The 144,179-nt window shown below is 35.3% G+C and overlaps 1 protein-coding gene across 1 annotated transcript; it reads left to right on the top strand.

Moving 5' to 3' along the window:
* The first annotated feature begins 70,699 nt into the window (after positions 1-70,699).
* LOC134550494 (cadherin-19-like) lies at positions 70,700-138,786 on the top strand. The gene is made up of 12 exons (XM_063397244.1): positions 70,700-71,268; positions 99,227-99,453; positions 102,763-103,057; positions 109,069-109,188; positions 109,889-110,053; positions 111,081-111,265; positions 112,669-112,922; positions 115,607-115,743; positions 122,702-122,823; positions 130,929-131,046; positions 132,932-133,183; positions 136,992-138,786. The coding sequence occupies exons 2-12, from the start codon at positions 99,256-99,258 to the stop codon at positions 137,483-137,485; spliced, it is 2,340 nt and encodes a 779-aa protein (XP_063253314.1). The 5' UTR covers positions 70,700-71,268; positions 99,227-99,255; the 3' UTR covers positions 137,486-138,786.
* The last annotated feature ends 5,393 nt before the right edge of the window (positions 138,787-144,179 follow it).

Below are 144,179 nucleotides of genomic sequence, written 5' to 3'. Positions count from 1 at the left end.
TACCTATGAACTGTATGGAGCAGCTGTAATTTAAGGTATTCTGTCGTGAATATTATGTACAATACATTTTCTACTCAAATATTCAAGGTACCTCTGAGATATGCATTTGCTTACACATTTTCTAACCTTTACTATGTAAGCAGAATAAATTAGTAGACATTCTGAAGAATTTTTACTCCTTGAAAAGGTTTTAAGCATTCATATACTTTACCTACATTACGTTACATATGTATAAATCACATGCTTGTAAAATGTCCTTATTTAAGTGGTTCCTGCTAATATTTCAGAGTAACTCATGAATCATAACAACGTGTATCTGATCATTATTCAATTAATTCTTTCTCTTAATCATATATTTAAACTCCTTCATTTTAATGTACCACAGCATTTCAATACGGCCTATTCCGGGAATGCCAGAATGGTTTGGGTTGGAAGAGACCTTAAAGATCACCTAGTTCCAACTCCCCTGCCAGAGACAAGGACACCTTCCACCAGACCAGGTCACTCAGAGCCCCATTCAACTTGCCTTGAACTCTTCTACGGATGAGGAATCCACAGCTTCTTTGGGTAACCTGTTGCAGTGACTCATCACCCTTGCAGCCAACATAACCTCTAATCTAAACCTACTCTCTTTCAGTTTAAAGCCATTTCTCCTTGTCCAATCATTACATGCCCTTGTAAAAGGCCCTCTCCTGCTTTCTTGTCAGCCCTCTTCAGCTACTAGAAGGTTGTTTCCAGTAATAAAAGAGATCTTTCCTAGACACTGAACAAGTGACCTGCCATTCAGATTTCTTCATGATGAGGGTTGGCTTTCTTTGCAAAATTCCGTGCCAAGCAGTTATCCAAAAACACAAGTCAGCTTGCAGTCACTGTTATAAAAGTTCATAAAAACAGATCAGAAATCTGTAACTAATAAATGAGCATTGTTTGCTGTGGAGAGGTCCTGGCCCAAGCTGGTGAGCTTTCCCATCAACTCTGGAAACTCACTGAATTACTGCAGTTATGTTCACTACTGTACTTTACTTCTCCTTCTAAAATTGTTGTGTGACACAAGGCAGCTGATGCAATTACTCCAGAGATGGCCCTATTTTACAGCAGCTGAAATGGGGCCCGGCATATAGCTTGTACCTGCCTGTGTTTGTGTATTCCTTGAGCTAAATGGTATTTATAGAGAGTTAAAAGCAGGTATTTATAGGTGGGAGCTGATATAATAACTTACTAAAGGTAAAACTGGCAGAAGTATTAAATTGTTGTTTAGGCCATAATGTCAGCTGTTTACAGTGCTCATTCAGCTTTGTTGTTTTCAGAATGCATTTTTTATGTGAAATATCATTTCCAATCTATTTTTTAAACATTTTTCATATCTTGTATGAAAGACAAGTTTCTTTTTTACATTTAATATGTAATCTAAAACCAGAAAAATTCTGTTCATTTATTATTTTCATATACATAGATGGGTGGAAATTATATATCTGAAATTCTAATTTTACATAACCAATATTTTAACTTTTTAAAATATATTTTCTTAAAAATCAAAACTTTTTTTCAGTGGGGAAGGTATGCTTTTGCATTCTATTTTACTTTGAAGTTACTAAAGATCCCTGATTCTTCACGTGGGATTTTTAGTCATAAAAAATATTTTTTTCTCATGACATTTAAAACTATTAATTGTCTATTTGCCTTTCATATCTCAGTCACAGCATGCAAAAATATCAAATGGTAGTGATCACAAAAAATGAAGTATAGACACAGGCAAATATTTTGCTTCACTACTCCATGTCTGGACCATCCACAGATCATCAAAAGTTGCTGTTATCTCCTAAGTTTTTACTGGGAAACAAACATTTAGCTTTTCTAAGTCCAAATTTCAGAAAATACTTATTTTTGCTCTCTGAAACCACGTATCTAGCAATTTGAGGTGTTTGCATATGGTAGCATCCATCTATTTTTCGTATCTAATTTTCTCTTAGCATTCAGATTTGTCATTATAAAGGGTCTTACTTACTAACATAGGTTAGACACTGAGATTTGCTAAAAGAGATGATTTCAGAGTTACAAGTGTTAACACTAAAAATAACTCCCTTGTCTGTCCTTCAAACTAGCATTGTTGTCCCTCAGATTTTCCATAGTCTTAGATTTGGCTGAGCTGCTGCAGTTGTGTGCACTTCTATTAGCACCTTATTTCTACAAGTTATTTAGTCAGTACTGACCTTTGTGATAAAATTCTTAAGATGAGAAATATAGAACATATTGAAATTTCAGAGCTGTTTTATGTAACACTTCGGTAACCTTATTCAGGGATTTGTAAGGGGCATGACAGCCCTTAGATGGTCCAGCATGACTGAATAACACACAAGGTTCAGAAATATTAAAATTAAAACAAACAAGCAAACAAAAACCAACCAACCAAATAAACAAAAAAAGAAAATATTTTTCTTTGCAGGAGACAAAATTTGAACATAGAGGTAAAAGTCTTGAACTTTTTAATCATTGTAAATAGAATAAGAATCAATGTAAAGAAACTGGAATATAAACAAGTATAAATATAAAGGTAACCATGAAAATTTTAAGGTTGACATTTTATAGATTTTTTTCTTCATTCCATAATTTTAAAAATGGCAATTACATGGTAGAAGTAAATCTAATAATTGAGCATAGTCGGTATTCTCTAAATGTTGATTAATACCCTACTCCAAGCTTCATTAACTTTTTTTTAATGAAGAGGAAAGAGTAACAGATCCAGCTACAATTTAAAACACTTTATTATAATACCTTCCATGTTACGTAATTTGCTTGAGCTTTTTTTTTTAAATCCCTACAAAATATATTTTAAATAAAACCATTGATATGTCAATATTATGTATTCTGAGATTGATTTTTCTTAATCAGTAACCTGTTCTGTAAAATCCATGACAATAACATGACACCAGAGGAGAATGTAAAATTATGAAAATATTTCTGAATCAGCATGAGACTAGACAGCAGAAAAACCACATGAAGATCCTTGCTTTTGAACTCAGCAGTACTGATGTGATTTAATCTGTGCTTTCCACATTGCTTAAGCATTCCTCATAGGCACTCTTTCAAGTGGATATGCATGATCAGAATAAATATAAATCAGACCAATAGTTCTTTATAATGCAGACATTGGAGAAAAATAACACAATTTAAAAGCAGAATTTTTGTTTAAGACTCAAGCAATATATAAATGTTTCTTTATTTTTTTATAGACTTAGGATTTCTTTTATTAAAAAGCAGGGGGACCAAATATGTCAAAAGAATTCATGTATTTTACATTTAGTTATTCAGCTGAAATTGACTGAAAATATGAAAGTTTTGACTGACTCAGGTAGATTATTTTCATTTTGAAACTCTTTGATTTTCAATTTCCTCTCTATATATGAAAACTCTAATTTAAAGTTTTACACTTTGAATTTGTTGATCACATGATAGGCAAAATCAAAACAGGGGGGTGAAAACTGGACAATTTTCAAGGCTTACTTGCACACATTCCAGGCAAGAGAAGAATTTTGTCTAGTTTGGCATATAGCTACTCATATGCTTTATGAATTCAGTTTTTGGTTTCTCAACATGATTTAAAATTGTTGTCATCAAAACTGTCTATATAAATACGGAGAAAGTTCCAAATGTCTTCAAATAAAGATGCAGACATAAAACTGATGACTTTGAGCTCAGCATGGGATGAGGAGATAAGAGCATGCTGATTTCAAAGTTACCTAGTGTTTTCACTTACAGAATTAGTTTTCTGCTTGATAGAAGACAGAGAAGGATAGGAGATTCACAGTGATTTTGTTTACTTTCTTACATTTTTTTTTATTTTTGCTGTTTAATTTCCAGACAAATTCTACCTACAAGTTAAGGCTCAGAGCAGGATAAGTAGTTTAGTTTGATCTGTAGCTCAGATAGTGTAAGAGAAAAGCCTAGAACTTCCAAGAGAAATTTTGAAGCTTTCAGATTCCTGTGCATGCCTTTAGCTGTTGGATTAGGTTTTTTTGTTGGGTTTGGGTTTTTTTATTTTTTTTAATTCCCCCTGGCATCAGGATTGCAGTACACTGTCATTACTCACTTGTCAATGCAAGAAGTTCTCCTGGTTTTGACTTGACACAAGATGTCAATAGTGGAGATTTGTGACAAATGAGTCTTTCACTTTTTTGTGTGTTTGGCTATTTTGTTCCACCATAAACATTTTATATATATATTATTTTTTTCCCAGAGATTTTCACCACCTGAAAGTTTCTTGCTATGTAACAAGTACCACTCTTTAATCACTGAGTATGGATGCTCAGTTGCTTTTCCCATGCAGTGAGCACATGGCAGGAGAATATTTGCTACATGGTGGCTTATATGACCATTGCTCAGTTAGGGGATCTGACAGATCTTAGCCTCATTCAGTTGCTGCTCAGCAGAAAAGGCACTAGAACTTGATTTGATACAAGGCATTACAATAAACTACATGCAAATCAAGTACAATGCCTTCCTGATACCTGTGTAAATGTTATTAATGTAGTATTCCTAGAAATATATATATTTATATATACACACACACAATGTTTAAGCAACAAAATAGTGAATAATGAAGTAAGTTAAACAAGTGTAACAGGATACAAAATTCCAAAGTTCCCATGAGAGTAAAGGAAGCCATCCTATTTCAGAAAATCTTGTAGGCAAGGTGCTAAAAAGAAGCATGGTAACTGTTCTGAGAAAATAGATATTTGTCACTGCTAACAGCACAATAAGGTATAACAGGAGACATCCATTTTTATTTATATTCATTTATCATATTATTTAAATGAAGGAGGGAAAGAGCAGATAAAATTGCGCCAGCAACCAAAATGTCCCAACCAGCTCTGAGAAAAGACATTTTTATAGCTGAGATTTGTTGCAGCATGTTCTCTTGTTCAGCAGACCGTACAGGGCTGTAAATGTGGAAAGGGAGAATACAGCAAGGGAAGAAAAGCTGCTAGCAGTTTTTGACTTGATGAAAAAAACAAACACTTGGTTTGATTTTTGGTTAAAAAAAACCTCCACAGTCTCAATGTCAGCTTTCTGGTCTCTGAGATGAGACCTGTGACCTATGAAAGTGGTTTCCAAGTGGTGTCACAGACTAAAAGCAAAAATGGAATTCCAATGAACAGCACGGGATCCAAACCCACCCAATCCAGCAGACAACTGCATAAAATCAGGGATGCATATGCATAGTGTAGCAGCAAATTTCAAGATTCTGGCAAGAACTTCTCAACGGCATTTTTCTGTAGCTCCCTTCTTCGGAAGAAATAATAACAATAACAACAGTAACAGTATTACAACAGTGATTATTTTAATCTTCTAAAAATCTTACTGTCAGTGTTTCTGCATGTCTGATTGTGTTACATAAACTGACTGTGACTCACAGAAATATTGCAGCACTGACACGTGATGGCAGCTGGACCATTCACCCTGACTTATGCCATGCCCTGGAGTTTTATTTGACTGCCACGGTTGTTTCCTCCCAGTCTCCAGGTGATGCAGCCTGCCAGGAGTGAGAAGACATCTGTAGCTGGAGGGCTGCATTAGATTTCAAAGAAGGGCACAAGTCTCTGCTCATTTATCCTCAGGTCTGTACTGTGGTCAGATTTCTGACTCCAGCATGAAGCAGTAGGGGTTTGCAGAGATGACTTGGGCTAGAATAACCTCTTGGTTTAATTGGTCTGAGGTCATCATAATTTCTGTTCTCCTGTGTCTACAAAATGGGAAGACCTAATATCAGAAGTGCCAATGTCTTGGCTTAAAATATGAGCATATGTCATAAGTTTTCACAAAGTGATGGTGGTCATTATTCATTCCAGATTTTGTAAATGTGTCTTTATTTTCAGATTATCTCGATTCTGGAATGAACTTTGTGAATGATCTTTGTGAATGCTGTTTGTTTCAGTGGTCCAAGATATTAATGGGTGACCAGGAACAGAAAGGTAGAAATCCACAAAGTTTTTCTCATTTCAAGGTGAATTTTTTTTCCTTGTCTTGTATGAGACCTGGCCACAGTACAAAGGGTGAATTGGGTGGCACAGCAGTTAATGTCCAAAGAGTATACCACTATAACATCTTGCATTTGAACAAATTCTGGAATGCAGCAAAGCCATTACAACTGATTAATATACTCAATAATATAAGTGAAAAGAATCATTACTCTGTTACCCACCATGGAACAATTAAATGTTAACTAGTAACATTTTATATAGACATGGTTAATCAATCAGTAAAATAGGATTATTTTCCATAGCCACGGGAGAATTAGTAGTGATATCGAGCCATTTGAAAATACTTAAATAAACCAAATATAGAGATGTTGGCTTTTTAAAGCAAGAAAAGATTCTCATAATTAACTGCTCTATTAGTCAAACAAGCGTAGCTAAAAAAAAGAAAATTTTAAAAAAGCTCCCTTCTCCCAAAAAAAACCTCTGCTGGGTTTTTTGAGCCAGTTGAAAATTAAGCTAGTTGAAAACAAGTTTTTCCTGGTTGAGGCAAAGGATTGTGATTTTTTTTTCTTTTTTAAAATATTATTTCCCTTTATCTTTCACCTTATTTCTTCTTTTCTTTTATTCTCTTGACTGTTTTTTTCTTTCTTTTTTTTTCTTGTCCCTTTTCCTTTTTTTTTTTTTTTTTCTTGGTGTGAGACGTGGGAAATGGTGATATTAAACCTAACATGGCATTTTGGTGTACATTATGTCCTATTGAATGTGACACAGGGAGTATAGTTTATTTTGGTAGCAGGAAAGATGACCTTTTCCTGATTGCATGGAATTTACAATGAAATATAAACTCCCACCATACTGATGTACCATAAAAAATCTCATACTGTGTATTTCAGGGTAGACCAAAACTCAGCCTCCTAAGTATGTATTAACATGACAAATTAAATGGAAGCATAGGGGTAACAGCCAATAGTCAAATGTGTTACTTGTAAATTCTAAATGATTGCAATATAATGCAACATTTTTAATACTTTTATACAGATATACATGTGCATATATGTATATGCATATATATATATATATATATATATATAAAAGATTAACACAATTTTCCTTCACTTTTTTTCAAGGGGAGAAAATTTCTAAAAAAAACCAAGTAAGAGAGATGCAGTAATACCTTTAGAAATAAACTGATTTTGAAAATTACCTTGTAAAACATCTTGTGAGAATTATTTCCTCTCTTTATGATGATAAAAGTCTTCAAATCTACAGTGTATTTATTATTTTCCATTAAGCTTTCATATTTTCTCCCATATATTGTTTTTTATCTTTATTTACTAAGAAAAACTCACAGCTATTTTTGAAATCAGATGATTATATTACTCAGTTTTTTGACCATCAGTTTTTTGGTCTATGCTGGTTTAATTCTCCAAAATTTCACCTTTCCATAATGTATGATAAGAGAGAAAGAAACTGTGGTCTTTTGAAAGCTTTATCTCAGAAGGATTTAAACCCCTACTTTATATCTTGCATGAGATTTGCACACAGTATAAAAGCTGTATTTCTGCCTCTACTATTGTCTCTCTGGGCTTTTACACATGGACACTGAAATTTTGTAACTTACAAAGAATCATTTATTATATTTAAGCACAGAGTAGCTTCCAAAAGTTACTCTAAGGCCTTTTTTGACTTTTCAATAGCTCTGTATTTAATTTTATGGTTGAAAATTCCTTGTGCATGCTTTCTGATTATTGTTAAGGACTAGTGCTTGCCCTCTTGAGGTTGTAGTTTTCATTTTCTATTGTGCCAATTTTCCTTTTCTAGCATGGTCATCTGAGAATTTAAATCAAAGAACAGAGTGCAACATTTTCCAGTCCTTTTCCACCATCAGCTTGAATCCTTTTTCCCTGCAGTTAAGGAGAACTGCAGATAATCTATTGGCACTTAAAACCTCCAAAAAGCTCCCAATAAATTTATTCTCATTAACAGTTATCTCTATATTCTCTGTGTTAGAGATGGCCCACCAGATGATCCTTCCTTCCAACCAGCAAGTTCAGTGAGAAAAAGCATCATCATTTTTACTCTGAGCTTTACTCATTTTATTGATGAATAGTTCCCACAGAAGTCATTTACAAATGGTATTGCCTATAGGACATTATCCCACTGCTGGTTTTGAGGACTCACAAATGACTTGAAGGCGTCCTATTTTTTACTGCCTTTCCCAGCAATTTTCATATCAAACACTCTCAAACTACAGACAAAAATCTGATTAAACAGTTTGTCTCCTGCCAGCTCTACTTCAGCTCTGAGGGTTGAGCTGCATCTCCTCTCTATTTAGTAGTACTTACTAGTAATAAAATGTTAAAAGTTTTACACCTACTTGCAAAATTGAGTTATTCTGATCGTATTTATGGATTTCAAATTAAAGTTTCTAATTTGCTCTAGTTCAAAGTGGAACTGTATTTAGTTCAAGGTACTTGTATATTTATGTCCACATCTTAATAGTTTTTTTCCTAGTTTCTAAACTTGACACTATGAGGTAATTTTAGCAAGAGAAAAAAAAAAAAAGTGAGGAAAGGTTAGCAAAAGATCCCAGAAGCATTTATAGAAATTTCTAACTGCACAGAAAGAAAATAGATGCACTGGCTTAGATGTTCAAGGGCTCACAGCTGATGGTGGCTTTCAGCAAATAAGCAGGAACACAGCCACAGATACCTGGCCAACAACAAGCAAAAGAACATTAAGACATCTACTTCTCTCTGAAATTACACTTCATTAATCAGTAAGTTCATACTGAGGTGTCAGAATGGGAGGAGGCAGGCAGCCTATGTTGACTATGTTACTGCATAGGTCTTATTTTTATCCAAAAACAGGTTCTTGAAATGGCAAAAGTATTTGTTGATACAGTAAAAATAAATCAGACAACTCTCTCCAAGTGGTGAATTCTCTTGAATTGAAGAAAATAGCAGTACTCCATTGCACAAAGACAGCAAAGAGAAGGAAACAATTTTCATGCTTGCTTGAGACATATGGCTTGTTCTCAGTCTGCCACAAGCATATTTTATCACCTGAAGACCTCTTAGTAGTCTACTGCTCTGTAGAAAGAAGAAATTTCCTACCACTCTTTTTAAAATCTGTAGTTATGGGGCTCTTTGGAAAGATTGTGGTAATTTTTGAAAGTACAGGAAATGATTTGAGATAGTCTTTTCAAACTCAAGCACATATAGCACAGTATCATAAACTTTGTTTCCATAAGGCTTTCTTCCATGTTTCATTAGATAAGACATTCCTGTCTTCTTAGAACCCTGTTTGGGTTTCTAGACAAGGATATTTTTCTTTTCCCTTAAATTAAGTCCTCACCTTCCTTGTACAACTGCTAAGTCCATCTGGTTTCTGTTGCAGCAGATTACCTCCTGACAGCAGAATTTCGTTGAGCTGGCTCTGAAAGCCCCTCAGAGATATAACAGAAAGCATCAGTCTGACTAAGAGAGATCTCTTCTCGTGTTATCAGCTGGGGAAGGGAATACCTCATAGCTTCAGAGAGCTTTACAGGGTCCACTGAATGCTCAGTAAGCCCCACAGTTCTCTTCCCCCCTAGAGAATTAACAGTTACAAAACCTGATTGAAATTCGACGTCAAATTCAAACTCATAAGTTTATGTGTCTATGCATAAGTTCCCACATGCGTACTAGGCACCCAAGCTCCTGTTAAAGCTATTGTAGATTTATTTTCCAGTGTTTTGAACTTGGTTTGTGCAAAAGAAATAGAGATTTTATTAGTGAGACTGCACTGTAAGTACCCTTCAGAGCCATTACGCAAAGGATATAACTTCTTATAGCCTCTGGTAACAACATGTTGACAATTTTGCTTGTAATGAAATAGATTTTGCTTTTCATTCTGGAGTTCAGTGGCTCAATTCTGATTATGTCAGCCAAATGAGCAGCTGCCATATATGCATTTAATACATTCATGAATATGGGACACAAGCTAAAATTCAGCAAGAAAATGGATAGAATCCTATACAATCATGTATAAATTTAATTTGACAGAAACTCATGTTTTATCAAAAAGAAAATCAACTATTTTCAGACTTTCTTTTTAACTGTTAGTTTAGGCATCCTAAAATTTCTGGGTTTGAAGGGAAGCATATTATTTTAAATTCTAAATTGTAGCACTTATTAAATGGAAAGAGAACAATGTATCATGATTAGGATGCAGACTCTGTGAAAACTCAAGGCAATCTTCTGATGTAGTTCTGATGTAGTTTTTACTTTGATTTTCTCTCAATGTTTGTATTTCCTGGATGAACAAAGAAATAAAGATTTCTAATCAGGCTCCTAACTAGGGCTAAAAAATATCATGAAGGTAAGGTCTCTAGTCACTCTGTTCACTACTGGAGTATTCTCTGTTAAAGGCGGGTAACCATTAACATTTTGGGAAGTTATTCAGTTTCTATGAACTCAGTCTTGATATAGTGAGATTTATCCTGCCTTAATCAGAGAATTCTTTACACTATGCATGAGGATAAACTGCCATAAAATCTGCAGCAGGGTATTTTTTAAAGGAGGATAGAGAGAATACAATTACCTCAAGTATTTACAGAAACAAGTTATCCTGATGGAGCTAATAGAGGCTATGATATAGTCAGAAAAAGAATACCAAACATTTATCACGACTTATTAAATTTAAAAAAAACCCTGTAAATATGTTTTATAATTATAAAATGTATATTATTTGCACATATGTTTACGTTTTGCCTATAAATGTTGTATCAATGGATGTGCTTAATATTATTTTATAATCAGCAGTTAAACAAAACAATCACTTCTTAATAACAGTCTACAATATTTCACACTGAATTGTAATTATGTAGTTAGAATACCACTGCACTATTTTATGAGACTGTAATTTTAGTTCCAGAATGGATAAACTGTAAGACCAAGGTATAAATAGGCCCATGTTATGAAGGGATAAAAATTGTTTCCGCATAAAACAGCACAGAGGAACTGGTATCTCTACTACACTGAGAAGTCTTATTCTTTTAAAAAGTATGTCCCTGGCAATGCTAGGTCCTTTGTTAATCCATGCTAAGATGACCCAAGCTGTCAGAGATTTGGTGAAAATGGGCAGGTCGTTGAACAGCTGAACATCCAATTTACCAGGACACTCTGTTCTGTAATCCCGGTATCTAAAAAAGAAAGGCTAAGGGCCTGAACACCTGGTTGACTTCTTTCCTCATTATTATCAATTAGTTTCATTATAGATACCTTTCCTTTCAAACTTGAAAAAATAGCACTCCAGTTCAAGTATACATTAATCACAGATCTGGTTTCCTTTAGGCTAAATAATAGACAACAGTAAAGCAAATCTAACTACCTAGACAATTATTTTAAAATATTAAGGGCATTTATAAAGTCTATATTTTGCTGCTGCAATTTGGAAAGAAAAAAATAGGGAAAAAGTGAAGGAAAAAGAAAAAAAGAGAGAGAGAAAGATGTATAGTCTTCCAGCGCTGTTTTTTCCAATGCTCTGTATTTCTTTGTTTGATTATTTCTGTACCATTTTATCATTGCTATGAAATAGATAATCTTATTTTGAAATACCTTTATCCTCTTATTATATTTTAGTAAGCAATAAAATATAAGTTTCTGGTTTTATTCTAGCTTCTCTTCAACACAAAAGTATTACAAGATTCTGTATGGTTGAATTAAAGATCCAGGGGAAAAAATGCTTTGACTTCTGTGATCATCCTGAATGTTTAGATAGCTGAGCTGTTCAGAGAAGCAGAAGTGTTTATTAGATGTAAGGCTGTTTTCTAGCAGCGGTAAGTGAATAGATTTTTCAGGAAAATCTATGAACAAATATTCTGATCACTAAAAATGTTTTGAGAACTCCACTCCCATTAGCTGTGTACTATAAGTATCAGGAGTAAAATTCACATAAATAAGAAAGAGCTAAAGCTGTATTTGCAATCATAAGTTCACATTTTCTGAACTTTAGTCACAGTGCATACTTTTGCATGAAACCTTTTTGTTTTCTGTATTTAAAGGAGAAAATCGTAGGCAATGTTAGCACTTTTACATAGCTGAAAACCTCAACATCAAAACCTCAAACATCAGAAAACTGCCAATTTAGAGCATGTAGGGTTCATATATGATTCACCTTGCTCTGTGTTTGTTGGCAGTTTTTATCCCTAAAAATTTGCAGAATTCTTGGATCAGGTATTTGAGTTTTATCTGCAGATAGGTAACTCTCTTCAACAGGGTTCCTAATTCTGCTGTAAAGAATACAGAAATCATCTTGTCTACATGGCTCTGCAGATTCTCCTACTCTGACTGCACTTTTTAAGTTTCACAGGGGTTGAGTAGAAAATCAATGGGTTTTTATAACTAAATTAAAAACAATGAAAGACCCCCAGGAAATTCATTCTGGTGTAATTACAGCAGTGAACAGTAATTTTTAATTAACAAGATTAAAGATAAAACAGATAAAACAAAACACCGTTCATTCTTTGGAAATTTTCAGGTTGGAAATTGATGCACAAGTACAAATATATTTCATTGTTTTTAAAGATTACTGTCATGAATGAGAAAACGATTATTCTGAATAAAATTGTGTGTAAACTGTTTATAACAAAGGAAGACAGAAAAACTTTCTTTTAAAATATTGTCCAGAAATGCAAGTTTGATTGCATTTATGTAGAATACAGGAGGAGATAACTTTAAACACAGTCAATTTTTCTGGTCTGAACTAGCTTGAATATATCTCAAAATTCTCAGATGCTCAAAATATCACTTGAGTATAACCCATATTTCTAACACAGGGCAGGTAAGGAGGTAGCTTATATGTAACCAGCTACTGAAGGTCTAGTCTTTCCATGTAATTTTACTTACATAAATAAAAGACTTGCATGCATAGACTGCAATAAGTTACCCTTTCTATTCAATGGAAAAAAAAATCTTCCTGTAATTTCTGATTTTCATATGTGTTTATAAATTATTTTATAATAATTATTTCATTAAATTATTTCATTTTTTGATAATGGGCTGTGGGATTTTTTGGTTTGACTTTGTTTTGTTTGGGTTTTTTACTGTAGTTACTTGAAAATCAGGATGTGTGAAATCCAAGGAAAATTGACCACATCTGAGACAGTGCAGCAGAGGAAAGAAAAACAAAATATTTTCATCTTCACCAATTCTTTTTTTTTTTTTGAGATGAAATTCCAAAAGATCACTACTTTGAAATCTATGTATAAATTGAACATCAAATCCATGAAGCAGTGGTGTCCCTCCAAGCTTATTTCTGTTTGTACATGATTGGAAATCTGAGCTGGCAAATCATGGTTTCACAGAATATGAATAGCACCTTGTGCTTGTAGTGCGCATTGAACAATTTTTTTGTCACAGCCTTCTAGCCAAAACTTATTTCTTTTTCCTTATAAATATATAATGCAAACAAAGATAGATACAGGATTTTGTGCTCTTTAGTTTCATGGTGTCATCTGACATGCTAAATTGTGTCAAGCTTGAGATTTAAAGTGTACCCTATGTTTTATAAGCAATTAATTTATAGTGAATAATCACAGTTCTATTTCTTTAGTGTTTCAGTTTTTCACCGATTAAGCAATAATTATGAACTAAACACACTTTTTAAACTTAGATATTTAAATTCAAAGACTTTTTTAGATGTTTAATACCACTGAATTCCCATTTTCAATTACATATAAACAAAAGTGAGAATTTTAATCAAAAACTATAGCCATCCTGATAGAAGCAATATAAGGTGGTTTTGTTTCACTTACTTTTCAGCATATATTTTCCAGCACTATTTTATTCTAACGTACCATCCCAGCTGAAGTATATATGTCTTAACCATGATGTCTTCTATTCTTACATTAAAAAAAATATTTAAAATAAATGAATTATTATTATTTTAAAAATAACTCATGTGTAATCATAGGCCATCCTTTTTCAGATTTTATCAGCTGGCCCAAAAGAACTAGATGCCTTTGTGAAGCTACTTCCTTATTTCTACTGTTTTTCCCTCCATTTCATGTGTGTTTGATTGTTCTTTCTATCTCACAGGATAAGAACTCTGTCCACCATACTGAACGCTTCAGATGTTTGCAATTCTCTAATAAGCTGGAAATCCACTAGAAGGCTACATGAAGTTAAAGATGAATTTGTTGCAGTAGAATTTATGGAAAAGGCTGTTTCATGTCTACATACAAAAGAAAAAAAACCAATTTGGAATCCAACAGTTATTAAAATATTTAGAAAAATTAGAAAAACAATAATTAGAAAAATAGAGACTTGGGAACATTTTTCATAAAAAAAGAGAAGGGGAGGAAGGATTGTGACACAATAATTTAGAATTTTTTGTTAAAATTATTTGGATTTAGATTAATTGTGAAGGAGTAATGGAGAGGATTTGGTAACAGAATTTTATGCTTTTTAAGTATTCCCTGATTTTGAACTGCACATTAAGCAAGTACAAAGTTAAACATTGTGTATTAAAATTGATATCTCTATAAGAATTCAATCTCAAGATTGGTTAGGAGAATGTATGTGCAATTATACATAGACAACACACACTCTAATATACATACACAGAGGTTGCTTCAGTGGAAGAAAAAAATCAAAAATAATTTAAATAATTAAAGCCTGAAATATGCACAATATGCTAACATGCAGAGAAAACAGGGAAGAACATATTCTCACTGAATATTTTGAAAAGATTAACTTACTTGGCAAGGCATCATCGATTAGAAATGTAGCTATTTTTAAAAAAATGTATATAAATATCTTTTCAAGTATTGTGTATGGTAGTTAATCTTCCCTTTACCTCTTGTGATTTTAGAGTGATGATTTTTACCTAAAATAATATTCCTGCCTACACCAAGAAAAGAGGGGAGTCTGTCTAGCAGATATTACACCAGAAACTCAAGCTGACTGAAAAGTGCTGTGAAATGCTTATAGAAAACACACTGAAAGAAATTAGATTATCCTTCCATCACCTTTCTTTATAGAAATATGGTATGTTTCTTGTAAATTGTAACAAGAGCAAGTACAATGTTTTCAAACTGAAGTAATTTTTGAGATGATAGTATTCCTTAAGACACTGATCTATTTGATTATATTATCTAACACAGAAAAGCAATCTGCCACAGCTTCAGAACTGCAGATGAAAAATAGCAACTAGAAAATAAGAATGGACTCAACAATAATAATAATAAAAATCAAAACCAAAACACAACCTATTTTTCCATGCAGGGAAATCCACAGGAGGCCACAAAAACTGCATTGCAGCACAAAAAATACATGTATACTCCACTTCTTTTTCCTAATAACAGAAAGCTAATGCAATTGAAGAAATCAACCTGTTCCTCTTTCACAAAGAGAACCAGCAAGACCTATATGACTATATATATATATATTTAAAACATTTTTACTACTTCAGAAATTTTTAGAATTTTTTTAAGTAGTGTAAATGGAAAAAGTAGAATTATACAATGATTCTAAAAATCAAAAACAATGCATTCTTTCAAGCCTTTAGTTTCCAGAACCAGTTCTATCTGCATACGGAACCAAAATTAGTTGTACAGAAAATCAGAATCATAAGTTCTTTTACTGTAAGTGATGTCAGCCTCCTTTGCTGCCAGAAAACAGAATGACCAGAAAATAAGGTCATCCAGAACTGAAAACAAATTTTTCTTCTCTACTTTGTTGTTGACTCTTAAGTTCTGAACCAATGTGTGAGCAGTACTATAAAAATGAGGCATTTTCCATTTAATAAGCAAAGACCTAGAGTTCAAGAAACTGAGAGAAAGGAAGCAGAGGAAAAAAATTTGAATATGTGATATGTGGGGAAAAAAAAAAAGAAGTGGTGTAGAAATCTTTCTGGAAATATGGGAAAATATTAAAAGAAGAGGATAGAAAACCAACTGTGAGACTATTACACTTCTTAGTGACTTCTCACACATGGAATTGGTGTGGGGGTGTAAATACATAAAGCGATAACACTTGTGAACTGCAAGAAAATAAAATTAGAGTAAATAGAAAACTATTTTTGCAAGATAAACTATGCACTAGGAGTTTGAGAATTACGGTCAGAAACATTCTCAAACAGTGCTCATATCTTTAACTATGTACACAGCCTCATTCTCTGAAACTTATAATAAAATCAGGGAAAAAAAAGGAAAAAATTTGTTATACTACACTTCCTAGTTTATGACATTTTTTTAAGCACATTTAGGCATTTTTGTGGAATCCATATAAATGACTGGGGTGTCTAGGCAGTCTGACAACATTATTTATAGACATCAGCAATAACTGGGGACCAAGCTATCTTGCTTGATATGTCTCTTCTGTCTTCTACTGCTCTGAGTGGTGACTAATAACTAGGGTTAGTAAAGTTGCAAATATACTGACATTAGAAAAGAGAAGTGACAGAAGGAAGGGAAAAGGCATACAACAAAACAAAACTGAATAAAGTGAAATGTGTTCTGTAGGAAAACCAGAGCACAGCACAATACACTGTAGCTACTCTCTCTGAACAGTCTGAGTTTCGCATTTTCAATGCAGAGGGTTTACACCCTCAGAATTATGCTGCTTTCAGCTTTACTAGGGAATTCTGCAAAAGTTTACTGTATATCAGCATTTTATTTTTTTTTCAGTTTGCAGCAAGACAGGTTCTTGTGGAATTCTTGTCATGGCAGCCGTGTATCACTTCCTGAAAGGATGTGTCTCTTGTCAAATTGTTGTTACAAAATAAGGAGGGTTAAATATAAGAAGGAGTGAAATTCTAAAGTAGTATAAAACATATTGCACAGTGTTGTCAATGGTTTATCACTGGTTTCCTCCACTTGAATTTATAAGAAACAAGATAATCTCATAAAAAATACACTTTCATCAGACAAAAATCCCCCAAGACAGATATAAGGGACAAAAATTACTCTATGAAAGCCTTAAGTAGGAAATATTATTTTTAAGTGATTATATCTTTATCTCTTTCAGAAAATTTTCAAATTAGTAAAGTATTATTATTTTCAGAAGAACATGTTAATACATGTACTCTAGTAGAAAAGGTAGACTCAAAGATTTTTAAAAAAAATTATTATGAGACGTAAGGGTTAACATGAGCAGACCTAGCAAAATCACAACAAAATATCAGAATTGTAGAGTGATTGACAGGTGTCTGGATCAGTCTGAAGTTTGAATCTCAATGTCTGCTTTTTCTAGCAGCTTTGCCACAGTTTGTGTGCAGAAAAGAAATCTGCTGCCCTTTGAATATGACATTAAATATCACAAGAAGAAAGTTGGAATTTTGTTAGTTCTCTTCTTATCCCTCCTCTGTGTTTGCTAATGGACTGAAATCCTCTTGACAGCAGCAGTAGGAGAAGCTACTGTTCAGATCTCAATCCAGGGGCTTTTGCAATTATTTAAGCAGAGTTTGAAGCACTCAATGTGCACGTTCTGTGGGAGATATGAAAAAAAGATGTCTTCTGAGAACTTTAGGCATTGAAAAGTGATCTGCGTGCTGAAGGCAAGTTAAAAACAAACAATCAAAAAAACCAGCAGTAGAAGTTAATGCATTTAAGTTTAACTGTTAAATAAAATGGCATGGCATTTTATAGAATGAAGGTAAGAAGATGTTCTCAATTTTTTTTTTCTTAACCTAAAACTTTCCTCAGGCAGTAAAGTATCCTACTCAATCCATAGATTTTAGGACATTAAGAAGTTATATTCTCCTTTCTGAAAGCTGACATATTTAATTGTTTTGAAAGACCAGTCCTGAAGAATATTTTTACTAAGATCCTTACATCTGTTTATGTCACAGTAAAGCATCTACCTTGACACATTCTGAGATTTTGGTGGAAAAGAGCGGTACATTTTCCTTCTATACAATAAAAAAGGTAGAGATACCTGTGGTTTTATATATACATATGTGTGTGTGTCTGTGTGTTTTGCTCAGTACATCTCCAAGTTTATCTGAGTGTTGAAGTGTCTGCTATTGAGCATGGAAGAATCATAACTGAAAAGGTTGGACCAAAGAATTTTCAGAGACATCCAGGAGATAAGGCACAGTCTGTCCTGTCCTGACTGTTGATTCTACTATCATCACTGTGAAATGCAATAAAACTTTCTGTGTTCAGAAGTCAATATTATTTACCTTTTTTAATGTGCACAAACCAGAATTTTAAGCCCTCACACTGAAATTTCTATGATTTTTTTTTCTGAAGAAAAATTTCCATGTTTAGTCTGGAAATGCTACTTGGGGAAAAAAACTTTTCATAGTAAATATATTCATGAAAATTTAAAGATTAGAAATGTATTAAATCAGACTAAAATGAAATCTCTCATGAATTTTTCCTTTTTTTCAGCATTGGCTGCACTATGGTTAAAGCTTAATATGGCTTTGTATCCTTGGGATAAATTAGGAAGAAGGAAAAATACGAAGTACTTTGTGAAAGTACTTACTGTGTAAGATGCACTGCAGTAATACTTGATTTGAATTTTAAGCATATTGGTAAACTTGCCTACAGTGAGCATTATCCCATTAAATCACTATAAAATATAATATCCCATTAATCACTATAAAAAGAGAAGGAAACACCTTTAATTTTTTCTTTTCATATGGAAATGCTGGAAAGATGCAGATGTTGAGAAGGATTAATTATTTTACATTATTTTCTTCTTCATACATACATTCACACATAACTACCATCAATTTCTAAAATTATTTTTGGGGTTAAAAATAAATATCAGCATTTTTATAGAACTCAGGAAGATTTCCATAGGTTCGCATGAATTTTAAGAGCCCTCATAATGGTCCCTTGGGTTAAAGAAAGAGTCAGAAGCAAGGATTAAAGAGAAAGGGGTTAAAGAGTGAGTCAGAAGCAACGGGCCATGAGAAGCATAAGGCAGGAGTTTCCAAGAAGCCCTTACGTGGCATTAGAGCAGTGTAGCAGCAGCACCTCAGTACCCTGGGCTCTCTGAAGGTGAGATCAAATAAGGGATAAAAAAGACCTGTGAACTTTTAAATCCAGAGAAAAGATGAAAAGACTAGAGCCAGACTGATCAGAATAAAAACATGATTACTCTCAAGACATTGTACCTATGTCCAGGGCAGCATTATATATGATAAATCTTGGCTGCTCCTAAGTTTATCAGGATATTTAAAGTGGCTGTAGGTGCAGGACTCACATGCAAATATGTTATATAAAATGGAAGACTGTGATAAATCTTCACATAAAATATAATAAACTAGATGTGATTTTTTTTAAAAATAGCAGTGAGAAGCTTATAAGTAGCACAAGAAAACAAATATTCAGGTTTCACTGTGCCTTTAAACATAGCATGCTCCCTGCTGAAACAGCTCCCATTTAGTGTTTCAGTTGGGAAACAACATATTACAATTCCTCTTTTGCTGTTTTCTTGTTTGTTAGTTTTCCTCAGTCTAGAATAAAAGTAAATCAATCAGAATAAAAAAGAGGTTTGCTCTATATGTATAGCAACAAAACCATGACAAGAAAGATTGATGTATCTATTAAAGAAGTAAGTGAGGGAAATCATATCTTGGTTTTGTTAAGTCTGTGCTTGCTGTTCTTTTTTTAAATGTGTTGGAGTACAATTTTGAGTATAAATAAATAAATAAATAAATAAATAAATAAATAAATAGATTACCCATTCATCCAGCAAAATCAGGCAAATAATAATTTAGCTTCCAGGATAATATTGAAAGTAGTAAGTTTTCATGTCAACACCCAGATTCCCAACAGACTATGGGTTCAGTGGTCAGTAACTTTCCATGTGATTACCTGACAGTTTCTTTGAGACATAACAGAGTGTAAAACAGACTTGTGGGGTTTGTTTGTTTTGGGTTGTATTCTTTCTGTTGTTGTTGTTTTTTCTTCAGTGAAGAAGACTGGGATTGCCACACAGAAAGCTGCAGCATCTGACACTAAAAACAACTGGAAAATTCTAGGTATCAAAAATTTTTAAAACTGCTTTTAAATGCATTAGGAAACATTGTGGTGCAGTTGAGTTGGTTACAGATTCTCCTCCTCTTTTCATCACTGTTTCAGTTTTGCAACAGCCACTTGTTTACTATCAACCCACATTAAGTCAGAGAAGTTTTTTGACTGAACAAAAATTGGAGTCTTTTGAAGCAGTGTTAGGGCCACATAGGATTAATGGAAGCTGATGAATGCCAATGAAACACAGAAATAATACGGACAGGTGAAAATCTATAGATATTTTCACAGTTTTCATTCTACATTTTAATTGTAATACTGGTCACCACAATCCATTTCTGTGCAATGGGTTTGGAATGTTGCAAATTGGAGTAAATTCTTAATGTCTATGATGATGATGTGATTTTAAGCATCTTATTTAAGCAGTATTTCCTCCTATCCCTGCATAAACCCCTATCTGCCTATTATTTATCTCTTCTGATCATATAAATGATAATCACAGGGCTTGCCACTGCACTTAGTATTAATAAACCTCTTGATAGTGCCTGAAATAAATCAAATTTCAAATGAACCTGAAACTTTAACTAACTTGCCAAGCCTTTAAGACAAAGCACTTAGCTGAGAAGTGGAGGACATGAAAACTTCTCTGGATTGCAGGACTTCTTCGTATTACCTCTCAGTTGTGCCCTGGCAACACCTCAGGGCAAGGCTTAAGTCACTACTGCCTTGTCCTTTTATCCTTGTGCATGGAAAGAAAATAAAAGGGGACAATCCAGATCTAGCTGCAAACCAGCACATGACAGATGACTGATGTACCAATGTCTCAGCAAATACACAGAGACACAGAGCAAGAATGATAAATAGCCTGTAGTTAAGCGGAAAAAATCAGTTCTCCTTGACAACCTCCATTTCTGTGATTGCAGAATAGCTATTGAAGTCCAAGGCAATAACAAAATCAACTAATAAGAAAGAAATTTTTAGCAAGTATTTTGACAGCATCATAAAACTGGAAACATAATTTAAGGAAAAAGAAACCTAATTTCCTTGGACTTGCAAGCATGGGTGTTGTCTTCTCATTGACTTTCAAACTTTCAAATTAACAGACATATTAAGCCCTGGTTTTGAACAGATTCTTCTGTAGTGGAAGTGTCTTTGAGCAAATTTGAAGCCAACCAGTATGTCAAATCCCCATCATCTTATCTATGAAGCTAATAATAAGCTCCAGAGTGTCAATGAGAAAAGGAAAGTTGCTCAAAAAAGTCAGAGTATAAACCCTTAAATTAGATGCTCCAACACAATTTTTGTGATACTATCCTGCCATAATTTTCATTTTAATACTTAGTCTTGTTATCCAAATCACTCATGTAAGTATATTTGAGGAGTCATGGGATCCCACCACTGGGTGTCGGTCTGTCCTCCACAGCTGCTACTGAAAAGGTAAAAGTGAGCACAACACCTTCTTGCCCTTGCGTGCCAAAATGTAGATTTGGGATTTCCCGTCTGGAGGATACCTCCAGAAACTCCTCATGTCAAGGTTAGAATGGAAATTGAGAAATAATTCCATCTTCTTAAACTTGGATTCATGTGACTTCTAAATAGGGAACACAGGGATCCTGAGATGGTCTCGTTCTTATAGATCTCAGCTGTTTTTCCTGCTATCACAGCAGCCACAGAAATCTTTCTTGGACACCATGCTGAGAGATGAGTCAGACCTCTCTAAGCATCACAAAGTTTCCTCGTGCCCATTGCTTTTGAACACTGGACTGAATGACGCAGATAGGGTGGTTTGTACCAGAGGAGCTATCATACTGTGACACAAAATTCTGCAGATATTTTTGAAGGAGAAAATTGTTTCTACCAAAGTGTAGTGTGTACGGGATTGCTGTCAAGTGTGTGAGAGCCTCCAGGGTCTGGGATCTCAAGTCTGAATCCAGTATCTTGAATTTGAAATGCCTGACTTTTTATTGACTACAAAACATAAGACAGTAATGATTTTTCCTTAGGCCTCTTCTCACAATTAAGCAAGTGGGCTCCTAATTCAGACACTCATAAAAAAAATTAAAACCTTCTGTTACTCACAGTTTAAAATACCATTCATGCAAAACTTAAATATAATGTATTTGCTGTCTGCCTAATATTTATTCAAAACCCCTTCCTACTGCAGCTGGGAATGCTGCTTCTAACCACTGAAGACAAGTGCAAAACACTGGGGATGTAGAACAATTGGCATTGTTAAAGACAACAGGGACAGCTTTCATCCGAAACATCTACACATCTCACAGATGCTGGTTATCTCCCAGAGCTGGTGCTGATAAATGATGTACAACACAAGTGAATGCTGAGACACAGTCAAGCAGAGAAAGGGGTGTCTAGGAGGAATTCCTTCACAGAAAGAGGCAACCCATTAAATGAAGAGAGCAGGTACAGCACTTATTTTTCTTTTTGCACATTTTTCTTCTGTCTTAAACTTGGGACTTGCTTGTTTGTGTGCTCTGTTCCAAAACAGAATCTTGGTTATGACAGCAGCAAAACCTATATTTCTTTGTGCCTAGGATGGGTTTATGTAGGTACAGATGTGACCACGAGCATCTAAAGGAGGTCTTGAAAAGGTGGTCCACCCTTCTGAGACAGCAGTGTGCACATTTAAAAGGAGCACTGTGATTCAATATGCCTTACTCTTACTCCCCCATAATGGATAGCAGGTTTCTGGTTTTCCTCCTTTCATTTTAATTTTCATGGGGTTTTGTTGTTGTTGTTGTTTTGGTTTGGTTTTTTTTCCAATTTCAAAATGTCTCAAAAGAGCATCTCTATTGTTTGAAAGGTTGTACAGTTTTTTTCTAGATTTGCTGGATTTAGCTGAAATAGAGTTAATTTTCTTCATAGTGGCTGGTATGAGTTTGTATTTTGGATTTGTGCTGAACAGGAGGCTGATAGTACAGAGATGTTTTTGTTATTGCTGAGCAAAGATTGCACAGAGCCAGAGTCCTTTCTGCTTTTTGTATTGACACACTGGTGAGGAAGTCAGGGGTGGTGGGAGGCTGGGAGGAGACACACACAGGTGACCCCAGGACAGGTGGCTGACCAAAGGGATATTCCAGACCATATGACATCATCTTCAGTACATAAAGTGTGGGAATAATGAGGAAGGAGGGGAGGTTTGGAGTGATGGAGTTTGTCTTTCCAAGTCACCACTACATGTGATGTTGCCCTGTTCTGCTGGCAGTGGCTGAACACCTTCTGCCCATGAGAATTACTGAATTAATTTCTTGTTTTACTTAGTTTGTGTACTTGGCTTTTGCTTTCCCTATTAAATTACCTTCATCTCAACTCATAATTTTCCAGCTTTCACCCCTCTGATTCTCTTCCCAATCCCACTGGTGGTGACAGAGTGAGTTGGGTGGTTGTGTGGGGCTTCCTTCCAAGCTGGGGTTAAACCACAACACCAGTCAAACCTGTCTCATATATTTAACTGTGTAAAGAACATTTGCAACTAATTGAAAACACGCATACACTTCACAGATGAATGCCTCTGTCATTATCTTTCAATTATGAATCTTGGCTCTATCTATTCTTCAATATCAGGTTTTGAAACCACCTTCAAATCCTGACCTATAAGCTCAGTAGCTTGTGTAAGATCTGGAAGATAAAAAACACTTTGAGTTTTGGCTCTGCATTATGTCAGATCCTATGTACGGGGAAATATAAAAATTATAGTCTGTGGTGACTACATTGTGGCACACATTTAATAGAAAAGGCATAATTTTCTCAGAAACACTGACATTTGAAAGCAGAAATCAAAGAATTTGTAATAGGTTATACCAGGCTCTGATCTACTTCCAGAAATAATAGGAGAGTTTTTAAAAGAAATTGCAGACTTTTATCCACTCATCTCTTTGGTTCAGAACAAAACGGTGCTGCGTTTTAAAGTGTGACTCTGATTCAAGAGTCACTGAGGACATTTTAAATTCATCCCAATGTAGGTGATTGTAGATCCACTTGAAGTGGTATGATCCAACAAGCATGAGAACATACAGATTTCAAAAACTTCAAAATTTGCTTGTTTTAATTTGCTGTAGATGCTAAAATGTTTTCTTTAAAAACTGTTTCTCTTTAGGTAATTGCTGACAGATTTGGGGGGATGTTCTAATGAAATTTTAATTTTTTAAAAAACTGTCAAAAGCAATATGAATAAGAGAACAAATTTAAGTATTGCAAACTACTTTCTCTTATACAGGAAGGAAAAAAAGACTTGGTTTATTAAAGTATTATGCTTTAACATTTTAAAGTTTGAGTTGCTTGTCCAATTTTTAGTTATTTGATTGAAATGACCTTCCATTTTGTAATTTATTTCATTTTAGGAAAAAAAGTATACAAATTTACAAATTAATTCTTAATTTATGAGATTAAAAATGTTGGAGATTAAGAAGTTATTATCTTTTATGCTTCATTTTTATTTTCATTGAATTCAGAAATCTTAAGGGCTGGGGAAACAATATATACATATACATAATGGTTTATTGCTAGGAATAAAAAAGTGAATAAATTAAGAAAATTTTTTCACATTTATTTTCATAGACTTTATTTCTCAGTTCTACTTCATAATATGAACACAGAAAATGTTACAAGTCATGCCTCCCTTGATCATTATCACTATATTCAGTTCAAAACAAGATTAAATAAGTATAAACTGGTCAGAAAGTAATTTGCCTGGTCAGTGGCAGAACAATATTAATCATCAGAAGATAATGTATTCTTTTAGCCCTATTCATTCTCTCAAAATTAGTTCTAGAGCTTAAAATTATCCCACAGCCAAAGTAGTCTGGATTTAAGCAACAAAATCAATTAACCTGAGAAATCATAGACCCATTTGATCAATGGAAGGCGTGATATAACAGCAGACTATGGTACTGAATGATTAATGAATCTTCTTTCAGTCCTGAGAAGCCATAAATAGGAGTATGATTTTTCTGTTCCATTTCTATTAATAATTATAGGCCTCTATGCAAAATGTCACACTAGTTTTATAATAATTTTTGCTTCTCCAGTGCATGCTGAGACTGAGAAGAGACTCAGGTATTTACCCATTCCCTTCTTTCCCTTCAGTAGTAGTAAGATTAACTAAACAAAGGGACTTTGCATTTTGGGTTTGGGTCATGACACGATAGATGGCTGAGTCCAATTACCTCTCCTAACCTGGCCTGCTGCAAGAAAGGTCATGTTTTAAAATGTAAAAGAAAGGGTAAAATCTCCTCTTTTCCCCAGAAGAAGAGCATGGAGGAAGCTGGGAAGAGTAATCAGTACCCATGTCCGGTCTTCCTCTTCCTTGCAGTGGAATCACATTTTTATCCTTGCATGCCACAGAGCTAGAAGTTTGCAGACTTTTTTAAGTCTGGGATACATTTAACTCTTTTTCTTCCACAATGGTGCTACAAATTCCACATCACCACAGTAATTGCTTATGATATCCTAAAGGAAATCAAACAATGAATGGAAGTTTTATGGCTGGAGTGAAGGATGAAGTCTTTGTATGGAGATAGCATGGGGTGGTAAATGTTGTTTGGATATTTTCCTATGGACTGTGCTATGAAATTGCAAATCTAGCAGAATAAACAATGAAACTTGTTTCACAGCCTAATAGTTGTCTTCTGTATTCTGAATCCAGAGTTATTTGTCCCGTGGAAGTAAACTGAGTTTGAAAACGTGGTTTTCTTCACACTACCTGCCTAGCTGTGCTTAGTCTTCCATTGGATGACTCAATTTACTTGTTTATGAGACACAAATTTCATTTGTTGTGTCTCTGAGCCACAAATATTCATTTGTTGTACCTCTTCAGGAGTGTAAAGAAATACCCACATTCCCCTTTACCAATTTGTTAAGGAACAAGATGCCTTTTTTGTCATACGGTAAAGCTTATTTGCCTGGAAACTTTAGTATATTGTGGTAAACAAAAATTGTACAACTGCTCCTACAAGTGCTTTTATGAACAACTCATCCAGCAACAGTGCCTGTAGTGAGTGGGATATAATTCCAGTCTTCCCTGAGAAGATAAACCCAAACATTAGCAGAAGAACTCAATTTGATGCCAGTGCATAAAAATCTGAATGTTTTGTCAATTTTCCTCACTACAGACTGATGTAAGTCACCAAAAGAAACAGAAGTCATTGCCTTTTCAGTCTGTCAGATCAAATAAAGAAGCCTTCATGCCAGGAATTAGAATAGGTTGGAGATCTGTTACTTTTCTCTTCAATGGACTTGAAAAATTAAGCCCATTTTGTAGATTTGTATATGCACTGGTTTTCTTATTGTGTTTTGCTTTTTTTTCCGATTATAAATCCATTTTTTCAAGACTTTCCTGTATGCAAGCCCAGAATTAATAAACCAGTGCAGCTCTAAAGGAGATTTTAAAGTGTCCCAAATACACACAACAATTTAAATTTTTACCAACTTTATAGGCAAAGTTTTATACTTATTTCAATGATTTATTACAAAACAGATCTTATGCTTGCGCAACATATTTGAGTGTAACTGAGGATAGCCAAGTGAGATGAGAGAGGAGGAAAACTGTCTAGTAAGATAAGACTGTGTTTCATGAAGTTGGTCTGTGGCTGTTATTCTGCTGTGCAGTAACATATCCAGACACTGAAGATCACTTCCTGATAAGCCAGTAAAGTGAAGATTGGTATTTCATTACTTTAATTGGTTACATTCACAAAATTCCTGAGAACATCCATCTCAGAGGAACATAGAGAAGTTCTTGGTGGGGATTTTGATTAAAACATTAATAAAAAATCTCTTAAGTCAAGCTATGTTTTAAAAAGGAAACACTCAAACAGAAAAACAAAGCAAAACAGAGCTATACAGGCCTTTTCTTCAAGTCTGCCAAAACCTTTCCAGTGCAATATTACCCTACTTCCATTCTTCCACTGCTATAACCCTGCTTCTGTGCTGCAACTGAGAAATGAAAAGCTGTTTAAAAAAACATAGACTATAGGCCTTGTGTGATGATACCTTTCCACATATAAACAAAATAACAAATGATGATTTACCTTTTAGGCAATGACAAAAAACCTTAAATGAAACAGTCTAAAGTATTTAACTCTGTTAACTTTCAGTCATCAACTGAAGATTACTCTAAAATCATATTTCTGTATTAGAAGGGGTTTTCTTCTTTGAAAAAAAAAAAAGTATATTCCATTTCCTGGTATGTAACTTATCCAGACCTCACTAGTTTATTCTGAATTCATAGACCCATGGAAGGAATGTGAGAGATTCAACCAAAAAAAATAACACACAGAAGACCTGAAAGATTTTTGTTGTAACAGAACAAAGTATCTTATCCCAGGTGCCTAGCGGGCCAAATTACTTGAAATATCTCCTTTTTTGAAATACCTACTGCTTTATTGAAATGCATACAACACTTCTGTTGTGTTCTATAAAATAATGTTTAGGGAACCTAGTTTCTATTTGTTTGTTTGTTTGTTTTTAACACTGAATCTATATGTGTGTGTATATATGAGGGTATGTACTCATATTCTTTAGTTTTATCAGCCCTACTCACACACAGAAACAGGGTTTAGACTTGTGATATTGTAGGGGAAAGAAAGATACAACTACCCTTCCCAACTTGTTTAATTCTTTCAAATTTTAATTTTTGAACTAACAATATGATCTAAGAATATCTTATTAGGCTACAAGCAAAATAGATATAATAGGATTTGAGGGGGTTTTTTTTCATAAAATTCATGAAGTTTGTCAGAAAACACAAAAGCAAAATCCCTAGGTTAAAAAAAACCAGTGAGATGTTGAGGTTTGAATATTCAGGACAGACTGTGATAATGAATAAAGCAGACTGGCTGGGACTTTTCTTAGATTCTGGATTTCGGAGGAGCCCTTGGTTTGTGTGGTCTGTGTGACATCAGATGGACAATTTATCACATCTGTGGTGGTGCATCAATTTAGTTTATTGTTCTGTGTACTAGTTCAGTTCTATGTACTGGTTCAGTTTCATGTACCCTACCCCCTCTAATTAATATTCCTTTTTCTCCCTCACAAGAGGTATTTTTAGCACACACCTGGTTCTGTTATGTAACCTTCAGTTATGTGTCAGTCATCCTTCCCGCCTTGGTAACTCCCCTCCTACCCTCTCCTGATTGGTCCATGTTATGTTTCTCCACCCCTGTATTCCCTCAGTAACTGGCCCTGGTTGGCTAGTGATAGCCAACCACTCCCTTTGCTCCTCCCTGCTGCCTCTGAACAAAAGCCCTCTGCACAGTTCCCTCCTCGGCACGTTGTGGGTGGAGGAGGTGGTTTCAATAAACCCCTCTGTTCATCTACAGCTGTCTCCTCCTTTTTATTGCTCCACCTCGTCACCTTCCCACCGCTCTCAAGTCCCCTTCAGGGACAACGAATCCACAGGAGTCAGCCCTGCTCGCTGTGCTGCAGGCTGACCCTCAGCTGCGCCTGTTCCAGCGCCTCGGCTAGCCAGGGACAGAGCCACTGGGCTCTTGAGGCACTGCGACACACATCATTATTTCATTTGTCACATACCACTTACTTACCAAATCCAAAGAAAAGAATAGTCTTAAGTGTTATAAACGTGGAATGGTTAATTCATGTTCTTATGATAAATTGGAAATTTATAAAATTGTATAAAGTCATATCAGGTAAAAGTTTATGTTTTAAGAGATTTTGCAGCAGATGGTGAAACTGATCACCCTGAGACAGCCGGCGCCTCCATTCAGAAAGGAACAAAGGATTTTCCAGGAAAGCCTGCAGCCTTCTCAAGTACCGGGAGGGGACCTCCGGAGATAAGCTGGCACCAGCAACTCACACCTTCACAGACTATCAAGCGACATCATCCATATCTCGATCATTTATTGACCTTAAGGATCCATAGAAACTGGACATTAACATTTGAACTAAGAAAAGAACTCTTTTCTGCTTGGTTGGGGAAACTCCCGAATTTGTATAGCTGGTCTGGAAACAATGGGAAATATGGAGAAATATTGCCGAGAGCAGAATAAAATGTATAAAAACCAAGCCTCGAACCTGGCTAATTTGTGAACCGTTGGGGGAGATAGCAGGCTGCCAGGCCCTGCATCTCATGGTTCACCCTTGGCATTTCCCGGGAAAACTATGTCAAGTTTCTCTGCTGTTGGTGGGTTATCAAAATTCTGTGATTTGATCTTTATTAATAAACTAAATTATTATTTAAAATTGGAATATCTGATTGGCATTTATAACATTAAGGATACTTATATTTGATTGTTTCAGTAAGGAAAATACGTTCTTTATACACTCAATGTAGTCTCTTTTTAATTTGAGACTATGAAATTGATAATAGAAAGTGGTGACAGATGGAGTCCAAACACTCATTATAAATAAAGTTAAAATAAAATCCAGCTATAATTTCCTGTGAATATGAAAACTAACTTATTTTTTCTTTTTTGAGCTGAAGGCTTTAAAAATGTTACTATTAAAAAAAAATATCGTAATACCAAGGAATCATACAATATCCAATTGAAGGCAGAGAGTATTACAGGAGAAGAAAAAGGTGAAGCAAAAGTTTGATACCTGTAAGATTGATAGTCAACAAAGCTTTATGTATGTGAAACAGAATAATCTTTATGGGAAAAAAAAAAAAAAAAAAAAAAGCTGCAGTAAAACCATGTTGATGGCTTGCCTTGCCTGTTCTAGGACATTTATTATCTTATTCCTGTGAATGTTGTGGTAGACTCACTGGGATTTTAAATTTAATTACTCCTATGTCAAATAAAATGGAGCAAAAAAGGGGGCAGGAAATAATAAAAATATGGTTGAAGGCTACAAATGAAATAAACAATTGTGAGGCTGACATAAATCTTTATATTGTACAATGTGTTTTAAGTTAATTGTATTTAATAGATTTTATTGTGCTTTGACTTTTCAGAATGTTTCTGGGTGACTTTTTATACTAAAGATAAATATTTCATGTGTGTGTGTATAAACATACTTCTCTGTAACAATAAAGTATGCTTCATGAATTTAGGCTGCTGACCAAAAGCAGAAGTTAATGAACTGGACAGACAGCTGTAAATTGAAGATATGTTAGATCGAAGGTGTAAATAGAGTGTTTAAGTTAGTATAAAACTTCTAAAATTATGGATTAATTCCACAACACACAAAAAAAACCCCATATATCTTTTTTGGAGATAGATATTAGACCAAAATAATGCATCAGTCTACTCACCCTTTAGTATTTGTTATTTGGTTTTTATAACTGTATGAAAAATGGAGTTTAAAAATCACAACTGAGATGAAAAAAAAAGTCAAAGTCGGTATAGGTCTACTTTAAATTTTATTTGGATTACCTATATCCACTATTTATTCCTCTCATTGCTGTGATCTTAATTCTTGAAGAAAATCCCAATCTGTTACTGCTACATTGGTTACCTAAAAATAACCTTATTTTCACTGCTATGAAGAGAACACTGCATCACTGAGGCACAGACTAACAGTGAATGTTTTCATCACAAATCTATAACATTTCTTACAGATGCTGATTTGTGTATGCTTAATATCCAGAAAAAAAAAAAAAAAAAGAAAAAAAAAAGAAAATTGTCTATCACAGCCATGCTTTAAATGTAATGATCAAGTACTCTTGATTTCTCTCAAGGAATGTAAAGTATGATTTTTATTGCAGACCATCAAACTTCAGTCTTTATCTTCAGTTTAAAGGAAGACATGTAATACCTCAGGAACATAATCTTATTATAGAAGGATCATTATGTCCTCTGGCACATGCAAGTCTGCCTGAAATCAGAGGAACAGACAACCTGGAAGGTGGGATCACTAGTAATGAACCACCACTAACACTGATAGCTACTTTCAATTCTTCCTCTTGCAGAAAGACTGTGATTAACATTTCTTCAGCATAAGAGCTCCTTCAAAACAATCAAATATCATTTTAACTAAGTATGATACTGAGAAAGAAGTGAAACAGTTGGAAAACTATGTGGAAAAGTAGGCACCATTTTAACATTACTTACCAAGATTTTTGCCATGATGTTGCCAAATTAATGTGCAAGCAAGGACTGGACTGGGGCTTCAAATATTTGCTTTTGGGAAAGCTCTTATGCGTGTCTGAGGCAATCTAGAAGACTATGTCCATCTTTTTAGGTGACAATTTTGTGGAAGCATGCGTTTCAACCAAGACATGAGAGTAGGTAATGTAAATATTTTTCATCTCTTTTTCACCACATACATTGAACGTTGGATAAAGCAGCTAAAACAGCAAACTAAGCTGCATAGGCCTCCAAAGAAAAACAAGTAGCTGCTTCCCAAAAATATCAGTGCTGTTGAAACTAGATTGCTACCGAGGTATACAGTTTAATTTTGATGAATCTGTGTGACCCATATCATAGTATTTGATACAAATAACCTCAAGCTACTGTGGTTATTCTACCAGTAAAATACTGATGATTTCATAGCTAGCATGACTCAGGCTTTTCTTAATGGTAGAAAAAGAAACAGCGCAACTGTGACTGGTATTTGAAAAACCAGAAGAGAAATATTTGCTACACTGAAAACTTAGTGTAAAATTTGAATTAAGACAGACTTTATAGTTTATTACAGAAAGTGAAACAAAATAACCATGTTGCAGTTTTCATATAATGTAATTTTACTTATTTGCTCTGCATTTTTTCTTTCTTTGTTTAGAATGTAAAATCCTGTGTATTAAAGAGTATGGATGTGTACACCTATGTCATGCAAATGAAAGAAACAAAACCATTTCCATGGCTAATATTCATAAGTTTCCCATAGCAAAATTTCAGTTATATAAAAGGAAGATTTTGTTTACTGAGTTTTCTTTGACATTTGAGTTCAGTTACTGCCATGGCAGAAGACAAGTTGATTGGGTCATTTGCATCATCTAAATGGAATTCTGAGTAATGTCATCATTCAGTGGGTCATTGAGAACAGAAAAGTGATTGTATCCCATCAAACCAGGCTTTATAATCAAGCGAATAATACTTGGAATGTATCATTAGTCTGTACAGATACAAAGTCTGATTGGCTGATATTCAGATAAGGAACATAGATTATGAATTGTAAAAGGGCATTCAGTAGTGGAAAAAAAAAGAAAACATAAAGAAGGAGGAGAAGAAAAACACCTTTCAAGTGAATCCATGTTTGCATCCAAACTTATTCAAATCAGGTGGATTTGAAATCACCTTTAAATATGCTGAGATGCAGCAAATAAAAAATATTTTCAGTAACAATATAATTTTATTTATATGCATGATTTAATCTGATAGAAATAATGTTTCTATATTGGATTTTATATTTTATTATGTACAAATGTTCAAGATATTCCCACATTTCAACAGGAAGAGTAGGTCTTACTATCCAAACCAGCTTTAAACAAACTTATATAGAAACATTTAACTTCAGCTGCTTGAAGCACTTGACATTCAATCAGCCTCAAATGGCTCAAGTTAGTCCAAACTGTAAAAAGCACTTTCATTTAGAACACATACCACCACCAGAGAGGTGTTGAATCTGTTGTGTATTAAGTTAGCCTTTGTCAGCAGAACATTGCAGGGATTTAAACGTGTGTTAACAAATTACCTTCATTCAGAACACCGACTTGACCTGAATCTCCTGAGCTATAAGATCCAACAAGATCAAAAAAGAGAAAGGAAAGTGACAGTCTAGGTTAGACTCATTCGGAATTGTAATGTTTTCACTTTCAGTACAACTGGCAAGAGTTTTAAGAAACTGGAGAATATCTTCTATTGAATGGAATATGAAAGGATCTGAGAATAATACTGTGTTTAACCTCTATACTATAAGGAACATATATTCACATGTGTCTGTGTATCTTGCCTTAGGCCAGTGTCAAAGAAAAGAGAGTGTTCAATCCTGTAAGGTACTGAGTACTCTGGCTGTGATCCAGCAAAGCACTCTACTGTGTGTTTAAATTTAAGTACATGGATCACGCCACTAACTTCAATGGGATTATGCTTAAAGATAAACTAACCTTAAATGCTTTGCTGGATCACAGCCACAGTGCTCAGTACGGGGTGAATACAAATCCAGTCTGAGAGGAACATTTTCTTCTCTGTTTCAAGTGAGAGCTCACAAAATACCTAAAAAAAGTTCTTTTCAGGAAAGAAACTTCATATGATAACCAGACTGAATAGATTCAGAAGGGTGGGATGATTAATAGATCTTGGAGTCCTTGTGTTCAAACATTAGGCAAAGCAACAAACAAAAACCAAGCTTTGATATTCCCAGGCTCAGATATTCATTTTTTTCATGTAACATAATGACTGAGCATGGACTGGGATATAGATAAAGCAGCAGAAATCAAGTGAAAGAGTAGAGATAGAGGCAAACAATGTTCCCTATTATCCTTTGCCAAATTTCTCTCCTGATTTTAGCTACGGCCTCTCTTAATTCTTCAGTTGAAAACAACAAGTCTCTAAGTTTAAGAATGTGTGAATACCCTCACAGAATACACATCAATTGAAATCAGACAATACAGTGTATATAATTAGACACAAGTGATATTCTTATGGGTCTGATGCTATTCCAGCTGAAAACAATACCACAGTAAGCTTGGGAAACAAATAATATTTCAAAAAGCAAAAGCAAACTTGTGCTTTTCAGCATTATATATAAAGACTACTGACTTTGTCATTTGGTATATGTTTTGATCTTCCCTTGGCTCCTGTCAGTGTAAAGAGGACCCGGTTAAAGCACTGGAGGCGACTCGAAAATTCAGATGAACTATACTTGTCTTTCAAAAAGTGAAGTAAGTGAGAAGAGAAAGAACCTATCATATAGGTGGAAGTGTTTTCCCCACTCACCTGTTCTTGATGGACGACAAGAATGGGTTATCACAAATTTTTCTTTTGTTATTACCAGTCCAGGTTGCCAAGTCTTTGGGCAAACTGGCAAGTTTGTTTTCAAACAATAGCTGTTACAGCAAGTCAGATGGTGAAAATGGACTGTGCAACAGTATTTACCAGGGTGATGATACGACTTGAACAAACACGCAACAACTGCAAAATCCTGTGCAGCCTGACTGACAAAATGACAATCAAGTAACACTTATCTTCCTGTAAAAGAGAAAAAGAGAACACATTCCCTAAAATAGCATACAAAACCCCAGGACTGCCTCAGAAAACTTGGCCACATGTGGCTTTCTCAAAGGCTTGAATCTTATTTAAAATAATACACAATACATACAATACATACAATACATACAATACATACAATACATACAATAGGGCTTCGTATTTCAAGAGAAATAATTAAAGACAGCATTGCACTTTCTAGCTAACGGCTCTTGCTGAAGCAATGGGTAGCTCTGGCAAAAGTCTGCCACAGTGTAACCTGAAGTACAATCAAATCAAACTGATAAAGAATTCTATCAGAGGTTAGTGAACATGAAACACTTTTGAACTACAAAGCGCCCAAGCAACTCAGCATGTGTATTTTTTCCTCTAGGTTTATCTTATTTCCACAATTCAACTTCTCACCTTTTCATAATATCCATCAATTTCTTCCTTGTTGAGAAACAATTATACCCTAGGAATCTCTTGAACTCATTTATATTTTATTCTTGAACCTTGAACCTTGCTCTCTGGCTTCATTATTTTTTTATAGAAGCCCTGCTCTAATTTTCTGATTACTCCTAGATCCTTAATGCTACAAAATATTCTTCAGATTCAGAGAGAATTTGTCACCAACAGCTATCAGTTTCTTTCACAGACTGAAAAGCTTTTGATTCGAATCTTGAAATTTGAAGAATGTTCTCTATTTACACAGGTACATTTTATGTTTTTTTACCAAACATGCACTATGTTTTAAAGAACAACATATTTCTTAGCTTTATTCCTATAGAATACACAAGAGTTTACTATTTACATGCAGTATAAGAACTCATTGCCTAGTCTTTTAAAATGCTTTTGCAATTTTTTTTACAAAAACTTAATTTGTCTGACTGAAAATTCCACATGGTTCCAATATGGGAAAATATTTTAATTGTAGTTCATTGGTGCTTATTTAATTCAAATCAAGAGATAGTTACACTTTCGAAGTTCAGTATCTCTTCCATAGCATATGTAAAAATCACTGCAATACCAATAACAGTTCTTTTCCTGAGAGGCAAGTGTCCATCAGGAAATGTATAATCAGAACTAGAACTCTTTGGGAACTTCATCAGAGAGACTGAGAATTAAAGGCATTTGAAAAGATCATATTCTTCCAGGGTTAGACTTAATTCTGTACTAAGGCATTTTAGTGAAGTTCTCCACTGGTTTTAGACTATTGCAATGCCCAGCTGAGGCCCTGATAGAGTTTAAGTAGATCCCAAGGTCAGTTCTTTATCCAAGGTCTTGTTTTTTTCCACACTGATGCTAACTCAGGTTTTCAACACTCCTTTGCAAAGTCACTGCTCAGTGTTCACAATGTTGGCACATAGTAACTGAGCTCTTGATTTTGAACCCAGAATAACACACTGGCAAGGTAGCTCAGACTTAAGGTGCTTATTAGCTCTAGGGAGAACTCTCCCGCTTTGAATATAAATGAAGTTAAGATCTAAATGAAAGCTGAAGCTTGAGTTTGCATTTCAGTGGGAAAGAGGCACTCAAAATTTTTTACTGTTTATGTTTTAGATTCTCAAGGGAAATGAGCAAAATAAATCTTACATAGAGAATGGAAGCATGTTCAGGCAGAGAAAAGTAGTATATTTCTTCTATTTTATTGGTATATGAATATGTTTGATGCAGACTTCTCACCGTATCAGTCTTGTTGGGTTAGGAATCTTTTACTGTAGTGTAGTTCCTCTAATCCCAGCAGCACAAATAAAATAATGTTCTATTTTCAAGAAAACCAGCAAATGCCATCCATTCCAGGAGGCAGTGGAGTTATTTAACTTCTGTCTTGAATGAGTGACTATGCATAAGCACTATTCAGACCTCCTTCTACTGGTAGATAAGGCCCTTGAAAACTGGGAAGTGTAAATTTACACAGTAATCATGATGTGTTACGTATGTAGTAATTTAATAAATATTACCACACACTTAAAACTGAAAGTGGGAGAAAATACAACAAAATAAAATTTAATTCATTCTTCACATGTAGTTCAACGAGACGACATAGCTGCTTCAAGAGGTTGTGGTATCCCTCTCTTCTTCCTGATCCAATCATTCCTCTCTCTTCCCCAGCTCCTTCTTCCCCTCTTCATATTTGTGTTCATCTCTGTGCAGTAATCTCTGTTCTCTTGTGTCCACTCTGACACATCTGGTCTTGAAGGCAAATGCACGTAAGAGTCTGTGAAAGCAACAGGTTGATAAGCCTTTTCTACTTGTCATAACAATACAAAAATACTCTCTTGTTTTGCTGGGGCGGGGGGGGTGGGATGTTTTGCGGTTCGTTGCTGGTGATTTTTTTTGCCAGATTTAGTTTTTTAAATTGGTTTACTGCACAGACAATGTTTTAGTGGCTCAAGATTGGGAAGGGTTGTGAGAAAGATTAAAGCAGCAGAGGTAGAGGAGTGGAATATTGCTCCTTCCCATTTGAAGGTAGAAAGCTTTTAAGTCATCTCAGGTTTCTACATAACTGCACCACTAGGATATGATCATTTGGAAGGGATAACAGGTAAATTTGATTGCCACATAAAAACCTAACTTATGGTCAGACTTTGTAAACCTACCTTAAATTTAATTTTTGTAAACCTACTAAAAATTTAAATTTTTTTCTTCAAATGTGTTAACACTTTTTTTCAAGAGTTATTTGACATTCAGCAGCAAATCTAAGAGCCAGTTGACTTCTGAATCAGATGCTCAAAGTTAAATTAAATGAATATTCATCCTAGCACAGCCTTGATGACCCAGTGCAGAAACAGGGATCTTGAAGTTTCTCCCAGAGCCCATGTTTTGTATTCTATGAAGAAGCTAAAGAGATTACTTTTGTTGAGCAAACAGCTGCAGAGGTAGGAGTCTCTTACAGAGAGTATTATGACAGCAACCAACAAGTTTTTGCTGAGATGAACTCTTTTGCCACAAACAAAATGTGATGCGGCCAGCTGTCCATCTGTACTCTGTGGTAACTGAGGATTTAATGGAGCTTTGCTGACACAGACTTGGATAATGTAGTACAAATCAGTCCTGTCCTGAAAATGAATGGCAACTGTTTCTGATTTTTATTCTCTACCCTCTCATAATTAAATAAAAAAATTGTTAGCTTTTCTGAGCACCTATTTGCATTGAGAAACAAAGTTTGACATGCTGCCTGTGTTGGCACATAGTTTTTATTCCTGTTAGATTAAAAGAAATTCTAAGTCTATTAATTTGTATGGATTTATTACCCTCCCTACCAGGTGCATTATATTTTTCTAGATTGTAATGAATATAATTTCCTGTCAAGTGTCTTCATTTTTGTTTTCACATAGTCCCTCTACTTTTCATTAACATCAGCATGGGCTAAGCTCATGACAGTTCCTTTGACTTCTATTCACCCTCCTCAAACCTCCTAATTGTTTTCCATCTCTGCTTTAATTGTATAGCTCCACAAACATATTTCTCTATTCTTTAATCTGTAGTCAAAAAAGCTCCTCTTTTTGAGCCACCCTCAGCTTCTTGGCACAATTGCTGGGTAGAGCTACTTGAGTTGCCTCTCAGTAAGACCCTTTGAATTTTGTTTTGTGCACATTTGATTTCCCTTTGTTAGGAGAAAGCAAAGGAAACAATTGTGTGTTATGTGTCAGAGCACAGTTTTTACACTCTTACACTCTGATGTTGTCTAAGGCCCAGTAGCACTGCTATCAGGAATGTTATACCTTGCAATTTTATCTAAAAGGCAAGTCATTCTCATTTATGCCACCCAATCTGAGGGAACAATTTCATTAGCTCCAGTTTGGAAATAGACTGGAATTCAGAACACTTAAGAAAAAAATGCATGTATTTCTGGGTAAGTAAAAGCTAAAATATTTATGGTTTGGGGGTACAAAGGAGCTGATCTCTAGCTTAATCTAAAGCCTGCTGAATCAATGGAAACACTTCCACTGGCAGCAACTAATTTTGTATCAGGTCCCTTGTGCAGTATCTGTCCTCCACTATTGGCCTATGCCTTGTTCTGCAACTCTGTCAGCAAAGAAAAGGGAATAACATCTTACTTAACAGCTGACATAGGATGCAATCCTGCTAATCAGAGCCAAAAAATAGCACTTCAGTAGAAGATATAAATGTATTTTTAAAAGCAAGAGCAAGATTGCAGACCTTTACAACTAATTTATCACTGTTCACAGTTTCCAGTCCATGGCAAAAGAAATAACAATAAATATTTACCAAAGGAAAGTGGATCTGCATTTAGAGCATTTTAATAAATGTTTAAAAGAAAATCAGCATAGATCACTTGGCTTTGGCAATCACTTTTATCTTCTGTCTGTCTTTGATGGATGTTGTTCATGCTCTTTAGTTTACAGTAACAAGCAGGTTTTTAATTTTTCTATCTTCCTTCTCTCTAGTGGTAGGCTGTGATGGATGATGTGACAAAAATATTCATCAGTAAATTCTAAATCCTGAATACAGATTAAATTAGTAGCATAGGAAACAGATTTGCATTCTTCTTTGACATTGTTGTAACTTCATCTGCTACTGTCTTGTTTTTCCCTTCTACTTGTTTAATCTCAATAATAAAAGCAGCATTGGGATATCTTGTATTTTGCTTTAAGTACATATGCCTACAGTATTGTTCTAACATTCTTTTAATCATTATTTGAGCTGAAGTGTTTGGATTTTGAATTGAAGCATCAGGAGCTGAATGACAGACAACCATCAAGGGTTGGATTTCCAACCAAACACGTTCTACTCTCTAAACAGCATGGGTAAAAGGTTTTACTAAGTAGAAAACTGGCTGTCTGACCAGACCCAGAGACTGGTGGTGAGTGGAGTTACATTCAGCTGGTGGCTGATAATCAGTGGGGTTTCCCTGGACTCAGCGTTGAAGCTGGTCCTGTGTAACATCTTGTATCTATAATCTGGATGAAGGGACTGAGTGCATCCTCAGTCAGTTTGCAGATTGCACCAAACTGGGTGGGAGTGCTGGCCTCCCTGGTGGAGCTGAGATGGAGCATAGGAAGGCTCTGCAGAGGGATTTGAGCAGACTGGATTGATGTGCCAAGGCAAATCCCAGTAGGCATTTAAAATATGTAGAAGCTGGGAACATGGTTTAATGGTGGGCTTGGCAGTATTAGGTTAATTAGGTTAATAACCTATTAGGTTAATTAGGACTCAGTGGCCCTAAAGTCTTCTCTAACCAGAACAAATCTATGATTCTGTGATTCTCTTCTATTTTCCAAGTGTTTTTATTTTACTCTCCTGAAGGGCAGTGTTCACTTTGACAATTGCTGTCCTCAAGTTTAGGGACATTTGAGTCCCTAAAGTTCTACTGCATCTAAGTGGTTGCTTGGAATCCTCTATCCTCCATGCAGAGAAAAATCAATACCTCATAGATGAAAAGAACAATTGTAGAACAACTAAAGAAAAATTTGATCTTCCTTTGTATTTTTTTTCTTTTATACAAAATTTCTGCATTAGAAAGTATTTTCATTTTCAATTAGTGTTGCATGAAACCTCTGTTAGATACAAATGAACACACATGCACACATGCACACACACACACACACACACAGAGATTGTGATGTCGATGTTTTCCTGAGAGAAGAAATATCTGTTCAGAGACTTAAAAACTGATACCTTTGGAAGTCAGGGAGGACTAAAATAAATTCAAACAACTCAAAATGCTACTTGTTCAGAATTAATAGGGAGGAGAAAGCTGGATGAATTTTAAAAGTTCCTTCTAATAGATACCATATTTTTGGTAATGTTATCTTAGCATTGCAGTTATTCACTCTTGCTGAAAAGGTACTCTAAAGTCCATCTCAATAAAAGCTCAGATTGAATCCAAATAAAGCATTATTTTTCTGGTGTGGAGTGCATCTTCTGCACTTTTTACAGTCTCTTTTACAGTTCTCTTCAAAGGTAAGACTGACCAGGTTGAATAGAGACTTCAAGGCTTCCTTATTCGGCAATCAATTTCCAGCCACAGGGTTAGACTAAATTTAACCTTTTCATGTAACAGATTTTATCCTGTAATTCTTGTATCTATCTTAAGGCTTTACATTTTTACATTGTATTTCAGTATATGAACATAGATAACATCTGGTGAAGTTATAAAATCTATTTTAGAATGATTCTTAATCTAATGTTAAAAGACTTGCAGAGGCAGAGCTCAACAACATATTGATGAAAGGATTTCAGTGTTTAGTTATTGTGAGTGTGAAAACCAAGACTAATTTCTAGCATGAACTTTCCTCCTCTGGCTAGTAGATTTTGTGATGAGCATGAATAAATTGAAACTCCTTTAAAAACAAAAACAAAACAAAACAAAAAAGTAGCTACATGGTTTGTGTTTTGGATGGCAAGAAATGAGCTAGAAATATGTCCCTGCTGTCATATTTTCATTGAATTCCATGCAACCCAAATATCTAAGAGAACAAAACAGCCAGCAATGAAAACTTCAGATCACCCTCAGCCTCCCCTGCAAAGCAAATAAAACCAACATGCCAGCACAGTTTATTAGATCAGATACAGGCTGTGAAGTTCCATTCATTTATGTTTTTCCTGTTGTATCACTGAATGTTTCAGAAAGTGTGGAAGTTCCTGTTGGCAAAGAGAAGCTGAAACAAATCTTCCTGGGACGAGGAACAGAGAGATCATCAGGCCTGTGTTCTCATCATGCAGCAGTGATGCCCTTGGGAGTCAGTGTGCTCTCAAAGGGATTATTACACTATCTGTCTCAGAGGGAATATAACTTTTGTGAGACTAGAACTTGAGCAGTGAAAACTTGTAGGATACAGAATGGCAGAAACATGTAACTGGGGAAATGAGACAAAATGGGGTAAATCTGCAAATTCACAGAGAATGCTTTGGAAAGAAAAGAAAATTATTGATTTCTTGTGTTTAGGAAATTATCCTCTTAAGGCAGGGAAGAGATAGAATGACTATCTGGTTTAATTATAAGACCAAAGATGACAACAGAAAAAAAGGGCAAAGAGGTGATTGAGAGCAGCTCTGTAGAGGAAGATTTGAATGTGAAACTTTGATGTGTTTGATAAAAAACTCACCATGAGCTGGCAGAATGCTCTCACAGCCCAGAAAGCCAGTGGAATCCTGGGCTGCATCCAAAGGAGCATGGCCAGCAGGTTGGAGGAGGTGATTCTTCACCTCTATTCTGCACTTCTGAGACCCCACCTGGAGCAAGTCAATAGGAGAGCCCCAAAGCTGATAAGAGAGCTGGAGCATCTCCCCTACAATCACAGGCTGAGGAAGCTGGGGCTGTTCAACCTGGAGAAGACTGTATGGAGACCTCACAGCAACTTGCCAGTATCTGGAGGAGACTACAGGGAAGACAGAAGGGCCTTTTTATCAGGAACTGTAGTGATGGGACAAGGAGTAATAGGTACAAATTAAAAAAGGGAAAGTTTAGGTTAGATATTAAGAGCAAATTTTTCACTGTGAGGGTGTTTAGACACTAGAACAAGTCACACAGGGAAGCTGTGGATGCCCCAACCCTGTCAGTGGATCAAGGCCAGGCTGGAGAAGGCCTTGAGCAACCTGGTCTAGTGAGAGATGTCCTTGCTCACAGTGAGAGGTTAAGACTACATGATCTTTAAGGTTCATTTCAATCCCTTAACATTGTGTGATTGTATGATTCAATGAAGTACAGAAGACATTTTATTTTGAGAATCCGCGAAATGCCAGAGGATGTGTAAGAGTATGCTCTCAGAAGCATCCCAGAACACTTCAGAACAAAGAGCCCATTAAGTCAGGGAAGAGTTTTATGTTGTTTATTGGTTTTGTCTGGTTCTTCTAATGTAGCCTGACATATAGTCTGACAGCAATTTGCTTTCAGGTATGAGCAAAATGCCCCATACATGTAATACTCACACCTATCACAAATTCTTAAAAACACTGATTGTAAAGGAAGAATTTCATCTTCAGCCAGAGCTTCTGGAGGTGTCTGGGGAAGGCAAACCTTATTTCCAAGACCTAGTCATTCTGGACACTTAGGTGTCAAAGGATTATCAGAGTACTAGGGGAAGCTCATATCCTATGTACCTCAGGCAGAGGCAGAGAATGTCCACAAACAGAACCAGAAAACTCATGACTTATGGGATTCAAAGCCCACAAAAGCTCTCACAGCAATTCTGCAGTGTTCAAGTAAGGGTGCTCAATTATATCCATGACATATTTTGTTTTCTTTGTGCTGAGTTTGTACCATTCGCACCTGAGAATTTAGTCTAACTTGAACAGATAATATGCATTCTAGAAAAACTTATATTCTGATTGTAAATATAATTAAAACATATTAGTTCTTCTTTTTTTCACCATGTGTATGATGTGGTCAATAAGAACACATACACATATCTCTTCTTTTTCACTTTCCTTGGAATCTTCTCCCCTATAAGATATACCACAAGTGTGATTGATTCTACAATTTTACAAAGTGTTTCTAACTCCACAAAATAAATCAGCAGAGTTTTTGCCTTCTACTTCATGCCTCCATCACTGATGTCTCTTGATGGTTTGCAATGTGACAGAAGGAAACTGGGACATCCTATCTGAAACCATATTTAGATGTTCCAGTTTGAGTGGAAAATAGACATCATTTCAAGTAATGCTTATAAAAAAGACCCCAAATACAAGAACATTTTGTTTCACAGGAATTCCAAAGACTTAGCACCAACAGTGACTATAAATAGCAGCAGCTACTGAAAATGCTGTGGTCTATATTACTAATGTGTTTGAATTATTGTACTGGTATAAAAGGCCATATGAATATGCAAAAAACAAGCTGGATAATTAAAACCAGAGGAAAACTGGTGGGGTGCAAAACAAACTATAAACACCAATTCACCCATTTGTGCCCTTGAAGTTAAGAGATTCTCATGGAGATGAAACTAACTAAATAATAAAAATTAGAAGAGAGAAAACCAAAAAGCTTACTAAAATGGAAATTTACAAAGGAAAATATAAATGAAATATAAAAGAAAAGGGAGACTACAAAAAATCTTCAGCTAAGCACTATTTCTACAAACCTGAGGAGCTAAAGCATACCCACTTATTAAGACTAATCTCAAATCTGTGTTGCAAACACATTTAAGACATCTAATCATGGTTTCAGTCTTTGTCACTAAACCAGGTAGGAAACACCTAATTGTTAAACACTGGGACACAGTTTCTAGTTAAATACCACTTTTTTTATATAAACCTAGAGAAACTGGGAAGAAAATGTTATCTCTGAAATATTATTATAAAAGTTATACCCTTATGTGCTAAACCCAGAACTATTTTGGGAGGCTGAAGCTGTTCCTTAAAGGAGAAGCTGTCATGGTTCTGAGTTATCCAGCACTCTTGGGATAAGCAGACTTAAAACAAAAGCAAGCTAAACCTACCCGAAGGACAGAAACAATTTCCCAACAACCAAAAATTTTGATGGAAAACTTTATTAGGTTCCCATTGATCTGTTAGTCAAGCTCGAAAAGGTTTGCATTGGTCTCTTTTTAGGCATTTGAGATTTTCAACTTCACCCCTGACAGTATAAAAAACACATCATGCATTACTTCCCCAGTTCTGATACATGAAATTAAAACAGAGAAATGAATTTGCAAGGGACCATGATGGAAAAGGATCCTTATTTTTTCTTTAGATGTGTGAATGTGCCACATAATGAGTGGCTCTCTGGATCCCAAAAATATCCATGAGAAGATTCCCCCAGCTCCATGACTCCAAACAGGCAGTACACAGCTCCTGGATGTAGGGAGCAGTGAAGAACACTCCTGAGACACACACACAAGGCAATTTCTAGCACGTGTCACATTAGAAGAATGAGTGTCTGAGTCCTTGGCTAGTGCTTTAATCACCGGAAAATCCCACTTTTCATTTTATTTTCTTGAAGTGAGGAAAGACACTCTCTTTCAGTAATAACTCCCAGTCATGCATGAGAAGTGGGACTGTGTGACTCACCATTGCCTCCATGTACGGGTGCTGTCAGGTGAGAACTGAAGTTTTAGGAGGGTTCTTCATGGTGTCCAACACCAACACTACAATCTACAGCTGCAAACCAAAAGCTAAATCTCATTTGAAAGTAGCATGTTCTTGTACACAGAAAATTATTTCAAAGAAGCTGCCAAATTTTTATCCCAGTATACAAATTCATGGTATGTTATGTTATGTTGGGTCAGAATTCCAGTTCTTTATACTGAGGTTTCAGCAAGGTATTGAAAGGCACTGAAAATCTGTCACTTTCAGGCAAGGGAAAACTTTATATAAATATCAAATTTAGTCAGGATAGTTTGTGTTCTGGATGTCAATGAAGGGCACAAGGGGGAAAGGACAGAGTGGAATAGGGAGCTTGAGTGAATGGCTTTAAGCCTCTGGGTGAGCTCAGGGCAGACCCTGTGCCTATGAAATCATTTTCTATTGTTAGCCTGTACAAAATGTTTGACTGTAAGCCCAGAGGGAAACTAGGCTGGTTTTGTGCCAGACTACTGTTATCAGGACAGTGTAAGACTGCTGCACTGCACATACAGAACAAAGAATTACAGATTCACTCTTCTTTTCTCTGTGAGAGTCAGCTTAATGACCATTATTGTGATTTTCTACAACAAATCAGTAAAAAAAACCCTTATGTCCAGGCAGATGTGTTTCTCATGCATTAGAGAAGAGAAACCTTGACTCTCTGTGTACTGAGGATGAAAGGAGAGTTATATCTACCACGGGAAAGGTGACCTGCACCCGAAATATCTCAGCTGAGATTTGCTGCCCTATCTTTATACAGGCCTTTACCTTTGCACACACAATTATCCTGGTTATCCACCCTGGTGAATAAAAGAATTCTTTCTGCATGTACAGGCATAAAGCTTGGGTTTTCTTTGAGAGAATCAATGTACACAGAGCACATAATGGGGCAGGGGGAAGAGAAAAACAAAATGGAAAACACTTTTAGCAGTATTTCTAGTAATAAGCAATGAGAAAATTATATACCTGAAAGCATCTTATGATCCCACACCTCAGTAAGCTCTGCAGTACAGTGTCCTAGTAAACATGAGTAAGAGATTAATGTAGAAGTTGATTTAAAATAATTTTATTTTAATATATTATATGCATTCCTTTCAATCCCTGCATTTTAGCATTATCATTTGAGAATGATTCATCTGCTGAGTTGTGTTTCTGCTTTACTGGTTGTAATAACTACTCAGGTTAGGAATCTAAGTTTTGGATAATGATGGACAGGCCATTTCATTTTGGATCCAGGTTATACTTTCTGCTCACTGTCTTCAGATAAGGAGGTGTAAGGCTATAAAAATAGAAAGTACTTTTCACAGGTCATTTGATACAGCTTTGGAGAATAGAGTGTTGTGATATCGATCATGTCAGGATCTCTTCCTCTGCTTTAACTAGACCAGCTTACATTAATTACAGAGCATTTAAAAGTCATCTGTTTAAAGGGGAATAGCTGGGAGGAAGGCTAGAAGAAAGAACTTAAGTTCTATTTTGGTTGCCATGTATTTTGAACAGCAAAGTGTGTTATCAACCTTGAATATGATTCACATTCTGTCAGCATGCTCAGGAAATGTAGGTACCTTTGCAGCAAAAGTAGAGTGAATGTCGCTTTGAATGTGAAACACATACGTAAAACAAGTATCCTGAAACATAATTTCTCTAAGGAAGTTGTCACTGCCAAAAGTTATGAAGTGATTTATTGTCAAGGAGACTCTAGATAGTTTTGCTTCTTTCCTCAGGGCTCACTGATATTAATTATTTGCAGGAATCTGTATATTCCTATGAAACAATAAAGACAAGGAATATTGACTCTGAAATAAATAGTTTAATTAAGTAAATGCCTCTAGGTAAAAATATGCTCTGTGAAACGCAACTCTCTCAAAGTCCTACATATGCCTGTGCTGCCACAGATCCCAAGTACTTTCCAGAGTACTTCCAAAGAGGTAAAGTATAAACCAGTAAATAAGCAATATAGCATATCTACTATGCTTGGGTGTTTTTATTTAGGTTAAGCTGAGCACAGGACATGGGGTTTTTCTTTATGTGTCACCTGAAATGAAAACTTTTGGTTGCTGTGAACAAGTTATGCTACAGCTTGTACTAAATAAAGTGCAAACTTCTCAACTTGGTGACGGTTTTACTCAACACAAGTCCCTTTTAGTGGGATAATGGCCTTTTAAATTCCATTAGTTGCCTGCCAAATTCAGAAAAATGACTATTCATAGACTCTTTTTGATAATTCAAGTGGCTCATCATGGTAATCCCATGTGTTGGCAAGGACCAAACACAGCCATATATTGGCTTGTAAATTAATCTCAGTAACTTGGTAACATAGTACACATATTTTGCAAAGGATTAATGGATGAACTGATCACATCTGGTTAAATTCAGTTTTGTATTTGCAGAGTATGGTCAGCTTGACTTATTCTGTCAAGTGAATATTAGATGATAACTAACGGTGAAATTCTTGGTTTGTCTTTTCTGCTCTGATTTTTGTGAGAAAAGAAGTGCTGCACATCTTGTTAACTGGTCTCAGATATAAGCTCTGATAGTTTTTTATGGATTGACATGTAAAATAGTAATTTATAGTAAAGTTCCACCAGAAAAGACTTGAATTCATCTTTCTAGAGGTTATGCCCAGCTCTATTAGAAATGAACAAACAAAACAAAAGCTGGTTAAAGTGATTCATCTTGGAAGTTATACAAAGTATAACCTCTTTCTAGAATCAGAGAGTATGTCAAGTTGGAAAGGACCCATAATAAACATTGAATCCAACTCCCTGCTCCTCAGAAGATTAGACTACATCTTATAGAGAAAAACCTTGTTTTATCCGGTACTAATTTCACACTTAGGGGTTCTACTGAACACAAGACACTCTATAAACAAGACAGACACCCTCCTCTGATGGTAGATAACTGTTGACCGTCTCTGTATAAAGGACCTTTCATCTTAAAGAGATGTTCGAAGTCCTCTGGATAACTAGTAATGAAAATTTTGTTGCTTTTTGTTTTATCATTGTTCTATCAAACTAGATGATAGGAAAACATTTACCAGATTCCCAACAGTCATTTAAAATTATTTTGATCTGTGGGATGACTGATGTCCCTCAGTAACAAGGGTTCTGTTGAGAAAACAGCATGTCTTCTTGAAGATAGTGTAGTGCGAACACACTGGCAGATAAGAAGTAATACACAACAGGGTGAAAACTTTGCACCATGGCCCTATGAACTAAGACAATAAGATGTTATTTTCATGAGATCACAATTCTGGAAAATTTAAAAATGCAAGTGAGGATATAAAAGACAGAAAAAAATGCTATTATTGGTAGAGTTAGAAGATTTACTCCATGATTAATTTTAGTGTCACTGGAATTCAACTTTTAGATCCTTCGATCCTACTCAATCTGCACTGAGTGCAGTTCTTCCTTATAATAAAGCATGATGAAATGGATCCTCTCTATTTAGAGGATGCCTGTGGTGTTCTAAAAGATGGATTTTTAGTTGCTTACTTTTTATGATACATATCTGTTCAGGAATCCTCTGTAAGTATAATACAGTCAAATAATCTTCAGTTTGAAAGAAACAGTGCATCAAAGAGGAGGGCTGTGAAGGCAGTCAGAGGGTTGGAATACCTCTTCCATGAAGACAGGCTGAGAAAGTTGGGGCACTTCAGCCTGGAGATGGGAAGCCACCCCCTCACTGAGGGGGATCTGATTGTGTACCAGTACCTAAAGAGATCTTAAGAAAAAAACTAGAGAAGGGGTTTTTTTACCAGAGTATGTAGTGATAGAACAAGGGAGAGAATGGCTCCTAAATGGAAGAGGGCAGCTTTGGATTACATATTAGGAAGAATTTTTTTTTACTGTGGTGGTGGTGAGACATTGGAATTGGTTGCCCAGGGAAGTTGCACCATCCCTGAAAGTGTTCAAGGCCAGGCTGAATAAGGGTCTATTGGAAGATGTCTCTGTTCATTGCAGTGGGGTTGTAACTAGATTATCTTTAAGGTCCTTTCAAAACCAAACCATTCTGTGTGTCTACAGTCTGAGCCCCCAGGTCCCCTCAGCACTACACATAAAAGGCATTATCTGCTGGCCATCAGCCCAATATCAAGACATCAGAGACTTGTCAGAACAGGCTCTTGGCCTGAAGGTGAGATTGGTCCCTGAAGGGAACATTTTTACACATGCTGAGTTAACAGAGGGCAGCATAATATCTTTGATATTCAAATATTTCCTATTAATAGAGCAGAGACCTTGCTATTGCACATAAATATCTGCTCAGCCTCATCAAGATGATTTTTTTTTCTGTTTGAATCACAGCAATGTATGTTTTGTTAAAAAAAAAAAAAAAGCTTATACTATCAGAATGGAAATTGAATTTTAATAGGGGAAAGATTTTAACAATAAAAGCTGTGAAAGTCTCCTGAAAGTGAGATTCAGCCCAATCTGACACAATAAATTGTTTTACTGTTGAACAGAGTCCCACTAACAAATATAGATTACATGTGTAAGACCTGGGTTTGCCTGCAGCTAATGTACCTAGAAGATGTATTAACTGTGCAACTCTCCTATTTACAGGCACTAGAAAGAATTTGTTTCCATTTAAGTATAGGCTAAAATGGAAAAGAATATGAACACTAAAGCTTAAAGTCAGCCAAATATTCAAAATATTTAACACCAGTACCTGACTTAATGTTCAGAATAATCTAGGGAGCCTTCATCCATACCTACAAGTGAAATATGCATTATTATCTACTGAAATATGGAATTAGAAAAATTACATTAGTCACTGATATTAAAAAGCCAGACGGGAAGAGGAGGTGTGCACTGTATTCTGCTGCATGCCTCCTAGGAACTATTTGTACTTCATGCTGTAACAGGCTGAAAATGAAGTGCAAACTCATCAGGGTAATTATTTCTTCTCTTCCTTTTGTGGAGGCTGTGCTGAAGGGTGGACATCTTTAGCTTAAACACTGATTACATTTGTTGCCATATGAATCTGTAAAACAAGTATAGCAAATCTATTGCTATGCTGAGTTGTTGGGAGCCTCAGTTCCTGCTCTCAAATTTGTAGCTCTGCTGTATGAAAAACAGAAAACCCACTTTTTCCTGCTGGTGGTTTGAATTGGTCTAATTTGTTCTGGTAATGGCTCCAGATGTCACAGTATAAAAAGAAGCCCAGCCCCACAAAAAAGATTACCATTCTGACCTTCTATTGAATTCTAGAGCTGTTGCCCTTTTTTGTCTTCTGAACAAACCCAGCACTCACAAACACGCTGAATGGAGTGGAAAAAGCAGCTTGACTCTTGCAAAAGAAGTTACAAGCAGAGCTGAAATGGCCGCTTGCCACTTTCCCTGTCAGGGTGACATCTGCCACAGTTTGCTGAGCTGCTTTTTTGGGGGGAAAATGAACCTTCACCTCAGCAGGGCTGATCCTCTTCTACCACCCCTGTACCTTTGTTCTGTTTTTTGTTTGTTTTGTTTTGTTTTGTTTTGTTTTGTTTTGTTTTTTTGGTTTTTTTGTGGGTTTGTTGTTTTTTTGGGTTTTTTTTCCAGAAATATTTGTGATTTTTCTTCTGTTTCTGGAGTCCATATTTTAGGAGAGATGAATACCCCATCTTATAGAGTTTTTACTTCTTCAGCAAGACCTTGATACTATTTCTCTCCTCACACAATAAAAATTTAGTTTATTGCATTTACCACTCTGTTTGTCTTGGGAAAAAAAAAAACCAAAAACAACAGAGTAATTCCAAGTGAATACAAAATCTGCTCACATTGATAACAGTCCACTTACATGATACAGGCAGACAACATGATCCTTGCATCTTTGCCTTTAATTCATATATTTGGTTAATTGATCTGCCATGTTCAAGACCAAATGTGTGAAATACTATTTCCCTGTTTACAGGAGGAAGCAACAAATTTTATCAATACTGATTTTGCATGCAAATAGGTGTGCATATGTGTACGTACATGGTTGTGTTTTTGTGTGTGTCTATATATTTCCAGGGTCTTGTCACTTACCTAATTTCCATAACTGTTTTTTAAATAAGCCTAAACATAGTGCCACAAAACTGGATACAGAGCACGATATAATCTCAACTTTCACAGGCAGACAAAGGGTCATTAAAAGAAAAATAAGGACATATTCAAAACCGTCCTCCTCTTCGTGAGGGTGTAAGTACCCTTGGCAGTGCAACAAGAGCATAGATTTTGATCTGTGCTCCTAACTGCCTCAGATGTACTCTTCAGCATCCTCCAGGGCAGAGACATGCTGCTTGGCAGAGGGCATAATCTCCCAGTGCTACATGAGGCTGTCTCTATTTAATGAGTGCAGAAAAAGAGGGAATAACCACAAAAGACCAAGTGTCAGTCAAAGGTATAGTGTGCAAATCACCCATAAGAACATTTTAAAAGAAGACTGTAGCCCTTGCTCAAGCAAATTCATATTTTTTCAATTAGAGAAACCCAACAAGCATGTACACTGCTTCATGATTATATTCAGGAAGCAGAATTATGTGGATATGTGTGTTGTTCAAAATAAAGAATTCAAGTGGGAAACCTTTTGTTACACTGAAATAAACTATTGTTTTTGAGCATCATGTTCAAGAGAGAGGAAAGCAAGGGAGAATTAGAGACTAATGTTAAAACAGGCTGAAAATATAAAGGATTTTGGAATATTAACATTGGAACTGGTCTCGAACATTAAAATAGTGGTAAGGATCTTCCCATGATATTTCTCATAGGATACATATGGGAGAACATAACTCTCTTCTATAGAAAAAAGTATATCTATTTTTATATTTATCTTTATATCTTTACAACTATTTTAATATATTTATTTTTCATGTCTTTATCACTATCTTTTCAATAATTTTTTTTTTTAATTTTATGTTTCGTTGGGCTAGATCACTTTTCGGGTTGCTTTCAATTTGCACTCAAGAAGCAATTAAACATTCAAATAATAAATTGTTCCTTGGTTTCTGTTCTTGCTTTAAAATGGAATTAATGTAAAAAATCTTAATTATGAAGTTTCTACTTTGTATCAAGAGTACAATGGACAGATTAGACAATGTAGAAAATTGAGACAAGTTTATTACTCACTTATCTGCCATACAATGCTGGAGTTCAAGAAGACTCACAGTCTACTGAAACCCAGAAAGAGGGTTTTGCTATTTCATCTTGTATCTAATATGATCTTTACTCAATTTGCAAAACAAGTTTCCTCTTCCTTGCAGAGTATTGAGGTGCATGGCTAAGTTATTTCTTTGTTTGATTTTTGTGTTAGAGACATGCAGGTCCTGAATTCAATTGTTTCATCAGAATAATTCTTATTTTTATAATTCATGAAGCATAGTGAGCTGTACTGTAAATTTGAAATACACTTATTTCAGAAAAAAACAAAGCCTCATGAAATTTAAGAAAGAAAAGAAAGGAAGGCACGGAAGGAAGGCGCGGAAGGAAAGCACGGAAGGAAGGAAGGCAGGAAGGCAGAAAGGAAGGCAGGAAGAAAGAAAGGCAGGAAGAAAGAAAGAGGCAGGAAGGCAGGAAGGAAGAAGGAAAGAAGGAAGGCAGGCAGGAAGGCAGGAAGGCAGGAAGGAAGGCAGGAAGGCAGGCAGGAAAGCAGGAAAGCAGGAAAGCAAGAAAGAAGGAAAGCAAGAAAGAAGGAAAGCAGGAAAGAAAGCAAGAAAGAAGGAAAGCAAGAAAGAAAGAAAGAAGGAAAGCAAGAAAGAAAGAAAGAAGGAAAGCAGGAAAGCAAGCAGGAAAGAAAGCAAGCAGGAAGGAAAGCAAGCAGGAAAGCAAGCAAGCAAGCAAGCAGGAAAGCAAGCAAGCAAGCAAGCAAGCAAGCAAGCAAGCAAGAAAGAAAGAAAGAAAGAAAGAAAGAACATATGACATATGACTCTGGGCCAACCCTCCTGCAAGGATTCATGCTGTCTGGAGATTTTTTTCCAACTGTTTTTTTTTTCTCCCTCCATTCTCTGTTATTTATCATCAGTCCACCTATTTTTTTGTTCTTTGCAGAAGTACCTGACTCCCACCAGCACTAGCAAGTTCAGGTCACTAAGGCAAATGCCTGTGTCCTGCTAGAATTGATCACTGATCTGGGAGTATGGCACACATATGACAGAACAAGGTCATTCGACTTCTTTCTCCTCATTTTTCATTTCTATCCAGGTAGCTATCACTTCAAGGTTCTTCCAGCCTGTCATGTTGTTTCTTATTATACTACCACATGAAGAATAGAGTTCTCCAACCTTTAGGAGCTATTATCTCTTAAGTATTTCTCTGCTAACAGCTCAGAAACACTCTTCACTAAAAAACATATTGCTGAGGTATACTGTTTTAAAAGTACAGGTTTTTTTTCTAGTAACAAGTTTTACTACAGGGAAAAAGATGCTAAGAAAGAAGGAAGCCAACTCATTAGGAATAACGTATTAAATCTTAATGAAAATACCTTGTAGAGGAGTCATATATCTGCAGGGATGACATAAATAATAATTCAATGTGAAGTAAAAATTCACTCAAATACCTATGATAGTAACTTTTTTTGATGTAAAGCACTTTAGGATATTCCATAAGTGCCATTAGGCTATTTATCTTCGAGCAAAAAAAGCATTTGGGAGTAGCGCAAGGTCTTTCATTTAAAATGGATAAACTTACTCGCATATTAAAAATCAGCCTCATGCTCTGACATCATTACTCCACTCTCAAATATTTAGTGGTGCAAAAATAGATGCATTTCTCTAAGTATTTGGAGCAATTCTCACCTTTTTCTTTTGTCTGGTTGGCTTGACATAGGTATTTTATTCCGTATAAGAGTGAATGGCACTTGAATTGACAGATTTCTAAAACCATAATTTCTATCTGATGGTCAGTGTCTGAAGCTTCAGTTTTTAAATTAATCTTAATCCAGAAGTGAAATAAATTCTCTGAAGGAGGAAAAATTATTGATTGTTCTATTTCACTGATTTTCAGAAACAAAGATTGGATGTAAACATAAAACTTGAGGTTAGCCCTTGCTAGGCTGCCTTCATTATCTAGCAAAACTGAAAGTGTTATGTTTTTACATATTCTATAATCAAGTCAGAATGGGAACCCAGTTTCATATGAGGTCCAGCTGCTGTAGTCACTAGTGCAAATCAAAATCACTGTCTTTATACCAGTTCTGGTACCAGGTTATCTGATGTTGATGTGAGTTTACAGTGACACAAGAAGGAAAAAATGCCAATGACATAAGATCTAAAAGATTTCAGAGAAGTATAGAGAAATAAATTTTGAAAGACAAGATCCTTCCTTCCATGTTTTTATTCAATGCCAAATTCTATTCAATTTATACTGAAGATTAAAAATATGTTCACCCATGCAGTACAAATCAATCTCTAACTCCTGGGTAATTGGTAGCGAATTTGGCTAAGGACAATTATTACATTGTTGAAAACTGATCTTTGGACCAAATTGTTATGGCAGCCTTTTGACATTTATAGACTTGATGTTAAGATAACCTTATATCCCAGGCCCCTGTTATCACAGAAAATAAAACTGCCATGGACCTTAAGGCATCATTAGGTCTTTCCTTTATCAAAAGGCAGAACCATCTGAAACTGAAACATTGATGACAGATGTTTCAACAGTTTGGCCTAAAAGCCAAATGTTATCACATATCTTCCCTCCTGCATCTAGACCTCCATCACCCTCAAACATTTTTTGGTACATCACATTGTAAATTCCTGTGTAATTCACCCTAACTCAATGCCTACCAGTTTATAATCAAGAAATAGCACTTACCTATTCTCACTGATAGATTTCTTCCCCTCGTATCTATCCTCATGCTGTCTCATATAGAATGACATTCATTATTTTTTGTCCTGCCTGTGAAGATCACAGTGCATATTTTATCCTATTCCGTCATATACTGTTTCTCTTTTTTCCTATGTTCTTAGCAGATTCCAGTATTTAAAAAAAGCCATGCACTGTTACAGACTGCCCTTTCATGAGTAGGCTCTTCTTTATTAAACACCACAATAACTGTGTAGGTTTTTCAAAATATTCTGCATGGTTAGATTTTTCTCAGTTCTGTGGACCTATGGCCTTATTCATAGCATAATTTTATTGCCTGGGTGGTTCAAAAGTATTCAGGTGTAATGATCTTTATACATCTCTATCAATTTGCTTGAAATGTTACCCTCATTTTTATCTTTAAATTTCCTTTTAAAATCTTGCATTTTCTCTCAGTTCAAAAGTCAGATTCCAATATTTGCTCTTAATCATATTTTGCCACTCTACCAGCTTATACCTAAATCATTTCTTTGTTTGTCCTTGGGATTGTATAAATGATCAAAATTAATATTGATGTTAATTAGTTTGATGAAGGCCCTAAAACAAGAAAAATAAGTTTGCTTTATATGTGAAATTATTAGTGTAAACCAAAGAAAAATGATGCAACTAAACTGGCTGTGATAAACCACAGATAAAAAGGTTCAGGTCTACGCATGTGTGCAGTTAGAAGAAAGCAAATATACATATGTGACCCCATCTTTCCTCTGGAGAAAGATATCTATAGCTCACAGAAACAGGATTTATACCTGGAGACCTCCATTTGCTCATCTTTTCAGAGGCTTATCACAAGTGTTTAAGTTTTGACAGTTCTGTCTCCAGATGATATTATATCCAAGCATGTCATCACATACTTATAATTTGTAATGCTTGTCATGTCTCTCTAAATTTGTAAACTTTCTCCAGAATCACTGCAAACATACTGCCCTCCATCACTCCCTCCCCCAACATCCCTTGAGTTCCCTGCCAAAGACACCATCACTTTAAAATACCAGCAATGTTTACTGCAAAATAAATGGTTTACAAGATGGATAGAAACAATGTGAATATTTTGGCTTGATAAATTTTAGTGAAAAGTTGAGTTTGTCAAATCTCTAATTCTTAGAAGACAGATACCAATGTATATTGTCATTGGAAGTTACTGAAGGCCATGGCCCACCTTTCTTCTCCAAAGCAGCTTCTTCTATCTTTTGCCAAGTTCCACACCAAGGACCTTTTGGTTCACAAATGGTACTCTGAAAGTGGGGTACATTGTGTCCGGTTTACCTCTATTGACACAATTTCTCTTATCTGCCTCCCATCTTTTAAATGTCAGAAAGATGACCAATTCCAATGTGTGTGTTTCCAACTGAAAAAAGAATAATGGGGAAAATTATAAATATTTGAAGACACAGAGAAGCTAAACAATAAGTGAGAACGTTCCATCAACCTCAGAGAGTATTGCAGTAAATTATATATAATTTAATAATTAGAAAGTGCCATGTGTATGATAAGTAACAAGAAGGAAAAGAAAAGAACGCCCTCCCCCACCTCCAGAACGGTAGTTATGGGAGACACCAGATAAATTGAGTAAAAATACACAAAACGTCATTGGAGTCTAGAGTACTTCTAAGAGTGGTAAAACATGCTTGGCTATATTGCCTTAGAAGTAATTAAAAAATTATAACAAAAAAAGTTTTCATATAAGTAGATCAAAGAACAGAAATCATCTTAATATTTTGTATTATTCATATTTGTCTAATAAAATAAAACAAAAATAATTGCTGTTCTTTGAGGAGCTAAATGGTAGTTCACTAAACAAAGATGACATGGAAACTATCACTTGTACCTTTTGTAAAGCAGAACTATACATCAGTTTTGAATGTCAGAGTTAAAGTCGCCATCCCCAGCAGTAATATAAATAATCACAACACCTCATCAGTTTTTCCTCTGTGAGCATGAAATAAAACTGCTGAAGCCTGAAATGAATAATTTATCTCAGAAGATGGCAATAGCGGTAACACCAACAGTTACAGGAAAGAAAATAAAAACTTCTGTTGTCTTAATCATTTTGTGGTGAAGCACAGGGCGCTGTGCCCTGCTGCCTTGTTCCTCCTCCCTGGAAGGAAAAGCAGCGCAGCTTTTTCTTTTTTTTTTCTTTTTAATTTCAGCAGCAGGAAGCCAGGTGTGAACACGTGGGGCTTGGAAGGATTAACCCTTTTTTTTTGTATCTGCAGTCCTGCTTTACCTCTGTGTTGGCAGTGTAAGAGACTTTCAATTATCCTCATCATAGTGTTCACTCATGCAGCTGCAATAAGTAAAATAACTGGGTCTAAGCATGTTTCTTTTTCTGATGGATGTTGTGGTTAAGAGGACATGACAGTGAGCTGCAAGAGTCATTATCTATTAATTTTGCTGGTTTATTTTAGTAAGCAATTTATAGCTTTTCCAGAATGTCTTTTACATTTTCCGCTCATTAATTTAGTACCATTTATACTATTTCTTTTGCATTAAAAGATGTATTGCCCTATTTAAAGTCTTAATTTAGCCCATATGTCAAAACTATGTCTAAATGAGCCACTTAGAGCACTTTTGTATGAATTGCATTATGTATGTCTTTCCCTCGCTGTCTTTTTTCTCCTTGCAGTTTCAGTTTCCTTATTAGGTGGTAGGAAAGGAGCAAATAAAATATAAGTATAATAAGCAGCAACATTAAAACACAACTTGGGACTACCAAGTCAGGTTCAAGCTGTAGGAGATATTTTTAGAGCCTGAAAATCTCTGGCTTTTCATTTATCTATTTTCCTAATCTGTATACTGAAGTTATTGTTGCCATCCTTAACAAAAAGAAGGTGTATGCTTTCTCAAGAGAATCTCCTCTTTGTAAACTCATGTTAGGGAGACAAAGCAGCAGAAAACAAAAGGAAATATCAAGGCAGACCATTACCAGAATTCCTTTCTCAAAGCTCATCTAGTCTTTCATCTTTTGACAGTCCTTTTACTCCAGGAAAAAAAGACCAAAACAAAACCAAACCTCTCTGCCCAATGATCTACCCTGGTATTACTGAGGCAAGGACAAATTCTGTGTTTAAAAAGGTTTGTTTTTTCTTTTCTGGAAACTTTTCTGGTTTTGCATGCATATTTGATTTCTGTCAAGTAATTTCTTCCTGTTTCATGTATTAGCTGCCTAAGCTGTGAGCTAGATAGTTCACTGGTTTATATTTTTATATTTTTCCTTTAGGGTCTCCATTGAATGTCTCATGGACTCCAAACCAGTATATTTGTAACAGGGTACAAGAAACATCTTTCTCTTCCATGGTTGGAAGCAGGCAGTGACATCTGTTAGGAGTAGTCCATTTGCACTGTTCAAATGTGTGTGTAACTTGGATGCTGATATGGATGTTTGTCATCTGCTCCATTGCAGATGTGAGCAGCTCTCTTCCACTTATCACTACATGAGGTGTCACTCTTACTGTTCTTTATGCTTCTTTCTTTATTCAGAGAGTTTGGTGAACTTTTTTCTACTTTATCTTTACATAAGGAAAGTATGACTCTTTTAGAACTGTTAAGGCATGTGCTATATTTTTAAGATCTCAATTAGTACTAACCAAGACAGTTTTTTGTCATAAGACTGTATTTTCAACAGAGATTTACTTTCCTTCTATGCTATTTTGTGCTAGTATGTAGCATATTATAAGGTACAATATTGCCAGTGGTTATAATAATGATCTTTAACATCTGTTCTTTGCAAATACCAACTGTTTCTTAATTTGATGCCATATTTAAAAATTATTACCAGCTTTCAGCTTTCCAATTTAATGTCAAGTCATATTTCATTTCAATGTATTTTACAATGTAACTGATTATGTTTCCTTTGTTATGTAGTTGAGTTTTAGCTTATAACAGGTTCTACATCTCTCACCTTGGATATATTTGATGATGTGAATAGCATGCCTCATTTTCTTGTTCTGTTGGGTGCTTTCTTTCAAGTGTGGGAAAAAACAAAACAAAACAACCAGAAAACCCCACCCAAAAATTATCACAACCATTGTCTAATTCACCATTTTCTCGTGAGCAAGAATTTGAATGTACTACAATCTGGAGATATATCTACTGATATGTAATACCTAGCATGTGTTGTTTCTTTCTAGTAACTACTTTTCACATGGATCGGAGTATTTCTTTATTTATGTTATACTTTGTGAGAATTTGAGTTTTGGGTCAAACAAAACACCTTTAACAATACTCATACGGGAAATCACTCCAGCCCCTGAACTGCTAATGCATTCTCCAAAAACAAGAAATAGAAAAATTCTGAACCCAAATCTTCAATGTTATGGGTGAGATAGTAAATCTTTAATTATCAGTGCTTACATCTCAGAACTTTATTTGGGTTATTTTCTCAGATCCTAATTTTCTCTTGTTTTTTTTTTTTTTTCCAAGTAATGCACCCTAACAAGTCCTTCTTCCTTGTGCAGATTCCTTTTCCTGCTGTCATGGAGGGAATTATGACTCATATTTTCAATTTGTTCACTCGGTGGAAAGGCTGCAGATATTTGGGCCTTCGAATATCAGCTATCAGTACTATCAGCTTTTCAAAAACCTGTTCTCTCCTCCAGATCTACTCTGTTCTGTTGGAAATGTTTTTTACCTTTTTTGACTTCAATATAATGTTAGAGAAATCTGAAACTGCCTAAGGATTTGATCAGGCTATTGATAAGAATAGTTCAGAAAAAGAGAGAATCATGTCAGCCCATAATGCCTTGCTATCTCATTTTGATAACTTTCTTGATCAGTTAACATTACAAGTTGTTGAAAACCAGCTCCTATTCTAGCTAGAACTCAGTCTCATTCAGTGTGGCTATTCCAATGTTCCTGCAATTACTTCTGTCCTGGTACTGCCTCTATTCCAACTTTCTGCTAAACAAATTTTAAGTACCCTTGAAATTCATGGTCATAAATATTCTCAGAAGAATGAGTGGTCTGCAAAAATATTTTTAAAGATTGTTGTAAGTAGTTATCACTGTTTTGTTTATTATAGTATAGATAAAGAAGGATGGATATTGCATTAAGTGAATATGAAGAATGTACCTTGTAAATATTGAGCAATAGGTTGGTACAAAATACTGGTACAAAATTGGTTTAAGTGGCGAGTGTAGTTAAACACAGCCAAAATACATTTTATGTGTACAAAACACCAGAAATACTTTTTTTCCCTTTAAGACAAAAAATTAATTTGAATTCATCAAGAAGGGAGTACAAAGCAAGCAAAGAGACACAAACTTTTACCTTTAAAAATAACTGTGACTATATAGTTTTCATTTTTGCATGTAGCTATGCTTCCTGAATGGCAATACACAGAAGCTGAGGTCTCAGAACATTTTCTACCTGTTCCTGATCTGCTATGGGTCACTGAACAGAATATTCAGATTTTTTTGCAACCTTAAGCTCTTAGACACTCTTAAGTTTTCAGACTCACAGACACTGGTAAATTCAAAGATGATAATTTCTCTGTACAGGAATTACTGTGGTATGAAAATACAAAATTTTCCAAGCTTTTTTTTTTTTTTCTGTTGAAAGAAAAATCCTTTTTCTGATGTTTTCCTGGTTATGCTTAAAATAAACAGATCCAATACAGATGATGATTTTTTTTAATTTATGAATATGAATTTTTCAAAAGATGAACCTTTAAAAAAGAGCTTCAGAATCTCTGATTCTAAATAAAATATTTAACTTTTATTTAATATTTAATTATATGTATATATTTATATATAATAACTATTATATTGTATATTAAAATTATGTTATATATATAATTAAATATTTAATATATATTTTTGGATTAAGGAACTTAATTCTCTGTATGTACAGTACCTAACACAATAAAAATACTACTTTTTAGAGTTACCTAGACATTATAGTTCATAGTATGAAAAACTAGTAATATTATTAACCTTCTGGGGTAACACTTCAGAATAAATTTATTCCTTGAGCAGTGCTCTTGTTTTTTTACAAAATTAAATTTCTAGTAGCTAGAAGGTTTTATAAAATAATATCAAATGACAAAGATGTAAAATGAAAGAGTGAATTAGTTTATGACAATGTATTTGCATTTCAAGCAAAAAGGGCAGAAAGTCAAATAAAACTAAAGATGAAATTTATTATCCTTGACGTCTAGAGAATGAATATTATTCCTTGTAATTATCCTGTGTTAATTTTATTACTACAAATCATATTCTGACCAGTTCTACATTCCCTTTCTATCTTTCTTATTTTAAGAATGATTGTAAAAGTTTATCTATAAAAAGTATTAAGCTCTAAGTTATAAATACTATAGTAAGTCACATTAAAAAATGAAAATGAGAAAGTTATTACATTGTTTGATGAATCTTAGGGTATTATTCTAAATACTTTGTTTCTACTTTTGTTGAAGATGATATTTTGGAAAAATCCTAATGGTATGTAACACTATAAATCTATTGAATCTGGATAGTCAGATAAACTAATTGAGAAAAATTAATCTGTGATTAATTTGGTTGAAGAAGACACATTTGAATGGTCGTGTTCCGAGAAACGTAGGTTCCAGAAAGTTTTATGATCCAGGAGACACTATCAATTTACACATCAGCCAAATGATGTGATAGGTTGTTTGCATACCATTTTTTTGAGAACTTAGTTTATTGCTTATAATATTAAAACTGAAGTTATTAAATTAATTAAAATTAATTTCTTCATATCAATAATTGAACATGCAGAATATATGCTTTGACCTAGGAAGAGATTGCAAAGCTATAGTTATAAACATCCTCTTAAACCTTCCTCTTGAATGTCTTAGCTGAAATGAGAAAGCAAGTCTTTTTCATTTATCCGCGTTGTGTTTTTCTGTGTGTGAACTAAATAATTTTTACTATGTTCAGAATGTTGAACAAAAACATATAAATAACTACTTATAAGCATTTACCCTTTTTTTCTTGAATACCCCAAAAGCTTTCGGCTGTAGGGCAAATATTACCTTGTCTGATAAACAAAGAATCTCAAATTCCAAAACGCTGTGGTAAATGCATACTTGTGCCATCAGTTTGGTGCAGCTGATTTGTAGAATGGGTTGGTCAAATTCCTTTGGAATTAATTGGTCTCAAATTCCTTTGGAATTAATTTGCCTCAAATCACATTATTAAAAAGGGCAACAAACACGTAATCTAAAAAATCAAGTATATTTTATTCAAGTTATGGAGTCTCAAGAGTCAAGTAAAATAATAACTAATAATATCACAATTACCATATTAATAAGTTGTAGTTCAAAATATAGACAATTAAAACTATTATGCTTGAATTTCCCAGTATGCTCACTTTATTTTTCTGGTAGAGCGTTCATCCTTTCTTGTGCCCTGCTGTATGCTAAGGTCAGTAGCCTCAGTGAAGGTTGAAGGAAATTTTTCTTTGAAGCATCAGCATCTCTAGCCCTTCATGAGAAGAAGCTAACTCTTGGTATGGATAACATCTTCCTCCCCACTACCTGAGGCGCTTTTTTTTTTTTTTTTTTTTTTTTTTTTTTTTTTTTTTTTATTTGTAGTATCTTGATCTTCCTTCATGGGTCTGCAGGACCATGTCAGATCCAAATGCACATTATGTGCATGTTTTATATGTGTACCCAGGTTACCAGGTTACATTCTTCTCATAAACATTGGCATGTCATCTCTGGTACCATCCCACGCCCATAATTTTAAGGCCTCTACTCTTATGCTGTGCCTCCCCTCCTCCATGCAGCATTTCACTCCAGGGTCGTAGAGAGTTCATTCTGCACCAAACACAGCTGCTGAATATGGATATCAAGCAGCTGCCAAAGTGTCTATAGCTATACACAAAAACGCATGTCTATACACAGTTACACAACATTACAAAGCCAAAGAAAGAGAAAATAAAATCAGATAATTATTAAACTGGTCGTTGGATAACATATTTTATTCTTAAAAAAGGTAAAAAAAAAATAAAAAAATCTTCAGGCATGAATCCGGGTAAAACATGATGAATACTAGAGATTTTGATGTTTCCTCAACACAAAACCTGTATCCCATAACCAGTAATGACCTTGTTCTGCAGAGCTTGAAAAAAAAAAAAGCTTGTAAAAAGCTTGTTCTTGCTTTCCTGAAAAAGTTGGTCCTAAGATAGACCATTTACAAGACATTTATAACATCAGTGACTGACTTATTCTAAAGTCAGGCACTAAATCACTGGCAATGGAAATCTGATAGATGTGATAAACTGATTTTCTTGTTAGACATAGGCCTAGTAGATTTTTTTCTTTGTTTAGTTATTATAGATCCATGTGAGAGAATATGCAGAAATTCTTCTCTGCAGGTCAGGCCTGGAACATACTTTTAATATTGAATTTTCAATGGCACATACCATTTGTTTTTATTTTCTGTAACACAGTTTAAACTAACAAGCTGTAAATCCTGAAACTGCTACTTTCTTCATATAGTCCCCACTGATGGTGGCAAAGACCCAAAACACTGTTTGGATTAAAGAGTTTATTGGGAAACTAGGATTTTATAGAGGTGGTAAAATGGAGATACAAATGGCTGAAGGAAAAATTTGTGAAGTCCGTATAATAAAGTGCAGAACTAGATGTAGCTATGGCTACACTCTTTATTAAATTTAACTCTGATATTCCTTCTCATACCAGTTTAAGTGATCTTCCATACTACTACCAGGTAGCTGCCATCACTAGAGAATGCTCCACAGTGCACATGGCCCCTGCATGCCAGAACAGGTTTAGCTTTCCAACACATACAGCACCAGTCACTGAAATTACGATGAGAGATGAGACAGAGCTATACTCAGCACTACTCCAGTAGTAATGTCATTTTATTGAAAAGCAGACTTATTTTATGAGGTTAGATACAATCACAGAGGATCAGAAGTGCAACCAAACATATAAACCTTGCTTTTAAGTACCTTTAGTACACTGGTACCTGTGAAAGAAGCTACATATATATATAATCATCCATATATATCTTAATTTCTAGATTACTAACTCAGTTTTCCTCTGTCACATGCATTTTTTCAGGGTTTTATGGTGCAAACTTTCAGATTTCAAATCTGCATTTACATACAGGCATGGAATTTTGTTACGGAGGAAGGAAGATTTCACATTTACAACTTACAAAATATTCATATACAAAAAACATTATACAGAGAATACTTTTGTCAAAATGGTCAGATTTGAGACTGGACATGAAATATATGCTACTGCTGATTTTGAAAATACTGGGAAATTTGAATTTCCACTTCAGGAAGCATGTTATCTGGCCGAGGTGAAAAATAAAAGTAGATCTTAAGTGCTTTGCATATGCCCCCAGATTTAGCTTCCTGATTCTCTAAACCTTCCCTGAGGAGCAGAGCCATCCAGTGACAGTAATAGTTGCTTCTCCTATCAGCGTCCTTCCCTGTGTGAAGCCCGCAGCCTTGCCATTGGCACGGGGGGTGGGCTGGCTCCTGAAGGCAGCAGCCTGACCGCTGCACAAGCTGCTCTCCGTCTTGCTGCGGGTGAGCTGGCCAGCACCCAAGGCACGGTTGACCTTGCTCCTGGGCTACTCACATCTTCATCTCTCTGGGACCTTGCTGTGCTTCTCAGAGGTTGCTCTTCCGTTTCTCCTGGCTGCCAGAATAATTGGTCTTCCATTTGGCTAGTGGCCCAACCATTGTAGTCACAGTTTCTCCATCTGGTTTATTCTTGGAAAGATGAACTGGATGTTTTAATTTAGAACAATCGCTTCCTACCCTCTCTCCACAGCCTACTTGCTTCATCTACACGTATTTAATTTTGGCTAGACTTCTGCACAACTGTGGAGAGAAGATGTGGCTGCTCCCCCTGCACACCACCACCCCCCCCCATTATTTTTTTCCTTTGATTCTTTTGTGTCCTCTAGTAGCAGAAATTTTCCTAAATCCTGTGAAAGTGTCCCTCACAAGATCACTTCAGCATCATTACACAACTTTCCTGCTTATTCTCTGCTGTTTTGTGAAAACAAACCCCCTTTCCATAAAAAAACAGCTTAAAATCTCTATTTTATATTTGTACTATATTTTAATTTCCTTTTGATACACCACTATCAGCTACATACATATATCCATTCCTCCACTTCCAGGGGATAAAGATATTTATACCACAAATTCATAGAAATAGTTCCATATTAACAATTTATATTTTTGCCACCAAAGAGTAAAACACGTGAAGAGGTAAAGTTTTCAGAAGGAAGAGGCTTTGTGAATATTTTCAGTTTTCCATGAAATATCTCATTAAACAGGCTGATTTTTCTCCTCAGATTTTGTCACACAAGGTCTTGTTTGTTGCTTGACTCTGACTCTTCGAGGTCAGTGCATTTCCATGCTGTTACTCATGTAGGATTCACGTCAGGGCATCAGCTGGTCTAATTGGCAGACTGAACACAGTGGCCAATGAAGTGAGGTACATTTGCATTTGCCTGTCCTGCTCATAGATCAAATACGAGCATTTTGCAAACAGCATTTACTCAGTGCTATCTTTCATGTCTTTGATATTTAAAGAGTCATAGCATCGTAGAAAAGAATCCCAGAATGGTTTGAGTTGGAAGAGGTCTTCAAAGTCATCCAGTTCTGACTCTTTGACATGGGCAGGGACACTTTCCACTAAACCAGGCCCCAGTCCAACCTGGTCTTAAATATTTCCAGGGATGGGGCACTCACAGCTTCTCTGGGCAACCTGTTCCAGTGTCTCAACACCTTCATGGTGAAAAATTTCATCCTGATAGTCCATCCAAATCCATTCTCTCTCACTTTAAAGCTATTACCCCTCCTTGAAGCCATTATCCCTCCTTGCTGCCCTTCACTACCCCACGAGAAAGGTCTTGGGACTTGATGCAGTCTGAGGTTTGCAGTGGAGACTCCCCCTTCAACAGCTCCGTTTGGGTGGAGACTTTGGCCCACCACACAGGGCAGATGGTGCAGATCCAGTCACAGGTTCCTCTAGGCAAAAATGAAAGAAAACAAGTTAGTGTAATTGTCATTATAATCACAGTTTAGGTTAAATTGTTGTACCCAGCATGCAACTGTAAACTATTAAATTGACTTCTGTTAAGAGTCTACCTCTGAACCTCAATGTAAAAAAAACAAAAACAAAAACATTTTTCTCTCTGAATTAGAAAAAAAAGATAAAAGGAGGTGAATTCTTGGGGAAAGCAAGCAAGCAAACAAACAAACAAACCCAGCACCAAATAAAATGAGAGGTGGTATTGGTGTTGAACAAAACAGGGTTATTATTTTTGCTGGCTGAAAAACTTTTTCTCAGGGTGTAATACAAAAGCCCAGTTTTCTCATTCTAAAAAATCAGAGAACTCAAAAAAATTTCTCTATACCTTTCCACTATTCCCTAGAAATCAAAACAAGGTAGAGGTTCAGGGTGGCACACTGAGCATAGATTGAGGGTATTTTGTCCAATGTAATCTTTTTAGCACCCATTAACAAAAATAAAATAATATTTGGCATTTTGTTTTTATCTTCCCTGTGACAAAAGAGATGAGAGTTAGATCCTTAGCCAGCAGCTCATCTCAAAGGATTTTAACTTTACACAGTTGTCTTCCAGGCTATCATTTAAGCTTAGCTGGTGGGATATGGGATGAAGTGTTGAGAAGATGGAATTCTTCAGATGACAATATTTCATTTTATTTTGTTCTATTTAATTTCATTCTTTTTTTGGAATTGAAATGTCATGAAGATTAACTAATACAAAACAAACCAAACAAACCAAAACACATTGACATTTCTGAAATTGGAATACTTAATTTCCTTTTTCTGAACTAATCTAACATGGTTACCTTTCTGCCACTGAAATTTGTGCGTAAGTGTCTGTTCCATAAATGTCCCAGACTTGTAGTCCCTATTCCAGGTCTTGTGCTAATTTCTACACTTCTTTATATAATGCAGAAGGATACTGGGCTGATCAGACACAGTTACTTTTTTTTTTTTCATAAACACACATTTGATATTTCTAATATTACTTTTTTCCTGCTTTTTTTTTTTTTCCTGTATGTAAATGGGTGTGTTAAGATATATTACTACTTACATAGAAGTAGAAAATCTCTAACATTTGTAGATGACTGATAGTGTATGTAGAAAAGTGTATGAGGGTTATGTAAACAAATGGAAAAATGTTTGTCTTGTTATTCTTCAACATATTTTGTTATTCACAGCTGAATTCTGACTTGCACTACATGTGATCTGTATCTCATGACAGGCACTGTCTTCTCTGCAGGAGACAGGAGAATATGAATGAGTTACTTACAGATACCAGCCCAATTCAGGCTCTTAGGATCTGATCCTCAGCATGAGACCTCAGGCTAAAGATAGAGACAACATCCCCTATTTCATTCAATTTATATCTAAACACTGTTTAATAGTAAGACAATAAGAGAACTCCATTCCTTCAGGGGATCATCTCAAAGATTTACCTGCTCTGAATTCATTCTTATTTAGTTATATCTTGTGATAGGAATAGAAAGAGAAAGGAAAAAAAAACCAATCAGGTGTCTGCATATTATTTTCCAAACACAGTGTAGTCTATCATAATGGTATTCACTGAGAAAAGAAAAGGGTAAAGGAAAGTAAAAGAGAAAAGAAACATCTTTGGAAAGGTCTGATTACTGTGAGATATTCAAATTCTTTTAATGAATGGTTATGGACCATTTCCACAGACCTTTCACACAAGCCACTAAGAACACACATAAATAATTATATTTTGTTGCAATTCATTAAACTTTTTTCCCTCTGGAAAAAAAATTTCATTACACAGAAAGCAAAAAAAAATGCACAAGATTATCATTAAATACTACTAAAAAAGGCAAAAAATTATTTTTAAACAGATTTCAGACAATTCAATGAAAAAGGCTCTCATTTGTATTGTAGATTAATCCATGCATTTTTGTATTTACAGTGACTCATGTGTAACTTCTATCTTCTCTTCCAGAAGCTCTGACTTGCAAGGGATTTTAGTGGGAATGGAATTCTGGTTGAAGAATTATTAAAGATGAAAGGAAGGGAAAAAAAAGATGCATTAAAAAAAGAAATTCTTTCATTCAGTATTGTATATTTATTTTGTATAGTGACAAGAGACTACTCAGGAGTGAAAGAAAATGTTATTGCATTTCGGCCTATGAAGCCCTCCAGGTCTCATGTCTCTGTTCTCTCCTGGTTCCACTTAGCTCCTCTTGAAGCTATACCTTCCTTAAGTGGTTATAAGTAAGAGTAGCTTTAGGAAAAGCTACATATCAGAATCCCCATTAAAAAGTGCGTCTAGAAATGGCAAAGATCCCAAAAATAACAAAACAGAACAAACTGCACAAATCCCACAAATTTAGCATTGAGTCTCCAGAGATACAGATATTATGCATGGCTTCACTGTTATTGCGAGCAATGAAACTCCTTCTGTTTTCACAGCACTTCCACCTCCTAGAAGTGTTGTGTTGGCTATTTACCTACCCTGCAGTAATTCTGCTTAGCTTGATGAAAATTCCAAAAGCAAATTCCAAACACAAGAGCCATGATTTGGACAGAGGTAATATGGGAGAATCATCCCCCTTCAAATCATGGATTCTGTCCCTTTCCCCTTAGCTGAAGGGAAGGGTCCCTGAAGGTATCCCTGAAATGTCCCTCTCCCCCTTCTCCCTACTTTTCCTTCACTGAACAAATTCAACTCACTCTGGTATCAGATCACTGAGTGAACCCAAGAGAGTAAAATCTTATGAGATCAGTCCAATTAGGTAAATGTCAAAGAGACATCTCCCTGAATGAAAAATGACCCTTTTAAAAAAGAATTACAGTGTTCTTTGTGTTTTTAAAGACCAAACAATTCTCTTGAGTTTTTCTGTCTTTAGTTTCTATCTTTAGTTTCTGGAAAATGGAATATATTTTCCTAAAAAAAATAAAATAAAGATAATTAACTCTACTGAATTCTTAAGACGGTCTCTTCAAGTCATTACAGCATGTACAGATATATCTATAAAATACAATTGATCACTACATTCCATGTTTACATTTAGAAGAATTTAATAAATATCATAACTAGCTGATCAGTTACAAAATTTTAAATTATATAGATATTTTAATTCCAAATTTATTATTCTCTTACCTCTAAGCAAACACCGAATTTAAGCTCTAGGTTTTGGAAGGATAAAATTCCTATTTTAAATAATAATAACAACAATGAAAGAAAATACTCCAAACAGGTTAACTGTATTTTTTAGTTATCATTCTCTATATAACAACTCATTATTTATTATTTATTTACTTAGGTTAAAAAAATTCACTCAACTCATCCAAACCTCCTGAAAGGTTTTGCTCAGGTGATGAGTAGTTATTCTGCTGAACACACCTATTTATCTGAGGTCCTCCTCTGCAGGAAATATCATGGTCTGTGAGATCAGGAGAGAGTTAACAGGATAAAAGTTTTCCTTCATAGGTAGCTGTCCAAATTATTTCATCTCTATGTTAATATTGAAAAGCCTGCTGATCATTAACAAAGAGAATTGGAGACTTCTGGAAATAAGTATGTGTTTTCTTCTGAGTTGAGAATTTTTTTCTCTTAATTGTGGGAATTATCTTTCATTTGACTTCTTTTTTAAGATGCAGCCTATACAACTAGCTTTGGTTTCTTTCCTTATAGCTGCATACTTCCTTCACCCTGTCAAAAACCTGGCCATTGCTCTGGACAGTTCCCTTCATCAGTTCTTCAACAAGCATTTCCAAGAAACTTCTAGTTTTGTTTGCTTCCTAGTGTTCATTGATGTTTGCTTCATGTGGCACATCTTAGTTTACATCCTGTGACAAGATCCAGAATTCTCAGTAAATGAGAATATCTTGTTTACCAACTGTCAACAATAAGTTTGCCCCTTTCTTACATCTCTGTCTAGTTAATTATGCCTTGGTGAATGAAATGTCACCTCGTCTTTATTAGTAGAAAGTCAGTGAGAATATAGATCATAAAGAAGCTGGTTTTTTCCATGTGGTTAGAGGTAACATATCTCTGAATTTCAATTGCACTTATTCAGTTTCTACAGAGCTTAGGAAAGTGTCCGTCTTCACTTTTTTCTGGTTGGCTCTACCTCAGTCTGTACAGAGCCGATGTCAGACCATGAATAAACAGTAAGAAGTAACCTTTCTCACTAAATGGGAGCTCTCACCCAGAACAGAAATATCTCTGTTTCTTAAAACAAGCAAACCAAAAAGCAAGCAAAAAATGAAGCATGATAAAATGTGTAGAAGATACGAAAATGTGATCTTAGTTCATTTTAATTCCCTTACTTAAATCTAATATCAAGATTTAGACAAATCAGGTTTTGCCAAGCACAGGCAAAAAATGCTTGAGGTAAGAACAGCAGAATTAAATCTCTGTCAGCTTGTTTTTGATATATAATGTTAATTAAATAACATGTTCTAGGAAGAGAGTATTGTCAAAGACCCTTAAGCTGTAACATTATGATGTTTGCTTTGATTTGGGAAAAAGATATTAACTGATCTATCTCCTTTTTAAAGCTAAAACTGTATATAAGTTGATAGACTGTATTCATTTCCAGCCTGATACAGAAATTATGTCACTTATACTAAAGTTGCTTGGATGAGATAATCCTCAAGAACTTGTCAGGAGTTCATCCTCAAAAACTCACACACCATTCTGAATAATCATACAAAAATCCAGCTGCTCAGATAATTTACACTATACTTTGTTATAGAGAACAAGTCTTTCTGACTCTGTCAGGATGGACAGGATGGGGGACAGTTGTCCTGTCCTCAAGCCCATCCAGTTCAAGTTTTAAAGTCTTTAAGGGGGTTTGTATTTATTTGATAGAAGTTAACTTGACATTGACATCTAGATATAAACACAATCAACAGGAATCCAGTGTTAGCCAAAGCACCAGATTTCACATTTGCATGAATCAGAACTGTTCCCTTTGCAGACCATGTTCTCATCAGGTTGTTTTACAGCATTACCCATGTAAAGAGTCACCATTTCCTCATTTGCTGTCTCTCGTGTTCTGCCCAGGAAATTCCTGAATATCTAAGATCTGCATAGCTGACCGTAATTTATTTTAAAAAAGGTACAATATATGTGACAGAAGTACGGACAAGAAGTTTTCCATTTCTACATAGAAACAGTTGTTAAATTTTCTGATACTGTATCATGAAGAAGAATTTCTCGAGATGGGTGGCTTGGAGCTTTTTTCAGTTTTGGTTTTATCATTAACAGGACACATTACATCTGAAAAAAATGTTTGTTTTGTTTTTTTTTTCCCATTTAGGACTTCTCAGAAATCTTCTTGGCCAGGAGCTGCAACTGATGTAGCACTGGGCTCTAAATTATCCAACCATAAACACGTGTTCTATAATAATTACTTAAGTTTTACTGCAACACACAGTTCTTGTTTTTTCATCAAATATCCTCATTTTTTTTATAAAGGCACAATGAATGCTTGAATTATTGCTCAAAATTTCCTAGATTGACTTAAGATAAAAGTTGGTGTCTATAAAAAGATATAACCTGTTGCATAATTATTCCACAATATTTTTAGGGATGTTTTGTGTTGTTTTTTAAAATTATATTATTTTTATTATATTTTTCATTTGACTATAAAACCCCAACACTAACTAGTAGATAAAACTTAATTTTCACAGAGAATTATAAGAAATGAAAAGACATTTATTTTAATGTCTCTAAAAATTTGTAAGGAGATAAACCAATATCTTGGGCTTGTGTTTTTTTCTCAGCGTGAAGATTTTATGATTCTTGAAACTAAATTATTTGGTAGAAAAAAAAAATGGCCAGAGGGCAAAACTCAGACTATAAAAACTCTCTTCTTTGAGTAACTTCTGTGACTGCTCTAAATTGACCACTTTTTTCCCTGACTAATCTCTAAACAGAGGGTATATCCCTTTCACTTACAAAATGTTCTCACACAAAACAAATTACCTTCCCACCACCCTGGTTACTTGCCAGGGAGTACTTTATTTTTCCACTAGGAAGAAGAAAATCAGCTTGTATTTTGCTTGCTAGAGCCTTCTGCATTTTAATTCTGGACTCTGAATGAACATTAGAGAGGCTTTATGATGTTTCACACAAAAGTGCCTGTGTTCATAGTTTTACTCAGGGCACCCAAAATAGCATTCAGTAAGCAGTGTCATACTGTGAGTTTCCAAAAGTAAAAGCAGAACTGACTTATACTGGCAGGAGGCTGTAACTCCTAGAGTTTTCTGAGGGTCTGTGAAGTATAACAGAACTGCTTACTTCCCTGCATCCCACGTTTCAGGCAACTTTTGCAATATTCATTCCTTTATGCCTAGAAGGACCTAAAGTTACACAGGTAAGAGTGTTTTTGTTTGTTGGTTTGGTTTTTGTTTGTTTGGGTTGGGTTTTTGTTTGTTTATTATATCCTAAAATCAAAAACATTTTTCTGGGTGCATCCAGTGCAAAAAAACCACAAAAGGCAGAGACAAACCCAGAAGCCATTCAAAACCTCTAGAAAGAGAACCTGCTTTGTTGTTTCGTCAGAACCCACCATCTAACTTCTATAACTGGGACTTTCCAAATTTCTAAATTGGATTTACCAGAGGAAATACTCACTATGCTTGTTCTGTGTTCAACTTGCACATTAAAATTTTCATGCTGACTATGAATCTGTTTTTTTGCAAGACCCCCAGCTCTGACAGAATGCTTGTGATTCAGCTGCACTTGTGCAAGTGATTGTCATGAACTTCTGCTTAAAATTTCTGAGGGGGACGTCAAAAGTGAAAATTTTCTTGTTTTAAAGGAACAGTAGGAAATACTCCATGTTGTTATCCTTCGCTCTAGTGTAACAAAAATATTTTTTCTTATTTTTGTTCGCATTTCTGTCCCCATTTCTCTTTAGAATCCCCCAGCTAGTAACTGCATGCAAAGTGTTTCAGACCACAGAATATGTGTGCCTCTACTTTTGTCAGATCTCAAGTGTGAAACAGCAATTTCTTAATAAATGAGTTTTTCAAAGAACAGTACATTACATACACTGGCAAAATATTTGCACTGCATGTTTCTTTTGTAGCACTTCTATTAAGAGGTGTAGCTACAATTTATTCTTAAAGCTTAGACTCTTCAAGTACACTGTAGCCAAAAAACATCCAGTAGAATATAGCTCAGAGTTATTTAGCAGTTGTTGATTTGTTATTAAAATACTGACTGATGGTCATCTTGTTCATTTCTGCAAATTAGTTTGCTATGAAACTGATGGGAATTACACAGCTTTTGGATTATAACATTATTTTTTTAATAGATCATTACTTAGAATCAGTTGTGGTTGCAAAAGCACTCCCAATAAACTACTTTTATTTTATGGATAAATTTGCACTAAGGTGCAAAAATTGATCTGTGGACTCAGTTTTAAGAGTTATAAAGATACATATCAATGTTCAGCGTTTTTCTGTTGGAAGTGTTGAACCAAGCACTTACAGAAAATGAATATAGGGCTGTGACTGGAGTTCAGGCTTTCTGTGTTTTTACCAAATAAAAAATACATCAGTGATAGAGTCAGACAACAGAAATCTATTCTTGGAATTATTTTTAGGTAGTGGAGAGAAGATGAAAGAGGGCGTTGCTCACAAAATACACTAAGAAAAGAAGTTTAAAATTAAAGAACAAAGTCATAAATCTACTATGGAAAGCCATGCATATTTAGAAGCAAAATGTAACTACTTTTACCTAGCGTAAGATAATTTATGAAATTATAATACACACTTTACATTCAAAACAAAAAAATGTATAGTATCTTAAAAATTAAGTCTATACACTTCTTTCATGTGTCAGAATGTTTTACAATTTCCAGTGCAACCTAATTTTCAGACAATATCAGCACAATTTGATTTTGAAATAAGAAAACAATATATTATATGCTACACAGACATGTTTTAAGGATGTCTGTGGTTTAAGCAACTTATTGCTTTTCATCATTACTCTTTGGTTTATTTGCCTTGATATTTTATAATTCTTTTGGGTGAAATTTCCATTGAGTAGTTTTTGCATCATATTTTCTAAAAATACACTTGGAAGCTTCTTGTTTAGCTTAATCAGAAAGATTTGGATATTTCTTAAATTAGTTTATTTTATAAGGTAATTGTGCCAACAGACCTGACAATACAATAGATAACATAGAATTAAAATATTAGATCCTTCTTAGGTGAAAACCATTATTTTCCTTTTACTTTGTAAGTCACAGAAAGTTTTGATTTCTGCACAGGCTGTAGAAATAGGTTCCACTACAGTCCCTCAACTTTTTCTCTATTTCAGTTGTGTTCCAACCCCTTTGATGCTAAAGGGTGTGAGGTGCAACACAATATTTTTCTTATCTGTCCTTGCAATTTTCTTTATCCGACAATATATTTGTTTCTGAATCAAAGGGGCAGAGAGTGTCTATGGCTGTCTTAGCTATCCTGGTTATCCTGGATCCATTGCAGGCCCTGCTAGCAGACAAGGTGCACCTCCAGTACAGAGGAAGTTGATGTGGATCAAGAGCACATGGGACAGACCAGGAGACATATTTCTGCTTTGGATACACACCTCAAGGTCTCTTCTCCACATGTACATTGCCTGTAGCACAAAAGAAATTGCAGTTGCTGTTGCTAACAAGATGTCATTCTTAACAATATTTGCAAAGGAACATTTCTCCCAGGCTTTCTATTAGGGACACAAACATAGTGAAGACCTTGCAAATGGAAGGTGATATTAAATTAGAATCTTTCAATCTCAGGCCACTGACCTAACTGTTAAAGCAAACTCCTGTCGAGACAACACAATTAAGGAAAGAGGGACATTTAATTACCATAAAATTTGGAAAAACAAAACAAATCCTCAGTAAAAAAGCTTTGTATCTGTAAATACAGTACTGGGAATAAAAAATACAATACCTGAAGATTGCTAAGACTATCCTGAGGGAGAACTCTAATGCCTGTATTCTGATACAATGTTAAATTTGTGGTGAGAAAACTCTTCCCTGCATTGACACTGTATATTTATTTTTTATAACTAGTGAACTGAGAAATTAATTTTTTATAGCTAGTGAATGACAGTTATTGCAACCTTAAAATTGCTAACTGAACATTAGAGGAAGCGTAAGATGTCATTCATTATTTTGCTTTTTACACATAATTTTGACACCTTGGAAACCAAAGAAATCCTTGTAGAGCAAGTTATAAGTAACAAAAGAATAACTGAATTGTGATACTGAAAACTATCTTTAAGTATTTAAGGTGATTAAATCTAACCAGTTCTGCAAAGTATGTCTGCAAAAGTTTTCAGTATTTTAGACAATGTTAAATAAAACAGAAACTGAAAGTTCTTGAAATTTTATTTTGCTTAAAAATCTTCTGTTTAAGACTGGGTTTACAAGTATATAACTATTATATCAACAAATATTTCAAATGCTCTGTGCTCATTGTCAGGCAGCATAAAGAAGGTTTGAGGCTTTTCATCATTAGCATTTGGATGGTGTCGTCAGAATGATGAGGTTTTTTTTAACTACCAAGATTACAAAAATTAAAAGGGATTTAAAGAGACAATGTTTGTCAAATGGTAAAGACACTGTGGTTGCATACTCCTTTCCTTAGAAAAGTTAGACAACATTTTCAGAATGGTGAATAGGACATCTAAGATGTGTGGGGAATATCAATCTCCTGTGATTCATAAGTTTAGGTGGGATAATGCAATCTGTCAAAACTGCCTAGAGATGAAAAAAAGAGGATCAAAAAGCTTTGTAAAGAAAGCTATATTTATTTAACATCTCTTTAACAATTTTAAATTTTTAAATGAGAGATAAACATCTCAAGCAGAATTTATCAGGAGATGGAACAAAAATCCATATCTGATCTTGCTTTGCAAAGAGATTGTAGTTCACTGGATGCAGTCACGAGCGAACAGAGCTCACTCCCTAGGAGTTGTGTTCACTCCATGGGTAAGACTAAACACAAGATCCAGAACAAAAACAGATACAACTCCTTGTTAAAGTAGTCACATTATTCTGTGATTTCTGGAGGATTTGAAGCACTCTAAAAATTTCAAGAAATCTGCCAATAAACTTCATAAACAAAATCATAACATGACAGTTTGGGAGAATTTGTATAATCCAAAGTACTCTAAATATTTTTTGCATCTTTCTTAGACATTTTCTAATATCTAAATAGTAGCCACACAGAACACATGCTGTTACACAAACTCATGCTCTGAGTTACATGTTGGCATCAGCTCATACATGCAAACTGGTTGAGAAGCTCCCTTGCATTATCATAGTTTTTAGGAGATAGAATCAAACAAAAGTTGGGAGCACTCCTAACTTTGCTTGCCCTTTTGCTCTTTTATCCATGACATTTGAAACAATATGAAATGAGATTTTTTTTTTCTCTAAATGGAGTGAATTCCTTCTTTCTTTCATACTTTGGGTGAAAAACACAAAAAGAGTTAATTGTCCAAGGGTCCATGAGCCATAACAATTTGTCACACTCAAGACATCCTTTCCAGGCACTTCAGCATTCCATGGATCCTGCAGAAAAATTCAGGAACAGAAAAGAGAGGAGGGCATGTGCCAGCATAATGCAAACTATAAACCTTCCACCTTTGCTAACAATTTAGAAAACAATGCTGCTTTCCATTACTGCCCAGTTTAACTTCGAGCAGCTGATTTCTCACTCTCTCCAGGAGATGCAGATAGTTGTTGGAGAACATTAAGGACATTGCTGGTGCTGCTTCTATGTATCACTGTGATGTATATTGGTTAGGCCAAAATTTACCCTTAACAGTAATTCCCAGCAGTAGAAGAGCTAGAATGATTTATGCTACTTTATATCTCATGAGATACTCCTGGAAAATAAAAAGATGTTTCCAGACAAATTAAGATGACAACTAGTCTTACAGAACGAAAATGTGGTAAGTGTATTGGTTTTCCCCTAACATCAAATTTAACATATAAATTGAATTGGTTTCAAATGCCAGGTCATTAGATAGCTGGCATACATGGCTGTTTTCATAAAAGACTGACCCAGAAAATGTATAAATAGCGTTTGGAAATGTCACAGGGAGATAAACTGTGATGATTGCTTGGCTTTTCAGATGCACTCTTTTAGGGGTGTGCAAATGTTAGAAAATTAGACCCATTTTCTGGTGCCTCACATATAATTTTCTTCTACTCAGTTCTTTCTCTCAGCTATTTTTTTTAGTGATCATACTACAGAAAAAATTTTTTCCACTTGAAGGTAACAGGAAAACAGAGCTTAGACTCAAAGGCTCTCACAGCATAAGGCCCATTTGACAGTGTGTAGAATAAATAGGCTCAGTTACCTGAGCATTTTAATCAAAGCTATATGAAATTTTATGGTGACACTACCCCTCTGTCCTGCAGCCTGTGGCAGCGACAGTGACGCTGCCCTCTGGGAAGGAGCTCAGGCAGGTCAACAGGGCAGCACCACCACACGGTGCACAGCACTGGATGGGTGTCTCTGATTCCCTCTTGAGCCCTCCCACATGCACACAGAATTTCTCTCCTCACACACTCACATGCACACAGAGTTTCTCTCACCGACCTGACTCTCTGAGCAACCCCTGCCCCATCTCCTACTGGTCCCACGGGTGGATATCCACCAGGGATTCTGCATTCAAACACTCTGCAGTCTGCACTCTGCACCATGGCTGTGCCTGTGACTGGGCGTGTCAGAGCTTTTCTCCTCTGCTGGCAGCTCCACAAGCTGCTCTCAATGGGAGCCCACGCCACCCTCAGGTGACAGTCCAAGACTGGATCATGCAGCATCCTCATTCGATGGGCAGAGCTAGTTAGTTCCACCACCACCATCTGAAGGACTCATCTGAAAGACATGTAACTGAGTGCTCTTACCAACCCAGCACTGACAAAAAAACCCCAAGCTTCTATTACATCAAGTCCTTAAAGACAAAACCTAAGAATAAATTAAATCCACCCAAATAATTAAATATTTTAAAAACTATTAGTTATTAAAATTTATTTTCCGTGGATAATACTGTTTATTTCCCCTAATATGAAATTACTCTCTCAGAAGAGAAGAAAATTTAAAGCAATAACTTACTCTCAAATATAGTGTCTACAAGCAGGGTATTGTTGCATGCATGAAACATTCAAAAAACTCTGAAATATAAATTTATATTCACATTTGCCATCTGTATTACACAAACTTCAAAAGTAAATAATTCAGAGATGTGAATAACTCTTAAGTTGTCATAAATCATGGATTTCTGCCTTTTTCCTCCATTGGGTTTTTGTAGTGTAATTTGCCTGTTTATTCCTTTTTTCTTTTCTTTTTTTCCCCCTTTTTTTTTCTTTTCTTTTCTGATAGATGGCCTTTTCAGAATAATAGCTGATTTCCAAGTGGAGAAAACCTACTTAAGTCTGAGCTACTACAATCTGATTCAGCCCATTTTGTTTCAAATGAAAAGTAGACAGCACAGCAAAAACTGTTGCATCATAAAAATGATAGAGTGTATTCCTGAGTATTGCTAATCATAAATGTCAAAGGGAGTAAAAAACACACTATTTCAGTACGCTGTCTGAAGATAAACTCTCTTGGAACAATTTCAGTGGCCTTCCACTGGCAGCAACTTCAGATTTCTAGGAATTCATAATTGTTGCCTGTAGGCTTTCTTTTTTTATGTCTGGCTGTTTTGGAGTTATGTTCACTTCACCTAAACCCGGGAAATGAGGTGATACTACAGGCTGATACAGCAGAACCCATTGGAGAATGAACTAATGTCAGTGAAATATTTACCTCTAAAGCATGAAAAATGAGATAATTTTAATGTATGTGTGACAAAATCACTATAAAGTGAGGTCATAAAATTTCATTTTGTTTTGATGTTTTCTCATATCCAAAAGAGATATGTTTGGTTGGTTTTTTTTTTTTTTTTCTTTCTACATGACAGAGTGGTTAGGATTCATCTCTTAGTATGATACTACGACATTATGATTATATTGATCATAAATCTTAGTAACCATATGGAGAAAAAGCATTCTGGCAATCAGCTGCATTAAGCAGGGATTAAAATATGTGGGAAAAAGTTTTGTGAAGTTTTTTGTTTATAATTTTTAAGAACATTGGAAAAAAAAAGAAGAAATGTCAGTTCATTTGGATAATGAACTGGATTGACATTTATTCAATCCAGAAAAAAATGTTTTAAAAATAGGAGCATATATGCAATTCAAAGTAGCTTGTACCAAGAAGACAAATAGCACTTTTTAATGAATTTTAAACATTATTTTAAGCTAGTTAATGTATGAAACATCTTTGTTCTGGTCTAATTTCCTTTACTTGAATCATCTTTCACTACCTGAAATGAAAACATTGTTAATAGAGGAACGACTGACCTGCCTGTTGATGTCTTTAAGTAATTTATTACCTTAGGTTAATTGCCAAGATTCTTTCAGGACAGAACCATGATGTTTCAGATTCCATATGCTGCTTACCTTTCTTAAAAGGCTGTAAAGCACAGATACTTTTCTCTTCCCATTGACTATTTAGGGAGGCTGCACAGAACATTGCACTCTTTAACTTAAGGTATGTAAATTAATAAATGCCATGTCAAGAAAACATGAAAACCCTCAGGCTCTGTATTATTAAAAAGCAAAAATGTTATCTATGACATAAAGAGTAAACACTTGCATGAAAAAACTGAGATAAACACTTAGATTATTACCAGGCCCATAATATCTATAAGTTCACACTAAACACTGTAATATTTCATCTTGTATTTTTCAATAAAGGATCTTTATTCCATATTATGTTTCATTCTTCTGGTGATAAAATTAATTTTAGACCTCATTTAGCAGCTGTATTTAGTAGTCAATGATTTTAGGAGAAGAAATATTTTACACAAATAATATTAATAAAGGTAAAGTAACAAAATAATAAAAAGGTAACAAGGAAAGCTAAAAAGAGGAAAAAAAGCAAAATTAAACATTTTGGACAGTGTAGCTTTGGCCAAGGCTCTGCCTAGGTCTCGTTAAAATGACAGTGGGTACTGAGGAGAAGAATGGGATGTTTTTTACTCAGCAGAAACTGTGAATAAGTTTGATTTAACTGAGGCTGAGAGGCTGCAAATTGATTTCTTGATTCATTTAGGACACAGTCAGGGGCAGCATATAGAAAACCCTGAAGAGAAGAGGACAGCGTTATTGTTTCCTTCCTTAATAGGCGTAAAAGGCTGGAACTCTGTCAGGTGGCAGCAAGTCCTTTATCTGTGTAAAAGACACAACAAGCTGTTTGCCCATCAGACACATCGATTGCTCGATGCCAGGCTGAACCGTGGGTGACAGGCTCTCCTCCAGGGGGAGGAGATAACCCGGGACAAGCGGGGTGCTGAGCCAAGCTCTCCGCAGAGCTCCGGCACTCGGACACTGCTGCGCTGCCGACAAACCGCGGGCGGGGGTGTCGGCCTTGCCCGGCACTGCTGCATGAGCTGGACAGTCAGCTAATGATTAGTTTGAAATTACTTCACAATTACTGAAAACTCAGTCAAAAAAAAAAAAAAAAAAAAAAAAAACCAAAAAAAAAAAACAATGTCAATTTTAAATTTGTATGTTCCCGCATCTCCCTCTCAAGAGAGGAAATGAATTTGAAGAAAAAAAGTTTTGAAAAACAGAGATGCCAAACTACATGGTTTTCACATAGAAAGCTCACTATTTTTGTTTTAAATACCAATATATTTATAAAGTGGTCGCAAAATACCATTGAAACAATTTTCTGTATTTAAAACATTAATTCAAGTATCTGGCATGGAAGACATAAGCCTTTAAGACTTTAAGAGGGCATACCTCAAGAGTAATTTTTTTATGTATTCAGGTCTACCCCGTTAGGCAGCTAGTTATTGAAATATAATAATAGTTTAACACTATTTACCATTGTAAAAATTACATCTGTAGGTATAAAAGATAAGCAAATTGATTGCATTTTCATTAAATCACATGCAAGCTCCTCAGTTTGCAAACATAAATTGGCATTGGTTTTAGTCATTTAAGGGCTACAATCTGAATGTACAGAAATAGTCCACCAGTGATGCTAATGGCATGTTAAAAAGCATCCCTTCTGGTGTTGGAAGCTATTTTCTACTTTGAACTTCTGAACTATTTCTAAAATTTAGAATGTTTCTGTATAGATGTTTATGTGTTCCTGCTTTGTTTTCCAATAGTCGTAATGTACTCTGACTCTCCCATTTCTACATCTGTGATAAAGAAACAGGTCACAATTACAGCAGGGGAATTTTTTGACATGGTTGCAGATTAGTTTGCCATTCTCTGATAGCAGTAAACACAACCTATAGAATTCAATTTATTCCATGGAACTCAACCGAGTCCAAGACCTCTTTCTATAAAGAAAATCAGGAAGGATCTTGGTTATCAGATGGATAAAGGACTTAAATTCCAAGTACTTCCTATTTTGTGATTTGTATTTCACAATGTGCTTAAATAATAATAATAAAGTACCTTGAAATAATAATTTTCTCTCAGCAGAAATAAATCCCATAGTCTTGGTGATATTGTACAGGCATTCTAAAGAGGAATGAGCATTTGGATTTATAGGTAATGATGTTGGAAATAGTTCTCAGACCTTGCATTAAAATCCTCAACAAACTCAACACTGTACCCCATCTTTACAGAGGAGTTGAAGCTATAAAACATGCTGTAAGCATGACAGCCATTCTCCTACCTTATCAGGCATTTTCTTCCTTCAAACATCCTCTTCTATTGTACAAGTAGTAAATAACCTGGTAAAAATTAGCTTTTTAGTTTTGGGTTTCTTTTTTCTTATGGTTTGTTCAACTCACAGCATACAATTTCTCCATTCAAACAAGAGGTGCTGACCGGGACCAGCAAAATATCTGGTGTAAGAAGAGAGGGAAACAGCAGACTACTGAAAACAGCTGTTAAACTGTAAGATATAAATTGCAAACTATTCTTTAAGAAGATTGCAGAAGAGCAACATAAGTCCTCTGATGGGATAAAAAGGGAACTCTTAAAATTCATTTACCATTAAGCACAATTCCCCCCCCGAATTCTCAATATAGAACAATATTCTACTGAGTGCCACTGGAAGTGCTCTTCAAGGTGAAGTGCTTTCATTACAGATGAATTATGTGCCCTGCATATTGAGTCAGTTGCTGTTTCCATAAAGATTATAAATCCAAATAGACTGTACTGCAAGTATCCTGATAATAGATCATATTTTACTTTAGGGTTGCCTTTTCACAAAGCCTGCTTGGTCTCTACTTGATCCTAGCTGCAAATAGTTCATCATCCATTTTGATAACAGTATTTGAAAAAGGTCAAGTGGTGTGATCCACACATAAAAATGCCCACCCTCTTTTTCTCTTTATATACACTAACTGGATATTTTGGAGATAATTTTTTCCCTTCTCATTCGCTTTGATAAGAAAAGATAATCCACTGAAAAAGTTTAGATAATTTGATTAACTTTGAAATTTCCTACTTCAAAATAGCTCAGAGTTAAATCATTTTCTCAGGGTAAAATGTTTTGTTCAAGCATATTTCAATTTTAAGCTGTAGTACTTTGGTATTTGCTTTTTAAAATATTGCTGGTTGCATTCTCTAAAGCTCATTCAATATCAAGAGAAGGAAATGGCAAGATGTCCCAAAAGACAAGCCCAGATGATCTAAAATCCTTAAGCTATTGCCTGTTCTATCTGGCATGTTACCTCTTTTCTCTTGGAGGTTTTGTATGAATGGTTCACACTTTTGTCTCTTTTAGTTTTACCTAATCCTTCTTAACACTGTTTCAGCAATGGGTAGAATCAACACACGAGATTTATTCATTACACCACAGAGCAGAGCTTGTTTTAATGGTCTACTAAGAAAACTTGAAACCCTTGTATTTATTTGTTTGGAAAATGACACTTTCTATCCAGCGGGGATTTTTTGTTTTGTTTTCACATTGCTGTGCTGGCTCTCTTAGCATGGATAATGGCCCTGGCCCCTTCCCAAAGAGGGGGATTTCTGTGCTGTGTTTAAGATTCCATAGCACCATGCCAGTACCCTGTCCCTGTTTCTGCTCCTTTGATACTGCACAGAGAAGGTGAAATAGTACAATAACATAATCAGCATTAGCAATGTATATTTGGAGTCATATTTCAGTTAGGGGCAAGGAGGTCACAAAAGTAATTTGAAGGGAAATGAGAGTGAAAATGTACAGAATTTACTTTCCTGGCTGACAGGAATTGGCAATAACAGCAAGAACTCAGGACTAAAATATTGTTATTGCCCTTTTGTTTACATGTTTCTTAGCAGCAAAACTGTGAGACCAGTAATCCCAGTTTATCTCTGCTTGGATTTTGGGCCAGTTGTCTAGATACTTTAACCTGATATTTTGTTTAAACAAAGCCCTAGTGAAATTATGAAGACCTACTAAATGGAGTTTCAACCCAAATGAAGTAAGCACAAATCTGCATTTTGCAAATACCCTTCATTCCTTACACCGACATATATGATGGCCTTTGTGAAAGAAGTGAATTAGACACAAGGTTCCTGAGTAGTCTTCAAATTCTGAGTGTCCAGAGGACAGATCGTTTTCTTAAAATTGATACTTAGAGTGGAAGGCTAACTAGGCTGTAGCACATACAATACAAAGTTCATGTGCTCCATAACAGACTTTGAGAGGAAAAAATACAAAAAATACATGACCAAAGGAAAATCCAAAGCCATATATATATATATATATATATATGTATGTATGTATTGGAAGTTCAGAATTAGAGCACATTTTCTAATAAAAATGCCTGTTTTCTGTAAGAGACCCCTAAAAACTCAAGAGTGTGTGGAATCACAGTGAAGGTTAGAAAAGGGAGATGAGAACAAACCTATCATTAAGGCAACTGCCTGTGTTATCTCACAACTCATGAGAGCTTATTGAACATAGTTCAAACTTACCGAAAATCACAAAAAAACCCCCCTAAACCTTCTGTTATCATATGGAGTAACAAAGAAATTTATGATAGTGGCATATCTAGCTGGTCCCTGCTTCCCTTGATTACAGGCAACAATCTTCTTTCTGTTTGTCTGAACAGTTTTTCATGTCTTGTTGCCTTTCATGTCATTTATCTACACTTTACAAGTCATGAACAGTAAACTATAAAAGGACCCAAAACACTGGAACGATAGGAGATAGTTGGAATGACACAAAGTGTAAATACAAGGATAAAGTCAGATTGCATAATGAGCTCCCATTCTAGAAAAAATACAGATGTCACTCTGCTCTTCAATTTAAATGTGCATGAGAAACTTTCAGGCTCAGATTTCAATGAGATATTGAATTCATAAAATTCAATATCTTATAGAAATCTAGAATATAAATTTAAATACAAGAAAAGAATTAATGAAGCAACATGAAATACAATAAAGCTGTAATGATAATTCCCACATGAGCTGTTCTTTTTGCACTTGCAGGATTAAAATTAATAACTGATGTACTTAAAAGCCTCATGAAAAAGAGCTACACAGTTCATTAATAGAGGAGATTAAATAATTAAATTATGTAGAATTTATTTTCTAAGACACTTGAAGTCACTGGTAGAGATTTGATGATTAAAATGTCCCTATACATTTACTAGTGCAATGTTCCCAAAGAATGTTTTTGTATTTATATTTACCAATGCTATTTAGGCAAGTTGCAATGGAGCAGGCCTGGTTTATGATTTCAATCTACCCAGTTGCTAAATGTGGCATAAAGCAGAAGGTGTGGGGAAGGAGGGCAAAATAAAACAGACAGAAAAAGAAAACAGTTATTTTCTGTTAGTAGGTGATCTCAAGTCAATTCTAAATAAAAGATTTTCAGTTTGTGACCAAGAAGCTGAGAATTGGGAAATTGTTTGGAGTAAGCAAATATGTAACTATTCTTTATTACTTTTGTCACATCCATCCTGACACAACCCAGTCTAACTGTTGATTACGCCACACTCTTAATCCAAAATTAAATAGTGCCCCTCAGTAAATCTTGCTGCCCATGACAAAATTATGTGGTTCATAGCACATTTTTGAAAAGGCTTCTTCAGTTTTGCTGCTCCACATCTTGTTACCTCAGCACTGTTACTGCAAATTATATTTGTGAATGGGGAACAACAATTAATGCCAGTCCTACTGTTTTCACTAGATTGCAAAATTCCAAGTGTGTCATCCCCTCCTTCTGTTAAATCCATATGGCCTTTATGGATCTTAACAGCTCAGACTGAGGGATTTTTTTCAAAATAAATTCTTGATAAATGAACAGCATAACTCATAACCTCTCTTCTCATGGAAAGAACTACTCTTACCATGTCCTGGTTTCTCTTCCTTTTCATTCACCTTGGCTTTTTGATTGGCTTCCTGTTCCACAAACAAATACTTTTTCAGACAGCATATGATAATTAAAGCTCATTTTTTACTAACTAAGGAACTGACACTTATTTTATAAATATACATAATCCATTGACTTTATAGACCTAAATAATTAAATCCCATTACTGTCTGCTGGATATGAGTTCTGTCTTATATAAACTAAGGAATTAAGTCTTTGTCTACTTAGTTACTATGGCAACTTCATGGACTTCCCAATTTCTGTTGGCTTGCAATGAATTAAAGTCAGAAACTCAGACTCCTGAAAGAAGGGGAATTATGTGGATGAAGTTGCTTTAAAGAAGTAAGCTATCCATAAAAACTCATTACAGTAATTTTTTTGTAAGGACTTACTTTGTGGGGCAAATTATGATTTAGTGAATCATGATCTCTCTGAAAGTTCATGCATATTCATACATTTATATGCGTGGAAGTTTTCCAATTGGCTCCACAGGAACCAAATAAAGTTCCATAGCCCGATGAAGGAAAGGAAAACTCTACAAAGCAAGAATGTTGATGTCCATGTCCAGGACCAAGAAGTGGCTTGAAAAGTATCCACTCATTAATGAACTCTGAAGTGTTAGTTCTTCAATACTAAATTCCATGCACCACTGTGAAGGGATTAACTTTAAGCCTTGCACATCACTTTTAATATATATATGTGTGCATCCATGAAGAGGCTTCCTATCTCCTGTCTTGAGATTTTATTAAAACATTACTTCCCAGAGGAGATTCTCCCATGTGTCTCACAAATCTAGTAATTAAAGCAGTGAGTAATGGGAATTACAATCCATGCTTTTTCTTCCTTCTCTTCTTCGTGAGTTGCTGTTTGACTTTACAGAGATATGTAAAAATTACCATTAAAAATTGGTAATTGTCATGGCACAAATAGTCCTGGTCATAGTTTGCCAACTTAACATCATAAGTCTCTAATTTTTATAGGCAAGTTTCCAAGGTGAAACAATGATTTTTATACAGTCTCTTCTACTTCAGAAAACCAATACAGATAATAGTATTAAATTAGTTGTATAAAGTCAATTGTACCTGTAATATATTTTAAAATTTCATTTAGTTTGGTGTTCGTGGTTTGGTTTTGTTTGGTTGGTTGGTTGGTTTGGTTTGGTTTCAGGTTTTTGGGAATTTTTAATGTTTACATTGTTACCTTTAAAAATTTACATTGTTACTTTGTTCCTTTAGCAAGAACATTTTCTCAGTAAATTAATACTCATTCTTATCCTGGAGCTGTTAGCTTCCTTAAACATGTATAATTTCCGAACAAATTGGCTTTTTGCAACTTAATTCAACTCCCAAGCCTTCTGCCTCCTGCACGTCCGTACGATTCTTCATGACCCTTTGAAATCTTTTCAGATTACCTCTGCCTTCCACAAACTCTGCTCCTTTCTTAACTGCACAACTTCTTTAGGTACTATGTCTTGGGCCACTTCATTATCAAGGTCTGATAAGAATAATTTCTATGGTTTTCTCAATCCTTTCTCTTGCCACCTTTGTTCTGGAGGCACTGCTTTGACCATGCAGTGCACCACACTGATGTCACTGCACCAGCATCAGCCTGTGTTGGTTTTAATATCCTTTGGAAACAACTGAGAGGACTTCATACTTAACAGAGTGCTCTGCTGATTTCTCCCAGATATGTTTCTTTCATTGAATTTCAACAGCTGATAAATATTTCAGCTGAAATGACACAAAAACATCCTGTAAATAATACTTCTGAAAAACTTCAATTGACCTATACTAGACATATCTATAGATTTTAGCTTAGTATGGTTTTAAAAGCTGAGGAGAAAACTGAAATATGCTACGGACTTTTCGGCTCTTTTCCAAAGCCCTGCTCAACAGGACTGTGTACTGACCAGGAGGGAAGATGTCCTCTGAATGCCTCCTGGGGACTGAAAAATCCCCCAGCTCAGCACACTCAGTGCCCCCTTCTGATACAGGCCTTACTCCATGCATAGCCCCTTTTTTTCCTAATCATTCTGTGAAAATGAAGTCTTGTGTTTTAAACATCTGACTCTTCCAGTACATCATGTCTTGATATACTGGAATCATCCTAGATATTAATTACTTTCCTTCTGTTTCTGCCTGTCTCCTCCTCTTGCTCTTGGCTTAAGAAGCTTCTAAAATTGAAAGAAAATGTAGGTAATGAAAGGGAAAAATGTTAAATCTGACTGTGTATTTCAATACTCTGATAATGCATAAAGTCCTGATGACACCTGCTCAGTTGGAAATACAAAAGCTAAGGCTACAAAGTAGGTAAGAGCTCTTGAAATTGGCAAAATTACCCTCTGAATGACACACAGGGACTTTGGCTCAACAATATAATTTTTTACAATAGTCTTCTATGAAGTGAAATATCAAAAGAAATCTGCACAGGGAGGTCTGTTTGAGAGGTAACACTGAGCAGAGAGGCAACAGAGGGTCACACAGGTAATGAGGGAAAAATGACACACAAAGATTATAAAGAGAGAAAAAGATGCAATAAATTGTTATTGTAAATGACCTAGAGCAGTGGGGAAAGAACTGACAGGTGAATAGGTAATTCATTAAACTGAGGTGCAAACAGGAAACATTTTTAAATGAAGCAAGGGAAAAAAGCAGGGTGGAACATTCAATGCCTCAACCTCTCAGTGAAAAAGGAGTTGTCAATGTAGGCCAAAAAATAGGAAGAATCATGTTTTAGTAAGGTAAAAAATGGTTGAAAAAGGAAAGAAATTAATGAAAACTTAAAAAAATCAGAACAAAAAATATGGAGAAATGAAACCCCATATTTTTCCAGCTTCAAAGAGATCTGTCTTTTTTTCTATCAAGTGCACTACTCCAGAACCTAAGTAATCTTGACAATTATCAGTAACAATTAACTGAATTAACATCTGAATTTTGGGGGTTACTCTGAAGTCTTCAGCTATACTGAATTTTTCATGGCTATCACATTGTTTGTTTGTTTGTTTGTTTTTCTTTTCCCCCTCTGAAAAAAAGCTGAAACTTGAAGAATGACCAGAATGTAAGGACCTGTGATAAAGGTGTATTGAAAAGGCAGCATGTGCGGGTATTCAAGGCACCAAATAATAGCAGGAATTTTTCAAATGTTTTTTCTACATAGAGACCTTACAGAACTCACCCAACAACAGAGCAACACTTGAACAATGACTTTTCAAAAGGCAAATTTCAACACACATTCTAGTGATGCTCATTACTTCCTTCTTAGTAGATTTTTAGTCAAAGGGAATTAATTATTGATAATAATATCCAAATATATGTTATTTTTATGTATTGTAAGGACTACGTTGAATGACAATGAAAGTATAAACATTCCCACTCCCTTTTATAGGAGGGGGTGCATGTACCAAGTAGCAAGGTTATATGAGAAATTGTATGAGTGAGCGTGCAAGAAATGGACAAAAATTATGCTCTAAGATATCACAAGGCAACTTGACTATGGAGAGTGAAGACCCAGATAGTATGCAACTTAGATGGTTTTTTTACTTAACCTGATAGTATATTTTGATGTTATTTCAGAATATAAGGATGTCAGAAAGATTTAAATTCACACATATCCTTTAAAAATAGCTTTTAAGTCAAGAATTTTTGGAGAATGTAATATCAGTACCTAGAAACTTCTTTCCATTTTCACAATTTTCTTTCTTTATGTATTTATGACTTTCATAAAACATTATCTCTTTTTTATTTTTTTTAAGAGCAGTTTGCAAATCTGATGGGCTTTGTTGGACGCTATCTAGAAAATTTTATTCCACACCTCAAAACATGACAGAAAAGAAAAGGAATCCTTTTTGAAAACTTCTGATACAAAATTGATTGTACAACACCCTTTGTGTTGCCTGGATGACGTAATACTCTGCTCCTACACAGTTCTGAATAGCTCAGTGCCTGACAATTCTTACAATGTTTAATTTAATCAAATAAGGACTTAATTGAATTAATTTTCATTTTTTTGATATATGAGAGGTTAGAAAAGGATATCAGCCTTTAATGCAATTCATAGAATGAGTGAAGAAAAGATGCATTCTTGGTAGTAAAGTAGAACAGTGAATTATTGAAATCAGGAGTAAGAGAGAGAAGCCTCTGAACATTGAGACCTTAGAAAAAACAAACACAGAGTTTATTCCATTGCAGGAGATAAGGGAAGATTCATCAATTGAGTAGTAGATTAAGAGAATAAAAAAGCAAGGAAACTTATTTTTAGGAATTTTGTCAGTTGGGCATTTTCTATCTCTATTTCCCAGTATTCTGAAAATTATGCATACTCTTCAGCGTGTCATCTCTTTTAAAAACCAGGCAAATTCTACCCTTTCCTGTCTGATACAACTTCAGACTCTCTAAGCAAGGTGTATTCTTTCAGCGTTTTTCCAACTGACTTCCACAGTGGTGGTGCCCAGACTTTTTCTATCCATGAATTTAAATTATACTTCTAAATTGAATAACTAGATTACATATCACAGCAGATTTTCTAGCTTATAATGAAAACCCTACATACTGTTAAAAGTAATTTTTCCTTGCTCTATTTACCTAATGTGTTTTATTAATGAACAGAAAACAAAGTAAGTTAATGAAAAATTTTTAAAAACGGCATTTTTAAAAAGGCCTTTTTTCCTCACCTTAGTGTTTTTGTTTGAATTTTTTTGTTGTTATTGTTGTTGGGGTTTTTTTTTCTTTTTGTTTTTGGTTTTTTTTAATGTAAAGATATGGTTTCCTTAACTGCTTATAAGGCACCGCTTTCTTCAATATTTTCTTACTTTACAAATGCATCCTGGTAAGTTTCCTCAAATATAAAGATTAAAATCTGATTTCATTCTTGTTTTCCTTTGACATACACTGGATGATTTCATTTCAGGGTGTTTCCTATTTGCCTCAGCTTATGTGGAAAATTAACTCTGAAACCAAACCCAGAATTTTAACATAAGTCAAATTCTAGCAAAGAGCATCCTCTTAAATTAAATATCAAAGCTTCTTTTTATCTCAAGTTTGGAGGAGTTAAATCTCCTCCAAAACCATGGAAAAGGTGAGTTCACTGCACTGTTAACTTTAATGTATGCAAAGAATAATTATGAATTAAAGAGATTAAAAGAACCTAAATCCTAAAGAGAGTTTTGTAGCATTTCGTGAAGTGCCATCCTGAAAATCATTTAGCAAACAGATTCAAGTGTGAATCACAGAATGTGGTCCTTTACATCATTATGCTGACAAGTGGTTCTTCAGTACTGAGTGGTATCCTGCAGAGCCAAAAATGTTCCAGTAGGATTTGCCCAGTGAATCAAACATCTTGTAATTGGATTTGCTACTTGCCTACAACAAAAAGCAAATGCCAGAAGGCAAGAATTTCTGTTTTTACTGTGTACATGTGTTAGTCTTTTTAATCAGCAAAATATTTATGCTAAAATACATGGGTTTAGTCGTAATTTTCTATAGTGCAAACTATCTTGGAAATAAATAATAGTCCCAGTTAAGGAAAGCCACAATTAAAACTAAACACTTGCCTATTTTTAGTGTAGACAGTGTGGTGTACCACAGCTACTGGTACTGGCATAACTGAATCTTTTAACATCTCAGCATCTGTTTACCAAATTGATTTTTTAGTCAGAATAAAATTGCTGAAGATATTGAATGAATGCTGAGAATGAACATAATTTTTCATAAAGTTAATTTAAAAGGTAAGCTTTTTAATTTTTTCTTTAGCTAGGAAGCATCTGGATTGAAGTAGCATTTAGCTGTATGGCAGAAAGTCTGTGAAAAAGAACAAAATATAATCATTAATTTACCAGTGTTTAGACAAGAGACAGATATTCCTCCTGCTTCATTTTTCTCCCCTACAAAGAAAGTGAAGTAGGAATATCTCTATGTCTTGTCTATGAAACTATTCATCAAACAACTTCATACCTGAGTTAATAACATGTAGAAAAGCTATGCTTCCAGAAGAGCACAAGATGCCATATCAACCAGGGAGCAATTTCAAAGGCTTAACTGCCTCTGGGGAAACGCAGCTCATCTGTGCGTGTGTGTGTCAGTGTGATGTTCTCGGTGATACCTGCCAGTCCCCTGTGGGGGAAGTCAGTAAACTCCAAATGAAACACTTAATTACTTTACTACTATCCAATGCTGCAGATTTAATTTTAATATCATCTTTAAAACAGTAACACAAACACAGAGGAATTTTATGGAAATATTGGCTTGCCTCTGTCTCAATCCCTTTGCAGTGTTTACCTTAATCAGCACTTCCAAAGGTCGCCCTTGTACAGTAAAAGCTTTCTGACAGAGTCCTGCCCAACAGAAGTTTATCCTTACACACACACTATATTTTGTGGGTGGGAATGGTGTGGGAGACTGACTTTGTACCTAGAGATTTTTAGGTGGATTGGGTCATCTTTTCCAGGTTCTTTCTAAAGGATCTCAAAAAAATTGCAATGACAAGGCTTGGGTCTCCTGCCTCAGGCAGGACTGGAATGTTTAAGGCTGTGCTTCCAACTTTATGTTATATGGTTGATAACAGTGAGTGAAATAATGATTTTGTGTTTTCATAATCATGCGTTTCAAAGATTCGTGAGAATCTTTGCTCCCAGGATCACAGCAGTGAGTGGCAGCAAGCCCCTAAGCCAGACATGAGAATGCTGCATCACACACAGAAATATTGAGCTGGTCTCAGCTACATATATATTCAGCAAACTTACAGGTCAGCAATCAATTAATCAGTTCTAAAAATACTGGTGGATCAGAGTTGAAAAAGGCAAGAGACTGGTTACATCAGCATGTATGCTCATGGCCATCAGGAAATAAAATACATACTGTGAAGCCAGTTTTAAATGGCAAAGTTCATACAGAATAAAATACCATTAGTCACCGACTTTAATTAATTAAAGAGCTGTTTTTCAGTATTGGTTTACTCATGTCTATTGGTGATTAACATAAGGAATTTTCCACTAAGGAAATGAGAGCTACCAATGATACTGCAGAATGAGGTTGTAGAACACACAGAATGTCACCACATCCTCTCTATAATCTCCTTTGAATTGTGAGTTTAACAAGTAACAGCTCAACCTCTTATTTTTTTTTTACTCACTGCAGGAAATCTCATCCTTCACCTTGGTCCCCCTTCCCCTCATTTTAAACAAATCTGCTAGAGTTCAACTCAGCTAGAATTGGCATAGGTTTTTAATGGAAGACGTAATATTTCAAGAAATAAATATCACAATCTGATACTGCAAAATATGTTTTGAATATCTAGTAGGAACAGAAATCTAGCTACTGCTTGTCATCCTTTGATAAGTCAGGGCTTTGTCATCCAAAATGGCATTTGGGTTTTTTGTACAGTGCAAGAGATATTGTAGTGAAATATGGGGGATGTGTTAATATGCCATGTTATATATATAAAACACTCAGAATAACATGATTTCTAGTGAGTCTGCTCTACATTGATTAAAATACACAGCCTTAAAGGCACTAATAAACTAAAAAATTCCTTTCTCTAAGCTATTTTCTCCATGTATATCTGACAGATAATTACACTGCTAATTCTATATAATAGTTTGAAGGCCTTCCTTAATGGCACAATGGCATATTTTCCAAATGATTAAAATAACGTGCCAATTAGAAAGAAATGAAATTTAAATACATTCAGGACATCTAAGTAATTGCTCTCCCTGTAAGTGAAGTTCTGGGTGACTGGTGGAGACAAATGCAGCCATACTGTGTTAATATGCACTACCAGTCAATGTAACTTGGTCAAATGTCACATCAAGATGTGCATTAAAGAAAACACCTCTCAAGGTTAAGTAGTAGCTTTTAAAGTAGCTAGTTGTGCAGCTGACTAGAAAGACCATTGTTGATATACCTCTAATTAATTTACTGAAGAGAATTTTACATTTAGATGTTAGTTCTGATAGGAATGATACAATTAAATTCAGAGTGCTTTTTAGATATAACAGTAAAAATTTATTTAAAAGAGTAAAGTATGTGAAAGACCCGAAAGTCAAAATAGACAAAATTAAAATATTTAGATTCAATAAAAATAATAGGCAAACTAGACAACCATAAAGAAAAAAAATCAGGCAGATAAATATAAGTTGAGAGGCTTGTGGAAAAGGTGCCTTGAGCTACAGCAGGACTAGTGTCAATTTTACCCAGTCACAAAAACCAATTAATCACTCAGCCAATCACACAATTTGTATGTATGGTAAATGGTAACTGTGATTGTACTTAGTAAAAAATTAAGTTCAAATTGCAAAATAAATTCTTGTAAATTTTAGGCCTTTCTCTTCACTGCTGTTTTATTATAAGTTTAGTTAAACATTACTGTCACAATAGTGACTTCCAGCATATTTGGAGTTAGATATGCCATATTTATTCCTTAGGAGTTTAGTGCGTCTTCTTCTAGTGTCTCCGAATAAAATAGTCAAAATAAAACAAGAATGGAAAACTTACTTAAAAAAATCTTAGTACTGATTGCAAAAGACTAAATCACAGATGAAATACATGAAAAGGATATTGCAGAGCTTTAACACACTAAACCTGTAAAAATTATTATCCTACTCTATCTGAAATTCAACAATGCTAAGAAGTAGCAAGAATAGAATTAAGCCCATTAATCTGCACATATTTTATCATTGTTCTGTAAAGATTATAAACCCCAAAAAACAACAGAAACATATGCATTAATTAAAACAATTAATGTATATGTTATATATACTAATATATTTATATATATATTATATATATATAATATTATATATTATTAATGCTCTGGGACTAGCAGAAGTAATATAGTGTAGGTGTTTACCATATTGTGCATGACCTAAACTAGTGAATTAAAATAAGTCCATATGTAGTGTTTCCTGGAAAGAAGATAGAGCAGTAGCATTTATAATATACTAGCATCCACAGTATTCAGCCATATTAAATGCAATTGGGACAAATAGCCAGCAGACATAGAACAAATGGACAAGCATACAGTGGAGAAATATGAAGGTTTCTATTCCTTTAAGTTTTTTATGACATGGTAATCTGTACAGGTTAGTTACACATACCCTTTCCTCTTTATCCTATTAACTGAAAATTAAAGATAGCAACATACAAGGGAGACAAATTTCACTACAATCAAAATAACACTGATGCATAAAACAGAACACGTAACTGAAATAACATCATGTTAAGGGTGTTCTTGAGATAAGAAACGTTTCAGAAGCTGCATATTAATGAATATGATTGGCTTACATGAATTATTCTTCTTGTTGTTTGCTTGATGTTATTAAATCAAGCAAAGACAGCATCAAATTCCACAAAAGAAATGTCTTTCAGTCTGCCTTTATTTTTTGTGGTGTTTTTTTTTTTTTTTTTTTTTTTTTTTTTTTTTTTTTTTTTTTTTTTGAGTACCTTCAAGGACAGAAAAATTTGTCTCAGGAGTTGCTGTTTAAAAATTGTGTTGTAAATAGGATCAGCCATGTATAGAAGTGCTCCTAATGGTCTCTAAATTTAGGAGTATCTACCACAGCCCTTGTTACCATATTTCAGTGTTTTACTACCTCCTAACTAAAAGGCTTTACTGAGATCAAATTATGGGACTTTTGTTACAAAATTAAACTGGTTGTTCCTTATTCTTCAACTAAAAAACTGGAACATAATTTTTCATCACCTGCACTCTAATCTACTGTTTGGATTTTTTTTAATGCTTTAGAAAGCTGTTGTTTGTCTCCAGCTTTAGTCTTTTATTTTCCCCACCAACAAATATATAACTTCATTGCATCCTAGGAGCAGTATTTTTTAGACCTTTGATTTTTCTACTGTTTTCTTGCAATTATAAGTAGTAGCACATATTATTTTGTAATGTAATTACACAAACATAATGGAAAAGAAAATAAAGAGAACTCTGATCCAAGTCAGACTCCTAGCATACCTAAAATAACATCCAGTTTCAAATGGAGACAGGATGTCAATTGGTAAAGGTTCTAAAACAAACTTGAGAAAGGACTAATCAGCTTTGTTCCAAGAAGGTTAATTTTTCTCTGTTGTTCAAGAAACCCATGATTTACACTGGGGATGAGAGGAAGATGCTTCTCTGTAAGCTTTAAAAGCTGTAGCCAAATTGTTACAACTATAAAGGATATTCTTGATATTCTCGATACTCTGGTCCAAGATCAGTCTTTATTATTGCAACTCATTTCATGTGGGAAAAATATGAGATGTACTTCCAAAGGGACAGGAGCAGAACAATGGTTCCCATTTTTTTCTTCCCCTTGGGAAATTTTTAGTGATAGATCATTTGCTCATCTCTGAAAATATATTTGTCTTTTTTTTCATATTTTTCAATGAGGAAACTATCTATCAAAAATTGTCTATTTGAGCATATTACTACAGCTCCCCAAAGCTCAGTGCTTTTACTAATGCTCCCCTCTACTGCATACTATAATTATAACACAGAGTACAAGGTCATTTCATTCACAAGGACCATAGCAAATGAGTGTAAAACAAGAGACAACTGACAGATAGGGAAAGACAGGAAAGTACAAGGGAATAATGAGGCAATACTAGACACAGTGATAGGCAGCAGTCTCAGAACAGAATCATCTTAAACAGTTTGAGCCCTTTTATATTTCTTTTTCTTTTAAGTAGGTAATACTGAAGTTTAGATTTTTAAAGGAAAGACCAGAAAACGATGAGGGAATAAGAAACTAGTTTCTGGATATTTTATGAGACTCACTTCTGAGATTGAGCTACAATCAGTAGAAGAGAAAGAAGGTGATTGTTTCACAAGGGAAAAATTAGATTACAAAAAAATGGCAACATGTGCTGGCCAGGGGCTGGAGGTGATGTCTCAATGCCAAATGAGTAGGAAGATGTTGGAAGCAAATAGGCTTTTAAGGGTCCTAAAAGTAAAAGCAAATTGAGAATGTTTGACATGGCAGAGGAGAGAAAAACAGAGATACATATGGATCTCAATTCCATTAAATAGCTTTGTTTTTTAAAGGGATTTGCCTACCATCTGTATTTTCAAGTTAAAGTCTTTTACACACTAACAGTGTGTGCAGCATATTAGAATCTAAAAATAGATACTTGCTCCAATTTGTCCGAGATGTGATGCTTAACTCCATGTAACACAAGGTATCAACATAAATTAGTAAAAAGAAGACACTAAAATGCTCCAAAATATTAATTGCATACTTTATGCTGTTCATATGCAACTGCTGAACACATTGAGGAAGGCAGCCAACAGCAGACCAATGTAGCCATATTCTGCATCCTCACTGTGTTGTTGTCTTTACACAGTGTCTTCAGACCAGTTTGATAATGATTGTTTGACATTCACTCTGCATGACATACTGTCCCAAAAGCCTGAGGTATTTGTTGAATAAGGTGAACAGTGCCAGAACAAGCAATCAAAACAACAGCAAAAGCCTAGTCAGAAGTATTTGCTATCGCCGAGACTGAACACCTCTCTTCACATATAAAATGATTGAAACACATTTTTCTATGATTCTTCAGAAAGTTCTCCTTGACTGTTCAGTTTTTGCTGCTTGAGTAGTCTGTCCTTTGGTATGTGCTGCAGTAAAACAAATGCTCCTTTTCAAGGTTACTTTGTGTGCGGATTACTGTTTAGCATTAAGTACACCTGTAGCATATAGAGACTCTCCAAGGTCTTTAGGCCTTCTAAACATCACTCAAGCCTTATTTCAGAGCCAAGCTGAGCTTTGTTGGACTTTTCTTCCATATCACAAATATTATTCTTGCAGCTATAGGAAAATAAGCAGTTTTCTACAGGAAACTGAAACTAGAGGGTACCCAAATCATATTCTTTCTATTCAAATCTTTTATTGCACTGTTACAGCTTTACAGTCAAAAACCACAAAATGTGAAGAGATTGCAATATACACTTTAGTCTCTGTGGTTCTATTTGACTTTCCTATTACAACTCCTCTCTCTTTTTTTCCGTCTGTGCGGATTACATTTTGGACAACAAAATGTTGTCCAACATCATATAAAGTTACTGGAAGGAAAAAAATAGTTTTCTGTATTATCTGTCTGTCTTTTTAAGCAATTATGGCATTTCCCTTTGGATAAGGTTGGTATTTAAAATATTATTACTTAATGACTTTAAAATACATTCATACTTTATCCTGGACAATTTAAAGACTTATGGATTTTTCAGGTTTAAGATAAATACATCCAAATATATTTTTCCAGTGTTTTTCAAGCTGACTAGCATGTTACAAATTCATAAACCACACTTCTCCCTCATAGAAAATGTTATTCTTCAATGCTAAAGCCTTGAAAAGGATGACTAATGCCATTGCCAAATGGGTTTTAAGACTTGAAATGTTTGTAGTAGGTATTTTTAAAATTTTCCTTTTTGTCTTGGAGAAGATGGCTATCCTTAACTGAGCGTAGAATTATATTTAAAATTTTCTTAATTGCTCCAATAATCACTGAAAAGTCAATAATATCTTAAAGTTTGTGAAAAGCCTTCATTTTCTGAAAGTATACATAGTGGAAATGAAATTAGCTACCGAAAACTACAGCTTTCAAGATACATCTGCCCATTGTCAGTTTAACTGGAGAAAATAATGTCAGATGTGGTAAGATTTGCTAAGACAAATTCTATTCACAGAATCACAGAATCACAGAATCACAGAATCACAGAATCAATATCTTGAGTTGAAAGGGACCCACAAGAATCACTGAGTTCAACTTTTAGCCCTGCACAGAACCATCCCCAAGATTAATGCCATGTACCTGAACCCTGGTTCTTGAACCCTGTCTGTGGGCTTGGTGCTCTAACCACTTCCCTGGGGAGCCTGTTCCAGTGTCCAAACACTTTCTGGGTTAAAAGTATTTTCATAATATCCAACCTAAGCCTACCCTACCAAGGGAATCTCAAGCCATTCCCTGGGATCCTGTCACTGGTCACAACAGAGAAAAGATAAGTGCTTGCCCCTCCTCTTCCCCTCACAAGGAAGCTGTAGACTGCAAGGAGGTCTGTGAGTCTCCTCCAGGCTGAGGAGGCCGAGTGACCGCAGTCTCTCCTCATACAGCTTCCCCTCAAGGCCCTTCACCATCCCTGTGACCCTTTTTCAGATGATCTTTAATAGTTTAATGTCTTTCCTGTATTGTGGCACCCAAAACTGCACACAATATTCAAGCTGAGGCTGCCCCAGCTCAGAGCAGAGCAGGACAATCCCCTCCTTTGCCCGGCTGTGATGCTGTGCCTGATGCCCCCCAGGACAGGGTTGGCCCTCCTGGCTGCCAGGGCACTGCTGGCTCATGTTCAACTTACCATGGACCAGGACCCCCAGGTCCCTTTCTGTGGTACAGCATTCCTGCATCTCATTTCTCTCTCTGTATGTACATAAAGAGTTGCCTCATCCCAGGAGCAGAATCTGGCACTTTCCCTTGTTGAACTTCATACAACTGGTGATTGCTTAGCCCCCTAAATTTTTGAGTTTTCTCTGCAAGGTCTCCCTGCCTTCAAAGGCTTCTCCCAGTTTTTTATTACCTGCATACTTGCTAAATATTCCTTCCAGTCCTGCATGAAAGTCATGAAGATGTTGAAGAATAACAGGGCTAAGGGTGGAGCCCTGTGGAACACCGCTAGTGACCGGTTCCCTATTTGATGTCACCCACTCAATGTAACTTTGTGCTCAACCTGTGAGCAAGTTGCTCACTCAACACATGATGTGTTTATTCAGCTGTGTGCTGAAAATTTTGTCTGGAAGGATCCTATGAGAGAAAGTATTGAAAACTCTGCTGAAATTCAAAAAGATTACATCAACATGCTTCCACTGATCAACTAGGTGAGATACCATGTCATAAAAGTAAAGCAGATTTGATAAGCAACACTATCCTCTCATAAAACCATGCTGGTTGTGACCAATTACTGTGTTGTCCTCCAGGTGTTTTTCAATACCTCCCAGAATAACTTTCTCCATAACTTGATGAGGCACTGAAGTGAGACTGACAATCCTGTACTCTCTGGAGTTCTCATTCACACCCTTTTTGAAAAGTGAGACAACACAGTCAGCTGTGACCTCTCTGGATCCCCAAGACCACTCAAAAATCATAGAGATGTTTTGCAATGATATCAGCAGCTCTTTGAGGATTCTCAGATGAGTCCCATGAAGCCCTATAGATTTGTAGGGATCTAGCTGGAGCAGCAGATCCTGCACAATACCAGAATTAGCTGGAAGTCCATCATTGTCACAGTCATGGTCCTCCAGCTCAGGGCTATGGGAACCCCTTGGTGCATCACCCGTGTTAAAGGCAAAGAACCCATTAAACACCTCTGCCTCTTCCATGTAGCTGTTTGGCTGGGAAGGAGAAAGTTGTAAATTTTTGCTGCTCCTTCATGGTACCCTATCACCTTTGACATTTTTGCAGGCATTTTGCTGAGCTGGGAAAGTGGGTAAGAAGACGTTAAAAACAATCTGCACCACTCTGTTTCAGCTGTCAGTCATCAGGGCTACTAAGGCTAGATGCACGCCCTTCAGGCAGTTTTGTGACTGCAGCTCAAAATGAGCCCTGTCAAAGCAGAAGCATACAATTATTCCAATCAAATTATTCCTAGGTTACACAATAGAATTATCCAGTCTAATTTGAAAGATGAATTAATTGAAGGATTATTTTTCTTTTTTTTTTTTTTCTACATAAAAGTCCCTGTGTAGGATATTAATAAAGAAAAGTTGAACACTTGACTTCCATGTTAGAGACTCTGAAAGGATGTCTGTTTTAATAAGAAACTGACTTTGTTTCAGCTCTTTACTTTCAGGGAAAGGAGGAGAATTTAGTACTTCAAATCAGCTCTTATATTAGCACAGAATCAGTATATAAAAGTAGAAAGACAAAGGCAATGCTTTGTCAGTTTTCTTTTTTTTTCTTTCCTGTTTCACAGATTACAACTGATTGAAAGGACGGTTCAGCATGAATTCCTCTGTATTGCTGCGTCTCATGGTGATGCTGGTTCAGCTTTGGCCTTGCTCTCCCAGCACGCAGAACTCCAGTGCACAAAACACAGTTCAGCCTTTCACAGCTCTTCGAAGAGTGAAACGTGGCTGGCTGTGGGAGCCTCTTTTTGCAACCGAGGAACAGATTTCACCACATCCTGTGTATATTGGACAGGTATGATAAGTAATGATTCAAGGACAGTACAAGGTTAGATTTAACACGCTGATTAGCAGCTTCCACCCTGACTCGGAAGACCAAATATCTCCAGTGATGGGGAAATAGCAACAAATGGAGAAAGAGGAGATCTGGAAGCTGTAATAAGGCAGTACTACATCTCTCCTTTCCTGTGACCTTACTCAAGGTCACAGAAGTCCCAGAGCTGTAGGCCACGGCAGTACCAAGCACCTTCCCTCACTGAGGACTGCTGTCAGGGAAACTTCACATGCATGCTGTTACTAGAACTAGGTCCATACACAGCAGATGAAAGTATAAAGGTAAAAAGTTCCTTCTTTTCTTCTGAATGAAAGTTAAGGACTCGTTTATCAACATCTGGCAATTTGCTTGGGCTATTTTTGGCACTGCATCAAAGCAGCCATACAGAGTGTGGTGTAGTTTACAAACAGTACTTAGCATGATTTTCTATTACACTAAGTAGCAGCTGATTTACCCCTCATTAATTTTTAATGAAGCTGATTAATACTAAATCCTTTTACCGCTGAGAAACTGCAGGAATCTGCATGGTTCATTAGATTAACGTAGATTTAGCACAATGAACAATTATTTTTCACCCTCCTTTAAAAATGTGCTTTAAGATAATTTCTTAACAAGGGTTAATCTTCCTCTTTCTCTCTCTGCTTATCATTATTATTACTATATTTATTATTATTATTAATTTTTGTATGCTAGAAGTAATTTTAATCTCGAGATCTATTTTTTTTCTTTAAGGCCCTTTTTAGATGAATGAACCACAATAAGTTTAACTGCTAATTAACTAGCACTAAAATTTAATTGGGCCCAAAGGGTGAAGTGCTCAAAATTCACTAATTACTTTTTCACAGCCCTTTCAAAGTAATTACTATGGAAGTGTGATATCTCACTTCTGAAATAACAACTGAAGACGTACTGTTTATTTTTAAAAAAATTATTATTACTTTTCCAACACCTTGAAAACAGTTTCTTGCAAAGAAACTTCATAAATGTCATATATTTTCATGATCTCACCTTTTTATTTCTCACAGGTAAACTGGGGATTTATATTGCAGTGAAACCATTGTCTAATAAGATATATTTACTTGTGTCTTTTTATTGAGTAGAATATGCGCTGCTTTCAGCAAATGAAGTGGTAGTCTATGATCAACACATGAATTTTTAGTAATTAAGGCCCTGAAGAAAACTGCATCAATGAAAATACAAAGGTAGACAGTCTCTGTTCTTAAATCACTATTCCATATCAAAAATCATTTTACAGTCAGAACTAAATTTTCAAATTTGATTTAACATAGACTCATGGCTCTTTTTCCATTATCAAGATTTAGAAAAAAATAAATGTGTGCATCAGCACTGCAATGGCAGACACACAAGGATGAGTACAAAAATACTTGTTCTCAGTTTTCATTTACAATGGAAAGACCATTTATTTTGTTCCCAGCCTAAAAAAAAAACAAAAACAAGTAAACTGAGAACCTTTGTTATTCTTTTTCAGCAGATGTCATCTGTGAGGGACCTCTCATTTAACACTTTCAAGGTCATGAAATCTTTTGTGGATAAATGATTCTAACTGAAATTGCTAAACACAGGTTCTGTCTTAGCAGGTGGTCAAAGGTGTGCTCCCAGACCCTAAGGATTTGGTACACTCTGTGCTCACATCTCAGCCCCAGAACTAACTATCTCAGTTAGTTTTAAGATCTAGATACAGATCATTTCTCCAAGGAAACCAAGATTTATGGATAACAAAGAAGCTGTGTTGCCCCTTACTGAGATGACAGATTTGGATGGTGTTAAAATGAGTTTGACCAGACCATTTATAAAGGGGGTAACATGACCCATGTTTAGCACACAACTACTTAAGTTGAAAATATTTAAGTTGTTCATATTTTAAATGATTCTAAACTCCCTTAGACTTGAAAATTCTATCTTTTGTATTGGAAATTAACTCTGAATATTATAGCCCTAAATACCTTTACTCAGAATAGGAACTCAAAACAGCTCCTCATATCTCAGACCAGTGTCCCTGTCACAGTCTGAATAAATTATCCATCTGATACATGCAGGTAATTATGCATTATGAAAATCTTAAAAAGCATATGCATTCTTCCAAAGAAAAGTTAAAACTATTTTTGCAACTGCAGAAGTTATTACAAAATATTTGAGTATATCCAATAAGGAAATGTTGCTTTCCTGTTCTGTGACCTCACAAATTACAGTGACCTTTAGGGTCAATAACAATAAGCAAAACAGTGAGATAATTAAAGTCAACAGTTAGGCACATTATTTGCATTTGAAACATGTTGCTTCATAAGAGAAGCAAGTTGAACAATATTTTTTTTTAACTTTGGATTTTTCACTTAGTATCCAGGCTCTTAGATAGTTTGACTTTTTTTTTTTTTTCTAAAACAATAATATGTGGAGAAAAAATAGAGAATTAATGACATAATTAAAATTTTTGTCCCATAAAATTCAACTGTGGATGCCTGCTATGTTAGGAAATTAAGTTATTGTCCTTAAAATATTGCTGTATTATGTATCACTAACATTAACAGAACTATTCTGTTGTCATGAACAAGTGCAGCTGGACCAAAATTGTCTCCAAGGCTCAGCTTCATCAAAGGAATCATCACTGTAAAGTTCTTCTTACCAATACAACAGAGAATGTAGATCATCCTGGAAGGAAATGGAAAATGTCTATTAATTTATTTTGGAATAAACAATACAGACTTTCACCACAGAATGTCTTTTCACTTCTTTAATATTTTAACAGAAACAGAACATCACTATTGCACACATTTACATTTAACATTGTTGAGTAAAAAAAACCCAAAAAAACAAAAAAACAAAAAACAACTTAAAAAACATGTGACATCTGCAATAATAAAACATTCAGATAATGTTTAACGACCTTTGCATTGTTTTCAGCAGAATTGTAGGGGAGCTGATAAAACAATGAACTAAAGTAGGTACTTAGATACATCCTCTTCACTTCAAAGTAGCTGAAGCATCTCTTTTCAGTCATATCAGGCATTTAAAAGTCTGTTATCAATATCAATATCAATATCAATATCAATACTTTAAAATTAAATTATTTTATATATTTTGCAATTAAAATGGTTGGCTGAAAATGTTACAGTACCTTCTTTCAAATATTAGTGTCCAAGAAGGCTCATTAGGGACAGGGTCCACTATAGAATCAGAACAAAGCACAAAATGAGTGTTTCAAAACTTTATTCTTCCCAAACTATGACTGATTTTTCTCTTTTGTACTTTCAGCTGAAATCAGATTTAGACAACCAGGATGGCAAGTTAAAATACGTTTTGGCTGGGGAGGGAGCTGGAACTCTTTTTGTCATCGATGAATACAATGGCAAAATTTATTTAACACAAAAGCTGGATCGAGAAAAGAAACCTTTCTACACTCTCAGAGCACAAGCAATTAACAGGAGCACTTGGCTTCCTGTTGAACCTGAATCAGAATTTATCATCAAGGTCCGAGATGTCAATGACAATGCACCGCAGTTCTTGGATGGACCTTATGTGGCCACGGTTCCAGAGATGTCACCTGAAGGTATCACATGCTGTGACTCAAACTCTATTTTCTGATTTTTTTTCTAGACAGCTGTGTCGAAGTAAAATCTTAATAGCATATTTACAGACTGCATCTCCATAAGAAGGAAGCAAACTGCTTTACAGGTTTGGAAATTTGCAAAGGTATATTCTTAATTTGGGGGTTGTAAATACCTCTACTTAACATTCTTAAGTATTTGGGTACCTACATCTCCCCAAGTCCTTTTACAAGTTCTTGATACATGCTTGGATTGACTATAGACATTTGTCTTTCCTGTCAGTGATTGAAATTTGCACTTCTTTAAAAATATGACTTTCCCAGTAGAATTAGACAGAGTACTGCAGTGAGTTGTGAAGAAGATGTGATGACCACCCTCTCTGCTTATTACCTACCTATTTACACTGCCAAGCCTCTTTCCTATCAGTCAGTTTCTCCTTGTTTGGATTTAGACAGTGTGCAGTGAAGGACTGATTCACTTCTGATTTCCTAAACACAGGAATTATAATTTTCCTGTCAAGAAGAACAACTTAATCCCTGTACCTCTTCTTTCCCACTTTCACATGATCAGACAGATCCTGTATTAGGATCTGTCATATATCTAGAAACAGTATAACAAATACAAAACAAAGTCAATATCTGGCAAATACAGGTATATATTTTATATATATATCTATATCTGTTCACATACACATATGCATTCATAATATGTGTACATGTATGTTTAAAGCCTTCAAAAACCCCAAATTGTGAATACAGCTGATGTAAACAGTCATATTATAGATAATATCTCCAAATAATTATCTTCAAAATCAAAGGGCAACTAGATTCTTCAGATCTTAGACAAAAGATAATATTTTAAATTTATAAGCCTACTTGTTTTGCTTATTTCTATTGCAAGTGATATTGAAAAGAAATTCAAGTGTTGTGCTTCTTTCAATGGTATGAATCAATGAGACCATTAATGTAATAGTATCAGTGATGCTATTAAGCATTATCTGCTCAAAATTTAGAGCAAAATCAGTGAATATTTTACAGCAAGCCATAAACTTTATCTTCTACCAGCCAGGATAGCAGTTGAAAGAAAAGGATTTTCATGCCTGGTATTTAATTAAAAGTGGGGTTAATATCCTAATTTTTGCCAGGATGCAACAGATCACCATCACTACCAGTAGCTACATAAGACACGCATTCTACCAATTTATTTGTTACTGATACCTGCTGCCTGCTTATACCACCTTCCACCAGGGAAATCACTTCTATTGTTTGTTCACTGTCACTTTCTTCTGTGCAGACAGACTTAATTCTGCACCGGACCTCTTGGTCAAATAGCTTTTTCTAACATAATGAGTTGCTTGTTCAGTGGGTTCTTCTGGCTTTTGCATCTTGCTCATTTACTCAGCTTTGGAGACAAAATAACTGTCCTATCAAAGACCTTTACATTTTTATTCGTTATGTGCTCATAGTAAAAATGAGTACAGTTCACTGTCTAGAATTATCTAGGATTTCAAAAATTTAGGACTTTGAAAATTCCTTTCATTTAGTTTTTCATTTCTTTGTGGTAAAACATTGTTTATAGGTCCCTTAGTCTCTTATAAAAATGTTTTTTAAAAGGCTGATTATTTAGTGTATCTTCATTTATACTCACAGAGGCTTGAAGCCATTCATATAAGTGTGTGAACAACTGATTTTTTTCCATTTTATCCTTCTGTCTTAATGATGGCTAAACGTAAAGAAAAAAAAAAAAAAAAAGAAAAAAGAAAATAGAAAAACCATCAGGTAGGGTGATACTTAGACCCACAACAAAAGTAGTAATCTTTTCCCATTTACCTCTGTTTCTCACCTGAAACCATGACCAAGACCTTGACAGTTGAGAAGTTTCACTCTGTATTGCTTTGAGTTTGCTATAAAGAGATACACTAAAAATGAAAGGCTCAGCTGTCTTTGTCCACTCTCTTATGTCATCTGTTAGATTCCTAAAACATGTCACTTCCTCATAAGAATAATTAAAGAAAGTAAATTAAAAAATCAGAAGTAAAACCATGTCCTGTTTGTCATAATGGGTGAAAAATAAAGCAAAATTCCCATTTGCCTTCTCTCTCAGACTTCCTGAAATAGTAAACTCACTGATTTACGATCATCCAGTGTATCATACATTAATCCAGGTCATCCAGGATCTTGAAATACTTTCTGTGTTACTGCTTCTACACTTGACTCCTCTAGTACTAATATCATAGCTATTCCAGAGATCATTCTTTCATCTACTTCTTCCATGGAGACACTACTGGAATACTAATGTGCATGCATGGAATATACAATACAAGCTGAGTGTATACCTAGACAGTGGTCAGCTCCAAAACATGAAACAAATGAGCCACACACCATGAGTACTTCCTGGGTCTCACCCTGCTTCTCAAAAGATAGGAATTGCACCACCGAGGTGACACCTGTTTCAGTGTGCACTATAAAACAATCTTACAAGGAAATTTATAAGCTCATAGCAGGGAGAAAGAGTAAACCACTAAAATCTGCAGTATTGATAGCATAGTTGTTGATAATATTAGTGTTTTTCTCCCAATAAACTAAAGTATACTCTTGCATAAAACGGGGTGAAGAATAGAGTTAATTTAAATAATACAGTGCAATAAGGAGGTTTGCTCTTTGCTCTGTTTAAATGTTCTCTGGCTTTGGTTCAGCTCACTGGTGCTTGGTTTCCTAATAATTTCCTGACAGAAAACACTCTTAGGAAGCGTGGTCAAGACTTGGGAATTACCACTAGTGCACGTTTTGTCTGGAACTAAGAAAGCAAGTAGAGAATAATTCAGAGCTGGTCACTTGCCTCAGACAACCACAGCAAAACCAGAAAACAGACACAAATTACTGTGCCTGAAGTTAGTTACTAGTATCAATATACATACAAATGCGCCAACAAATTAGACTACATTTTAATTCTTTATTAACTGTCTTTTATCTTCAGTACTAAATTTTATTAGGGTTTCATATGCAAGTGTCACAGTAAATGAAAAGCGTGTCAGCAAATGGACTCTTCTGAGAACACAGGACTCTACCCTCAGGCATTTGGTGTGAATTTACACTGTCTTACTTATAGCTGTTAAACTCGTACAAATGCTGGTCTGATGGAGTGGTTAAGAGTCAGATGCAATAATCTATTAGTATTTAATGTCTTTATAGATCTCAAGCTCTAGTTAGAAAAATGAATAGCTATTTGCCATATGAGGGCCCCATAGTATATCTAATGGGCTGCAGCTTATAAATGGCACTCTGCTATATTTTGCCTGAGAAGGGTAAAACCAAGGCTTCAGAGATGCAAAGTATCAGTTTGCCTCAAATAAAGCTAATCAAAAAAGTTCAACTGTAAGTTTTATCATGTGATGTTTGCAATGTCAGGACTAGGGCTTTGGGGTTTCTTTTTATGGGAGGCTGAGTGAAGTTATATGTTAATTGATTGTTTTAAAATATATGATTTCTATCTGTTCAATTATTCTTCTCACAACCATGAAGTTACAAATAATGGCTTTTGGGAGTTTTTGAGAATATTAGCATTTCAGTTTCTGTCACCCAGATACAAATGTTGTGTAAATATGATTCCATTCTGCAAATGGTTTGAATTCAGTTTTGGGATTCCTTTGTGAGTTTTGGGGTTTGGTTGGTTGGTTTTTTTGTTGTTGTTGTTTTCGGGGATTTGTTTCAGTTTTTATTAAATTTGTTTTGGTGGATTGTTTTTTTCTGATGGTTAAATTTATAAAGAAATGAAGGTTTCATGAATGTGAAAAATTAAAAACTGAGTAACTACTCTAAAGCCAGCATAACATTTTTCTTGCTACATAGCGCATGCTTACTGTAGAGGTTCATGCAGTTATCACGCAATCTTTGTTCTAAAAAATTGTGAGAAATTATAGCTTTCTCTCTCCATGGTTTCCTGTCACCCCAATTTAGAAATAAATTGTCTTCTTCCTTGGAGTGCAGAATATCTATTCTTTCTTCCTTCCAGGTCAGCTCCCTCTTTACTAGATTCCTTTTGACTATTCACCTTTCCATTAATTACATCCACCAGCTGTGTCTCACTGATTCCAACTGGATAAAGTCCTTACTTCTGCATTCTGTAATACTCTAGAAGAGTTAACAGACAAGAAAGAAAGTGTGTTCGGGTCCCAGAGAAGAAGGAAAGGCGGCTTTATATTCAGTATTTCTTTATAATGCCTAGAAACTGCAGAAAATAAATCTACCGTTAAATGTGAGATGAACAAAAGCTGTGATGATAACTCTGAAGTCCTATATATGTGTTGGATTTTATTCCTGATTTGCTAAATATGTGGCTATAAATAAGTCCCTAAACATAGTTGTGGGCACTTGAGTTTGTTTAATAGAAAATGGCATTCATGACAGACTAAACCTCTTGGAGCATCTGTAGCTCTTGATCCCTTCCTAACTGGCAATTTTTTTTTTCCAAAGCAACTCTTCTAGTTGTAATGGTCTGTGTTCTAGTCATGCTAAATTTTCTTAGAGGATGAATTTTCTGTGATTTGAGAGTAATTTTCATAGATCACAGGTGATATGAAGTTGAGTTGTGTAGCTGAAGATTCCATTTAGTTTTCAGTCTTATTAAAGAATTCAGTTATTTCTGAGGCATGTATGTGCCCTGATTAAATATGAATCTGTAATTTTATCTTCAAAATTTCTCCAGAGCAATAGGATCTGTATATATATTTATACCTCTATACACACATCTAAATTATCTATATTTATGCACCTAAACACACAGACACTTGATGTTGTAGGTAAGTTTTGAAGGACATATATGTCCAAAATTTGGTGGGAATTAATAACAGTTTAGTTTAATCTCTGCCTGTGAGAAGATAACATCCATTAGGAAATCACTTCAAATGCTGCTCAATAAATAGAGAAAAAATGCAAAAATAAATTATTTAAAGAAGCAAATAATTTAATTTAGCTTACCTTTATATGAGAAAGCTTTTTTTCATTTCTATTTAAAAATAAAATTATCTAGCTGCTAGAAAACTCAGCAATGAATATATTTATTTGGGACAAATATCACATTTTCTTTTGTCATTACATAAAAGGTATTTCTAGTCTAACTCCTCACACTCCACCTTTTTCTCTTCCTCTTTTCTCCTCCAGCCTAACTATACCGCTGTAATGATAATCAGGGGCAATCGTGTGAAAGTATGCTCAAGATTTTTAGAATGTAGCTTGATTTCCTGCTGTTCCTCACAAGAAGTGATATTTGTATTCTAATGCAGAATCTAGGTGAGGAAAAAAGACAAAAATAATTATTACCTTAAATATGATGTTACTGTGAATATTTTTTTAAAAGGACGGCATTAGAGATGGTGCCATGAGGTTACTGTCAATCTTCTTTCTAGGATATGAATAGGTTCCCATCAAAGAACAAATCAAGTTCTGCAATTTGATTCCACTGTGGTTTTGCACTGGGATTTCTACCACATGTTTTGCATTGGGACAAGCTCATTAAAGAGAGCTTGAATCAAGAATAAAATTTTTATCAGAGCCTTGTTATACTTCTTGGATGCTTTGCTTGTTAACAATTAATTTCTTTATCACCAACAGGCCTACTGGTGATAAAGTGACTGTGTTTTCTTATTCTTATGGGAAAATTCCATAAAATACTTTGAAGAATACACAAGACGAGGAGAAACAATTTGCCTTACTCCATTGACATATTAGAAAAGAGGCATGATATATATAGTATTTTAGGCAATATAAATTTAGCACTGAAAAATCATATACTATTTACTTTTATTTTAATTGAAGTTTTGAATGCAACAAGACCAGCTGCTGAAAAAATATTTTCCCTTTTTAATGATAAATTTTAGTAGGTGCCATTTGCTCTTGTAAATTTTTAGGACTTTTTATTAGTATGTTGAAAGGTTTTTAAAGATTTTATGTTTTGTAATTATGAGACAATTTATAGAAGAAGAAAACAAACATAATCTATTTTATTTTTCCTTGAGGTACTTCGGTTACACAGGTAACAGCTACAGATGCTGATGATCCTTCTTATGGGAATAGTGCTCGTCTGCTTTACAGTCTCGTTCAGGGACAGCCTTATTTCTCTGTGGAGCCGAAGACAGGTACTACAAGTGAATTTGTAACTTGAAAACATTCATAAACTCATAAAATGGATCCAAGCAAAATTGTCTTTCTTGATTTCAACACAAAGATCCTTAACAACCCTAGACCCTTACATCTCTGCAAGGTACCTAGATCTGAAGAAAATCAACTTTTCTTTCCCATAGGAAGATGAAATCCTTTCTCTCTAGCAAGTCCAAACTTTAGTTAGAAAATTGTCTTTTTGAGTAAAGAGTTAGACTCTAAATATCCCAATTAAAAAAATAATCTAGGAACACTTCTCAATTAACAGCTCCATGGCACATCATGTGATATTTCTATCTGTTTGTTGGATAAACCACAGATATGTTACATCCCTCCAAAAACCTAATGTCTAAGTAAGAGAGATGGTTACATGTAGTAGAGGAAATATATGGAGCATTCTGCTCCCCAAAACTCTAAATATGCAGAATGGATTTGACATACAGAGCACATGCTACCGTGATGACTAATACCCAGTATTAGGACAGTTGTGCTATGCACAGTCTAGAATGAAAATTCATAACTGTGTCCAGTGATGCATCTTATATGCCTATTATATTATACACATGTACTATATTATAATATATACATATACTATATTATACTTTATACCTATGTCTATGTCAGATGTTGAGAAAAAAATGAGATTATATGCTATTATATTGTACTTTGTATTTTTAGGGGTCATTAGAATGGCTTCCCAAATGGATAGAGAAACAAAAGAGCAGTATTTGGTCATCATTCAAGCCAAAGATATGCTTGGGCAACCAGGAGCATTTTCTGCAACAGCCACCGTTACCATCAACCTCTCCGACGTCAATGACAATCCACCTAAATTTCAACACCGTGAGTAGAGGTTAATGGAAGTCTTGGAAATGGAAATCTTGAGGAAATTTAGATCCACTGTAGCTCTGTTAGGTTTTCTGGTAGGTCTTTTGAGAACAGGGCTATGCTTTGACTTCAGCATACAGCTGTAAAAAAGTAAAATAGACAGTGGATAAAAAGTTGTCACAAAAAGCTCAAAAACCAAGAGGAAAAGAAAATCTATCATTTCAAAAATCTCAAACCTGGTATTTTTACTTACCACTAGACTTCGGAGACAAATGGTTAAACTGCTTTCCCTATTATTTGCACTACCTCAGCTTAAAATCTGGAAAATGGGATATTTAGCATCATTTCCACTCACCTTTTTTCTTCTTTTCCTCTCTTCATTTCTTTTGACACATACTATTAAATTTTTGGCTAATGATGTGAACCTCTCTGTCCAGGTAGTTTCTAGCAGAAATGAGAGCTGCACATCGGGCTAGCTGGAAAAAACTGTGCTGTTGGGAAGTGCTGCCCTCCACTGTTTTTTTCACCCTGTTCAGTCATAGAACCATAGAATAGTTAGTGTTGGAATAGACCTTTAAATGTCATCTTGTCCAACCCTCCTTCAACGGGCAGGGATGCTTAGAGCAGCATTCAAACTGACCTGGAATTTCTCAGAGATTTGCCATGTCTCTCGGCAACCTGTGTCAGTGTTTCATCACCCTCACAGTAAAAAACATTTTTCTTATACCTAATCTAAACCTTCCCTCCTTCAGTTTAAAACCATTAGGGGTTTTTTTGTTTTGTTTTGTTTTTGTTGGTTTTTTGTTTGTTTGGTTGGGGGTTTTTTTGTCATTTGCTCCATACACTGCTGAAGTAGGGCTGAGAGGGAAGGGCTCCCAGGGGGAAAGATTGTCCTGCCCTGCACCTAAGACCTATACAACGCCAGATTCTGTCCATTGCTCTGGTAGAAGTTGGGGCTTTCCTCAGCTCTCTGACAGCCTCAAGCTACAGCACTTATTGATCATGGCAGATCACTGAACTTTGCCAGCATTTGTTTCTTTAGGGCTCTACTACATGAGTGTCTCTGAAGAGGCTCCCGTGGGCACCACCGTAGGCAAAATCTTTGCAGAAGACAGTGACACTGGGGACAATGCAGCCATGGACTATTTCATTGATGCAGACAGCTCAGATGTTTTCTACATCTTTACAAACAATGAGACTCAAGAAGGAATTATCTTACTAAAAAAGGTGAGATCTCAGAAAACTAGAAAAAAAAAATCTCTAAATATTTGAAAGAAAATCCTCAAGCAAGCTGGATGTGTAGAAAAGGCCTATTGCTTTGAATTCTTTTTTTTTTTTTTTTTCTTTAAGCTTTGTGATTTGATTGGAATATTATGAGGGATAAAAGAATAACGCTTTTCTTTCTGTTTACATTTTTGACTCATTCCTATTACTGCTGAATATAATAGTGACAGTCAGAGTATCTTAATGTTATTCCTAACTGTGCAACACAGTGTATCCCATTGTGAGAAAATGTTCTCTCTCTTCTGTGCATCATCTGTAAAATCTTTATCAATAAACTGCAAGCAATCTCACCTCATTTCCAACACTTCCTGTTCACTGAAACCAGAATTTATGACTGTATTGATAGTGGAGTTTTTGTTGTGACATAGCTTTGAAAAGTACAATCAAAAGTACAATCAAAAAAGACCAGTTCATCAATTAAGAAAAGCAATATACTTTGATACTCTGTAATTTATTTTTAAATCACTCAGGAAGATTTCTCAATCATCTCAGGGATCATGGGAAATGAAAATAGAGTTTATCACCGTGAGCCTAGCAGATAAGGACACACTTGGAGACAGAGGTCTGGGTTCATCAGAGCAAGCAGGGCAGGAGCACCACCCTTTGTTTATTCTTCCTATTACATACCTCTCACAAGGTGACCATGGATTGGAGAGTGGTTATTCCCACCTCTCACCGCATTGGTCAAGGGAACTGTCACACAGTCTTGTTTGTCCCAGCATGGAATGTAAAAACAATGGCTATGTTTATAGAACATAGCTGGTGTTTACATGAAAAGAGCGTGAGAAGGTACAAACCTTCTACTTAATATGAAACGCTCAGCTAGCTAGGAAAACTCATGGCAACATGAGTTCAATAGACTAATAAAATCTAGGACCATGAAGAGTTGAATACTCTAAGTGTGAGAAGTTTTCTGGGTTTGTTTTGATTTTTGTTTTGGTTTTGTTTGGTTTTATTTTGTTTCTTTTTTCGTTTCGGAAGCTATTTATTTAGTAGGTATTTTGTTTACATATATATTTCAGAAGATTAACGCTATCTAAAATTGTAGAGCAAATATGTGTTATTAGGGGTGACATTCTATGGAAATTCTTTTTTACAGTGCTATTTGACTGCAGCATTAAAGCCATTAAAGCATGAAATGTTAAAACAAACAAGCACATCTTAATTTGAAACTGTTTTTAACATAAAAATGAAACCTTAGAATTCACTTTTAGAAGTAATCATTTTTCTAAACTTTTCTAAAATAGGTATAACACTACTTTGTCTTTAATCTCACACCATTTATTAAACTATATTTTATTTCAAATATAAAGAAATATTCCAAAACTCGCTTTCTTTCTTAACAGAGAGTGGATTATGAAAGCAAAAGGAGATACAGTATTCAAGTAAAAGCTGTAAACAGATACATTGATGAGCGTTTTTTGAAAGAAGGACCATTTGAAGACACAACCATAGTCAAAATCAATGTGGAAGATGCTGATGAGCCTCCAGTTTTCAGCTTGGAGAGCTACGTGATGGAGATTGTTGAAGGAGCTATGATTGGCGCACTCGTGGGGGTCGTAACTGCTAGAGACCCAGATGAAGATGGCAGTCCAGTCAGGTACCTGTCTTAAAATGTAGACAGGCCTCGAATGAAAATGGAATTGGTATTTCCAAAGCATATTTCTCTTCCTTACCATAGCTCATTTTCTGTGATATCCAAGGTTATTGCAGATGTCACTGTTTAACCCACATCAGCAGGTGAGGACCATACAGGCACTTAGTCCCTCAGCCACTGGGATGCAAAAGAGAACTGGGAGCATAAAGTTTTGAGAACTCATGGGTTCAGAGAAAGATAGTTGTTTATTATTATCCTTAATATTATTACTGAGCTATCAAAATAATAATAATACTTAGCATCAAAGAAAATAAGAGATGGGAAAAACCCAGATGTGATATTTCCTCCCTCCTTATTCTCTTCAAGGGTCTCAGCTAGCTCAGCCCTTCTCAGGCCTAGGAGGATTATATCAAGAAAGACAGGATAAGGATTCAAAAGAGGCTCTCACCCTTTTAGCTGCAGTCCTTTATTCCAGGATGGTGTCCCAGGAGAGAGAGAGAGGACGATCCCGGGGGACAGGGGTCTTTTTCTCAGGGTTTCTCAGGGAGGGGCCAGCTGGCACACAGCCAATGGGGTCAGAAGGGGAAGGAAGGGTCAGACTACATGACAGGAGTTCCAGGGGTCCCTGAGGGAGAAGAAACCATTTCCCCAGGGGGATGTAACACAGATGTGCAACAAATCCCCAAGAAAAACAAGTGATGCAAAAAGACCCAAAACAATTGCTTACCACAAGCCAGCTGACACCCAGCCACTCAACCAGGCAACAGCAGATTCTGCTTTTTATAATATCAATGATAAATAATTTTGATGTCTCTTAAGGGAGAAAAGAGGTAATTAATCTTTAACATGGATTTATAATTAAAATAGCTTCTTGAATTGCCTTCATTCACTGTGTATTGTGCAATTTAAACAAACCAGGATACAGTGACAAATGACTGAGACACAATTTATGCTGTGTAGATTTCTAACAGCAGATATACACATATATTATACTAAGGCTTCAGAGCTTTAGGCAGTGATTTGTTATGCTTTCCCATTCATTTACTGTTATTTATTAGGTTAGTAATAGGTTAAATTAAATAAGAAAAAAAAATTACATGTATTTTTTTGTTCCCCCCTCTAAAAGGGCTCATTTGATGGTTTGTTTAGATAAGGGAAACATCTTCTGTAGAACAATTAAACATTAACACACATCTATAACTTCTTAGTTAGAAATGTTTTGGAGGAACTGGCTTCAAATTGCAAATGTCTGCATAGTCCTAAAACAGTGACACAGGTATTGCATCAATGAGATCCTTTAGAATAGAGTATATCAGTTCTAATATAAAGATGTGTTTTTTGGGCTAAGTGCCATGAAAATGAATCTAATTTTGAAACCATTCCTATCATAAATGACAGCAATTACTTATAATATAGAAAACAATTTGTGTTGCTTTGTGGACTCCAGGTTTCAAACAACCAAATTTAAAAAAAACTGTGCAACAAAAGTTCACTATGCTAATAATAAAAAAAATCCTAATACTTAATATAGTTTTTCTTAATAATGGTTATCAAGAATCAGATTACCAAATAAATGCCCAAAGAAAACACAATAACTATGTCAGAAAAAATTATAAATACCTTAAATAGAAATTTATAAGTATCCAAATTTGGTTCACATTATAAAAACTTTCACTTACAATATTGTGCTGGTTCTTCAATTTATCTTCTTACTGATTTTTAAAAGAGACAGAATGTAGCTGTGAATAACAAGTTAGAGTCTCATTTAACTGCTGACAGGTTTTCTGAGCTGGAGTCCTAAGTATCAACAAGAAACAGAAAGGCTTTGTCAAGCAGAATTAAGGGTAAAATAAAAAGGAATAGTTGCATACGGGCATGCCAAATTGGAGTGGAAAGAATCTTTCAACTATTCAAAGAGGTTTTATTCCCATTAAATAGACTTTATTAACAACAGCATCATATGATCTTCTGCTTTGTAGACCATTAAAAACATCAGCAATTATCATTTCCATTTGAACCAATATATTTCATTGCTATTTCAGTTTATCTTTGTGTGGTTAGACACATCAACAAGTGGTTAGACTTTAACCACTTGGGTGGCATGTGTATATGTATGTGCACAATGTGCATGTCCACAGCATCTGGAACCTTTTCAGCAAAAACTCAGGAGCACTGAGTCTTCCCTGCAATCATCTCCTGCATTAGGATTTTGTACTCTGCCGTAGTGTCACCTCATTACAGATAATTGTCTCTTTATAATGCCCATTCCCTTGGCATCAGAGCATGTCAGCAATGATAAAATAGATTTGCCATTATACCTCCACTTAGATGTTGATGTTATTCATTTCACAAGTGGCAATTTTGCTGTTTCTTTTCAATGAAGTCATTCACCTGCTGTGAGACTGACTTAGAAGTAAAAATGAATAATGCATTTCAGATTCGGTTAACATTAATATAGATCTGAGACGTATTTAGTTTTATAAAAAGAAGAGCTTTGATCTTGGTGGCAGTGAATTTTAAATGTTTATCAGCGTACATTTTTCATGACTTCCGAGTTGTTGCAGCACACATTTATATGCGTACATGCACTGCTCTGTTTTCTCAGTTGACAATAGCTTTCTATGTCCTTGCCTCTGATGGAACATTTCAGTACTAGGGAATGTCTTTCCTTTGTTTTTTTGGTGCAGGTACTCTATTGTCCACAGCATGCATTTAAAGAGACTGTTCAGCATCAATGAACACAATGGAGCAATCATTACCACTGAACCTCTGGACCGAGAGATAGCTTCTTGGCACAACTTAACTGTTACAGCCACAGAAACAAGTGAGTAAGAAATTTAAGGAACGCTGGGTTTTTCACACTGTGATCTGTAATTATCCTCTGTATGTGCCTTCTTTTAAGTGGAGAATACATTCTTCTTTCTGATTATATTACTGTTGCTTGCTACACTAAGGAGCATTATTAAAATGATTAGTTAAATAGAAGTGGAATGTATTTGAGCTCCAAGGTCCTGTGCTTTTTCATAAAAGATGACCTTATGAAAAAAGAAATTGTAATAGGATTGAGAGTGTAATGCTTTCAAGCTACACTGAAGCATAAGAATTGCTCCTGCAGTGCAAGATCTTATGTTAAATTAGACCCTGGGTAATTTCACACCAGATTTTTGACTAGTGTGAAATTAGCCAGGGTCTAATTTAACATCAGTCAGAAACCCGTGGCTCAAATTAATTGTGAATGTCAAGGCCTAAATCATCTAGATGTCTATTCAGTAACAATTAAAGCCTTGAAACACCCTTTATATAGATTTCACCTGTCAATTTTGTTTGAAAGTCAAATGCAAATGTTTGTGGTTTTGGTGATCTGGTTGCCCTGAATCTGGGACAACACTAGAAATTTAACAGCTCCTGATTTATAAGGCAGTTTAATGGGATTACTGGCATATTGTTTAAAAAGTAATCCCACTCATCCTCAAAAAGAAGGAAAACCATATGAAACCAGAGTAAAATCAATAAATCAGATAGATTTTGCCAAATACTCTTAACATATATTCTTTACTCCTGAATCTCAGTTAAATTCCATTTATTTCTATGACCACTTTATTCTTAAACTGCTCTGTTCCCAAAAGGGAGTCTTCCTTGTAGAACATTGCTGCTGGAAATCTACTATAGGATAGTCAGTATCAATTTTCATTGAAATCTTTAACTTGTACTTAGTAATTGATGGTCCCATCTTTCTTTTCAGCTTTAAGTGAGTTTTTAAGCATGAATTTCATTCTCATGCTGTTGGGATGACTGGTGTTGGAAAATTTGATCTCTGCCATATGTTGAACAGCATTTTGGAAAAACAGCAGGATAACTTTGGCCTAGACTTTTTTTGTTTAGTTAAACAATAAAACAGGAGAGAACCAAAGGTTACAAATGAATAACTGTTTCCTGCAGCAAAAGCCAGACTTTCACAGTAATGAAAGTTATTGTAGAGAAACGGAGACCTCATTATGTTCAAATTCTTATTCTTTATTTCTTTAATGATGATAAGGTCACTGTCTATAATGATACATTCAAAAGAACTGTTAAGTCACCTTGGTCTGGGCATACCTGAAAGAATTTGTATCAGAAACTAGCAGTATATTATTCCTTGAAATATAGCCATAACATGTATTGTGTGCATGAGACATTTGGTGGATGACATTGTGGCTCCACTGAAGCCAAATCAAAATGCTATTAGAGTTCATCCAAATAAAATGTTCATTGTACCTTAGTCAGGTATTGAAACTGCATTGCAACAGCAACCTCCCTAGGAGCCCGTTGATGCCCTGACATTCATACACTACACAAGACTTGAATCTATTGCAATAATTGCGGGGATCAGAGATTAGTAAGAGAGGCTTGACTCTGTTATTTTGGACCTGTGGTGGGGATCATCCTATCCTCATGCCATTGGGGGAGCATATTCTAAAAGTATCCAGAGGCAGGCCAATTTGTTGGAGCTTAAATGTGAGCAGGGAGAACTTGCAACCTGTTGACTCTCATTCTACTTTATGCTTAAAGCTCAAGAAAAATCAAGTTTCCTTTCATCAGTTTTTACTTGGTTGTAAGAAACTTTCCACAAATGCAAGGCTGAAGCACAGACAACAACATTCTAATCCTATCTAAGAGCAAGACAATCATTAAATCATTATTATCCAGTCGAGGGACAGTCAGTACTGGTTTTCCCCTAAGCTCAGTACTGGGGTCAGTTCTGTTTAATATGTTTTATCCATGTTCTGGATGATTGGATCAAGTGCACTTTTAGTTGGTTTACCTGTGGCACCAAGCTGGGCTCTGGGGGGTTATTCTGTTGAAAGATATAAAAGCTTTGCAAAGAGATGTGGATTTATAGGCCAAGGCCAATTGCATGAGATTCAACAAGGACCAAGTCCCAGGTCCTGCATTTCAGTCACAGTAACCATGCATAACACTATGAGCCAAGGGTAGTGACTGGAAAGGTGCCTGGCAGAAAAAGACCTGAGGGTCCTGGTCAATAGGACCTGCTCTGCTGCTCAACAGAAGCTGAACATGAGACAGCTGTGCCCAGGTGGCCAAGAAGGCCGAAGGTATCCTGGCCTGAATCAGAAATAGTGTGGCCAGCAGGACCAGGGCAGGGATTTTGTCCCCTGAGTTCAGCACTGGTGAGGCTGCACCTTGAGTCCTGTGTTCAGTTTTGTGCCTTTCACTTCCAGAAGGTGCTGGAGCATATCCATGGAAGGACATCAGAGAGGGTAAAGGCTTTGGAGCACAAGTCCTGTGAGGAGCAGCTCAGGGACCTGGGGATGTTTAGACTGGAATAAAGGAGTCTGAGGGGAACCTTCTCTACAACTACCTGAAAAAACGTTGCAGGGAAGTGGGGGTCAATCTTTTCTGCCATGTAACAAGAGTATGAGAGGGAAGGGTCTTAAGTTTCACCAACAAAAGTTTAATTTAGATAGTAAGATTTTTTTCCCTGGAATAAGGTTGTCTAGCATTGGAATAACTTTCCCAGGGAAGTAAATTATTCACCTTCCCTGGAAGTGTTCAAAAAACCCGTGGATGTGATACCTGGGGTCATGGTTTAGTGGTGAACATGGCAGTTAGGTAAACATTTGACGTGATTAACTGAGAAGTCTTTTCCAAACTCAATCATCTATGATTCTGTGATCAGTTTCACTTGATACTATCAGTCACAACAAAATTAACCCACAACAGCCAAGGGTCATTTTACCACTGAGTCTTGCAGGTGTCCTTTCATGGGAGTCTCCGGACCTGAATACAGGAGTGAACTTCTCTGATTATTTCAGTATGGATCATATAAATTTAGTATTCTTGTCACCATGCCTTGGTCACATATATATTTCTCTTGATAAACTTTTAACTTTTTGGAGTAGTCCTTTCTTAAAACCCTAATTATGTTAATTTTTTTTAGGAAGTAAAGACATTTGCCTTAGCATAAATGATAGTCATGCTATAAAAATATAAAAGATAAAGATATCATTTATTTTTAGTAGTAGTGCTAGTATTATTGTTATCATTAGAGGTTTATGTTTACTGGCTGATGTCAATGTAAACTTTCTTTAATCCCTGCAAGGACTGAATTCTGATTTGTGTATAGAGATGGTCATTGCTTTTCTTTTCAAGTTACTAATATGGGTCCCTAGCATTTAAAGTTTCATCTTAATTTTTACACTGATCCAGCCTGTTTCACTTGACATTCTATTCTCTTAGTCCTTGTTTTTCAAGTCCTGATCTTTCTTGCAGAGATTGTGACAAATTTATGCTAACTGGAAGATATTTGGATAATGTAGGATTATACATTGGCTGAATTCACATTCTGACAATAATTTTCCTATGTAAGGGATAAAAGACAAAGTGCATGTCGCCTATCTTCTCTTCAAATGCAACAAATGCAGTAGCTCTTCTTCACCAAAAACATCATTAAATATTCACCACTGATTTCAAGAGTGGCTTTGTAATATGTTGCTTCCTCCCAAAACAAAAGAGCTGTGGTTTCAGAAAAATTAACAATTTTCATATTGTTAAAAACTTCCATATATAGAGAAATGAGAGAAATGTTCTTCCTTGTCGTTTAACTCTATACTAAGGAAAAAAAAAAATCCCATCAAGATAGCTATGACACTACAACCCAAATATATTGAAGAATTAAAAACAAGGCTTTTAAAAATACCACCCCCCCAAAAAAAACCAAAAAAACAAAAAAAAAACAACAACAACCAAAAAAAAAAAAAAAAAAAAAAAAAAAAAAAAAAAACCACAAATACCCAACCTTTTAGAGAAAGAATGCAGATGTGATTCCAACAATTTACTATCTAAACGTTTTGTGCAAGTAAAGGGTAGGTTTAAAGCCAATATAGTACCCATGAATCTTACAAACAAGCAAGGCAAGAATAGGCAAAACTAGCTGGATCCTTCTTGTGCCACGCTTCAGACAACTGAAGCCACCAAAGATATTCCCTGATTTCTATTTTTGACTACAAAGATTTCCTTTGAAAGACAATATAGTCAAATCTCTGCCCTACACATTCAATTCTGACTTCAGTAAAAGAATTAAAGTAACTCCTACACTCTTGGTATTATTTCTAAAAGGGGGGTGTGCTACTTTTTCTGTTTATCTAGCAGAAGCTGAGAACTATTTTGTCTCCTATTGTATTATTATGGATGTTTGATTCAACAAGAGAAGGAACTGATAAGGTCATTGAATCCAGCCGTGAATTTAGCACCTTTAAGTCCACCACTAAACCATGTGCCTACTGCCAGATCTGTATCTGGCACTATAGATACCTTCAATGGTGGTGACTCAACCACTTCCTTGGAATCCAATTTCAATGCTACACAACCTTTTCCAAGAAGAACATTTTCCTAATATCCAGTCTAAATTTCCATTGGTGCATCTTGAGGCCACTCATCACTTCTTACTTGGTAAAACAGACGAATTCCTCAGCTCCCTGCAACCTTCTTTCAGGTAGTTGTAGAGAGTGATAAGGTCTCACCTGAGCCTCCTCTTCTCCAGGCTAAACAACCCCAGCTCCCTCAGCTGATCCTGGTCCACCTGGGCACAAGCTGGCTCCTGTTCAACTGTTGTCGACCAGCAAACACAAGTTGTTTTCCTCTGGGCAGCTTTCCAGCCACTCTTCCTGAAGCCAGTAATTCTGATTTGGGTTGTTGTGACCTAAGTGTAGAACCAGGCTCTTGGCCTTTTTGAAACTCACACAATTGGCCTTAACCCATACATTCAGCCTGTCCAGATCCCTCTGCATAGCCTTCCTTTTCTCCAACAGATTGACACTCCTGCCCAGCTTGGTGTCATGTGCAAACTGACTGAGGGTGTACTCAGCCTCCTCATACAGTTCATTGATAAAAATATTAGACAGAACTGGCCTCAGCATTGACCCCTGGGAACACCATTTGTTACAGGCCACCAGCTCAACTTAACTCCAGTCACGACTGCTCTCTGACCTTAGATATCCAGCTACTTTTACCCCAGACAACAGTGCACCTGTCCAAGCCGTGAGCTGCCAATTTCTCCAGGAGAATGTTGGAGAAATTTGTTGCTTATTTTTTCAGATAACATGCTTATAAACATTTTGTTTCATAAAAAGTTAGTTTTTTCATCTAGTCTACATGCAGCTTTTGTACTATGATACTAGTATATCATTTCTTTGTCTGAGGTAATTTTAGCAGAACCTAGCATAAAGGCAGTAAATGCAGGAGATATGCCTTACATTATTATTTCTCCTTTGCATATAGGAATAAGCTGTACTGACATATATCTATATATTTTTTATATCTAAAGCCACAGCAGTAAAGTATACTTGGGTAACAGAAATAATGCATCTTCTGTGAGTACTAAGCCTAAGAATTAAACCTGTAGTGTAGATAATTCTTGGAACAAAGATATTTGTACTGAAACTAAACACTCAGTCTATGAAGCCTGTCAGCAGTAACGCCTTAGATATGTCTGAGCAATATCACACTTCTTTGTAACTATGCATTTGCAGACCAGTGGATAGAAGAGCTCTGTTTTTCCATGTTGAGTCTGAGCTTTCTGTCTCGGCTAGGGTGGGTTTTCAGTATCCACTGCGATTTCTCCACATCTAGAAGTGGCAGAAATATTTTTTAAATGTATATATTATTGAAATTTTCTTCCAAAGCTTCAAAATTTGAAAATATTTAAGACGAGGAGGAGTAACAGAATTTGTTGAAGGAATGAGTGTGACCAGTCATTATGGTAACCATGATGTTAAGTGATGCAAGACAGTGCAGCCATCTCTTCCAGTCCTCCCAGGGTGACTCTCCTGCTCAGCCACTGGAGCCCCACCTAGGGCCTGGGGATCCTAGACCCATGCCCAGGTTCAGGAATGCTGCTGACCTGCTTGCAGGCTCAGGCAGTAGCACAGCTGAGCACGTGTCCCAGAGACCCAGTGAGGACATTGATGAGGTCACTCACTCGGATGACACAGACAAGGCTTTGCCCCCAGATCTGGAGTCTCTCTAATTTAAAGTCTTGCTAGTTACAAAGTCCAAGTTGATCTAGCTGGAATTGTTGTCCTGCGGTTTCTGGATAGCCCATCAATTATCATTAGGTTTGTTTCTTGTCATAGTCTCTGTGTTTGTTTTGTCAGGCCTGAGTCTTGGTCTTGTGTTTGTTTCCTACTTTTTCTCCATTGGTTCATTAATTGTCAAGGCCACTGATCTGATGGAAAAAACATTTTCTCACTTCCAGGTGCCAGGTTCAATTAGTATATCTGACCAGGTTAGGTCCCCATCATCTCCTCTCTTTATCACTAGTTCCTCGGGTTTTTGTTCCAGTATGTTCTTGATTATGGCTTCCTCTTTGTCTTATTAACTCCTGTTGCACTGGAAAAGGTCCTTGACCAGATACCCTTAGAAGAGTTGACACTCTCCTACCACATAACCTTAGATATGGCTACTACAGTAAATTTTTCTTCATCAACAAAATGTTATTTAATTTTTCCTGATTAGGTTTTATTTTTTTACATTTAAATCAGTTTCTGGTTGGGTAAAAAAAAAGTGTGAACAAATCCAAAATTTTACATGAAGTATGTTCTTCAAAGGCCTACTACTATAATGGTATACTATTATTATAATAGTATTAGAATATATCTATAGGTCTTTGGAATTATTTTCTTCCTTGCAGGATATAGGTAAAATTTTCTAATGCTTACATTACTTTAAAATATGTGGTAGATTATTTTTTAACTTTTTTATTTCTGTCTTTTTTTAACCATTAGGAAATCCTGAAAAAATTTCAGAAGCAAATGTGTATGTCCAAGTTCTCGATGTTAATGATAATGCACCAGAATTCCCTAAAAATTATGAAACATTTGTTTGTGAAAATGCAGTTTCTGGACAGGTGAGCATGAAAAAGTTAGCCGCCATTTTTCTCAATACAATGAAGGTGTGGTCTGAGATGTTTAGCATTGATTCTTTCTGTTCTGTGTGTACAGACTGCATTTTTTCTATTTCCAAAATTAGTTTTATTGATATATGTGTATTATGAAATATAAAATTAATTACAGGGATGCATATTTTTTTCCCCCTTTAAAACAAAACCTGTGTATCTTGTTTGTTTTGAAAAACAAGCTATAAAGTACAGGCAGAAACTTCTGAAAAAAATACAGGGCACAAATTTGTTTCATGTTAAGGTCATAGATTAAAAACCTATGTCTGGTAACTTCAGCAATAGCGTAAGAACCAGGCTTAGACCAATTTCAAACCAGATGCACTGTGTCTTTCAGTTAGAAAATATTTATTGTGAACTGAATTCAAATCCTGACTAGGTCAGTGCGAGTCTGAAAATGTCTAAGACACAGCCCTTACACTGCCTTTCCTCGCTGGCAGCTTAAGGTATTGTTATATTAAATATCCTTCCCAGGAGGTTATTTTCCATTCCCTGCTTGATATCCACATGAATGGGGTATCATCAGTCAGCTGCCCCAGTTCCCAGGTACACTGCTGTCTTTCCATTTTCCTCCTGTAAAAATACACTCCAGGATGTTCAAAGTTGGTTTGGGATTTTTTTGTTGTTTTGGTTTAGGTATTTTTTAAAGAAAAAGTTACAAAATAAACAACAACATCAAAAAACCTCAACCAAACGAAAAAGAAAAGCTATAAAGAAAAATATCTGTATGTTTTCCCACCACTTTAAAGCATTATTTGGACATAAAAAAAGACGTTTGGGATATCTGTGATGGTTCTGCTCAAATATTTTGTTATGTTGACTTCTGAATCAAAGAGCCTCTCTTTTTATGTCATTTTGGTTTACTTTACCTTGATTAGTCTGCAGTTAAATAAAGTTTTCCTGTTGTTCAAGTGATCTCTTTATAGTCTTTTGCATCCATTTATATGTTTCTCTATCAGCAACTACCTGTTTGTTCTGCATTTGGAAATCTTCTTGTCTGCAAAGGCTACCTCTGTTTAGGAGGTATTTGGAGCAAGCCATTTCTATTGGTCTTTGGGTATCTCATCCATAGATAAAAGTGCAGGCATTAAATCAACTGCACTTTATGTTCCTTGGCTTCAAGACATTATTAAATATGACACCTATAATGTGGATATTTGTTATCCATGTTTTAGGCTTGCCTACAAGATAAAAAACCCAGGTGATTTATTTCTCAAGGTTTTTTCGTATTCCATAGTTGCCTACTGATAAATAATATCTGTATGCTAACCTATCAATAGCTACTTTTCAATATCAATTACATAAATATATGAAGTATTTGGAGAATCACTGCATAAAATGGTTTTGTAAAGAATAACAGTGCTAACAATAATAATAGATTCTTTAAGTATGGTACACTCAATAATTCTGACATTGAAATATATGAATGAAGGACGAAAGTGATATTTTTCTCAACTTACAGAAAGGCATAATGTTACTTTAGGTATTTTCTTCTTTTTTTTCATTTTTATAGGTTTTGGAAAGTCACAGGCATCTTTAGTTTAGCCTATTGAGACTGTGACTGTAATGACAAATTATTTTCTCATTAACAAATTATCTTAAGAAGAACAACAGGAAACTGCTACTGAAGTGCATAATTATCACAGTCAGAGTTTATGATATTTTATTCAGTGTTTATGATTTAAACTTAATTGTTTGCTGATTTATCTTTTTTGTGGGTTTTTTGTTTGTTTGTTTGTTTTTGGGTTTTGGTTTTTTTTAACTTTTTATGCACAGAAAAAAAAAATCCTTTATTTTTCTCAGCAAGAAACCAAGATTCAAATGTGATTTTGTAAGTGGCCTAGTTTTCCACTGAATAAGAAAATGTACATTTCAGGAGAATCTGTTGAAGCAATTAAAGCACTTAATCAAGGCATTGCATCATTTTTGTAACTTAACCATATTTCTGCAGTCATTTTCAAACAGTTATGGAATCTGCCTACATATTAGGTTGAAATTAAAGATTTTATAGCTACACTATCACACTTCAGTTTCTAAAGCAGGTAGGTCTATCTTTTAAGCTGGAATCACTGTACTGAGAGATATTTTCAGAGATGTTCTGTGCTTCTGCAATTTATTTTGTTTCCTGAGATGAGTTGTGTCTAATATCATGGGATATTCCAAAGTATATTTGCATGAGTTTAGTGGTTAGGGGAAAAGGAAGGAAATGCACTGCAGAAGGAAAGTTACCACTTAAAAATGAATTGTCTTATTCAATCTAGGCTGTATCTTGGTGTCAACAGGGTTTACTATAAAAGTAATTTAGAGTCAGGTCACAATTAAGTTATTTTTACGTAGCCTAAGACTATGCTGATTTGTGATCTAAAATATAAAACACACCATGAGTAAAACTAATCGTTGTCTTAATTATCCAGACTCAGACAGGTAGTAATAGCTTCAGTCTAGACAAGAGGGCTTGCTTTGAAGTTTTGCATTTTCTGAAAGATTATGAAAATTCTTGGTCTGCTTTTAGTGACTGAGCTGTGACCTTTAAGCCCCTTTAAGCATGGTGTTTCTGTGAGAGTTACAGCTATGTTTAGCTTAGCCTCCAAAAGTCATTCAAACAAAAGGATTAGATTTCAGTCTGCGGGACTAAAATCCAAATTTGACAATAAAAATGGATGTAAAGAAGATATGTGTTTTTGACATCAAACTGAATGTGTTCATCATGTTTATTAGACATTTTGATTGGAATTTTCACTATCCATTAAATGTTATAGTTTAGTACTGTCCTATAATACAGAAGTCAACTGTATACTGCACTAAAACGGAAGTTTTCTTCAAAACATTTAAAAAATACTTTCACTCCACTGCCACCATTAAATAAATTGTTTTCCAAATGAATTGAACATGAAAGTTGTTAGACTTCTATCCCACTACAGCTATAGTTATCGACAGATAAAATAGAAAAATATTAAAAAGGCATTCAAATCTGTGATTTTCTTTTGATTGGACCTTTTGACTTCATAACTGTGTATAAACACAGTAAATGATGACCACAATGTTCTATTAATTTTTTATATTTATCATTTATAGGTGTGTACAGTAAGTATAAACCTTTGAACTGCAAAGGAAATATTCTTTACAAGTAGTCAAAACACCAAGATAACCAAATCCACCTCAAAGGTAACAGTAGAGACATCTCATGAAGAGTGGATCTCAAAAACCTGAATTCCCAAGATATTAATAAATTAACTCATCTGGAAGTGTGGCTTGAAAGTTTGATGTAGACTGTATCAAAATCCTTACATTATATGTAAGCAAGCTCATCCAGAATGTACCTATGCATGGTAATTTCACCCCTTTCGTGAATATTGATCTTTCTTCCTATCAGAGAGGAAGCTGATTTCAGCTGAACATAAGCTCTACTGAACATATCTATACTCTGAATTAATGCTGTCACCTCTAATGTATATTTCTTCTGGTAATTCTGAGTTCCTCAAATTTGGGGATCACATACAAAGTTACTTTGATATTGCAGCTTGCTTAGCAATTCTTGTTAGATTCAAAGGAGTGACTGAGTATACAGGAACTTTGAGTCAGAGATAAGAAAAAAACCAAATTTATTTACTCAGTACTTGGCACATAATAAAATAATAAGCAGTTACAGTGAAAGTGAAAAGTACTCATTTACTATTATTTCTCTACATAATGAAATGCTGACAGAAGAAAAGAGAGGGAATCTTTAAACAAATTCTACAAGCGTATGATTAACGTTAAAAAATGAGTACTTTGCTAAAACAGATTCTTTCCAACAAGTCATGATGCCAAAAGATTTTTCCTAGCAGAGGAATTAAATGAAAAGTGAGACAGGGTTTATTATTTCATATTACATGTTTTCTTCAACATTTACTGAAAACATCTGAGCAGTAATGATAAGAAAATAAAAAGTTAAAAAAGAAACCAACAATGAATGCATCATTTAGAGTGTAAAAACATGATGAAGCCGTGAAAGCAACATATAATGGAACAGACTCTTACACTAAGCTGTACCTGTAGATCCACCGAGTGTAACGCAAGGTGTTTTGGAACAGTGGGCACAGTGTCCCATGGAAAATTCCTTTTTCTGTTTTATGTGGACCATGATTCCACAACATTATCTCGTAGCAGAATGGCACAGGTGGGAGAAGTTTATTAGCATATGTGAGCAAACACAAAAAAGCACCTCAGTGTCATGGCATGAGCTTTGTAATTGTTAATCCTTTGCAGATAAGTACACAATTTTATTAATAGCTGAACAGAAACATTTACAGCAGACCCAGACAAATCAGTTCAATACTGTGTCAATTTGCTTTTCAAAACAGAAGTAGTCAACAGGAGAACCTGAGTCTTGAGGTAAAAGGTCTACCTGGAACCTGCAATGCTGACTATAGTAATGAAGACTTTAATATTTTACCTGCTTTAAACTCTGATGACCAGTAAATATTATGAGACTAAGAAAAATCTTACTGCTTATAAAACTTCTGCCAATTTGAACAAAACCAGTTCTGTACTCCCAAAAGAAATGTGTGATTAGGTCTCTTACATCCTATAATCCACAGCAGAACTCCTATTGAAGGATGTTTTGTGGGAAACAAAGCAAAGAAACTGAAGTGGAAAGAGGGAATGGTGGTAAATATGTCTCTACTTCCCTCCATCTCTCTAATGGGATTATTAAACCTAACACTCAAAGGACTCAAAATTCTACACTTAGAGTTCTCTAGCATCAAAATTAAGAGTATTGATTGCTACTCAGGTGGACAATTTATGCCTTAAGTTTAACTTGCTTGAAAGACCATAGAAGCAGAAAGGGCTGTAACAAAGAAGCCTTGATCCTTCCTTCTAGACCTCTCTGTAATTCCAATTCAGTAAGGCCATTTGGAGTTGAGGAAATAAATTTCCAATGAGTTTCATCAAGATTACCTGGCAGTCCACCATAATCCACCTTTTTTATTTACAAGATAAACAGATGCCATTCCTACAACCTGGGCTGGCATGTGTAAAGGGAATTTCTTCTTTTTTCAGTTTCCCAGGCTGGAAATTCTTGTTCAGATAGATTACTCACATCTGACTTACCAGGCCCAATGTCTTCCTGTTGTTGCCATCTGCACTTGGAATTTTGCCTGGTGTGCAGATTGCAGATTTCAAACCTTCACCTCCATTTAGGCCTGAAATTAACATCTTCCTGTTTCCAGTCTATGCCTGTGGTGGCTTATCTTATGGAAACATCCTTCTTTGATAGCACATTGAGATATTTCACTGCATTCTTTAAGTCTTCAAAAGCCATCATAAATGTAGATTTTTTTTTTCAAAAAATCAAGTGAATTAATCTCTGTTTTAAAGAAATACCGTTTTTACATTAAGTGCTGGATCATTAAAGCTTATATTTTAATGAGAATTGAAATAAGAATTTTTAAAACAATTAAATTTCAGCCACATCAACACATCAACAGACATAACCTTGCAAAAGCAACAAATCATTCAGTATATTTTCTTTGCTTATACACTAAAATGTAGGAGGTTTTTAAGATTTAACACACAAGCAGGAAGTGTAGTTTTTGAGTATATGATGCCAGTTTCCCTGGTAAAAGTCTAGAATCTCCTAGGTTGGATGTACAAAAACCTAGGAAACCAGGGGGGAAAAAAAAAAAGCGTTTCCTTTACTCTGTGTGATTTTTCCTTCAGAGTCAGTAAAATCAGAGGTACTCATTGCTCTCTGAATATTTTGTAGACTAATCTGGGTTTTGTTGAATCTTAGTTGAAGTGATACAGCAAGAAGTAAACAATAAGGATCTGCCCTGTCCTTACAAAATGTTCCAATTTTTTCCCTGCTGCTAAGGTGATTCCTTGAAGGCATTTGAATATATCTAGAAAAACCATAGGAACCTTAGGTTTGTGCAGAACAGGACAGCACAGATCAAAGCAAGGGAAGGTGGTTTGGGTTTTTTTCAGTTAGCCACATTCTTCTTAGAATTTTCTTGATTGAATCAGATATAGATAAAGTGTACAGAGCCAAATACATTCTATATGTAAAATATGGAAGTCAATACTGAAATAGCAAAACAGTATCTAATTCACAACTGCAGTAATTTTATGATTTTCACACATGATATACTCCTAAAAATATGTTTTCAAAAGACACTGGTGGTACCTGCTTGAATAAAAATCTTTTTTTTTTTTTTTTTGGAATGCAGATAGGTAATTTTTCTCTGCCAAGGAACTGAACTAAAAACAAAACAGAACAAAATAAAACAAATTAAATGTGGCTAAGATGTCTCTGTAGATCATTATATTACTCTGCATATTTAGTACACCTTAACAGGCTCTGAATTTTAAGGATGGGGTACAGCCACACCAAGATTTGTCCTCATCTATGCCCATGAACATGAAACCAGCAAATTTTCAAGAAAAGCCAGTATGGTCTGACCAACATTATAAAAGTTTTTTTGAGGTAGATGGCAAAATATTATAAAACATGTCCTTCTTTGCAGATTAGACTGGATACATAATTTTGTACCCTATTGCTTTTCATATTGAGCATATTCCGGGAACTACATTTCCGTATAAAAATTAAACCTGTGGTAAACAAGGAAATGTTAGCAGTCAATTTCTCCTCACTGATTTATTGACCTGCATTTTTATACCTGTATTTGCATCACCTCAGCTATTTTGTTAGTTCTGAGGAAAGTTAAAAAAAAAAATCCCTCGAGAATCTCTCTCCTTTGTATGCCATGACATCAGTGAAAAGTTATTCCTCTCATTAATGGAAATCAAAAAACAAACCAAAAAAATCGAGGGTCCTCATGTTTCCATAGAGTAAAAATATAGATTTAAAATAAATTTCACATGTGAAGAGGGGATGGCATTAAGGATAAACATTTTGCATTCCACATTTTGCATTCTTCTGTGATGATTTAATCAAACTTGCTTGCTTGAGAAGAAAAACAATGTGTGATGAAGTTCTAGATATTGACTGAAAAAAAATTTAACCAGAAAAGAGTTTTCAGAGACACAGATGGAAAGCAGCAGTAGTCACTTCCATTGACTTACTGCTTCCCTTTTAAAACACTGCTTGTATCATTCAGGTGATGTCTGGTTTGAAGAAAGCTGAGCATTCAGGTTCTTGGGTACAAATATCTACAAGGCATGAGATACCTGAAAAAATAGAGCCCAAGTTCAAATTCTACCCTCTCTTTTCCAAAAATTGTGAAAACTGGTGGAGGTCCAGCAGTTTGCTTTCCTCCTGATTGGCAAGGATGTTCACTAATATATGCTGATAAATAAATATTTGCTGATAAATATAAGAAATATAGACTTTTTAAAGCAGAAATATTGCTAATTATATTAACTGCGTGGTTGTTTATTTACAAAGATGAAAAATATTCTTTTGAATGCTGTTATTTTTTATCTTGCAGTGACTGTCTGGTTTGACATGTTTCTAAATGAAGGCTAGTTTTCTTGCTTAAGAAAAAGCAGCCAAGAATTTCAATAATTAATCTGTTACAACATCCAGAATCAACAATTCAGCACATGAACTTGTCAACATGTGTCACTTATTGAAGATACAATGCACCAGATAAATGATGCCAATGTGTTTGTGGACTCAAATGGAATGAGTCCATGAATCCATAGAAGGATTTCTACAAATGCAGAATGATGTACTATTCACCCTGAATTAAAAAACAAAATAAAACAAAACAAACAAACAACAAAACCACACTCTCTATATGGGGATTTTTAAAATTTATGGAGACTTCATTTGCTCCTGATCCTTTGATCTGGAAAACCTTTTACATTTTCTCAATATTTTAATTCCTGCCTATATCAAATGGATGAAAACTTATAACAGAATACTTGCATAATATGAATCTCAGTAAACCTATTTGGGTATTTGGTGATTATTTGCATATTATGCACTCAATACAGATTCACGGATCACATCTTCAACATCAATAGTTTAACACACCCGTTATATCTTTTTTATTGTTTTAAAGGACAAGGAAATTCTTTTAAACAACTCTGCTCTCTTATTTTTCCAGCAAATTCAAAGCATCAGTGCTGTGGATCAAGACGACTCAGCAGAAGGTCACCGTTTTTATTTCTCATTGGCTCAGGAGGAAGCAAACAGCTCATATTTTACTGTCAAAGACAATCAAGGTAGTGTCAGTCATACAGCTTTTTAAGACCTTCCTAATGGAAGATGCATGCTTCCAGTGGATTCTTAATTTCTTAAAACTTTCCATTTAAATAGAAATTTCCATTATAAGAATTGGACATGTCCTGAGGTCTATTTCAAAACAATAATTCAATAGTATCAAAGAGTTTATTCTCCTTTTCAAGTGAATAATATTAACAGCAAAAAGCAGTTTTATTTCATGGAAAGAAAAAACAGCTGAGATGAAAAATACACCAGTATTCCCTAAAAATTATTTTTGTAATGTTGAATATGTTGGAAAATTCCAGCTTTCTTGTTAAAATTATTTGCCTGAGGAATGAGATTATTAGAAAGAGAAGATGGATAAAAACACAGGACTGTTATTTCATTAATTTGCAAGACCAACATTATAAAAACAGATAACTAGGAATGCAATCTTATTTCATAAAATATAGTATCAAACAAAACCATAAGGAGATGAAAATATAGATGCAATATCTCATGGAATTTCAAAGAGATGACCATTTAGAGTCAGTCTGCTGAGACTACAAAGAAAAGCTTCTTCAGACTAAGCTAAAGTACACATCGTTCTTATTGACCATGCTAATTATTTGAATGTTCTGGCTAAGGGAACAAATCAATGGAAATAAGTTTTGGAAAGTTCCAAACACGTTAAATGGCAAACTGCTTCTCAATTATCTTCAAAGTTAGTCAATGTATCAATAAGAATTTCAATTACCATCTTCATTAACCTCTCACTCCCTTCCAGGAAGAGACAAGTCATTACATTAAGGTCAAATTGTGCACAAGCCATGTGCCTTTCCCACCTTTCCCCTTTCTGCCCAAAACCCATTCAGTTCATTTTGATGGTTACTAATGGTGAAAAAAAAGCTTTTTGAAGTATGATGCACTCAGATTTCAATCTTCCCCTTTCTGTCATATTCAACAGAAATGGCTGTTTGAATTTTGATAGCCCTAAGAAGGAGAAAAAGAGACTGTAGGTCTGTAGGCTTTTATCTCAGAGTTACTTTCTGAACTGACAGAAACCTAGAAGAACTTATATGTGAGGTAATTAACTTCAGTAGACTGTATAGATGTATTGTAAGTCTTTCTCTCTGCCATGGAAAAAAATTCCTACATGGATAAATTTCTAGATTATTTTTTCTTCTTTTCATTATACATGCATGCAGACAGGACTATTTTGATTTACAGCCAGCTAAGTTACTTATTTGAATTGATTGATATGCAGCAGGACCTGAATTTAAGTTGTTTACTGTGGTTTTTACAAAACAGATTTCTAAACACTAATAGTTAAATGCAAACCAAAATGAAAACATCTAAGTCTTTTTGCTATTTCAGGTGGTTGAAGTCCAGCTAGGTCCAGTTTTTTTTCCAGGGAAAGGCATAAAAGACTATTTTAGTGGATTTTTTTCTTGCTTTCTCTTCTTTCCCTTGCCACCTGTTTTCACTATGTGCTGCTAGACACACTTTTTAACCTTTTGATTGGCAAATTGTCTATATTTTATCTGTGAACTTCTGGCTTGGAAGCAGCTGGATACATGGAACCATTTTAAGAACCAATTAATTAGTCTGAGCAGGTGTCAGGTACTGAAAAAAAATCAATTTCTTTAGCTCTGACTAGTAAAACCAGATCTCCTTGGTCAAATTTTATTATTGCCCCTAGAGTACATATATCAAAAATAAATGCAATTTCTTCATGTTGACAAAATAGCCACCAAATGTCAGTGCCTGCTTTACTTTTTAAACTTTCTTAATATGTAGCTTTGCAGAGTACAATTGCTTTTAAATAAGTCAGACTCCACTCAATATCATTGTCACGGTTACAAAATATATAAATGCACATCATCATAATGATTTATCTTCTAGATAACACAGCTGGAATTTTCACAGGAAGAAGTGGCTTCAGGAGGCAAGAGCAGTTTTTTTTCTACTTGCCCATCTTAATCCAGGACAATGGAACGCCGCCGCTGACGAGCACGAACACTCTCACTGTCACTGTCTGTGACTGTGACACTGAGGTGAACACCTTCTACTGTCGCTACGGAGCTTTCATGTATTCCTTGGGTCTCAGCACAGAGGCCTTACTTGCTGTTTTGGCTTGCATATTAATATTCCTAGGTAAGTACAAGTAACAAAAATGGCTTTGCTTCCTTTTACCAAGGAGTTAAGGAAAAAAGATGGATCCTTGACTCGAAGACTGGGAGTATTGGGCCATTAGGAAAAAAATGAAATAAGGCAAATTGTTGGAGTCCAGGGCATCTTTCTGGTCACCCTGGAGGGTCAGGGACCCTGTCAAAGGGGTCTGCGACCTGGGCAGGGGCATTTGGAATATGTACGGGAGGGTCTGGGATCTGTACAGGGAGGTTGTAGACCTTGGCACAGAGCCCAGCAGGACACAGGCTTTGACTTCAATCCATGGGAGAGACTGCCTGCGTTGCAGGAGGAGTTACAAGTCACCAAGGTGTGAAACAGATAGTAGTTAACTTATCACTGGGCGTGAATGTATTTTTGGGTGTGTGGACTTGAGAAGACAAAATGGAGGATTCGGGGCGTGGACCTGTCCTCCTGCTTCTTCTTCTTGTCAGACATTTCTGCTGTGAAGGTGGCACCTTTGGATAGGGTCAAAGTAGACATGACCTGTTTAGTATAGGTGTTAGGTATTGGTAATTAATTGTAAATAATAGAAATGTAATATGTAGTATAAGAGGTCAAGACCCTCCCAGACAGGAGGAGTCAACAAGTGACCCTGCTGCAGCATGGAGCTCCGCAGGGCATGAGAATAGCTTGAGAGATAAGAAATAATAAACAAAGAGCAAGACCTTGAACACAAGAAACCTGAAGACTCTGTGTGTTTTTTTACCTCCGCTCACGACTCCTCAAAGGGCAGAGATATTTTATCACCCTAATCTCGGAAGGTTAAACCCAAGAGCAAATGTTTCATTTCTTTCATGTTTTAGTAACTATAATTTCTCCCTTCCTCTCCCCAGTTTTCAGTAAAATTTGAATTCTAACATAATTTCCTAAAAGTTGGGCGTAGTTGAGTCATGGTCCTCTTTACCCTCCTGGCATTGCAATAATAAAGACTTCAGAGCCCAAGGTCTGTATTGATCACAGGTAAAGCTGAAGACAGCATTACAGAAGAAAATTTGCTAGTGTAGGAATATATTAAAAGAAGTAGAACTCTACTCATTCTGCATTAGGAATGCCAAATGTAGAACTGAGATCAATTATGAATAATAAAAGGAAAAAGGAACCTGATATCAGTCAGAAAGCTCCAGACACATGGAGTTTCTCTGCTGATTAAGTTTACATCTCTAGATAGCATTTTCTCCAAATCTCATTTTCCTCTCAGGAGACATTAACTTAACCTCCAATACATTTGGGAATTCGTGGATGTGAAAACTGGGATTGAGAGGGATTCAAATGCACAGGAGTTTTTCTAGTACCTCTGTAAAGGGTTGTGCACAGCTGGCAAACAGAACTCAAAATCAAACAATGGCTGTTCTAGACACCAGCCATTTCTTGACTCCATAGCAAAGCCCAGGGATTCACTTGTTCCCCTACATCTATGTCCTGGTTTCCAATCAAGGACATGGGAACATACGATGAATTTGTGTTTTCTAGGCTTGCCTGCACTTCCAGAGTTGTCTTGTTTAAATCTGAGCTTAGATATCTGCCTTCTCAAGGTTAATTTTCCCTGAGATTCTCCTTGGGGTTGCTGTTCCCGAAGGTACTAAGGGTTCCCCCAAGGTTGCTGTTCCCTGAGATTCTCCTTGGGGTTGCTGTTCCCAGAGGTAATAAGGTTTTCAGTCTTCTCTTTGCCCTAAGTGTTTCACACCAGAGGTAGAGACGACAAGCTGAGTCCGCTGGTGCACATTTCCAAGGTTGTTTATTCTTCATTATCTCAGTCCTTTTTCAGCTCTGCCAGGCCTCCCTGGCAGGGTACCTTATCTTAGTTCTTTCTCAGCTCTGCAAGGCATCCCCAGCAGAGCAGGACACGCGGCAGACTGGGCGGATCAGAGAGCCTCGTACCTTATGTACAGTACCCCTGACCCAACCACTGTCCAAAATGTACTTTTTATTTACAAAATTGTACCAATACCTACTACCTATGCTAACATGTCATTTCTACTCTAAACCAATCTCTAAAATCCAACTCAGCAAAAGATGGGGGATGAGAGCAAGAACAAGGAGCACAGGGGCCACTCCCCAATTCCTCCATCTTGCCTCTTCAACCCCATATACTGAGAATCCTAGATTCTACATTTACATTCTATAATAAACTAAATACTACTTATTTTGAATTTTCTCAGCTTGTGATTCTTCATACAATGTGGGCATTCACTCCCATGGCCAGGGATCAGAGGCAGTGTCCTCCTGGGCTCTGTGTGAGGCTGGTTGACCCCCTGGTACAGATCCCAGACCCCCCTGTCCGGTCTCCAAACCCTCCAGGGTGGCCAGAGGGATGTTCTAGACTCCAACACTGCCTTATGTCTTTTAGTCAGTGTAAGCTTACAGGTCAGTGTGCATTTCAAGTTTTGTTTGATGCTTGCAGGGTATCTGAATAGGTTCACTTGGTGTTATTGACCTCAGGGACTAAGGATCAGACAAAGTGTATTACTGCATTATCCAGGACATCAGAGGAAGAAGTCATCAATGAATTATTGAGTTCTTGCAGAATGGTTCTCTTTCCAGGTTAAATAAACCCATGGCCTCTAGTAGGCCTATTCATATCACAAAAGTCAAAGCAGGGATATAGATAAATGTATTAGTCCAAAAGTAGAAAAAATAAACTACTACACTGCTTACAAACACAAATATTTTAAATTCCGTTATTATTTTAATGTATTTTTGTAATTATTTAAATTAAATAACAATATGTTCTATATATAATAAGTTCATCATTTATCTCTGAAAACTAATTTTCAAGTAGGAAATATATTATCAGAAGAGTTCACCAGGCAAAGTGTTTGGAAAGTTAAAACCACCTTTTGTGTAATCACAATGTTTTGTGATTACATAGTAGAAATTCTTGGTTTCAGTGCTTTCAAGTCTTTTGTTGGTATCTCCCAAGCAAATAGAATAGTTTATTATAAATAAGTAGAAAAAATAACTACTTCAGGTTCCTCATATTCTTAAATCAAGTAAAATGCTGTAGTTCTTGGTAGTTGTATCATTTTATGTCCTGAGTAAAAAAACCTACACAAGTAGAGCTGCAGCATGATGTCGTTTAAACTGAAAGAATTAATCTCTCTGAAAGTCATAGAGCAATTCAAAGAGATTTTTCAGTTAAAATGAAATTATGTAGGATTAAAAAATAATACTTTAAAACAAAAATTAAGAAACTTTTCACATCTGAAAGAAATAAGATCATCTGATCCCTAGGCCTTGAGAGTAAAATAACACAATTTAGTGAACTTCAAATTTGCAAACCAGCACAACAGAAATAGTTGAACCATTCTGCATAGTCTGTGGAACTGAATGATTCAACCAGGTGAGGAAAATATCTTGCTCATTGTCTCATTTTTCATTTGATCTTGATGGGCCTTTTATCAGAGAAGCTGATAGAGATTAAGAATTTAAATTCTGAATGTGAAATAGATATATTATGTGATAAAAAAAGCAGTTTCAAAAAGCATAACCTGTGTTTCCATCAGTTTTAAATTTGCATCTACCAAAGGAACTGCTCCATTTAGTTCGTCTTTTTTATAAGTCCCTTTGTAGCCATTTTCCCAACACACCCATTGCTCATCTCAAAACCATAAAATCCATAAAAATTACAGCTCTATAAATTTGTTAAGATAGCTTCACTTTGCAACAGCACTGATACTTAGATAAGAACAGATTTTTTAATCTTTCCAAGCACTTTCAAAGTCTCTAGTTCTTGTTTAATTTTTCTCTTGTCCTTCTCTTTTTATTTTGTCAGTGTTCTTTCTGGCAATTGTAACCATACGGCAGCAGCAGCAGAAGAAGCCTCCCTTTTCAGAGAAGGTGGAAGAGTTCAGGGAGAACATAGTCAGTTATGACGATGAAGGAGGGGGCGAGGAGGACACGGAAGCCTTTGATATCTCAGCGCTGAGGACGCGCACTGTCGTGCGAACGCACAAACCTCGGAAGAGGGTGGCCTCCGAAATCCAGAGCCTCTACAGACAGTCCCTGCAGGTTGGCCCAGACAGCGCAATCTTCAGGCAATTCATTTCAGAAAAGCTCCAAGAGGCAAACACAGATCCTAGCGTTCCTCCCTACGACTCCCTGCAGACCTACGCGTTTGAGGGGACCGGCTCCTCGGCAGGATCCCTCAGCTCCCTGGGTTCAAACACCTCAGACACGGATCAGAGCTATGACTACCTTGCAGACTGGGGACCTCACTTCAAACAGCTTGCAGGCATGTACTCTTCCCATAGAACTGAGGGGGATTAGACACTCTGAGTTGTTCTTTTGGTTTCCTAAGTCTCAGCAACCAAATGCAGCTGTGGATTTTTAAAAAGGAGATCAGCCCACATTAAAACATGAGAAATAAGAGCTCAAGGGTTTTAATATGGTAAGTTTTGGATATGAAAACATCTTGAAAGGATAAAACACACACGAGAGGTGTAACCACATGAAGGGATGGAGGTTATAGTTTGAAACCTTGGGGTAATGCAAGTGCTTAAGTGCAAACTTTGCTGCTTTAGATATCTAGATCCTCTTCTGGATACTGAAAATCTGGATCTTGCTTGTGCAAAAGGAGGAGTAGAAGCCATAAGTGGATGTTGTAAATATTCTGTCATCCATAAGCTTTAAACAGTTTCCAAAGCTGACAGACTTTTGCTGTTGCAGTTGAATACATACATTAACCAAAGTTAAACACGCATATTTGTATAATGCTTCATTATATAAATATAATTGTGTGAAAAAGTAGACCCTAGAAATTCTAATGCCGCTGTCAGAAGTGCTCACAAAGTCATCTATTTAATGTTCATAGAATGATAAAGCTAAAACAAATGTCTTTTCCTGTCACTGTAAAAATAAAAACTCAGAATGACATCAGCAAGTATTTGCTACCGTTTTAGTTTTTAATGAAGCTATTGGAAAATGTGTAAACCAATACTTAATCTGGCAAATAATATAGGAAAAAATAATCAATATTTAACTTAATACTGCAATCTACCACATTATATATTACTGCACTTAGAACAAAATGCTGTCCAAATACAGGGATTTTTCCTTTTTTTAAGAGTTTAAAGGATGACTGATTTACCAGTACAGATTTATTTTTTTATTATGGAATATAAAATTAGCTGCAGTAGTCAGTTTTATTATAACAATATTAAGAATCTTTAAAATGCTAAACTGATGGTTATAAAACTTTATGTACGACATTAGATAATAAGATAATAAAATGCTTTAAATGTTAATCCACTTTGAAAATTATCCTGAATCATTGTGTAAGACTCCAGTAAGATTTCAAAATTAATTTCACTCTGTATTTTTTTCCAACCATTCCATAACAAATATAAAGCTATCTCAGAGTATTTCTTTACTTATATCACTACCCATCAGCAATTTTGGAACTGAGGTCACCAAATGTTTTCAAAATGGTCTGTCTGGAAAAAACAACCTGCCTGTATTTTATTCACCTCTCTTTCACTGAGTACTCATTTTACAGAAACTATATCCTGCAATCAACTGATTCAATCACCTAAAAGTTGGCATCATGATAAACCAAATTATGCAACATACTTCTTTCTGTTTTCCTTTTTTTTTCTTCTTTTTCTAAGTAAGATTTTAGGTAAATGCAACTGAATTACAGAGTCAGAAAAGCTTATACAAGTAAGAAACAAATAACCCAGCCCCAACAAACAAATTCTGCAATGTTTACTACAGTTGCTCATTACAGAAAAAAACCAAGGTATGTAGGCTAAGTGGAAAAGTGCTAGTGCAGAGTGTAAATTCCTGGTACCTAAAAAAAAAAAACATAGAGGTGTTTGAAAATCACAAGAGATTTCCAGTGTGAGGTCTTGTAAGGACAGAAATATTATTCATTATATTCGTAGTTGGAAAATTATGGGTAGAGGGGTAAGGGGGCTGAGTGGCCATCTGACCAGGTGCAGATGAAGCAGTACCTGCTTCATAAGAAAAAAAAAAAAGATTCTTGCCAGTCTCATGCAAGGACACCAGTGTGAATGAGCAGCTACAAATGAGCTTTAAAAGATGCACAAGTAAAAAGATCGTGTTAAAGACTCAAACCTTTTACTCCCATGGCTTTCCAACAGAGGTGGCAAAATTCAAAATTTCAAAAAATTCAAAATTTCATTTGAGAAAATGTTTTACATATTAATAATTTGCTCCATGGAGAGGACTAGAGAAAGAAAGAACAACTACATACCACTGGTTGTTGACAATTGTGAATACTATGTTTAGGATTAGGTCTATAGATTTATGCGGGTTATACCCTAAACAAATCCTTATTCCACAGATGGTCCCAGGGGCTTTAAGAGAATTCTTTGTGCTTTCACGTTGTATTTAGTACAAAAAGGATAACAGTGTCTGATCCTTTCTCAATCCAGAGATTTTGTCCATTTATGTGGGAAAATAGCCTTGAACACCAAACCATTTTGTTTATAATAGTCTCTCTTTACTGTGAGGTATTTTAGCAAAAAATAATTTTTGTAAGTAGTGCATACCACTAACACAGTTTTTGTAACCCATGTAGGCTATTTTCAGTAATTTCTATGTGAAAAGAAAAATGGCCTGCAATGGATCTTAGATGATCTTTAGCTGTAAAAGGGGGCCTTAGATCATGTTTATATAACAGAGAAAGGACATGTTTTGCTCTGAAACAAGAATTTATTCCTAGACATTACTGGATCACACCTTATTAGGTTCATGGTATTCAATCTCAGCCAGCCTTGTCAATTTATTTCCACGTGTGAGAAAAGAACCACTGAACTTTCTTAGTAACTTCAAACTTCCTTTAAGTTTGCTAAAAAATGTGTAGGAAAAGGTTTGTTAGAATTTTCTTCTTATTTAAAGGAAGCAAACATGCTAAGAAGAAAATTATCATATAAATGATCACAGTCATGAGTAACATGAAATTAATAAAGGATAAGTTATAAGGTGGAGTTTCTGATGATGAAATATATTAAATTGTGGCCTGGTTTTCCCAATAAAATCCTCCATTATCTTTACCTTTCAAAATTTGATTACTAGCTAGAATTCACTGTGTCATTGGCTGAACTGAAGAGTGCAAATATGGTGACAGATGATAAATAAATATTCAGCTGTTCATGACCTGCCCAAAGGAATATAAGGAAGACTTATTAAGTGGTGAAAGGAAGTATGATCATACATACTGCTTTTCTATATGAATGCTTTGAAAAGATATTCCTACAGATGTCTTTTTCTGTAGCCTGGTAAAGAGAGAGTTAAAGAATTGGTGAAATACCAGACAAAAGATTTGCTTTCTGTTTCAGTCTCACACATATGGATTCAGAGTGTTGTGGGGGTTTTTTGTTATTATATAAAAGCCAAGGAAATTAAGACTATACATATATAATAAATGCTTAGCATTAAGATGCCTAAAGTTAAAAAATACATACAAATCTCTTGACACCATATTGCAGCTTCAGACTCATTGTTGTGACTGGAAAAATATATTTTGTTTATTAGTTAAACCAAAATAAAAAGTTTCAGTTTGGTTTTGACTTTATACATCCTGATGTACGTTTTTTATTGTCATAACACTGAGAAGAAATTTTGCTGAAAGACTACTGAGGATAGTCTTAGTCTTCAATTCACGTAATCTTCCTACCACATTTTTTTTCTCACAGGTATTGTCATTACACTCCTAGCCTTGCTTTCAAAATCTGCATTGGAAATCTGGTTGTTTTAACACTCATTCTTAATTATAAGAGGTCACCCTGTCAGATGAGGGTGAAGTTTGTTGGAAAAGACAGTGTGCATTTTATGCTTGAAAGTCAGATCCAATACATGCTCTCTAAGGAGAAGACATTGAAGAAGTTTATGTGATTTTACATTCTGGAAAAGAAGACATTTCACCCTTGATTCAGATTATGAACAAATAGAATAGAATTTATATGAAAAAAACAGTAGCTATTAGTAAAGTCTGTAACATTTTTCTACCAGAAAACTGAGAAACCTATGTCTTATAAGGAAAAATAGAGAGATGTACTGTTTATTAAAAAAACATTGGCATGTTTGAAAATAATAATTTGCTTTCATATTTGTTTAGGAAAAGAGAAATTCTTCATACATGATCCTATATCAGCCTTCTGTCTCATACATGAAGTTCAAGGAACAGTAACATTTAACGTTAATATGCACAGAAAGATAAAACATGCATACAGAGAGACTGCTTACATCACTAGACACCTTAACCACTGCAAACACATAATAACATTAGTCAGAAATATGTGTAGGATTCAACAAAATGTGTACCAGCAAAGGTAGTTAGATATATGACACTAAGAGCAAAAATCAATAAATACAATTAAAAAACATCAGTGCTTCAAAAAACTCTCAAATAGCAGAAACTGGAACAGGATATCCAAGGCTCCTAATTCCCTATATATTTTAATTATTATTTATATAATATCAAACTTTACACTTTAAGTAATACTCCTCATGTGGGGGTTCAAATAGATTTGGTTTGTAGAGAGGCAGTAAAGTTTGATACATATATCTGACCAAATGGATACTACAGAAGTTATTAGAATAAAGCTTAAAAGGATACAAACTTAGCCATAGGAATATATATCTATATCTATATCTATAAAATTATATATATATATAAAATTATATATATATATATACAATTATATATGAAGCATTACTTCTGACACTTATGTAAGTAAATCAGTCTCTGCCATTAGAAATTTCTCTGAAGAGACTTTATAAAGGACATCTTTAACAAGTTTTTTAGTAGCTTAGGAGTTGGAAAAGGAATTTTTTATATACTGATTTGGTAAACTGGACTTAAAAATGTCAAAAATATCCTGCTTTATTAATAGTGAGGAGACCTGAGACATAAGCAAAAAATTGGATGACCCTGAAGAAAGAAAAATAGAAAATAGTTAAAATGTAGAGACAAAAATAAAGATCACCCACTCTAGAAATAGTACTCAAAAAATAAAAATCTGCTGTTATACTGGGCACTTATCCAGGAGGCAATTAAACAGGAGAAGGATAGTCTAGCTGCTAACATTCATCCCAGAAAAGGAAAAAAAATCAAATATAACAAAACCTGTAAAATACAATAGATAATATAAATATTGACTATGAACCTAAATTGATATTAGACTACTCAGCTGTTTAACTACTTGACAGCTGTTAAATACTGTTTGTCAGACTCTTACTAGCCCCACTAGTATTGTTTCTCAAATTCCCACATTCATTTAAACAGTACGCCAAAAGTAGATCAAATATTATTATAGTAAATCCAAAGTATTTTCATAGGACAAAAATCTGTTTTCTAATTTATTATTTATTGCATATATACAAACACTTTGGCAAACCAAGATAAGGTGTCCAAGAGATATAAAAGAAGTGATAAAAGAAATTATCCTTAAACATCTCCTTCTAGGCTTCCAACATTCTAATCTGAGATGCCCACATTTCATTGGTTGCAAATGACAATTTACTTATAACACTTATGAATTCAAAGTATTATTACAATTACTTTACTATTATTTTATAAGAATTCTCAAAGACTAGTGTCAGAACTAACACATCTTCCAGGCTCTTTCTGTAGCTTTTTATCACAAATGTCTTACTCTGATTTTCCACCACTAAATGTAAAAAAATCCACACAGCTTCTATAAGCACTTGCATCCCCTGTGGTACATCTCACTCATCCTCAGCCACCTAAAAATGAGTGAGCTATTCATCTTCCTTCTCATCCTGTGTTGCCACTACCTCAGACATCACAGAAATTCAAGGCAGGCTGGACTCTCCAGGACTTCAAAATGAGAGAAGCATCTTTGCTTTCAAGAAATTCAGAGAAAGGTGTATGAAATCAAGGCCAAAAGAGATTAACTGATTCCTCTAGTTAGCTAGCTCCTGAGCTGGAAACAAATTGAAGTTCCTGAAATATTATCCATAATTTTTCTTTGTCTCAATGGCCATGCAGAACTGAGTCAAGGTGGTGAGTGTATAAACTACCCTCTCTTTTGTATATTTTTGTTAATAATATTGTTGTTTCTGTTAATTTCTCATTCCATTAATGTTTGTTCTCAGTACATTTTTCTCTCAACCCAAGTCTCTGCCTTGTCCCTCTTTCACCAGAAGGGGGCACAGGGAAGGAGGCAGCTTATTTGGCGTTTAATTCCCAGCTGGTTTTAAACTATTTTTACTTCATATAAAAAATTCTATATCCAACTGATATATCCAACTGTTGGTCAATTCTGGTTTTGTAGGTAAGTGGGGAAAAAAAAATTGGCATGTGACCAAAATATTTGCTTGAGGTTGTTTTATATGTTTGCTAGCATTCTTCACATGTTAATCTTTCTTTGCTGGCCTATAGGTCTGATTGTATTTTATATGGTTTGTTCTACATAGGTTGAATACTTCTTTATTCTAAAGCTCATTTTAACACAGGTTGCAATATTGCATCCATTCATTGATCAGAAGCTAAGCATTAGTAAATTGATTGCACCTTGTAGCATCCTGTTCCAATGGCAGCATCCTGGGACAATATTTGCAAGGTCTCTTCTCATTTTATGATTTTATTATATTCTGGATTTTTTTTAATATCATAGGCACATTCTTCATCAAGTAATTCTTTCAAAAAATACAAAAATATGAATACAGATATATAGTTATACCATATGATTACATAAATCTAAACAAAGCTGAAACAAAACAGATAATAGTTACCTGAAGGTTACATACATCTTTATGCCTTAACAAGCCATAACATATCTCTCAGATCAAGATAAATCCAGAGAATATCTGGCCTGTGTTATCTGAATACCAAACCACTCACAATGAGTAACATCTCCACAGTTGCTACCTACACATCTACAATCATTGGGATGTTTTCAAAGGGAAAACACATTCAGAAACTGAATAATGTCCTAAAATTTGAGGAATTTGAGGAATGTCCTAAAATTCT

This window comes from Prinia subflava, chromosome 1 (assembly GCF_021018805.1).
Source record: "Prinia subflava isolate CZ2003 ecotype Zambia chromosome 1, Cam_Psub_1.2, whole genome shotgun sequence".
Classification (NCBI taxonomy): domain Eukaryota; kingdom Metazoa; phylum Chordata; class Aves; order Passeriformes; family Cisticolidae; genus Prinia; species Prinia subflava.
Note: the sequence above shows the minus strand (reverse complement) of the source record. Positions and strands in the feature narration are given on the sequence as shown.

Coding starts and splice junctions, on each gene's coding strand:
- LOC134550494 (XM_063397244.1), top strand. CDS start 99,256: ATGAATTCCTCTGTATTGCTGCGTCTCATGGTGATGCTGGTTCAGCTT. Junction 103,058..109,068: donor TCCAGAGATGTCACCTGAAG/GTATCACATGCT, acceptor TTTTTCCTTGAG/GTACTTCGGTTACACAGGTA. Junction 111,266..112,668: donor GAATTATCTTACTAAAAAAG/GTGAGATCTCAG, acceptor CTTTCTTAACAG/AGAGTGGATTATGAAAGCAA.